The sequence below is a fragment of the Dendrobates tinctorius genome, unplaced genomic scaffold, assembly GCF_039654945.1.
Source record: "Dendrobates tinctorius isolate UK_male_01 unplaced genomic scaffold, ASM3965494v1 ptg000138l, whole genome shotgun sequence".
Lineage (NCBI taxonomy): Eukaryota > Metazoa > Chordata > Amphibia > Anura > Dendrobatidae > Dendrobates > Dendrobates tinctorius.
The window spans coordinates 3,971,453-4,115,631 of record NW_027361806.1 but is presented as its reverse complement, the minus strand read 5'-3'; the positions used below and the strand labels follow the sequence as shown (position 1 = coordinate 4,115,631).

Genomic DNA, 144,179 nt, shown 5'->3' with positions numbered 1-144,179 from the left:
ACAGGGGAGGGAGAGTGGAAGCAGAGCCATATATACAGGGGAGGGAGAGTGGAAGCGGAGCCATATATATAAGGGAGGGAGAGTGGGAGTGGAGCCATATATATACAAGGGAGGGAGAGTGGGAGCGGAGCCATATATATAAGGGAGGGAGAGTGGGAGCGGAGTCATATATACAGCGGAGGGAGAGTGGGAGCGGAGCCATATATACAGGGGAGGGAGAGTGAAAGCAGAGCCATATATACAGGGGAGGGAGAGTGGGAGCGGAGCCATATATATGAGGGAGAGTGGGAGCGGAGCCATATATACAGGGGAGGGAGAGTGGGAGCGGAGCCATATATACAAGGGAGGGAGAGTGGAAGCGGAGCCATATATACAGGGGAGGGAGAGTGGAAGCAGAGCCATATATACAGGGGAGGGAGAGTGGGAGCGGAGCCATATATATAAGGGAGGGAGAGTGGGAGCGGAGCCATATATACCAGGGAGGGAGAGTGAAAGCGGAGCCATATATACAGGGGAGGGAGAGTGGAAGCAGAGCCATATATACAGGGGAGGGAGAGTGGGAGCGGAGCCATATATATATGGGAGGGAGAGTGGGAGTGGAGCCATATATATACAAGGGAGGGAGAGTGGGAGCGGAGCCATATATACAAGGGAGGGAGAGTGGAAGCGGAGCCATATATACAGGGGAGGGAGAGTGGAAGCAGAGCCATATATACAGGGGAGTGGGAGCGGAGCCATATATACAGGGGAGGGAGAGTGGGAGCGGAGCCATATATACAAGGGAGGGAGAGTGAAAGCGGAGCCATATATACAGGGGAGGGAGAGTGGAAGCAGAGCCATATATACAGGGGAGGGAGAGTGGGAGCGGAGCCATATATATAAGGGAGGGAGAGTGGAGCCATATATATACAAGGGAGGGAGAGTGGGAGCGGAGCCATATATATAAGGGAGGGAGAGTGGGAGCGGAGCCATATATACAGGGGAGGGAGAGTGGGAGCGGAGCCATATATACAAGGGAGGGAGAGTGGAAGCGGAGCCATATATACAGGGGAGGGAGAGTGGGAGCGGAGCCATATATATATAAGGGAGGGAGAGTGGGAGTGGAGCCATATATATACAAGGGAGGGAGAGTGGGAGCGGAGCCATATATATATAAGGGAGGGAGAGTGGGAGCGGAGTCATATATACAGCGGAGGGAGAGTGGGAGCGGAGCCATATATACAGGGGAGGGAGAATGGAAGCAGAGCCATATATACAGGGGAGGGAGAGTGGGAGCGGAGCCATATATATAAGGGAGGGAGAGTGGGAGTAGAGCCATATATACACAAGGGAGGGAGAGTGGGAGCGGAGTCATATATACAGCGGAGGGAGAGTGGGAGCGGAGCCATATATACAGGGGAGGGAGAGTGGGAGCCGAGCCATATATACAGGGGAGGGAGAGTGGAAGCAGAGCCATATATACAGGGGAGGGAGAGTGGGAGCGGAGCCATATATATAAGGGAGGGAGAGTGGGAGTGGAGCCATATATATACAAGGGAGGGAGAGTGGGAGCGGAGCCATATATATAAGGGAGGGAGAGTGGGAGCGGAGTCATATATACAGCGGAGGGAGAGTGGGAGCGGAGCCATATATACAAGGGAGGGAGAGTGGGAGCGGAGCCATATATACAGGGGAGGGAGAGTGGAAGCGGAGCCATATATACAGGGGAGAGAGAGTGGGAGCGGAGCCATATATACAGGGGAGGGAGAGTGGAAGCAGAGCCATATATACAGGTGAGGGAGAGTGGGAGCGGAGCCATATATACAAGGGAGGGAGAGTGGGAGCGGAGCCATATATATACAAGGGAGGGAGCGTGGGAGCGGAGCCATATATACAAGGGAGGGAGAGTGGGAGCGGAGCCATATATACAGGGGAGGGAGAGTGGGAGCGGAGTCATATATACAGGGGAGGGAGAGTGGGAGCGGAGCCATATATACAGGGTAGGGAGAGTGGAAGCAGAGCCATATATACAGGTGAGGGAGAGTGGGAGCGGAGCCATATATATACAAGGGAGGGAGAGTGGGAGCGGAGCCATATATACAAGGGAGGGAGGGTGGGAGCGGAGCCATATATACGGGGGAGGGAGAGTGGGAGCGGAGCCATATATACAGGGGAGGGAGAGTTGGAGCGGAGTCATATATACAAGGGAGGGAGAGTGGGAGCGGAGTCATATATACAGGGGAGGGAGAGTGGGAGCGGAGCCATATATACAAGGGAGGGAGAGTGGGAGCGGAGCCATATATACAAGGGAGGGAGAGTGGGAGCGGAGCCATATATATACAAGGGAGGGAGAGTGGGAGCGGAGCCATATATTCAAGGGAGGGAGAGTGGGAGCGGAGCCATATATACAGGGGAGGGAGAGTGGGAGCGGAGCCATATATATAAGGGAAGGAGAGTGGGAGCGGAGCCATATATACAGGGGAGGGAGAGTGGGAGCGGAGCCATATATACAAGGGAGGGAGGGTGGGAGCGGAGCCATATATACAGGGGAGGGAGAGTGGGAGCGGAGCCATATATACAAGGGAGGGAGAGTGGGAGCGGAGCAATATATTCAAGGGAGGGAGAGTGGGAGCGGAGCCATATATACAGGGGAGGGAGAGTGGGAGCGGAGCCATATATACAAGGGAGGGAGAGTGGGAGGAGAGCCGTATATACAAGGGAGGGAGGGTGGGAGCGGAGCCATATATACAAGGGAGGGAGGGTGGGAGCGGAGCCATATATACAAGGGAGGGAGGGTGGGAGCGGAGCCATATATACAGGGGAGGGAGAGTGGGAGCGGAGCCATATATACAAGGGAGGGAGAGTGGGAGCGGAGCCATATATATTCAAGGGAGGGAGAGTGGGAGCGGAGCCATATATATACAAGGGAGGGAGGGTGGGAGCGGAGCCATGTATACAGGGGAGGGAGAGTGGGAGCGGAGCCATATATACAAGGGAGGGGGAGTGGGAGCGGAGCCATATATATATATAAGGGAGAGAGAGTGGGAGCGGAGCCATATATACAGGGGAGGGAGAGTGGAAGCGGAGCCATATATACAAGGGAGAGAGAGTGGGAGCGGAGCCATATATACAGGGGAGGGAGAGTGGGAGCGGAGCCACATATATAGGGGAGGGAGAGTGGGAGCGGAGCCTTATATACAAGGGAGAGAGAGTGGGAGCGGAGCCATATATACAGGGGAGGGAGAGTGGGAGCGGAGCCATATATACAGGGGAGGGAGAGTGGGAGCGGAGCCATATATATAAGGGAGGGAGAGTGGGAGTGGAGCCATATATATACAAGGGAGAGAGAGTGGGAGCGGAGCCATATATATAAGGGAGGGAGAGTGGGAGCGGAGTCATATATACAGGGGAGGGAGAGTGGGAGCGGAGCCATATATACAAGGGAGGGAGAGTGGGAGCGGAGCCATATATACAAGGGAGAGAGAGTGGGAGCGGAGCCATATATATATAAGGGAGGGAGAGTGGGAGCGGAGTCATATATACAGGGGAGGGAGAGTGGGAGCGGAGCCATATATACAAGGGAGGGAGAGTGGGAGCGGAGCCATATATATACAAGGGAGGGAGATTGGGAGCGGAGCCATATATACAGGGGAGGGAGAGTGGGAGCGGAGCCATATATACAAGGGAGGGAGAGTGGGAGCGGAGCCATATATATACAAGGGAGGGAGAGTGGGAGCGGAGCCATATATACAGGGGAGGGAGAGTGGGAGCGGAGCCATATATACAAGGGAGGGAGAGTGGGAGCGGAGCCGTATATATATAAGGGAGAGAGAATAGGGGGCGGAGCCATATATACAGGGGAGGGAGAGTGGGAGCAGAGCCATATATACAAGGGAGGGAGAGTGGGAGCGGAGTCATATATACAGGGGAGGGAGAGTGGGAGCGGAGCCAACAAGGGAGGGAGAGTGGGAGCAGAGCCATATATACAAGGGAGGGAGAGTGGGAGCGGAGTGATATATACAAGGGAGGGAGAGTGGGAGCGGAGCCATATATACAGGGGAGGGAGAGTGGGAGCGGAGCCATATATACAAGGGAGGGAGAGTGGGAGCGGAGCCATATATATACAAGGGAGGGAGGGTGGGAGCGGAGCCATATATATAGGGGAGGGAGAGTGGGAGCGGAGCCATATATACAAGGGAGGGGGAGTGGGAGCGGAGCCATATATACAGGGGAGGGAGAGTGGGAGCGGAGCCATATATATACAAGGGAGGGAGAGTGGGAGCGGAGCCATATATACAGGGGAGGGAGAGTGGGAGCAGAGCCATATATACAAGGGAGGGAGAGTGGGAGCGGAGTCATATAGACAGGGGAGGGAGAGTGGGAGCGGAGCCAACAAGGGAGGGAGAGTGGGAGCAGAGCCATATATACAAGGGAGGGAGAGTGGGAGCGGAGTGATATATACAAGGGAGGGAGAGTGGGAGCGGACCCATATATACAGGGGAGGGAGAGTGGGAGCGGAGCCATATATACAAGGGAGGGAGAGTGGGAGCGGAGCCATATATATACAAGGGAGGGAGGGTGGGAGCGGAGCCATATATACAGGGGAGGGAGAGTGGGAGCGGAGCCATATATACAAGGGAGGGGGAGTGGGAGCGGAGCCATATATACAGGGGAGGGAGAGTGGGAGCGGAGCCATATATATACAAGGGAGGGAGAGTGGGAGCGGAGCCATATATACAGGGGAGGGAGAGTGGGAGCGGAGCCATATATATACAAGGGAGGGAGAGTGGGAGCGGAGCCATATATACAGGGGAGGGAGAGTGGGAGCGGAGCCATATATACAAGGGAGGGAGAGTGAAAGCGGAGCCATATATACAGGGGAGGGAGAGTGGAAGCAGAGCCATATATACAGGGGAGGGAGAGTGGGAGCGGAGCCATATATATAAGGGAGGGAGAGTGGGAGTGGAGCCATATATATATACAAGGGAGGGAGAGTGGGAGCGGAGCCATATATATAAGGGAGGGAGAGTGGGAGCGGAGCCATATATACAGGGGATGGAGAGTGGGAGTGGAGCCATATATACAAGGGAGGGAGAGTGGAAGCGGAGCCATATATACAGGGGAGGGAGAGTGGAAGCGGAGCCATATATACAGGGGAGGGAGAGTGGGAGCGGAGCCATATATATAAGGGAGGGAGAGTGGGAGTGGAGCCATATATATACAAGGGAGGGAGAGTGGGAGCGGAGCCATATATATAAGGGAGGGAGAGTGGGAGCGGAGTCATATATACAGCGGAGGGAGAGTGGGAGCGGAGCCATATATACAAGGGAGGGAGAGTGGGAGCGGAGCCATATATACAGGGGAGGGAGAGTGGGAGCGGAGCCATATATATAAGGGAGGGAGAGTGGGAGTAGAGCCATATATACACAAGGGAGGGAGAGTGGGAGCGGAGTCATATATACTTCGGAGGGAGAGTGGAAGCAGAGCCACATAAACAGGGGAGGGAGAGTGGGAGCGGAGCCATATATACAAGGGAGAGAGAGTGGGAGCGGAGCCATATATATATAAGGGAGGGAGAGTGGGAGCGGAGTCATATATACAGGGGAGGGAGAGTGGGAGCGGAGCCATATATACAAGGGAGGGAGAGTGGGAGCGGAGCCATATATATACAAGGGAGGGAGAGTGGGAGCGGAGCTATATATATACAAGGGAGGGAGAGTGGGAGCGGAGCCATATATACAAGGGAGGGAGAGTGGGAGCGGAGCCATATATACAAGGGAGGGAGGGTGGGAGCGGAGCCATATATACAGGGGAGGGAGAGTGGGAGCGGAGCCATATATACAAGGGAGGGAGAGTGGGAGCAGAGCCATATATATACAAGGGAGGGAGAGTGGGAGCGGAGTCATATATACAGGGGAGGGAGAGTGGGAGCAGAGCCATATATACAAGGGAGGGAGAGTGGGAGCGGAGCCATATATATACAAGGGAGGGAGAGTGGGAGCGGAGCCATATATATACAAGGGAGGGAGAGTGGGAGTGGAGCCATATATATACAAGGGAGGGAGAGTGGGAGCGGAGCCATATATACAAGGGAGGGAGGGTGGGAGCGGAGCCATATATACAGGGGAGGGAGAGTGGGAGCGGAGCCATATATACAGGGGAGGGAGAGTGGAAGCAGAGCCATATATACAGGGGAGGGAGAGTGGGAGCGGAGCCATATATATAAGGGAGGGAGAGTGGGAGTGGAGCCATATATATACAATGGAGGGAGAGTGGGAGCGGAGCCATATATATAAGGGAGGGAGAGTGGGAGCGGAGTCATATATACAGCGGAGGGAGAGTGGGAGCGGAGCCATATATACAAGGGAGGGAGGGTGGGAGCGGAGCCATATATACAGGGGAGGGAGAGTGGGAGCGGAGCCACATATACAAGGGAGAGAGAGTGGGAGCGGAGCCATATATATATAAGGGAGGGAGAGTGGGAGCGGAGTCATATATACAGGGGAGGGAGAGTGGGAGCGGAGCCATATATACAAGGGAGGGAGAGTGGGAGCGGAGCCATATATAAAAGGGAGGGAGAGTGGGAGCGGAGCCATATATATACAAGGGAGGGAGAGTGGGAGCGGAGCCATATATACAGGGGAGGGAGAGTGGGAGCGGAGCCATATATACAAGGGAGGGAGAGTGGGAGCGGAGCCATATATATACAAGGGAGGGAGAGTGGGAGCGGAGCCATATATACAGGGGAGGGAGAGTGGGAGCGGAGCCATATATACAAGGGAGGGAGAGTGGGAGCGGAGCTATATATATATATAAAGGAGAGAGAGTGGGAGCGGAGTCATATATACAGGGGAGGAAGAGTGGGAGCAGAGCCATATATACAGGGGAGGGAGAGTGGGAGCAGAGCCATATATACAAGGGAGGGAGAGTGGGAGCGGAGTCATATATACAGGGGAGGGAGAGTGGGAGCGGAGCCATATATACAAGGGAGGGAGAGTGAGAGCGGAGCCATATATATAAGGGAGGGAGAGTGGGAGCGGAGTCATGCATACAGGGGAGGGAGAGTGGGAGCGGAGCCATATATACAGGGGAGGGAGAGTGGGAGTGGAGCCATATATACAGGGGAGGGAGAGTGGGAGCGGAGCCATATATATACAAGGGAGGGAGAGTGGGAGCGGAGCCATATATACAGGGGAGGGAGAGTGGGAGCGGAGCCATATATATAAGGGAGGGAGAGTGGGAGTGGAGCCATATATATACAAGGGAGGGAGAGTGGGAGCGGAGCCATATATACAGGGGAGGGAGAGTGGGAGCGGAGCCATATATACAGGGGAGGGAGAGTGGGAGCGGAGCCATATATACAGGGGAGGAAGAGTGGGAGCGGAGCCATATATACAGGGGAGGGAGAGTGGGAGCGGAGCCATATATACAGGGGAGGGAGAGTGGGAGCGGAGCCATATATACAAGGGAGGGAGAGTGGGAGCGGAGCCATATATATACAAGGGAGGGAGAGTGGGAGCGGAGCCATATATACAGGGGAGGGAGAGTGGGAGCGGAGCTATATATACAAGGGAGGGAGAGTGGGAGCGGAGCCATATATATATAAGGGAGAGAGAATAGGGGGCGAAGCCATATATACAGGGGAGGGAGAGTGGGAGCGGAGCCATATATACAAGGGAGGGAGAGTGGGAGCGGAGCCATATATACAAGGGAGGGAGAGTGGGAGCGGAGCCATATATACAAGGGAGGGAGAGTGGGAGCGGAGCCATATATATAAGGGAGGGAGAGTGGGATCGGAGTCATATATTCAATGGAGGGAGAGTGGGAGCGGAGCCATATATATACAAGGGAGGGAGAGTGGGAGCGGAGCCATATATATATATAAGGGAGAGAGAGTGGGAGCGGAGTCATATATACAGGGGAGGGAGAGTGGGAGCGGAGCCATATATACAAGGGAGGGAGAGTGGGAGCGGAGCCATATATACAAGGGAGAGAGAGTGGGAGCGGAGCCATATATATACAAGGGAGGGAGAGTGGGAGCGGAGCCATATATACAAGGGAGGGAGAGTGGGAGCGGAGCCATATATATACAAGGGAGGGAGAGTGGGAGCGGAGCCATATATACAGGGGAGGGAGAGTGGGAGCGGAGCCATATATATACAAGGGAGGGAGAGTGGGAGCGGAGCCATATATATACAAGGGAGAGAGAGTGGGAGCGGAGCCATATATACAGGGGAGGGAGAGTGGGAGCGGAGCCATATACTGTATATAAGGGAGAGAGAGTGGGAGCGGAGCCATATATACAGGGGAGGGAGAGTGGGAGCGGAGCCATATATACAAGGGAGGGAGAGTGGGAGCGGAGCCATATATATAAGGGAGAGAGAGTGGGAGCGGAGCCATATATACAGGGGAGGGAGAGTGGGAGCGGAGCCATATATACAAGGGAGGGAGAGTGGGAGCGGAGCCATATATACAAGGGAGGGAGAGTGGGAGCGGAGCCATATATATGTAAGGGAGAGAGAGTGGAAGCAGAGCCATGTATACAGGGGAGGGAGAGTGGGAGCAGAGCCATATATACAGGGGAGGGAGAGTGGGAGCGGAGCCATATATACAGGGGAGGGAGAGTGGGAGCGGAGCCATATATACAAGGGAGGGAGAGTGGGAGCGGAGCCATATATACAGGGGAGGGAGAGTGGGAGCGGAGCCATATATACAGGGGAGGGAGAGTGGGAGGGGAGCCATATATACAGGGGAGGGAGAGTGGGAGCGGAGCCATATATACAGTCATATGTAAAAGTTTGGGCACCCCTATTAATGTTAACCTTTTTTCAGCATCATCTTGCTGCAGATGGTGTCACTGGTCAACAATACAGCGCACTTTGCACAAGGAGAAGCTGTATGGGAGAGTGATGCGAAAGAAGCCGTTTCTGCAAGCACGCCACAAACAGAGTCGCCTGAGGTATGCAAAAGCACATTTCGACATGCCAGTTACATTTTGGAAGAAGGTCCTGTGGACTGATGAAACAAAGATTGAGTTGTTTGGTCATACAAAAAGGCGTTATGCATGGAGGCTAAAAAACACAGCATTGCTTTGGGGTTGTGTGGCCAATGCTGGCACCGGGAATCTTGTTAAAGTTGAGGGTCACATGGATTCAACTCAGTATCAGCAGATTCTTGACAATAATGTGCAAGAATTAGTGACGAAGTTGAAGTTACGCAGGGGATGGATATTTCAGCAAGACAATGATCCAAAACACCGCTCCAAATCTACTCAGGCATTCATGCAGAGGAACAATTACAATGTTCTGGAATGGCCATCCCAGTCCCCAGACCTAAATATCATTGAACATCTGCGGGATGATTTGAAGCAGGCTGTCCATGCTCGGCGACCATCAAACTTAACTGAACTGGAATTGTTTTGTAAACAGGAATGGTCACAAATACCTTCCTCCAGGATCCAGGAACTCATTAATAGCTACAGGAAGCGACTAGAGGCTTTTATTGTTGCAAAGGGAGGATCTACGAAATATTAATGTCACTTTTATGTTGAGGTGCCCATACTTTTGCACCGGTCAAATTTTGTTTAAATGCAGATTGCACATTTTCAGTTGGTACAATAAACCTCATTTGAATCCAGAAATATAACTGAGTCCATCAGTTATTAGATATATGAAACTGAAATAGCTGTTGCAAAAACCAAAATTGTTATAAAGAAAAAAGGTTAACATTAATAGGGGTGCCCAAACTAACATATGATGATTTTCTGATGATTAGAAAATAATCAGCATGTACAGTACTCCAGTACAATTTTTCTTAACTGCTCAATGCTCCATTTCCTTGTAGGTTCCAATCATCATTAGCAGTGACGGTCATCAGTAGAAGTAGCCCAGTGCTCCCACTCATTCAAAACCTATGGTGAGTTGAGTCACATTATATGGCCTGAGTCACACTAGCGATTAAATCGCATTGCATTCGTCCCAATGTTATTCTATGGTGCTGCTCCCATCATGCGTTTTTTTATCGGATCCGTTCCTCGGACCGAGACAATCGCAGCATGCTGCGATTGTCACCGATTTTCGGATCGGATTCGACAATGCAAGTCTATGGATGCGATTAAAAAACGCATTGAAAACGCACCAAACGTGTGACTTGCGATTAAATCGCAAGACTTCTCCAGGTCAACAGGAAAGAGCATCAGGCATTGGCATTGGATGTCAATTTGATGCTTAGATGCGAATAAAATCGGTTCATCGCCGGAAAATGGGATGACAGACGGATCCCTGTACAAGAAATCTTTGTGAGATTTCGGACCGTTAAAATGGGACCGATTTTTAATTTGTTGTGTGTGACTCCAGCCTAAATGTTATAATTAAATGATAAGTATGCACTGCTAAACTACAACTGCGTCCATAGCCCCGCCCCCTTATGACCAAAGCCCCGCCCCTGTCACACCTCCATCCCCGCCCTGCCGGGCCATGCAAGAATGGTCTTGCTTGAAGCCGGTCCCTGGTGCAAAAAAGGTTGGGGACCACTGTTTTAAAGGACACTGGTGGGTAAACATTGCACAGTACTCGCATGGTGCGTATGCTGTGTGATTTTTTTTTTTTCTCGCACCCATTGACTTGCATTGGCGAGTCTCGTCCGAGATACTCAGCATGCTGCGATTTTTTTCTTAGTCCGATTTCAGCTGAGAGAAAAAAAATCGCAGATAAGATGTAACTCATGGAATAACATTGGTCCGAGTGCAAGCCGATATTGCATCAGATCGCACTCGTCCATATTTCTCACAAATGAGTATGAGCCCTAAGGCTCATGTCTGAGGTCGTGTATCACGCTGCTCCCTATAAGGCTCATGTCCGAGGTCGTGTATCACGCTGCTCCCTATAAGGCTCATGTCCGAGGTCGTGTATCACGCTGCTCGCTATAAGGCTCATGTACGAGGTCGTGTATCACGCTGCTCCCTATAAGGCTCATGTCCGAGGTCGTGTATCACGCTGCTCCCTATAAGGCTCATGTCCGAGGTCGTGTATCACGCTGCTCCCTATAAGGCTCATGTCCGAGGTCGTGTATCCCGCTGCTCCCTATAAGGCTCATGTACGATGTCGTGTATCACGCTGCTCCCTATAAGGCTCATGTCCGAGGTCGTGTATCACGCTGCTCCCTATAAGGCTCATGTCCGAGGTCGTGTATCACGCTGCTCGCTATAAGGCTCATGTACGAGGTCGTGTATCACGCTGCTCCCGATAAGGCTCATGTCCGAGGTCGTGTATCACGCTGCTCCCTATAAGGCTCATGTCCGAGATCGTGTATCACGCTGCTCCCTATAAGGCTCATGTCCGAGGTCGTGTATCCCGCTGCTCCCTATAAGGCTCATGTACGAGGTCGTGTATCACGCTGCTCCCTATAAGGCTCATGTCCGAGGTCGTGTATCACGCTGCTCGCTATAAGGCTCATGTACGAGGTCGTGTATCACGCTGCTCCCTATAAGGCTCATGTCCGAGGTCGTGTATCCCGCTGCTCCCTATAAGGCTCATGTACGAGGTCGTGTATCACGCTGCTCCCTATAAGGCTCATGTCCGAGGTCGTGTATCACGCTGCTCGCTATAAGGCTCATGTACGAGGTCGTGTATCACGCTGCTCCCTATAAGGCTCATGTCCGAGGTTGTGTTTCACGCTGCTCGCTATAAGGCTCATGTCCGAGATCGTGTATCACGCTGCTCCCTATAAGGCTCATGTCCGAGGTTGTGTATCACGCTGCTCCCTATAAGGCTCATGTCCGAGGTCGTGTATCACGCTGCTCGCTATAAGGCTCATGTCCGAGGTCGTGTATCACGCTGCTCCCTATAAGGCTCATGTCCGAGGTCGTGTATCACGCTGCTCGCTATAAGGCTCATGTACGAGGTCGTGTATCACGCTGCTCCCTATAAGGCTCATGTCCGAGGTCGTGTTTCACGCTGCTCGCTATAAGGCTCATGTCCGAGATCGTGTATCACGCTGCTCCCTATAAGGCTCATGTCCGAGGTCGTGTATCACGCTGCTCCCTATAAGGCTCATGTCCGAGGTCGTGTATCACGCTGCTCGCTATAAGGCTCATGTCCGAGGTCGTGTATCACGCTGCTCCCTATAAGGCTCATGTCCGAGGTCGTGTATTACGCTGCTCCCTATAAGGCTCATGTCCGAGGTCGTGTATCACGCTGCTCCCTATAAGGCTCATGTCTTAGGTTGTGTATCACGCTGCTCCCTATAAGGCTCATGTCCGAGGTCGTGTATCACGCTGCTCCCTATAAGGCTCATGTCCGAGGTCGTGTATCACGCTGCTCGCTATAAGGCTCATGTCCGAGGTCGTGTATCACGCTGCTCCCTATAAGGCTCATGTCCGAGGTCGTGTATCACGCTGCTCCCTATAAGGCTCATGTCCGAGGTCGTGTATCACGCTGCTCCCTATAAGGCTCATGTCCGAGGTCGTGTATTACGCTGCTCCCTATAAGGCTCATGTCCGAGGTCGTGTATCACGCTGCTCCCTATAAGGCTCATGTCTGAGGTCGTGTATCACGCTGCTCCCTATAAGGCTCATGTCCGAGGTCGTGTATCACGCTGTTCCCTATAAGGCTCATGTCCGAGGTCGTGTATCACGCTGCTCGCTATAAGGCTCATGTCCGAGGTCGTGTATCACGCTGCTCGCTATAAGGCTCATGTCCGAGGTCGTGTATCACGCTGCTCCCTATAAGGCTCATGTCCGAGGTCGTGTATCACGCTGCTCCCTATAAGGCTCATGTCCGAGGTCGTGTATTACGCTGCTCCCTATAAGGCTCATGTCCGAGGTCGTGTTTCACGCTGCTCCCTATAAGGCTCATGTCTGAGGTTGTGTATCACGCTGCTCCCTATAAGGCTCATGTTCGAGGTTGTGTTTCACGCTGCTCGCTATAAGGCTCATGTCCGAGATCGTGTATCACGCTGCTCCCTTTAAGGCTCATGTCCGAGGTCGTGTATCACGCTGCTCCCTATAAGGCTCATGTCCGAGGTCGTGTATCACGCTGCTCCCTATAAGGCTCATGTCCGAGGTCGTGTATCACGCTGCTCGCTATAAGGCTCATGTCCGAGGTCGTGTATCACGCTGCTCCCTATAAGGCTCATGTCCGAGGTCGTGTATCACGCTGCTCCCTATAAGGCTCATGTCCGAGGTCGTGTATCACGCTGCTCCCTATAAGGCTCATGTCTTAGGTTGTGTATCACGCTGCTCCCTATAAGGCTCATGTCCGAGGTCGTGTATCACGCTGCTCCCTATAAGGCTCATGTCCGAGGTCGTGTATCACGCTGCTCGCTATAAGGCTCATGTCCGAGGTCGTGTATCACGCTGCTCCCTATAAGGCTCATGTCCGAGGTCGTGTATCACGCTGCTCCCTATAAGGCTCATGTCCGAGGTCGTGTTTCACGCTGCTCGCTATAAGGCTCATGTCCGAGGTCGTGTATCACGCTGCTCGCTATAAGGCTCATGTCCGAGGTCGTGTATCACGCTGCTCCCTATAAGGCTCATGTCCGAGGTCGTGTATCACGCTGCTCCCTATAAGGCTCATGTCCGAGGTCGTGTATCACGCTGCTCCCTTTAAGGCTCATGTCTGAGGTCGTGTATCACGCTGCTCCCTATAAGGCTCATGTCTGAGGTCTTGTATCACGCTGCTCCCTATAAGGCTCATGTCCGAGGTCGTGTATCACGCTGCTCCCTATAAGGCTCATGTCCGAGGTCGTGTATCACGCTGCTCCCTATAAGGCTCATGTCCGAGGTCGTGTATCACGCTGCTCCCTATAAGGCTCATGTCCGAGGTTGTGTTTCACGCTGCTCGCTATAAGGCTCATGTCCGAGATCGTGTATCACGCTGCTCCCTTTAAGGCTCATGTCCGAGGTCGTGTATCACGCTGCTCCCTATAAGGCTCATGTCCGAGGTCGTGTATCACGCTGCTCCCTATAAGGCTCATGTCCGAGGTCGTGTATCACGCTGCTCGCTATAAGGCTCATGTCCGAGGTCGTGTATCACGCTACTCCCTATAAGGCTCATGTCCGAGGTCGTGTATCACGCTGCTCCCTATAAGGCTCATGTCCGAGGTCGTGTATCACGCTGCTCCCTATAAGGCTCATGTCTTAGGTTGTGTATCACGCTGCTCCCTATAAGGCTCATGTCCGAGGTCGTGTATCACGCTGCTCCCTATAAGGCTCATGTCCGAGGTCGTGTATCACGCTGCTCGCTATAAGGCTCATGTCCGAGGTCGTGTATCACGCTGCTCCCTATAAGGCTCATGTCCGAGGTCGTGTATCACGCTGCTCCCTATAAGGCTCATGTCCGAGGTCGTGTTTCACGCTGCTCGCTATAAGGCTCATGTCCGAGGTCGTGTATCACGCTGCTCGCTATAAGGCTCATGTCCGAGGTCGTGTATCACGCTGCTCCCTATAAGGCTCATGTCCGAGGTCGTGTATCACGCTGCTCCCTATAAGGCTCATGTCCGAGGTCGTGTATCACGCTGCTCCCTTTAAGGCTCATGTCTGAGGTCGTGTATCACGCTGCTCCCTATAAGGCTCATGTCTGAGGTCTTGTATCACGCTGCTCCCTATAAGGCTCATGTCCGAGGTCGTGTATCACGCTGCTCCCTATAAGGCTCATGTCCGAGGTCGTGTATCACGCTGCTCCCTATAAGGCTCATGTCCGAGGTCGTGTATCACGCTGCTCCCTATAAGGCTCATGTCCGAGGTCGTGTATCACGCTGTTCCCTATAAGGCTCATGTACGAGGTCTTGTATCACGCTGCTCCCTATAAGGTTCATGTCTGAGGTCGTGTATCACGCTGCTCCCTATAAGGCTCATATCCGAGGTCGTGTATCACGCTGCTCCCTATAAGGCTCATGTCTGAGGTCGTGTATCACGCTGCTCCCTATAAGGCTCATGTCCGAGGTCGTGTATCACGCTGCTCTCTATAAGGTTCATGTCAGAGGTCGTGTATCACGCTGCTCCCTATAAGGCTCATGTCCGAGGTCGTGTATCACGCTGCTCTCTATAAGGCTCATGTCCGAGGTCGTGTATCACGCTGCTCCCTATAAGGCTCCTGTACGAGGTCTTGTATCACGCTGCTCCCTATAAGGCTCATGTCCGATGTCGTGTATCACGCTGCTCCCTATAAGGCTCATGTCCGAGGTCGTGTATCACGCTGCTCCCTATAAGGCTCATGTCTGAGGTCGTATATCACGCTGCTCCCTATTAGGCTCATGTCTGAGGTCGTGTATTACGCTGCTCCCTATAAGGCTCATGTACGAGGTCTTGTATCACGCTGCTCCCTATAAGGTTCATGTCCGAGGTCGTGTATCACGCTGCTCCCTATAAGGCTCATGTCCGAGGTCGTGTATCCCGCTGCTCCCTATAAGGCTCATGTCCGAGGTCGTGTATCACGCTGCTCGCTATAAGGCTCATGTCCGAGGTCGTGTATCACGCTGCTCCCTATAAGGCTCATGTCCGAGGTCGTGTATCACGCTGTTCCCTATAAGGCTCATGTACGAGGTCTTGTATCACGCTGCTCCCTATAAGGCTCATGTCTGAGGTCGTGTATCACGCTGCTCCCTATAGGGCTCACGTCTGAGGTCGTGTATCACGCTGCTCGCTATAAGGCTCATGTCCGAGGTCGGGTATCACGCTGTCCGGGGTCACTCTTGCGAGAAACTTGCAGGAGTCTCGCATCTCAATACCCAGCACTCGGACCGGAGTGTGCAGCTCCATGTATTTCTATGCAGCTGAGCGCTCCGTTCCTGAGAGTCGGCGGCAGTGCCAGATATTGATGCAAGAGACTCGTGCGAGTTTCTCGCATGTGTGACCCCGGGCTAAGGCTCATGTCTGAGGTCGGCTATCAAGTTATTTTCCTTATAACGGATCAGAAAAACTTGCAAGAAACGTTTCCAAAATTCACATCCCAGACCCGGCGGATCTCTCCCATGTGCAGTGATGGGCGCCCCCTGAAGTAATGAAATTGTAACTACATCAAGAGAAATGCTAATTTTTTTTCTCAAAGGGAATCTATCACTAGGTTTTTGCCACCTAATCTGAGAACAGCATAATGTAGTGACAAAGACCCTGATTCCAGTGCTGTGTCACTTACTGGACTGCTTGCCGAACTTTTCATAAAATCACTGTTCTATCAGTAGATTATCAGTAAAGGACTAGTAAATCTGCTGTCATGTAGTCCTCCATATTCATGAGTGCTATATAACCACAGCGGTCAGTTATCTTGCTGCTGAAGCCGTGTATCTCACTGTTCGCTATAAGGCTCATGTCAGGAGGTCGTGTATGTCACTGTTCACTATAATGCACATGTCTGAGGTTGTGTATCTCGCTGCTTGCTATAAGGCTCATGTCTGAGGTCGTGTGTTGTGAGCACTTTTGACCAGGCTTCTGAGTTTGGGCTCCCTCTGGTGGTTGCTGCTTGTAGTGGAGCTGGTCTGGCTGACAGAAGTCAATCACCTGAGCAGGATGATTGGAGGTCAGGTGTTACAGACTGGAGTGATTTAAGTGAGCAACCTTCCCTCAGCTGTTGCCGGTGATTTGGTTTTCTTCCTGAGCATTTTGGAAGTCTGCTTGCCTCCTGCTTCGTCCTGCACCTTTCAGATCAGTTATTTGTCTGCCTGAATCTTTTTGCATTTGCTCCATTTTTTGCTTTTCTCTGATTTCTGCCTTGCTGGTGTGAACTCACCCTTGTTCCATGCTTGGACTTGTGCTGGACTACGTTTCATTTTCCACAGCTTATGTCAGTCTGTTCAGTATTGCTAGTCCCCTGTTATATCAGTATCTTTGTTTTGCGTCCAGTTACACCAGAGTTCTAATCTAGTGGGGGAGAGGTCGTGTGGCCTCAGTATTTTTTTCATATCAGACGTGTTGGATTTTTCTTAGGGTTTTGTGCGTGATTGCATACAGTATCTTCCCTGTCCTGTTCTATCTAGACAGTTTGGGCCCCATCATTTGCTTACTCTATTTTCTGCCTGTGTTTGTGCCTCATCTTGTCTGACCGGCAATATATGTTCGGGGGCTATCTATTCCTTTGAGGATCGACTCCGGGGCAGTTTAGCTTTCCCCTTTCTCTCTTTAGGTTTAGTTAATTCTTTGGCTGTGCCGAGGCGTCTAGGGCATCGTAGGTACGGCTAATTCTAGTTGTGTCGTCAGTTTAGGGGTCTGCAATCCGCTAAGTTACCAACCTCTCTGGTTATCTGGTTATCTTGCCTATTCCCGTTAGCCTCCTTGGTTACCTAATCATAACATTCGTGTATCACGCTGTTCGCTATAAGGCTCATGTCTGAGGTCGTGTATCCCGCTGTTCGCTATAAGGCTCATGTCTGAGGTCCTGTATCTCATTGTTCGCTATAAGGCTCAGCATTCTGAGCACTGCAAGATCTACAGCAAAGGAAACAGGGATTTTTATCAAAACTACAGCAAGCAGCCCAGTAAGTGACACATTAAGAAAAAGGGGCAATCAACCTTGATGCCGTCACATGATGAGGGTCTAGGTGAGGACAACATCGGCCGTCCTGTGTCACAAGATCAGGGTTACTGGGGTGCGTCCTTGGGAGCCAGGTCCTGTTGGCCAGAAAATTATAACCCAGACCTGTTCCCATTGGAGTTTTTGTGAGACCTTTTGCAGTCATCGGAATTAAAGAACACATAAGCTTCCCGACAGATCCACGATAAGGATAGAGAATCCAGAGCTGCGACTTGCCGTCTTGGAGCGGGAGCAGAGGCGGACAGGCTGCCTTCTTGTTCTTACAAGTGGTCATCAATCCCTCCTGAAAATACCTGCCTGGTTCTGCAATATGGTAAAAGATGTTCTGGTCCAGAGACAGTTCTCCCGGTCAAATCCCAACTTGGCCGGTCCACTACAATATTTCGGTTTCCTCTGGTACACGCGGCTGACAACTGCTGTAAATTGTTTTCTGCCCAAGAAAAGTTGGCTTAGAAGGACTATTGATCTCATAGATCCCTGACGGTTTACATAGGACATGTGGCCTCGTCAGACATGATCCTGACAGCTCTCCCCAGGATGGATGAGAATATAGAAGGCTTGTCTGAACTTCCTCCAACTCTCTGAGGTTTGAAGATGGGATCTTGTCTGTCCATGTGTCCCATCATCTGGACGCCCCATCCTTCCGGAGACGCATCTGTCGCTGGAGAGGGAGCAAATGACCTTCCGTTCTCCAGGTAGAGCCACCACCTTGGGGGGTTTAAGATCTCTGATAGGATCTTTAGCTCATCCAGAGCATTCAGATCTCTGTCTCACTTCTGTAGGGGATGCCAGTGCCCCCTGGCAAACATTACTGTCCTGGTGGCTACTGTCGTAAGACCCGATAACTTCACATCTGATGGAGATACTGGTCTGGGTCATTTTAGAAGTCAGCGCGTAGTCTCTTCATTGGCAGAAATCCTGACATGAACCTCGTGCTCAAAATAATTCTTAGAAATGTGAATCTTTTCCACCAAAAAAAAAATGATCTGAGGGTTTTCATCAGTGACACAAGCTTGATGTAAAGGTCACGGTGACATTGCTGCCCGCGGCACAGCGTGTTGTGCTGTCATCTTCGCCCACAATGTCAGGGGAATATTTCCTTCAATGTCCTTTCTGAGTAATGAGATTTATCTGTTGCCATCAATATAATAAACCAATAAACCCCGCACGTCTCGTAAATAATAGATGTCCACGGAGAGAGAGCATTAATTAACAATGAGTCGGTCCTTGAGCGGCGATCATCCGCAGCGCTTGTCTTGTGCTGCCACCTGGTGGCCATTGCTATTGAGTTCACTTGGAATCTCCAAACATCCAACGCCGGTCACATAATACAGAAGAATTATATCATTATGTGACAGCAATCGAAATAATGAGATATTGACATGATTTTGGTGAAGAAGGCTACTAGATTTAGTGGCAGTGATCAGCCTAAGGGTACGTACCCATATGTGACAAACAAAAACATTCCGATATCAGGACCGAAAAAACAGACGAGTGACATGCGAGTACAATGCAGTTTTCACACCTAGCATCCGATTTAGATCCGAGTGCATTGCGATTGCTATCTGACTGCAATGCGAATTTAACATGAGCTCTTACATACAGCAGTTCTCTGTGAGGGAGCACAGACTCAGTGATGTCACCGCTAGTCACTGAAGCTGCACTCCCAGCTGTTCATTCACCAGTGGTTTTCCAGTGGGGCGGTCGCATCAACCCCGCCAACTATTACCCCACTTGCCACCACTACAGGTTAAGTGGGAAGAGCGAGGCTAAGTGCCAGAATTGGGCATCTCACAGATGTGCCTTTTCTGGGGCGGCTGAGAGCTAATATTTTTAGCCAGAGGGAGGCCAGTATCCATTGCCCCTTCCTAGGCTATTAATATCAGCCCGCAGCTGTCTGCATAGCTATTGCTGGCTATAAATTATAGGGGGACCCCACTCCATGTTTTGGGGGTCCCCCATTTTAATAGCCAGAAAAGGCTAAGTATACAGCTGTGAGCTGATATTAATAGCTTGGGAAGCACCATGGGTATTACCCCCTTCCCAGGCTATAAACATTGGCCCCCCAGCTGTCTGCTTTCCCTCTGCTGATTATGAAAATTGCGCAGGAGCCCATGCCATTTTTTTGGAAAAATAATCTTTTATTAATTAAATACATGTACAGAATTTTGCACAATCATGACACTAATTTTATTTGTCACTGACATGTACTCTATATATCTACCTATTGTTTGTATTTACTGTATGTAATCCATCTCTTCTATCCTGTCTCCTGCAGTGATTTTACAGAACCTGGCAAATGTATTACCGGCTTTTCTTCTATCTATCTATGTATGCAATATAAATACATATACTGTATGTGTCACTGATATCTATATATACGGCTCTGGCAAAAATTAAGAGATCACTGCACAGTTTTATAAAAATCCGCTTCTCTACATGTCTGACAGCCATTCCATTCCAGTGTCAGTTGAATTCCAACCAGAGTACACCTCATTCTACTTACTGTGCTTCTGATTAGGTAATCACCTGAACCAAATCTTATTTAACGATGGAAAGTATAAAAAAAACCTGCTGTGGTGTTCACAATCCTCTTGTAACCGGACAAGCTGGATGGCAAAAGAAGTGCTAGTAATATCCCAAAAGTAATACGAAAGAAAAAATAACTTTTAACCATGCCAAAGGAGTGAAAAAAAAAAGTCTTGAGTGAGGAAAAAAAGGGCTCAATTCTGGCTTTACTAACAGTGAGCGTCATGTTGCCTCCATCCTTAAAATTTCTAAGACGGCAGTCCATTACAACAAGGTCGAGGAGCAGACATTGGGGACAACAAAGCTACAGACCTGCAGAGGGCGAAAACGACTCTCCACTGACTGGGATGACCGTCATCTTATTCGAATGTCACTCAGCAACCACAGAATGACATCAAGTGACCTACAAAAGGAATGGCAAATGGCAGCTGGGCACAGCAAGAACAGTTCGTAACAGGCTCCTAGAGACAGGGCTCAAGTCATGTAAAGCTAGAAAAAAGCCTTTCATCAATGAGAAGCAAAGGAGAGCCAGGCTGAAGTTTGCTAAAGACCATTAGGATTGGACAATAGAGGACAGGAGTAAGGTAAACTTCTCTGATGAGTCTAATTTTCAGCTTTGCCCAACTCCTGGTCATCTAATAGTTAGACGGAGACCTGGAGAGGCATACAAGCCACAATGTCTTGTACCCACTGTGAAATTTGGTGGAGGATCGGTGATGATCTGGGGATGATTCAGCAAGGCTAGAATTGGGCAGGTTAATCTTTGTGAAGGACGTATGAATCAAGCCGCATACAAGGTTATCCTGGAAAAACAGCTGATTCCTTCTGCTCAGGCAATGTTCCCCAACTCTGAGGACAATGCGCCATGCCACACAGCTAGGTCAATCAATGTGTGGATGAAGGACCACCACATTAAACCCCTGTCATGGCCAGCCCAATCTTCAGACCTGAACCCCATTGAAAATCTCTGGAATGTAATCAAGAGGAAGATGGATAGTCAAAAGCCATCAAACAATGAAGAACTGCTGACATATGTGTACCAGGAGTGGCATAAGGTCACCCAAAAGCAGTGTGAGAGACTGGTGGAAATCATGCCAAGACGCATGAAGGCTGGGATTGACAATCATGGTTATTCCACAAAATATTGATTTCTGAACTCTTCCTGAGTTAAAACACTAGTATTGTTGTTTCTAAATGATTATGAACTTGTTTTCTTAGCATTACTTGAGGTCTGCAAGCGCTGCATTTTTTTGTTCTTTTGGCCATTTCTCATTTTCTGAAAATAAATACAAAATTTATTGCTCGGAAATTCGGAGACATGTCGTCAGTAGTTTATAGAATAAAAGAGCAATTTACATTTTATTCAAAAATATACCTAGAAAGAGAAAAATCAGACTGAAAATTTAGCAGTGGTCTCTTATTTTTTTTGTCAGAGCTGTATACACTCACTGGCCACTTTATTAGGTACACCATGCTAGTAAGGGGTTGGACCCCCTTTTGCCTTCAGAACTGCCTCAATTCTTCGTGGCAGAGATTCAACAAGGTGCTGGAAGCATTCCTCAGAGATTTTGGACCATATTGACATGATGGCATCACACAGTTGGCGCAGATTTGTCGGCTGCACATCCCTGATGCGAATCTCCCGTTCCACCACATCCCAAAGATGCTCTATTGGATTGAGATCTGGTGACTGAGGAGGCCATTTGAGTACAGTAAACTCATTGTCATGTTCAAGAAACCAATCTGAGATGATTCGAGCTTTATGACATGGCGCATTATCCTGCTGAAAGTAGCCATCAGATGTTGGGTACATTGTGGTCATAAAGGGATGGACATGGTCAGCAACAATACTCAGGTAGGCTGTGGCGTTGCAACGATGCTCAATTGGTACCAAGGGGCCCAAAGAGTGCCAAGAAAAAATTCCCCACACCATGACACCACCACCACCAGCCTGAACCGTTGATACAAGGCAGGATGGATCCATGCTTTCATGTTGTTTACGCCAAATTCTGACCCTACCATCCGAATGTCGCAGCAGAAATCGAGACTCATCAGACCAGGCAACGTTTTTCCAATCTTCTACTGTCCAATTTCGATGAGCTTGTGCAAATTGTAGCCTCAGTTTCCTGTTCTTAGCTGAGAGGAGTGGTACCCGGTGTGGTCTTCTGCTGCTGTAGCCCATCTGCCTCAAAGTTCGACGCACTGTGCGTTCAGAGATGCTCTTCTGCCTACCTTGGTTGTAACGGGTGGCAATTTGAGTCACTGTTGCCTTTCTATCAGCTCGAACCAGTCTGCCCATTCTCCTCTGACCTCTGGCATCAACAAGGCATTTCCGGCCACAGAACTGCCGCTCACTGGATTTTTTTTCTTTTTCGGACCATTCTCTGTAAACCCTAGAGATGGTTGTGCGTGAAAATCCCAGTAGATCAGCAGTTTCTGAAATACTCAGACCAGCCCTTCTGGCACCAACAATCATGCCACGTTCAAAGGCACTCAAATCACCTTTCTTCCCCATACTGATGCTCGGTTTGAACTGCAGGAGATTGTCTTGACCATGTCTACATGCCTAAATGCACTGAGTTGCCGCCATGTGATTGGCTGATTAGAAATTAAGTCTTAACACACAGTTGGACAGGTGTACCTAATAAAGTGGCCAGTGAGTGTATATATACTGTATATGTATTCTGTGTGTATATATCTATTCTATCCTATTCTAACCTGTCAATGTGATTTTACAGTAACCACATATGAACTGCCGGCTTTCCAAAGGACACCAGTGCGTAAAAATCGGACAGCTCTCGCATGGTCCGTATGCTGTGCGATTATTTTTTCTCGCAACCATTGAATTAGCGAGTCTCGTCCGAGATACGCAGCAAATTGCAGCATGTTGTGATTTTTTTCTTAGTCCGATTTCAGCTGAGAAAAAAAATGCAGATGATGTAACTCATTGAATTATATTGGTCAGAGGGCAATCTGATTTTTTTGCAATCTGTGTGTTGCTGTTTCAATACAACCAGTAGTTTATCAGCAGGAGATTATCACTACAAGACTAGGTGTCCCATACCTCCTGGTCCAACTGCGTCACCACCACTGATTAGCAGCTTTCTGTGTACACTGTATATCATTGGTGTAGGCAGGGTTATTCAGGGCTCAGCATTTAGAGCTCTGCAGCAGAAAAAAAAACTATGATTCTATCACAACTGCTTCTCCCAGTAAACTAAGTGATACATCTTTGGAATCAGGAATTCTACCTCTACATCATGGCTCTTTCCAGTGAAGCTGCAGGTGATTCGCAGGTCTTTCCCTATGTGCACACAAAGGAGAGACCTGTCAATCACCTCTAGCAGAGCTGGGAAGAGCCGGCCAGGGGTGGCACTGGACTAGTCTTGGTTTAGTCTAGTCCTTGGTCCCTGGAAGGATCTTTAGACTACAGTTTAACACTTTGGCATTTCAGAGAGGTATATATCTGTACAGCGGGGCTGCGATTCATGCCGCCTGTGGTTTGGGCAGCAGGAATCAGATGGCAGGTTCCCTTTAACCCCTTCACCACCTTGGATTTTTCCGTTTTGGAGTTTGTCTTTTGCTCCCCTTTTTCCCAGAGCCATCACTTTTTTATTTTTCCATCAAGTGGTAAAAATTGTTTCCAAAGTTTAAAAAAAAAAAAACTTGCCATTTTCCGAGACCCATAGCGCCTCCATTTTTTGTGATCTCGGGTTGGGTGAGGGCTTATTTTGTGCGCGCTAATCTGAAGTTTATTGATAACATTTTGGTGTATATATGATTTTTTTGATCGCCCATTATTGCATTTTAATGTTATATTGCAGTCGATCAAAAAAATGTAATTCTGGAGTTTTGATTTTTTTTTTCTCGCTATGCCTTTTAGCAGTCGGGTTAATTCTTTTATATATTGATAGATTGGGTGATTTTGAATGCGGTGATAGCAAATATGTATATATATATTTTTTTAAATTTGAATGGGGCGTGATTTGAACTTTTTTTTATATTTCAGCCCCGCTCTGTGTAAGGCCGGGGTCACACTTGCGAGAAACTCGCACGAGACTTGCATCTCAATACCTGGCACTGCCACCGGCACTCGGACCGGAGCGCTCAGCTGCATAGAAATAAATGCAGCCACACACTCCGGTCCCAAGTGCCGGCGGCAGTGCCGGGTATTGAGATGTGAGACTCGTGCGAGTTTCTCGCAAGTGTGACTCCGGCCTAACAGAAATGATCACTTGCTATGAGCGCTGACCGCTGGGCGGAGCTCATAGCGATCCAGCAATGACAACCACAGGGGTCTGCTGCAGACCCCGGGTTGTCGAGACAACCTTTCAGCGACCCACAGTAATGTGACGGGGTCACCGATAGGTTCAACTAGAGATGCGCTTCCAGCGCGATCACATTGAATGCCGCGGTCAGAGATTGACAGCGGCATTTAACATGTTAACAGCAGTGGGTGGATCGCGATTCCTCCCGTGGCTGTTAGGGACACATGTCAGATGATGAAATCACATGACATGTGCCGGGAAAAGTAGCGGACTCATTGCTGAATCCCGCACCAAACGGGGAGGCCACATTAGATGTAACTATACATCTAAGGTGGTAAAGGGCTTAAAAAGAATCTGCTCGTTTTTCCATATGGCAGTACTAGCTGAAGAGCCCGGCGTTACCTGGGCATAGTAACCAACTGTGGTTAGTTCTAACAAATTATAATGATTACAGTGGGGCAAAAAAGTATTTAGTCAGTCAGCAATAGTGCAAGTTCCACCACTTAAAAAGATGAGAGGCGTCTGTAATTTACATCATAGGTAGACCTCAACTATGGGAGACAAACTGAGAAAAAAAAATCCAGAAAATCACATTGTCTGTTTTTTTTTCATTTTATTTGCATATTATGGTGGAAAATAAGTATTTGGTCAGAAACAAAATTTCATCTCAATACTTTGTGATATATCCTTTGTTGGCAATGACAGAGGTCAAACGTTTTCTGTAAGTCTTCACAAGGTTGCCACACACTGTTGTTGGTATGTTGGCCCATTCCTCCATGCAGATCTCCTCTAGAGCAGTGATGTTTTTGGCTTTTCGCTTGGCAACACGGACTTTCAACTCCCTCCAAAGGTTTTCTATAGGGTTGAGATCTGGAGACTGGCTAGGCCACTCCAGGACCTTGAAATGCTTCTTACGAAGCCACTCCTTCGTTGCCCTGGCGGTGTGCTTTGGATCATTGTCATGTTGAAAGACCCAGCCACGTTTCATCTTCAATGCCCTTGCTGATGGAAGTAGGTTTGCCCTCAAAATCTCACGATACATGGCCCCATTCATTCTTTCATGTACCCGGATCATTCGTCCTGGCCCCTTTGCAGAGAAACAGCCCCAAAGCATGATGTTTCCACCACCATGCTTTACAGTAGGTATGGTGTTTGATGGATGCAACTCAGTATTCTTTTTCCTCCAAACACGACAAGTTGTGTTTCTACCAAACAGTTCCAGTTTGGTTTCATCAGACCATAGGACATTCTCCCAAAACTCCTCTGGATCATCCAAATGCTCTCTAGCAAACTTCAGACGGGCCCGGACATATACAGGCTTAAGCAGTGGGACACGTCTGGCACTGCAGGATCTGAGTCCATGGTGGCGTAGTGTGTTACTTATGGTAGGCCTTGTTACATTGGTCCCAGCTCTCTGCAGTTCATTCACTAGGTCCCCCCGCATGGTTCTGGGATTTTTGCTCACCGTTCTTGTGATCATTCTGACCCCACGGGGTGGGATTTTGCGTGGAGCACCAGATCGAGGGAGATTATCAGTGGTCTTGTATGTCTTCCATTTTCGAATTATTGCTCCCACAGTTGATTTCTTCACTCCAAGCTGGTTGGCTATTGCAGATTCAGTCTTCCCAGCCTGGTGCAGGGCTACAATTTTGTTTCTGGTGTCCTTTGACAGCTCTTTGGTCTTCACCATAGTGGAGTTTGGAGTCAGACTGTTTGAGGGTGTGCACAGGTGTCTTTTTATACTGATAACAAGTTTAAACAGGTGCCATTACTACAGGTAATGAGTGGAGGAAAGAGGAGACTCTTAAAGAAGAAGTTACAGGTCTGTGAGAGCCAGAAATCTTGATTGCTTGTTTCTGACCAAATACTTATTTTCCACCATAATATGCAAATAAAATGAAAAAAAAAACAGACAATGTGATTTTCTGGATTTTTTTTTCTCAGTTTGTCTCCCATAGTTGAGGTCTACCTATGATGTAAATTACAGACGCCTCTCATCTTTTTAAGTGGTGGAACTTGCACTATTGCTGACTGACTAAATACTTTTTTGCCCCAGTGTATATTGCACATAAAAAACGGGTATCTAATCCTATCCTGTGAGATACTGTCTGCTGAGCCGTGTATTTAATCCTATCCTGTGTGATACTGACTGCTAAGCTGTGTATCTAATCCTATCTTGTGTGATACTGACTGCTGAGCTGCGTATCTAATCCTATCCTGTGTGATACTGACTGCTGAGCTGAGTATCTAATCCTATGTGATACTGACTGCTGAGCTGCGTATCTAATCCTGTCCTGTGTGATACTGTCTGCTGAGCCGTGTATCTAATCCAATCCTGTGTGACACTGACTGCTGAGCCATGTATCTAATCCTATCTTGTGTGATACTGTCTGCTGAGCCGTGTATCTAATCTTATCCTGTGTGATACTGACTGCTGAGCCGTGTATCTAATCCTATTCTGTGTGATACTGTGTGCTGAGCTGTGTTTCTAACAGGGCTGTGGAGTCGGTAAGCCACAGTTGCGACTCCGACTCCTGGATTTTATCAGGCTCCGACTCCGACTCCTTCATAAATGGCCAATTCATAACCACAAATTTACTGTTGTAAAATATTAAACATCGTGCTTATTCAGTTTCTCACCATCATATAAGTAATCAGACCACTTAGAGCAAAAACTACATTTATTAGAATACAATTAGAATATAGCAAATAACTTTTATAAACTTTTCTAAACTGTAAGTAAATATGCAATAAACACTTTTATGCAGTTAATAAGAAGAAATCTATAAATTTGTCCTCAGAAAAAGTATTGCCTCTGTCAGATCCTCCTTCATGGATGCCCTCAAATCTGATCTAATTATTTTGAGAGCAGAGAACAACCTCTCTACACTAACTTGTGTTGGTGGCAAAGCAGTAACCACTCGGGCAACATCTCTGACAATGTCAGGATACAGAGGAATCGCTTGTTGCACTGTTATTTTTGATGAACGGTCAAATTTCTCAATTTCTTTTAGTGCACATGAAAAATTCTGCTGAAATGTACTGGCTGTGTTCCTTGATGGGGATGACTCTTCTTCTATGCGGGAACGCTTTGCACGGTCCTTGTGATCCAAATATTTTTCGAAATTAAATTCTTTATCAGTTGATGATGAGGGTGAAGATGTGGCAGGACGACCAAATTCTTCTTGTTCCTCCTGACTGTTCTGCAACCCTTTCATCCTTACTGCTATTTCAAACAGAGCTTCTTTTCCTTTACTTAGCTGTTGATCATCTAGAAGAATCCGATGCATTGGGTCTACATAAACAGCTGCCAAAAGAATGTTATTTTGTAATAGTAGCTCCTCTCTCCGTTTCATTGATGTAGCAATGCCACTTGCAATTAACCCTCCTCTTTGGGACAGGCGAAACATCAGGTTCTTCCACTCCTTTAAGAAAATACCTGGAGTTAAGTCCTCTGCTTGTAATTTTTTAGTCACTGTAAATGGGTGCTCTAGCAATTTTTCCAGCTCAGTCACCTGATTCCACTGACTTTCATTTAGCGTCAGTTGAGGGTTAGCCATGTCTACAAGAAAGGTTTTCAGTTCAACCAAGCGCTGAATCATTAAGTAAGTACTGCCCCATCGTGTGGCTTGATCAATAATTGCCCCTTTTCCAGCACGTCTCTTCAAAATTGAGTCAACTTTAGGGGTTCTCACTACAGTAGCCAATTTTCTCACCTTGCCAATCAGTGCAGCAGCATGTCCATCTTGCAGACTGTCTCTTATAGCCAGCTGTAGCGTATGCACAACACAGCGCATGTGATGAATGAAAGAACATATTGACACAGTTTCAACAAGATCATCTAAACTATCATGTTGCTGTTCATCTGAAGCAACTTCAGTTTGCTCCTCAGTTACAATACTGTGTTCCTCTATTTCAAACATTTCTGTGTCTGTGGACCCAGAATGTTCTTCTAGCTGCTGGTCACCATCATTACTCTCATTCATTAGCTTAATAGTACTTATCATATTTGAAGCATTGTCAGTGACGACAGAAAGAACTTGCTCTTTTTTAAGTTCATAGTCTTGCAGAACCTTTTCCACCAAGACCTGGAGAAACTCACTGGTGTGATGAGCTTTGGTGTCTTTTACTGCCAATGTCTTGGTAACTATTTCATTTTTGTCACAAACAAATCGGACATTGATGGCAAAATAGTTCACTCTGTGACGTGTGCAGGCATCCATTTTAAGAAACAGAAAGCGTCCCTTGAGAATTTTTTTAAGTTCTTCCTTTTGTTTAAAAGCTTCTTTGATTACTAATTTTCTAATACTCTCTCTCTCCAGAGAAACACCAAGCTTGCGGGCCATTTCCACATTCAGACACATAAAAGATGGTCGTGAAAATAATGAAATAGGCACACTATCCTTTACAACAAGCTCTATGATCTGTTTTTTAAATGTATCTACTGTCATTGTCACAGTAACTTTGTCACTGACAAAATATCTTGCAACTGATGGCTGCAAAGTTCTCTGCTCCTTTGTTTGGCTGGAAGAGCTGGGCACTGGTTCATTGGTTTGGATGCAGTCTTTCTCATCCACTGCTTTCAGTACTTCTGGATGAAAGCGCTGTAAATGTCTCTTTAGATTAGAAGCTCTGGTAGGAGCATTTTTATCTTTGCCTGAATATGCACTCATCTTTGCTTCACAGCATTTGTTTTCATCTGGATCATTTGTCATACACTGACAGACATAATGTTTTCTATCTTGAGTGATGGTGAAATGTTCAAATACAGCTGATTTAATGTGATGCTTCTTTGACATTCTCAGGTTTTTAATTCTGCATTCACAATCCAAATGACAATTGTTTTTCCTAAAAACAATTGTAGAAAATTATTGCCAGGTCGTACAACTGATATAGTGGTCAGTAATACTGTTATTATTCCTCATGTACTCACAGTTAACTGATGCAAAGTTTATTGAAAGGATAATACTTCTTACAGTCTTCCTCTTCTGAGTAGCAGGCAGCTGTGAGATGCTTGGAAGACGCACACCTAGTATGATCTAGTCTAGAGGAGGAGCTTTACTACTAAGAATTTGCAACACATTTTCACTTTCAGTTTCATACATTGTAAGTAGGGGGGTTGGGGCAGCATGAGGTTAACCAAGTATAAGATTAGATAAGGGCAGTGGAGAACAGTGACACACAAGAAGTAAGAAATGTCTCTATCTCCAGCAGAACTGCTTATCACTGTTGTTCATAGTTTGATAGAACATATATATTTGAGTAACATTTATAAAATTCATATGAAAGTTCAATTATGAAATATAAATACATTTTTTTTAAAGCTGGAGTATGAGTCGGTACATTTCTACCTACTCCGACTCCGACCAAAATTAACTCCGACTCCACAGCCCTGGTTTCTAATCCTATCCTGTGTGATACTGACTGCTGAGCAGTGTATGTAATCCCATACTGTGTGATACTGACTGCTGAGCCGTGTATCTATTCCTATCCTGTATGATACTGTCTGCTGAGCTGTGTATCTAATCCTATCCTGTGTGATACTGACTACTGAGCAGTGTATCTAATTCCATCCTGTGTGATACTGACTGCTGAGACGTGTATCTTATCCTATCCTGTGTGATACTGACTGCTGAGCTGTGTATCTAATCCTCTCCTGTGTGATACTGACTGCTGAGCTGTGTATCTAATCCTGTCCTGTGTGATACTGACTGCTGAACCGTGTATCTGATCCTATCCTGTGTGATACTGACTGCTGAGCTGTGTATCTAATCCTATCCTGTGTGATACTGACTGCTGAGCCGTGTATCTAATCCTATCCTGTGTGATACTGACTGCTGAGCCGTGTATCTAATCCTCTCCTGTGTGATACTGGGCTCCCCCTGCAGTCTGTGTCAGAGGGTGGTCTGTGTTGGCACGGTAATAAATTGTGTTATTTCCAGCTTTACAGAAGGACGATAACACCATAGAAATGATAAGGATAATAGGCCTCAGTTACCACAACTGTCTACAAAGAAAACTGTTGCTGATAGCAACCAATCACAGCTCATTTTTCATCTTTCAAACAGCTCTGGGACAGCGTGGCGACTTTTGAGTGGCGACTTTTGTGTTTGGACTTTTATGTGGCGAGGTTGGTGTATGTGTGGTGAAATGTGTGCTGAGGGTGGTATATGTGTTGGAGCACGTGGTAGTGTGAGGCGCATTTTGTGTGTGTGTTCATATCCCCGTGTGTGGTGAGTCTCCCATGTCAGGGCCCCACCTTAGCAGCTGTACGGTATATACTCTTTGGCTCCATCGCTCTCATTCTTTCAGTCCCCCTTGTTCACGTCTGGCAGCTGTCAATTTGCCTCCAACACTTTTCCTTTTACTTTTTCCCCATTATGTAGACAGGGGCAAAATTGTTTGGTGAATTGGAATGTGCGGGGTTAAAATTTCGCCTCACAACATAGCCTAGGACGCTCTCGGGGGTCCAGACGTGTGACTGTGCCAAATTTTGTGGCTGTAGCTGCGACGGTGCGGATGCCAATCCCGGACATACACACATACATACACACACACATACACACATACATACCAACATTGAGCTTTATAGATTAGATTGCTATGACTTTGTAGGTGCTTGTCCTTGTAGAGACTTGAGGTGCCAGTGATGAGAAATCAAGCGTAGAAGACTATGCAGGTTAGGCAGAAAGTGCACAGGGGCGTGTCACTGCACTTAGGTTACATTGTGCACTGACACACCCCTGGTGAACTTCCCACCTGATTTCCATATATGAACTAGATTTCTTGTAACTGACATTATGGTCCTCTACAAATATAGATAATTTTTATAGGTGCACATCTGTAGCACTGCTTCCAGGAGAGGAACAATCAGAGGAAAAGTATAATAGAAACCCGTCACCACTTCTGGATTTATCACCCGCTCCTGGTTTTGGCTTACAGATACTGATAGGGTGGCTCAGTGGTTAGCACTGCAGCTGTACAGCGCTGGGGTCCTAGGATCAAATCCCACCAAGGACAACATCTGCAAGCAGTTTGTATGTTCTCCCCGTGTTTGCGTGGGTTTTCTCCCACACTCCAAAGACATAGTGATAGGGAATTTAGATTGTGAGCCCTAATGGGGACAGCAATGATAATGTCTGTAAAGTGCTGCGGAATTAATGGCGCTACATAAATGAGTAAAATAAATAAAATGTGAAATACTGACCGCTCTCTTACTGTATCTTTTGCCGGTTCCTCCTCCTCTCATCTTCCCCTTACTGTTGGGGGTCCTCAAGGATCAGTCCTAGGCCCCCTCCTCTTCTCTTTGTACACTGCCCCTATTGGTCAAACAATCAGTAGATTTGGTTTCCAGTACCATCTCTATGCTGATGACACCCAATTATACGCTTCTTCTCCTGACATCACGCCAGCCTTTCTAGAAAACACTGGCGATTGTCTAAGCGCTGTGTCTAACATCATGTTCTCACTATATCTGAAACTGAACCTGTCAAAGACTGATCTCCTTGTGTTTCCTCCCTCTACTAATGTACCTCTACCCGACATTGCCATTTCTGTGTGTGGTTCCACTATTACTCCCCAGCAACAGGCCCGCTGTCTTGGGGTCATACTTGACTCCGAGCTTTCCTTTGCCCCCCCCCCCCACATTCGATCACTGGCTCGCTCTTGTTATCTGCACCTCAAAAACATTTCTAGAATTCGACCTTTTCTTACTTTTGACTCCGCAAAAACTCTTACTGTTTCTCTTATTCATTCTCGTCTCGACTATTGTAACTCTCTTCTAATCGGTCTCCCTCTTACCAAACTCTCCCCTCTCCAATCTGTCTTGAATGCTGCAGCCAGGATCATATTCCTCACCAATCGTTACACCGATGCTTCTGTGACGGGAGTATTCTCCAGAGCAAGGAGGGACAGCAGGCCTGGGAATAATCCAACAGATTTATTGACCAAAAAACAGGAACAACACGAAGGTAATTTGCAGAGTCCCAAAATAAGTCCACAGGAAACTGATTCGGGGGCACCTCCCGACAATCCTTGTGCCAGATCACAAAACCATAGTCCTTTAAGAGTCCCAGAAATCCACCACGATCACACAGAGGCCGAAGCTTCCTCAGACAGGCTCGTCCTTCTCTTTTAGCATCCAACTCACATCTGATCTTAAAGCAAGAATGTATTGTCAGGGCTCCTGGGATCAGTCCATCTGAAGGGGGGTAGGGGTCACACCTACTATTCAATGGTTTGGTCCATCAGAAGATTCTAGAAATGTAAGGGCTCCACTGAGTCTACAGGATGTGTATTGTAGGTTATCTTCTGCTTAGGAAAACAATAGCCACAGTTCCACTAGCTGTTGACACAAGCCTAAATTAGATTATGGTCCAGGTACATCACAAGACATTGCAAAGTATTGGGGGAAGGAGACATGGTTAATTTACAGCAAATGAACCAGAGGAAAGTTAAATGACATATTATACAAAATACAGGACAGGGCAAGACTACAAATCATGACAATCCCTTCCCCTCCCAATTTGTGTACGTACTAGGGACCTCTACAGGTCGCTTGTTAAGTACACACAGGCATGGCTGACCAGACTCAGGGCTCCTCTTGCCTGGACAGTCCATCTGCATTTTGGTGTTGGCTGCCTCTTCTATACTGTATGGTAAAGTTATAGGGCTGCAGAGCCAGGCTCCATCGTAGTAAGCGTCCATTGTCCCCAGAGACTCTGTTCAGCCAGGTGAGGGGATTGTGATCAGTAACCACAGTGAATTCTCGTCCATACAGATACGGCCTTAGTTTCCTAAGGGCCCACACTACAGCCAGACATTCTTTTTCAACAGTTGCATAGGTCACTTCTCGGTCCAGCAGTTTCCGGCTGAGGTAGGCAATGGGGTGCTCGTCCCCAGCTGCATTCACCTGGCTGAGGACAGCTCCCAGTCCATAAGCAGAGGCGTCCGTCTGCACAATGAATCTCCTCTTGTAGTCTGGAGCAGCCAGAACAGGGTCACAGACCAGAGCGTCCTTCAGCTGGTTAAAAGCCTCATCACAGGCTGGAGTCCAGATCACCAGCCGGGGCATCGTTTTCTTGGTCAGGTCGGTAAGAGGCTTGGCCACAGTGCTGAAATGAGAAACCAATTTTCGGTAATAACTGGCAGTGCCCAAAAAAGCCATAACTTGTTTCTTAGTTTGGGGTACAGGCCAGTCTCTAATAGCCTGGATTTTGGCAGGTTCAGGACGGAGCTTCCCTCCTCCTACTCTATGCCCTAGGTACTGGACTTCACCCATCCCCAATTGGCATTTATCTGGTCGAATGGTTAGGCCTCCTGCAAGAAGCAGGTCAAGAATAACGGCTACTTGGTTCAGATGTTCCTCCCACGTCTGGCTGAAGATGGCGATATCATCCAAGTAGGCACAAGCAAAGTCACCACATCCCCGGAGGATCTGGTCCACCATTCTCTGGAAGGTGGCCGGGGCATTCTTCATTCCAAAGGGCATATTTAGGAATTCATACAGACCAAAGGGGGTTATAAAAGCGGACCGTTCTCTCCCCTCCTCCGTCAGAGGGATTTGCCAGTATCCCTTACTGAGATCAAAGATAGTGACATATCGGGATCCAGCCAGTCGGTCTAGAAGTTCGTCAATACGAGGCATTGGGTAAGGATCACTGACGGTATGGTCGTTTAGTCGTCGATAGTCCACACAAAATCGAGTACTCCCATCCTTCTTGGGTACTAACACCACAGGAGAGGCCCAAGGGCTATGGGAGGCCTGGATTACCCCAAGCTGTAGCATCTCCTCCAGTTCGTGCTGCATGGTGTTTCGAACTGATTCAGGTACCCGGTAAGGAGCCTGTTGTATGGGACGGATGCCCTGAGTGTCCACATGATGTTGGGTGACGGTGGTTCGACCTGGTTGGGATGAGAAAGCAGCACGTCTCTGTTGAAGCACTCCCAGCATCTGGTTTTTCTGTAAGGAATCCAGGTGATCTCCCAGAGGAACCTGTTCCACAGTGGATGGGGCTCTCGCTGCTTCCACGAGATCAGGTAGGGAGTCCTCATCCTCTTGACCGTCCTCTGAAGCTAGCCGACAGCTTGCTATCATTGGAAGGGTCCGGTCATGGTACTCCTTAATCATATTCACATGGACAGTCTTTTGTCTTAGCCCCTGATCATCTAAAGCAAGAAGGTAATTGGTGTCATTCAGTTTTCTGAGAACCCGGAAGGGACCCTCCCATGTTGTCTGCGATGGGGAACAATCATTAAGACCTGTTGTCCTTCTACAAACTCCCGGTAGCGTGCTTTACGGTCATACCATGTCTTCTGTCTGGTTTGAGCCATCCGCACATGACTCTGGGCAAAACTAGCAAGTTGGGCCAGGGTTTCTCGCAGCTTTAGGACATAAGGGACAACAGGGGCCCCTGTATCTTCAACTTGCCCCTCCCAGTATTCCTTGAGCAGGGTTAAGGGTCCTCGGACCTTTCTTCCATAGAGTAGTTCAAAGGGGGAGAACCCAGTGGACTCCTGGGGAACTTCCCGATAGGCAAACAAGAGATGGGGTAGGTACTTCTCCCAGTTTGAATCTCTGTCAGTGAAGGCCCTCAGCATATTCTTCAGAGTGCCATTAAATCGTTCACAAAGTCCATTTGTTTGGGGATGATACGGGGTCGTGCGGATCGCTCGTACTCCACAGGTGCGCCACAGACACTGGACCAGCTCTGACATGAACTGGGAGCCTTGGTCCGACAAGATCTCACTGGGAAATCCTACTCTGGTGAAAATGGTAACCAGGGCCTCGGCCACCTTGGCTGCAGAAATACTTGACAAGGCCACCGCTTCTGGATATCGGGTGGCATAGTCCACAACAGTGAGAATGTACTGCTTTCCAGATTTACTTGGTTTAGCCAGAGGTCCAATGATATCAACAGCTACTCTTTGAAAGGGTTCTTCTATTATAGGGAGCGGTTGCAGGGGTGCCTTTGGGTGATCTCCGGGTCGCCCTCTACGCTGACATATGTCGCAAGTTCGGCAGAAATGCGCCACTGCTTGGGAAATCCCAGGCCAATAGAAAGATTGAGTCAATCGCCTCTCGGTGCGGGTTTTGCCTTGATGGCCAGCAGTAGGAATATCATGAGCAAGGTGTAATAGGGGAATTCTGTATTTCTGAGGAACAATCAGCTGTTTGCTATAAGTCCAGGGCTTATCTAGGGAGTCGGCATTGGTAACCCGATACAGAAGTCCATTTTCTCTGATAATTCTTTCTCCATTCTCCCCTAGCTGCCCTATTTCAGCTCGAGCTCTAAAACTAGCTAGGGTGGGGTCAGTCTCCACTTCTTGTCTAAACTGAACTTTATCCCAGGTAACATTCATATTATCCCCACAAGAAGAATCACTCACCGGCTGTGACGGCGGTTCTGGTGGCCTCATTTCCATGGATGGGTTGTACACGTCCACATTTGCTGCTCTCTTGGCTTGACTTCGGGTTACCGCACCGACAAAGTGGCAATGAAGATTCCCCACATCATTTCCTAGAAGAACGTCTGCAGGGAGGCCGCTCATCACACCGACCATGCATTGTTTGGCTCCAAAGCCATAATCCAGGGTCACACTCGCTCTTGGAATATATCTCTAGGTACCTCCAGCCAATTCAATGGCAATTCCTGGTCCCTTTTGAATTGCTTCTGGTTGAATTACTCGGGGATCGGCTATGGTGAGAAAAGCCCCAGTGTCACGGAAGCCAACAACTTTTTGACCATCCAGCACGACCTCCTGTAGATGTTTGTGCTGAAGATCAGAAGAACAGGTGGCTGGGGCTCGCACCCCATAGACTCCTGGTAGGGAAGCCAGGATATCAGAGTCACTTGGCAAGTCATCAGGCACTGAATCCATCTCTTCTCCAGGTGAGGGGGTCTGTAGATAATGAACAGGCAAAGGCGGTCTGTAGGTGTTCTGCCTCCGTACACCTGGACATTGGAATTTAATATGCCCGGGCTGCCCACATCCATAGCATCTGCGCTCTGGGATTCTTCCTCCACGTCGTAGTCCCAAAGGTGGAGCAGGAGTAATGCGAGGCACAGTCACACGAAGGTCACCATGAGTTGATGGTCTAGTGGGATGGTGAATATTGGAGGCAGAAGGACCAGGGGCCGCCAGCGTTGGGGGGCTGGTAGTGTTTTTCTCCCTGAGTAGTAATTTTTTCCACTGAGGCTTGATGGTGAGAGCCTCATCAGCTAGAGCTGCAGCTTCCTCCACTGTTGCTGGTCTCCTTTCACGCACCCATTCCCGGATCTCAGCGGGGCACTTAAAATAAAACTGCTCTTTTAGGATGACCTGCAGGAACGTTTCCCAGGTTATGGCCTCCTCTGCCTCCAGCCAGCGATGACATATATGTTTGAGTTTGTGAGCATACATCTTGAAGGACACTTCCTCATCACAGGCTAAAGTACGGAACTGAGTCCTGTAAGTGTCTGGGGTCACAGCATAATGTTCTAGAATAGTCTGTTTAATCTCCGCATACTCACAGTTCAACCGAGGGTCCATAGCTCTATAGGCTGCGGCAGCTCCACCCTCTAAGAGCCCCACAAGATGTCGGACGCGCTCCCTTTCCGGGACTTCCATTAATCGACACTGATGCTCAAAGTCCAGGAAGAAGCCCTCAATGTCACCGGAAGCCTCATTAAACGGCTTGAAGTCTTTGCGGGACACTCTGGGGAGTTCCCTCATGGGGGATGCTGTGGGTACAGTCTGTCTGGAGCTTCTCGCTGCCTCCAAAGTGATCTCCCTCTCCAGCATTGCCCTCTCCTCCATCCTGCGCTGCCTCTCCTTGGCTGTGCGCATGACCTCCCTCTTATCTTCTATGGTAGCCTCTTCCCCCAGCAAGGCCATCTCCTCCTCGTACCACACAACCCACTGACTTTTTTGGGTATTTACCTCCGACTGCCGCCTTTCCTCTCTTTGCTGTGAGGATCCTTCCTCAGCATCATCTTGCAGGTGAACTGCTTCCAAAGCCTCAATCAGCTGCTCCTTGGAGAGTCCCTTGTAGCTGACTCCCAGTTCACGGGCCTTTGTTTGTAGGTTCACCGCAGTCCAGTTCTTGTACTCTGCGGTGCTGGTTCCAGATGTTGATGGGCCGTTGTCCTCCATTTCTTCTGCTCTGATCCCAGCGCTGCCAACCAGTTTGTGACGTGAGTATTCTCCAGAGCAAGGAGGGACAACAGGCCTGGGAATAATCCAACAGATTTATTGACCAAAAAACAGGAACAACACGAAGGTAATTTGCAGAGTCCCAAAATAAGTCCACAGGAAACTGATTCGGGGGCACCTCCCGACAATCCTTGTACCAGATCACAAAACCATAGTCCTTTAAGAGTCCCAGAAATCCACCACGATCACACAGAGGCCGAAGCTTCCTCAGACAGCCTCGTCCTTCTCTTTTAGCATCCAACTCACATCTGATCTTAAAGCAAGAATGTATTGTCAGGGCTCCTGGGATCAGTCCATCTGAAGGGGGGTAGGGGTCACACCTACTATTCAATGGTTTGGTCCATCAGAAGATTCTAGAAATGTAAGGGCTCCACTGAGTCTACAGGATTTGTATTGTAGGTTATCTTCTGCTTAGGAAAACAATAGCCACAGTTCCACTAGCTGTTGACACAAGCCTAAATTAGATTATGGTCCAGGTACATCACAAGACATTGCAAAGTATTGGGGGAAGGAGACATGGTTAATTTACAGCAAATGAACCAGAGGAAAGTTAAATGACATATTATACAAAATACAGGACAGGGCAAGACTACAAATCATGACATCTTCTACCTTGTGCCAGTCATTACACTGGCTACCCATCCACTCCAGAATTCAGTATAAACTTATTACCCTCACCCACAAAGCCCTACATGGCTCAGCACCACCCTACCCGCGCCCTCCGTTCTGCTGATGACCTGAGGTTAGCATCCTCAATAATCAGAACCTCCCACTCCTGTCTTCAAGACTTTACACGTGCTGCGCCAATTCTTTGGAATGCACTTCCCAGGTCAATACGATTAGTCCCCAATCCCCACAATTTTAAGCGTGCCCTGAAAACGCATTTATTCAGACTGGCAGGCATGGTGCCGCATAGCGAACGGGCCTCGGACTGCGGAGCCCCTATGGCAAAGTTAGGAGAAAACACAGTGCAGTGCAAATTCCCTCCTCCCACTACTCCCCCCAGGTGATGTTTAGGTGGGATGCCCAGCTGACCAACCAGAAGGAAGAGGAAAGGGCATCCGGCCACACCCACAAGGGTTAAACCCAGTCGCCGGGGTCTGTATCTTCCTCATTCTCCCCGGCTGACCCCTTGGAAGCAGTTGTCATCATTCTCCCCGGCTGCCCCCTTTGGAAGCAACTGCTTCCCTATGCGGTACCGTGCCTGCCAGACTGCGGAGACCCGTGTGTCGTAAACGGTACCTTCCCCCATCCCACCAATCCCGAATTGACAACACAAAACAGGCCTAGATGGGTTGAAACAGGTCGGTCACAGTTTATTAATTTGATAAGCGGGGAGGGGCAATTGCATCTCACAACGTGCTCACCGCCGGGGGCCCAGTTCGCGACGGACAGGCGGGCAGCCAATGAGGGACTACGAACCTTTGCCCCTCCCTCAAATTTAACCATGTCTAAAGCCATGATCGCGGCCCTGCGGCAGAGAGCAGCACAGGAAGGTGAGCAATGGGTTATAGACCTCTTATCTGGCCTGGATGCTCACCGTCCTGTGCCCTCTCGCGACCCCCTAGCCTCCCCTCGGGCCTCCCCGTCGTCCTCCGGGGCTCCGTCCTCTCCCATCCTTTTTTCTGGGCACACGGGCAGCGTCTCCATTGCTCCCACCGCCCCCTCTTCTGGACTGCCAGTCATCCCTCCCCCGGCCGGGTACTCACCGGTATCCACCGCAGAGGCGATGGTCAACCGATCCTCCACTGCCGCACAGGGGCCCCCATCCTCGGCCACCGATGCGCCTACCGCCGGCGACGCAACGTTACCGCCGGGCAGACACTCAGCACGCTCCTCCCGCCCTCCCGAGCGCCTGCATGTCATCGGGGAGCCGGCGCTTCCAAGTCGCCGCGCTCCTTCTGCCGCCTCACGCATTGCACCGGGGGGGGCGCGGCGGGGGGTGCCGCCGTGCGCCGCTGCCGGTCGCGCGGTAGCCAGTTGCCGGGCCCCCCCGGCTCCCTCCTCCACAGCCGTGCGGGCTCCGGTCACTTCCGGTCCCCGGCTCGCACGTGCGGCGGAGGCTCCGCCCACTTTCGCCTCGTCACCCAGAGCGCAGTGCGAGCCTGGGAAAACCCGCCCACTACCGGCCCGCGCCGCTGTCCAGAGTGCAGCGCGGGCCAGGGAAGCACCGCGCACCTCCACGCCCATACACACAGGCTGCGCCATCAGGCCCCTTTTCCCCGGCCCATCATCTTATGCCCCACTCCTCCAGGCCCGAGCATCCACCCTGGTGGCACAGTGCGCCGGTGGCAACCCGCCCATCCCACCCGGCGTGGCGCAGCACAGGTCGTGGCCCACGACCCCCTCAGCCAACTTCCCTAGGCATCAGGTCCCGCTCACCCAGCCTCCACCCCAGCACAGGCCACTAGACACCCACGTCTCGCCCTGCAACACCCCCCCCCGCGAACATGGCTACAACGTCCGCACCGGAGGCCGCAGTGTCAAGCCGCACATCCGCCAACGCAGGATGACCAACCGTCGCACCCCGCAACCGATGCAGAACGTATCAAGCACGCGCATGGTCGCACGCAACTGCTTCCAAGGGGTCAGCCGGGGAGAATGAGGAAGGTACAGACCCCGGCGACTGGGTTTAACCCTTGTGGATGTGGCCGGACGCCCCTTCCTCTTCCTTTCTGTTGGTCAGCTGGGCGTCCCACCTAAACATCTCCTGGGGGAGTAGTGGGAGGAGGGAATTGGCACTACACGATGTTGTCTCCTAACTTTGCCATAGGGGCTCCGCAGTCCGAGGCCCGTTCCCTATGCGGTACCGTGCCTGCCAGACTGCGGAGACCCGTGTGTCGTAAACGGTGCCTTCCCCCATCCCACCAATCCCGAATTGAAAACGCAAAAACAGGCCTTGATTGGTTGAAACAGGTCGGTCACAGTTTATTAATTTGATAAGCGGGGAGGGGCAATTACATCTCACAACGTGCTCACCGCCGGGGGCCCAGTCCGCGACGGACAGGCGGGCAGCCTATGAGCGGCTACGAACCTTTGCCCCTCCCTCAAATTCCGCCATGGAGGATCAGGTGTACTACCTACATGTGACTCCGACCCCCACCCATCAGCATCAGGGCCTGATCGATTCCGTCCTGCAGACTTGACAAAAATACGTTGAGCCCGATGTGAATGCCATCGGACCTTAGTAACCCTGAGTTGTCGCCTTCCAGTTGGTGGTGGCGAACTACGATGCCATATTTTCCCTTTACGAATGTTGCCACTCTCAGGTTGACCTTTCTTCTTGATCGTTCTATGGCTTTTGGGTCCTTGGCTCCGTGCCAGACAGCTCGTGGCGCTATCTCCGACCATACCAATATCATATCCGGTAGCAGATAGAAAAAACGCTCAATGTCAGCCGTCATCGTTGAACTGAGCTCGACACATCTCCGATTACCCAGGTCGTTTCCACCGGCGTGCAGGACTAGTATCACTGGCGCTTTAGCCCTCTTAGCAATGCCGACTACTTCTGGGAAGATCTTTTGCCATTGCAGCCCTCTTATCCCTCTCCAGTAATTAATTAATTGCCCCTCCCGGCTTATCAAATTAATAAACTGTGACCGACCTGTTTCAACCCATCTAGGCCTGTTTTTACATTGTCAATTCGGGATTGGTGGGATGGGGGAAGGCACCGCTTATGACACACGGGTCTCCGCAGTCTGGTCTACCGCCGCAACACATTAACCTAATCTATCCCTGTGTGGCACAGCCAAAAGTTTTACCATAACCAGATTCCCCGCATCATGTTCCCACATGCTTTATGCCTCCATTAGCCCTCTGTGTCTGTACTGTTACACACTTAACATTATGGCTGGTCCATACAATCGGGGTAACTGTTACCACCCACCTTTCGTGTCTCCCTTTTTTTTCTTCATAGATTGTAAGCTTGCGAGCAGGGCCCTCACTCCTCTTGGTATTTGTTATGATCTATGTGATTATTGTTATGCTGTAATGTCTATTGTCTGTACAAGTCCCCTCTGAAATGTAAAGTGCTGCGGAATATGTCGGCGCTATAGAAATAAAATGTATTATTATATTATTAATGTGGCCTAATTAACAAAGTCATCGGAAATAAATTCTAATTCCACCAGAGAATGATTATATAATGGAAAAAACATCTGATAACATCAATGAACAACAGCAGGTTAATCATCAGTTCAATAGAAGAGATACAGAGGACACAAATGTCAGTGAGAGCAAATCACAATACCAGTAATGTCCACCAGAGGGCAGCAAAACCTTATAAAATAATCACCAGGAAAGCTACAAGAAAATCACAGTACAGCTCAGGTATAATGCTATGTGCACACGCTGCAGTTTTTGCTGCGGTTCCGCTGCGGTTTTGGCAGCAGCAGAACTGCAGCAGTTCTGCAAACAGTGTACAGTAGCATGTTATCCTATGGGATTTACATTCTGCTGTGCACATGCTGCGGCTTTTTAACTGTGGAAAAGCTGCGGTTTAGAATCCGCAGAAAGAAATGACATGTCAATTCTTTTCTGAGGATTCAGCTGCGGTTTACCATCTCCTCCATTGTAGAGGTGATAAACCGCAGGCCAATCCGCAGCGTGTGCACATAGCCTAAGGCGAATGCTGCAAAGTAATGTATCTAATCCTCTCCTGTGTGATACTGACTGCTGAGCCGTGTATCTAATCCTCTCCTGTGTGATACTGACTGCTGAGCCGTGTATCTAATCATCTCCGGTGTGATACTGACTGCTGAGCCGTGTATCTAATCCTCTCCTGTGTGATACTGTCTGCTGAGCCGTGTATCTAATCCTATCCTGTGTGATACTGTCTGCTGAGCCGTGTATCTAATCCTCTCCTGTGTGATACTGACTGCTGAGCCGTGTATCTAATCCTATCCTGTGTGATACTGACTGCTGAGCCGTGTATCTAATCCTCTCCTGTGTGATACTGACTGCTGAGCCGTGTATCTAATCCTCTCCTGTGTGATACTGACTGCTGAGCCGTGTATCTAATCCTATCCTGTGTGATACTGACTGCTGAGCCGTGTATCTAACCCTATTCTGTGTGATACTGACTGCTGAGCCGTGTATCTAATCCTATCCTGTGTGATACTGACTGCTGAGCCGTGTATCTAATCCTATCCTGTGTGATACGGTCTGCTGAGCCGTGTATCTAATCCTCTCCTGTGTGATACTGTCTGCCGAGCCGTCTATCTAATCCTCTTCCTGTGTGATACTGACTGCCGAGCCGTGTATCTAATCCTATCCTGTGTGATACTGACTGCTGAGCCGTGTATCTAATCCTCTCCTGTGTGATACTGTCTGCTGAGCCATGTATCTAATCCTATCCTGTGTGATGCTGTCTGCTGAGCCGTGTATCTAATCCTATCCTGTGTGATACTGACTGCTGAGCCGTGTATCTAATCCTCTACTGTATGATACTGACTGCTGAGCTGTGTATCTAATCCTCTCCTGTGTGATACTGACTGCAGAGCCATGTATCTAATCCTATCCTGTGTGATACTGACTGCTGAGCCGTGTATCTAACCCTATCCTGTGTGATACTGACTGCTGAGCCGTGTATCTAACCCTATCCTGTGTGATACTGACTGCAGAGCCTTGTATCTAATCCTATCCTGTGCGATACTGACTGCTGAGCCGTGTATCTAACCCTATCCTGTGTGATACTGACTGCTGAGCCTTGTATCTAATCCTATCCTGTGCGATACTGACTGCTGAGCCGTGTATCTAATACTATCCTGTGCGATACTGTGCGATAATCCTATACCCGACATTGCTATTTCTGTGTGTGGTTCCACTATTACTCCCCAGCAACATGCCCGCTGTCTTGGGGTCATACTTGACTCCGAGCTTTCCTTTGCCCCCCACATTCGATCACTGGCTCGCTCTTGTCATCTGCACCTCAAAAACATTTCTAGAATTCGACCTTTTCTTACTTTTGACTCTGCAAAAACTCTTACTGTTTCTCTTATTCATTCTCGTCTCGACTATTGTAACTCTCTTCTAATCGGTCTCCCTCTTACCAAACTCTCCCCTCTCCAATCTGTCTTGAATGCTGCAGCCAGGATCATATTCCTCACCAATCGTTACAGCGATGCCTCTACCTTGTGCCAGTCATTACACTGGCTACCCATCCACTCCAGAATTCAGTACAAACTTATTACCCTCACCCACAAAGCTCTCCATGGTTCAGCACCACCCTACATCTCCTCCCTTGTTTCAGTATACCACCCTACCCGCACCCTCCGTTCTGCTGATGACCTGAGGATAGCATCCTCAATAGTCAGAACCTCCCACTCCCGTCTCCAAGACTTTACACGTGCCGCGCCAATTCTTTGGAATGCACTTCCCAGGTCAATACGATTAGTCCCCAATCCCCACAATTTTAAGCGTGTCCTGAAAACGCATTTATTCAGACTGGCCTATCGCCTCAACACATTAACCTAATCTATCCCTGTGTGGCAGAGCCAAAAGTTTTACCATAACCAGGTTCCCCGCATCATGTTCCCACATGCTTTATGCATCCATTAGCCCTCTGTGTCTGTACTGTTACACACTTAACATTATGGCTGGTCCATACAATCAGGGCAACTGTTACCACCCACCTTTCGTGTCTACCTCTTTCCTCATAGACTGTAAGCTTGCGAGCAGGGCCCTCACTCCTCTTGTTATTTGTTATAATCTATGTGATTATTGTTATGCTGTAATGTCTATTGTCTGTACAAATCCCCTCTGAAATGTAAAGTGCTGCGGAATATGTCGGCGCTATAAAAATAAAATTTATTATTATTATTATTATTACTGTCTGCTGAGCCGTGTATCTAATCCTATCCTGTGTGATACTGACTGCTGAGCCGTGTATCTAATCCTCTACTGTGATACTGACTGCTGAGCCGTGTATCTAATCCTCTCCTGTGTGATACTGACTGCAGAGCCATGTATCTAATCCTATCCTGTGTGATACTGACTGCTGAGCCGTGTATCTAACCCTATCCTGTGCGATACTGACTGCTGAGCCGTGTATCTAATCATATCCTGTGCGATACTGACTGCTGAGCCAAGTATCTAATCCTATCCTGTGCGATACTGACTGCTGAGCCGTGTATCTAATCCTATCCTGTGCGATACTGACTGCTGAGCCGTGTATCTAATCCTCTCCTGTGTGATACTGACTGCTGAGCCGTGTATCTAATCCTATCCTGTGCGATACTGACTGCTGAGCCGTGTATCTAATCCTATCCTATGTGATACTGTCTGCTGAGCCGTGTATCTAATCCTATCCTGTGTGATACTGACTGCTGAGCCGTGTATCTAATCCTATCCTGTGATACTGTCTGCTGAGCCGTGTATCTAATCCTATCCTGATACTGTCTGCTGAGCTGTGTATCTAATCCTATCCTGTGTGATACTGTCTGCTGAGCCGTGTATCTAATCCTCTCCTGTGTGATACTGACTGCTGAGCCGTGTATCTAATCCTATCCTGTGTGATACTGTCTGCTGAGCCGTGTATCTAATCCTATCCTGGGTGATACTGACTACTGAGCCGTGTATCTAATCCTATCCTGGGTGATACTGACTACTGAGCGGTGTATCTAATCCTATCCTGTGTGATACTGTCTGCTGAGCCGTGTATCTAATCCTCGCCTGTGTGATACTGTCTGCTGAGCCGTGTATCTAATCCTCTCCTTGTGTGATACTAACTGCTGAGCCGTGTATCTAATCCTCTCCTGTGTGATACTGTCTGCTGAGCCATGTATCTAATCCCCTCCTGTGTGATACTGACTCTGAGATCACGGTGGGTGCTGAGGACGAGCTTGGCCCAGATGTCAGTTGACACTATCCCGTCCATGTATGTAATATCTGCGCATACGTTTTCCTGGCGCTTCGTGTCCTCCATCTTTGCACACCTGCTCTGTCCGCCATCTTTGCACACCTGCTCTGTCCGCCATCTTTGCACACCTGCTCTGTCCGCCATCTTTGTACACCTGCTCTGTCCGCCATCTTTGCACACCTGCTCTGTCCGCCATCTTTGCACACCTGCTCTGTCCGCCATCTTTGCACACCTGCTCTGTCCGCCATCTTTGTACACCTGCTCTGTCCGCCATCTTTGTACACCTGCTCTGTCCGCCATCTTTGTACACCTGCCGTGTCTTCACAGGAGCGCAGTGAGGTTACAATGCCGCGTATATTTCAGGACTCCGCGGCCTTGTGTGCAGGCGATCACAGCTCCTGTGGGAGGAGGAAGAAAATTTTTTAAAAAAATGTGTTTTAAAAGGTAATAAAACAAATTTCACGTCACCTTTCCGCTGTACTGCTAGGAACGTAAATAAAACCCCAAAGCTAATGTGGTGCCAGCGCTTGCGTCCAAACTAGTAAAATCTAATATTCATCCCATAAGGTAAGCGCCGAGAGATAACAGAGCGCGCAGAAGGCCTGGACTGTGGACACTTTACAAAAAAAAAACAAACAAACAAAACAGACAAGTTGTATTGATGAAATTCACCACTGCCTGAACCGTAAAGAACCAGCGGAGGGTCTGCGCTGCAGTGAGACTGTCACCACCACTACTTTACCACTGCTCATTCCTAATTCGTCAATTAATCTGTCAATCATCAATTAAGCTTCATTATTGGCACGTTGCTTCCTCACAGGCTCCGCCCTCGAAGAGTTACTGACCAATTCCAGGAGAGAAACATCCTGTCCACAAAACTATTTACCAACTTTGAGCTGCGACATGCGCCCCCCCGCCTCCTATTGGCTGCCAACAACCGGGCCCGCCCCAAAAGTGTATGGTTTCTATTCGACAAAGCGACTGCCATTCACTTCATAGTCAGCCAATAGATAAACGGCTTCTGTGAGGGAGTTGGGTTATGCGAAAATTACGATTAGTGATTGGACGAGAGTGTTAACTGTCAGTCACGCTCTGGCGAAAGTAGATTGGCTAGTGGACGAAAGGTGGGCGGGGTACGTTGTAAGGCTCCGCCTCCTGTAGAAGCTGCGCTGGGTCGCGGCGGAGTCTCCGCTGGGAGATCGACGTTGGCGGACATGGAGGCCGGGGAAGAGCGCTGAGGGCTCCGAGCGGTACCGGGAGCCGCGTACGGTGAGTGCGACGTAATGTACCGCCCTCCACGGCTGCGGACGTATCCGACTCTTCCCCCTCACTAGTGACACCTAGTGTAACTGCAGCGTACAGCTGTGAGGGGCCACAGCCTGATACACAGGGACACCCTCTATATACAGTGACACACACACTCCATATACAGTGACACACACACTACATACAGCTCAGAGGGGCCACAGCCTGATACACAGGGACACCCTCTATATACAGTGACACACACACTCCATATACAGTGACACACACACTACATACAGCTCAGAGGGGCCACAGCCTGATACACAGGGACACCCTCTATATACAGTGACACACACTACATACAGCTCAGAGGGGCCACAGCCTGACACACAGGGACACCCTCTATATACAGTGACACACACACTCCATATACAGTGACACACACACTACATACAGCTCAGAGGGGCCACAGCCTGATACACAGGGACACCCTCTATATACAGTGACACACACTACATACAGCTCAGAGGGGCCACAGCCTGACACACAGGGACACCCTCTATATACAGTGACACACACTACATACAGCTCAGAGGGGCCACAGCCTGATACACAGGGACACCCTCTATATACAGTGACACACACTACATACAGCTCAGAGGGGCCACAGCCTGACACACAGGGACACCCTCTATATACAGTGACACACACACTCTATATACAGTGACACACACACTACATACAGCTCAGAGGGGCCACAGCCTGATACACACGGACACCCTCTATATACAGTGACACACACTACATACAGCTCAGAGGGGCCACAGCCTGATACACAGGGACACCCTCTATATACAGTGACACACACTACATACAGCTCAGAGGGGCCACAGCCTGATACACAGGGACACCCTCTATATACAGTGACACACACTACATACAGCTCAGAGGGGCCACAGCCTGATACACAGGGACACCCTCTATATACAGTGACACACACTACATACAGCTCAGAGGGGCCACAGCCTGACACACAGGGACACCCTCTATATACAGTGACACACACACTCTATATACAGTGACACACACACTACATACAGCTCAGAGGGGCCACAGCCTGATACACACGGACACCCTCTATATACAGTGACACACGCTACATACAGCTCAGAGGGGCCACAGCCTGATACACAGGGACACCCTCTATATACAGTGACACACACTACATACAGCTCAGAGGGGCCACAGCCTGATACACAGGGACACCCTCTATATACAGTGACACACACTACATACAGCTCAGAGGGGCCACAGCCTGATACACAGGGACACCCTCTATATACAGTGACACACACACTACATACAGCTCAGAGGGGCCACAGCCTGACACACAGGGACACCCTCTATATACAGTGACACACACTACATACAGCTCAGAGGGGCCACAGCCTGATACACAGGGACACCCTCTATATACAGTGACACACACTACATACAGCTCAGAGGGGCCACAGCCTGATACACAGGGACACCCTCTATATACAGTGACACACACTACATACAGCTCAGAGGGGCCACAGCCTGATACACAGGGACACCCTCTATATACAGTGACACACACTACATACAGCTCAGAGGGGCCACAGCCTGATACACAGGGACACACTCTATATACAGTGACACATCCTCTATATACAGTGACACACACACTACATACAGCTCAGAGGGGCCACAGCCTGACACACAGGGACACCCTCTATATACAGTGACACACACTCCATATACAGTGACACACACACTACATACAGCTCAGGCTGGTTTCACACTTGCGTTTTTTGCGCTGTTTTTTTCCCTATCTTTTACATGGGTGCGCATACACATGCGTTTGTATGCGCATGCGTTTTTTTGTTGTGTGACACAAAATGCATCCTGTTGCATTTTTTTGTGCGTCCGACTTTCCCCTAAAAAACGCATGCGCACGCAATGCTTTTTTTTTTACAGCCAAACACCGATTATAGTCTATGGGTGCGCATGGTAATGCGCACGTGTGCTCAAAAAAAAGCATGCGTTTTTTTAAAAAAATGCACCCAAGCCCGCAAAAAAACGCACACAAACGCATGATGCGTTTTTTACGTGCGTTTGCACTGCGCACCGTGCGCAGCGCAAAAAAACGCAAGTGTGAAAGTAGCCTCAGAGGGGCCACAGCCTGATAAACAGGGACACCCTCTATATACTGTAAACACACCCTCTATATACAGTGACACACACTACATACAGCTCAGAGGGGCCACAGCCTGATAAACAGGGACACCCTCTATATACTGTAAACACACCCTCTATATACAGTGACACACACTACATACAGCTCAGAGGGGCCACAGCCTGACACACAGGGACACCCTCTATATACAATACACACACACTCTACATACAGTGACACACTACATACAGTGACACACACTATACACAGTGACACACATGCAATATACAGTTATATGCCGCTCTTTATGCCGTGTTATATACCACTCTGTGCTTCCCTGTGTTATCTACCGCTGTTTCCTTATATACAGTGTTATATACTGCTCTATATACGGTGTTGCCTACCGCTCTGCGCGTCCCCGTATACAGCGTTGCCTGCCGCTCTGCGCGTCCCCGTATACAGCGTTGCCTGCCGCTCTGCGCGTCCCCGTATACAGCGTTGCCTGCCGCTCTGCGCGTCCCCGTATACAGCGTTGCCTGCCGCTCTGCGCGTCCCCGTATACAGCGTTGCCTGCCGCTCTGCGCGTCCCCGTATACAGCGTTGCCTGCCGCTCTGCGCGTCCCCGTATACAGCGTTGCCTGCCGCTCTGCGCGTCCCCGTATACAGCGTTGCCTACCGCTATATACACAGTGTTATATACCGTTCTATGGTTGCTATACAGTATCGGTGAGACGCTCGGACGCCCCAGTTCGTACAATGCTTTTCCTTGTTATGGGAATGTGCACATTGTAGATTCAGACTGAAAGCCACAAAACCACATGAGAACTCACATGGAAGCAAAGAGCAAATAAACACATGTGAAACAACCCAGAATGTGTGTTACATCTTAGATTCCCCCTTTTTTTGTTATGACTCTGTTACACACTTTCTCTCCTTCATCAGTTTGTCACCTGGAAAGGCTTCCAGCAATCTTGGAGGAGTTCCACGAGGTGCTGAGTGCTTGCTGCTGCTTTGCCTTCACGTTGCGTCCATCTCATCCCAAACTATCTCCATTGAGTTGAGGTCAGGTGATTGTGGAGGCCATGTGTCATCTGCTGCAGCCATCATCCCTCTCACTCTTGGTCACATCGCTTTCACTGGCCTGGAGATGTTTTCAGTCATTGTCCTGTTGCAACACAAGTGATGGTTCCACTAAGAACATCAGATGGGATGGTGGTCACTGCAGAGCGCTGCGGTCGCCATGCTGGGTAATGTGCTCTGGCTGTGTAATAAATCACCAATATTGTCCCCTGCAGAGCACCCTCCACCATCACACACCCCCCTCCAAGCTTCACGGTGGGCACCACAGACATAGAAGCCATCCACTTACGTTTTCTGCAGTAAAGATTTCCACTGATCTAATGTCCAGTTGCTCCATTCAAACACGTTTTTTCTTGTTTGCGGGCTTCAGTAGTGGTTTCTTTGCAGCGGTTCGACAATTTGACCATGAATATCTGCTCCCCCCCCCCAGTCTCCTCTGGACAGCTGATGTTGAGATGTGTCTGCTGCTTGATGGCTGAACATCATTTATGAGGGCTTTTATCTGAGAGCTAATATTTGAGGGTCCGGCTATTTGCATTTTCTGAAGCTAGTAACTCTGATGAACTTATCCTCTGCAGCTGAAGTAATTCTTGTTCTCTTTCTTTCCTGGGGCAGTCGTCTTGAGAGCCAGTTTCTTAGCAGTTGATGGTTTTCACAACTTCACTTGAAAGATACCTTCCAGGTCCTAGCAATTTTCTCAATTCGTGTCATAAAGTAATGAAGGACTGTGGTGTCTCTTTACTCGGTTGAGTGGTTCTTTCCAGATTCTGGCTTTGGACAGTTGTGGGATAGTCCTCAGCGCTATTTGGCGTCATGCTGCAACACTGTCTCTGCAAAAAATGGTCGCTAATACTATCTGATTCCACAAAGGAGCTCCTGATGAAGGCGACCTGTTCTTTGGAAGCCATTCCAGGTGATGACCTCATGAAACTGCTGGAGAGAATGCTGAGGGGGTGTAAAGCTGTCGTCGGGGTAAAAGGGGGAAATCTATGGTTCTAGTTTACAAAATGGGGTCACCTTTGGGTGTTTCTTCTGTTTTGCACCTCCAGGGCCACTCTGCACATGCAACATGGCGTCTGCAATCTATTCAAGCCAATTTATCACTGCAAAAAATCCAATAGCGCTCCTTCCTTTCCGAGCCGTGCCTTGTGCGCAAATTGTAGTTTTTATGACCACCTATAGGGTATTTGTAAGAAACTGCATAACTAATTGTGGGCTCCGTTTTCTCTTGTTACCGTTTACGTACATGAAAAGTTCTGGGGCTATAGTAAAAGTTTTTACTGGTAAAAAAATAAATTTTTCATTCTACTTTGCGCTGATTCCTTAGAACACAAAATTCCCAATACATCACTCGGACAGCCGGGTCTCAGCAGAAATCCAAGAGAGAACAGCAGCAGCTCAAAAACTATCCATACCAAGAGCAAAGAGCCAAAGTGTCTTAAGGAGAATATCAAATTTTATTTTTTATAAAAAATTCATAATATTTTATTATTAATACAGAGATACCAGTTAGAGTGCAGAGAAGGAGACTAACCCCAAATGCCACCGTGCCGCTCAAGTATGTAAAAAAGCCTAACATGTAGTCAATATCAGTAAGGTAAGCTGAAACAGGTCAGACCAAATGGTATTAAATACAAAAAGATCACAATAAAAATAGCGCTGAACGCACCAAGCGTTTACCAGAATGAAGCGCTCGGTGAACCATAAATCAGTAAGGTGAACTGAAGCAGGTCAGACCAGACAGTATTGAGTGCAAAAAAGGATTACAGTGAGAGTAGCGCTGGACGCACCTAGCGTTCACTACAATCAAGCGCTCAGTAGGCCATAAAGCAAACTGTCAAGCTCAAAAAAATAAAGGGAACACTTAAACAACAGAATATAACTCCAAGTAAATCAAACTTCTGTGAAATCAAACTGTCCACTTACAGTTGTGGCCAAAAGTATTGACAACCCTGCAATTCTGTCAGATAATACTCAGTTTATTCCTGAAAATGATTGCAAACACAAATTCTTTGATATTATTATCTTCATTTAATTTGTCTTAAATGAAAAATCACAAAAGAGAATGAAGCAAAAAGCAAAACATTGATCATTTCACACACAACTCCAAAAATGGGCCAGACAAAAGTATTGGCACCCTCAGCCTAATACTTGGTTGCACAACCTTTAGCCAAAATAACTGCGACCAACCGCTTCCGGTAACCATCAATGAGTTTCTTACAATGCTCTGCTGGAATCTTAGACCATTCTTCTTTGGCAAACTGCTCCAGGTCCCTGATATTTGAAGGGTGCCTTCTCCAAGCTGCCATTTTTAGATCTCGCCACAGGTGTTCTATGGGATTCAGGTCTGGACTCATTGCTGGCCACCTTAGAAGTCTCCAGTGCTTTCTCTCAAACCATTTTCTAGTGCTTTTTGAAGTGTGTTTTGGGTCATTGTCCTGCTGGAAGACCCATGACCTCTGAGGGAGACCCAGCTTTCTCACACTGGGCCCTACATTATGCTGCAAAATGTGTTGGTAGTCTTCAGACTTCATAATGCCATGCACACGGTCAAGCAGTCCAGTGCCAGAGGCAGCAAAGCAACTCCAAAACATCAGGGAACCTCCACCATGTTTGACTGTAGGGACCGTGTTTTTTTCTTTGAATGCCTCTTTTTTCTCCTGTAAACTCTATGTTGATGCCTTTGCCCAAAAAGCTCTACTTTTGTCTCATCTGACCAGATAACATTCTTCCAAAACGTTTTAGGCTTTTTCAGGTACGTTTTGGCAAACTCCAGCCTGGCTTTTTTATGTCTCGGGGTAAGAAGTGGGGTCTTCCTGGGTCTCCTGCCATACAGTCCCTTTTCATTCAGACGCCGACGGATAGTACGGGTTGACACTGTTGTACCCTCGGACTGCAGGGCAGCTTGAACTTGTTTGGATGTTAGTCGAGGTTCTTTATCCAACATCTGCACAATCTTGCGTTGAAATCTCTTGTCAATTTTTCTTTTCCGTCCACATCTAGGGAGGTTAGCCACAGTGCCATGGGCTTTAAACTTCTTGATGACACTGCGCACGGTAGACACAGGAACATTCAGGTCTTTGGAGATGGACTTGTAGCCTTGAGATTGCTCATGCTTCTTCACAATTTGGTTTCTCAAGTCCTCAGACAGTTCTTTGGTCTTCTTTCTTTTCTCCATGCTCAATGTGGTACACACAAGGACACAGGACAGAGGTTGAGTCAACTTTAATCCATGTCAACTGGCTGCAAGTGTGATTTAGTTATTGCCAACACCTGTTAGGTGCCACAGGTAAGTTACAGGTGCTGTTAATTACACAAATTAGAGAAGCATCACATGATTTTTCGAACAGTGCCAATACTTTCGTCCACCCTCTTTTTTTATGTTTGGTATGGAATTATATCCAATTTGGCTTTAGGACAATTCTTTTTGTGTTTTTTCATTTAAGACAAATTAAATGAAGATAATAATATCAAAGAATTTGTGTTTGCAATCATTTTCAGGAAGAAACTGAGTATTATCTGACAGAATTGCAGGGGTGTCAATACTTTTGGCTGCAACTGTAGGAAGCAACACTGATTGACAATCATGCTGTTGTGCAAATGGAATAGACAACAGATGGAAATTATTGGCAATTATCAAGACACCCTCAATAAAGGAGTGGTTCTGCAGGTGGGGACCACAGACCACATCTCAGTACCAATGCTTTCTGGCTGATGTTTTGGTCACTTTTGAATGTTGGCTGTGCTTTCACACTTGTGGTAGCATGAGACGGACTCTACAACCCACACAAGTGACTCAGGTAGTGCAGCTCATCAATGTGAGCTGTGGCAAGAAGGTTTGCTGTGTCTGTCATCGTAGTGTCCAGAGGCTGGAGGCGCTACCAGGAGACAGGCCAGTACACCAGGAGACGTGGAGGGGGCCATAGGAGGGCAACAACCCAGCAGCAGGACCGCTGCCTCAGCCTTTGTGTAAGGAGGAACAGGAGGAGCACTGCCAGAGCCCTGCAAAATGACCTCCAACAGGCCACAAATGTGCATGTGTCTGCACAAACGGTTAGAAACCGACTCCATGAGGATGGTGTAAGTGCCCAACGTCCACAGATGGGGGTTGTGCTCACAGCCCAACACCATGCAGGACACTTGGCATTTGCCACAGAACACCAGGATTGGCAAATTTGCCACTGGCGCCCTGTGCTCTTCAAAGATGAAAGCAGGTTCACATTGAGCACATGTGATAGACGTTATAGAGCCTGGAGACGCCGTGGAGCGGTCCGCTGCCTGCAACATCCTTCAGCATGACTGGTTTGGCAGAGGGTCAGTAGTGGTGTGGGGTGGCATTTCTTTGGAGGGCCACATGATGTTGGGCTGTGAGCAAAATCTCCATCTGTGGACGTCGGGCCCTCAGACCATCCTCATGGAGTCGGTTTCTAACCGTTTGTGCAGACACATGCACATTTGTGGCCTGCTGGAGGTCATTTTGCAGGGTTCTGGCAGTGCTCCTCCTGTTCCTCCTTGCACAAAGGTGGAGGTAGCGGTCCTGCTGCTGGGTTGTTGCCCTCCTATGGCCCCCTCCACATCTCCTGGTGTACTGGCCTGTCTCCTGGTAGCGCCTCCAGCCTCTGGACACTACGATGACAGACACAGCAAACCTTCTTGCCACAGCTCGCATTGATGTGCCATCCTGGATGAGCTGCACTACCTGAGCCACTTGTGTGGGTTGTAGAGTCCGTCTCTTGCTACCACGAGTGTGAAAGCACAACCAACATTCAAAAGTGACTAAGACATCAGCCAGAAAGCATTGGTACTGAGATGTGGTCTGTGGTCCCCACCTGCAGAACCACTCCTTTATTGAGGGTGTCTTGATAATTGCCAATAATTTCCATCTGTTGTCTATTCCATTTGCACAACATCATGTGAAATTTATTGTCAATCAGTGTTGCTTCCTAAGTGGACAGTTTGATGTCACAGAAGTTTGATTTACTTGGAGTTGTATTCTGTTGTTTTAAGTGTTCCCTTTATTTTTTTGAGCAGTGTATTTGCAAAATCTAAATTTACAAAACACCGACAAAGTATAACGTGCCATGAAAAAACAATCTCGGAATTGCTGAATTACGTAGAAGCTTTCCAGAGTTATTGCTGCATAAAGTGACGTCAGGTTTGAAAAAAATGGGGCTTTTTCACAAATTGCAAAAAAAATGGTATATTGCTGTCAGACTGGATGCCGTCCCCATCCTGCATTTGGTTGTATTCTCCTTCTCGATGGCGCCCCCGGCTAGCTGCACGCAGCGGAGACATTGTACATGTAATGCTCCGTGCCCTATGATCCCTCCTGCTGATTATCGCACTGCGTTGTGTGATGTGACCTATGGTACCGGCTCCTGCCGTGCCCAGAACGCCACCCCTTTAATCAACAAGCCGTGTATTTAGCAGCATCGGCGAATCTTGCAGCGCTCTCCTAAAAGTGAGTCTAAAAATATTCCATTAGAAATGAATGGGGTTGTCCTCGATTTGGTGGCATTTCCTTCTAAGGAGCGCAATGCAACAGCCGTCTTGCCTCTGTACGACTACAAGTCTAAGCATGCCCAGTGGATTGTCGGCGAAGCCCCAGTCGTATCTGATCACCGTATAAATTGTTTTTCATTTTTAATCAATCCCTGACTTCCTAAAGGTTAATCAGTGTGCGGCCGCCGGAGCTCATCGGTCACGGGATGGCGAAGTGAGCACGCTGGCTGCCGGCTCTCTAATCATCCGTCCCCTGAGGTCGCTGCTCCTACAAGACGCGCTTCATACAGTCATTCTGAGTTGATTTGTTTTCCTGCTTTACAGCTGGGAAAACGCTTTTTATGTAAAATCCCAGGGTCTCTTCCCAGTCATCCGTTCCCTCACCGCCGGCTACTGAAAATTGCTTTACCTGTTACGTCTACTTTAAAAGCCGGAATTTTCTTTTATTGATCTAAAGTTTTATGGGCTCACTATTCACTGGGTATATGTAGCATAAACTTGTTGTAGACTGTATCGTACTCTAGTCACATCCTGAGCTGCACTCCTTATTCACTGGGTATTTGTAGCATAAACTTGTTATAGACTGTATTATACTCTAGTCACATCCAGAGCTGCGCTTCTTATTCACTGGGTAATTTAGTCTAATTTTTTTATATATCCACATTCTGACCTTGATCATTAGTGGCCGCTGTCAGTCCTTTGCTCTTTTTTGCCATGTTGACCTTAAAACATTCCGTTGTTTTTCGTTTTTAGCGCTTCATGAACGCCGTGCGGCGAGACTCCAGGACGCCCTAAAATGTGATCGTTCCTCGTCACATCCAGTCTTAACTCAGGGAGCAATGGATCGGAATAAACGAAATTCGATCGCTGGATTTCCACCTCGGTTGGACCGCATTGAGGATACCGTATCGGGTGAAGGTGGGATTGGTCAGCTGGGCCGAGTCTACTCCTCATCCTACAACGCACTCATCAGTGCCTTCTCCAGGCTGACGCGACTTGATGACTTCACCTGCGAGAAGATCGGATCTGGCTTCTTCTCCGAGGTCTTTAAGGTAAGCTTCGTTTGCTGCCATCCTTAATACGATTGGTTTGCATAGATTCAGTGCATTTATTTTTGTCATATTCTTCACATAATTTCATTATCAGTTCTATGTTTGCTGTCAGTACATGGAAATTATCTTGTTTACATCCAGAGGCAGAAAACTCGTTCTGGCACCGATACTTGAGCTTTATAGTCAATTGTGAACTTAATAATAATAATAATAATAATAATAATAATACATTTTTAGTTCTATAACTTATAACTCCAACATATTATTATTTTACTCACTTTATAGCGCCATTAATTCCACAGCGCTTTACAGACATTATCGGCACTGTCCCCATTGGGGCTCACAATCTAGATTACCTATTAGTATGTCTTTGGCATGTGGGAAGAAACCGGAGAACTCGGAGGAAACCCACACAAACACGGGGAGAACATACAAACTCCTTACAGATGTTGTATCCAGGACTCCAGCACTGCAAGGCTGCAGTGCTATCCACTGAGCCACCATACAGTGCTGCCCCTATATTCCTCACTTATATCAGATGCCTGTCTATCTTGTATATGGGATCCTCCCCCTGCATATGGGATCCTCCCCCTCCATTTGGGATCCTCCCCCTCCATTTGGGATCCTCCCCCTGCATGCAGGCTCCTCCCCCTGTATGTGGGATCCTCCCTTTTGTCTTTGCAGATCTTTCCTGATAACTTTTTTTTCCCTCACAGTGAGTTTAGTTACTTGTACCTTTTTAATCTTCTGTCCTTAGTATAGTTTTATCATCTCTCCATGTACTGACGTTCAGCTGTCCTTGTGTGAGCAAGCAAAGCTGCAGTGTAAAGCATGGTGGCGAGACATGCTACCTGTGATGTAACAGGGTTGTTACAAGATAAGTAAAGCGTGGGTTTTATATGTAGATATACACTGTAACATGCTAAGTACCAGAGAACAAGGTCACGCGGCCCACACTCCCTCCGAGCAGTGATACAGAGCAGACGATGGGTGTCACTTCTGGGAAAACGTCGCAGCTTGTCTGTTTCTCTTTCTGTTTGCGGCAGCTTTTTTTTTTTTTTTCATTTTCTGCAGTTTTGTTATGATCCCGGGAAAGATTCTCCGCGGTTCAGTATGATGTCTGCATTAATACTTGTATAAATAGTCACCGCGTCACTGTGTGCTCTTAAAGGGACCTCTGGCATCTGCAAAATGTGCAATATAGTAAACCGCGACCATCTCAGGATTATTGTGTTTTTTTTTCTTTGCAGAGATGCATCTGCGCTTTTCACATCTGCACCTGCTGCAGCATATTGCGCCCTCGCTGCCAGTCTGTGTAGGAAGATGCTGAGCTATATATACATTTATAGACACACATATGATGATTAATGTTGTCTTATTTTTCTTAAAGCAGCCTCCGTTGTCATGGTGATTGGCGACAGATCTTTTTATATTATCACCGGCAATGTCTCATTTCTTTCCCTGTAATACCGACCTAAGCTTCATTCCAGGTTTTGAGGACGATGCTGGTTGGATGACAGAGATTTACCGACGTTCGTGAATTGATAGGTTGTCGTAAATGGCACCAGTTGCACTGAACAAACAATGAAAGCACCATATACATCCAAAAATGGCACCTATGTTGACTGCTTGCCTTGCAGGAAACAAGTCCCCACACAGCTCCATTAAAGGAGATGGGTTGCAGCTTGAAATATGTGACGGTGGCCATTTTGGACACCTACTCAGAGAACCCCATTAAAGGTTTAACAGTTCAACTGCCTTTGATACTCATGGAAACCAATCACAGGACAGCTTTCATTTTTCTAGAGCTGTTTGAGATGAAAGCTGACCAGTGATTGGTTGATAAGGGCAGCTAAGACATAAATGGGGCCCAGTATATGTCAGATGTCGGCCAGTCCTGTCTGTATAGACGTCTCCTCCGGGTTTCATCTTTGTTCCGCTCAGTATGGATCCGGTGGGATGTGGGATTCTCAGCCGCGTGTCTAGCCTTTGATCTTTATTTTGAGCCGGAGCGGAGGTTTATTATTACGGGCTGTCTTTAGTTACCATGCGGCTAGCATCTGGGATTTGCGTGCTGGGCTGCGACGTGTAATTACCTCTCCTGTCAGGGCAGGTTCCATGATGTCTGCGTGATAGGAGCTCAACGACTTTACATGACCGGATTAAATGCTCAGTGAACTGGAGGGGAACCCACAGCTGTTGTAGAACTACAAATCCCAGAGTGACCTGCATGTAGTGTGCATTATCAACACACACAATTGGGAGTTGTCTTTTTCAGTTGTCAATAAAGTTTGCCAAATTCAATCATAGTTTTCAAGTGCAGGAGAAAATATCAACAGATCAGAGCTCTGCTTTTTATTTCTCCCTTTGCAACCAATCCAAACCCTGCTTTCTTTTGTCTCTATGTTCCGGAGGAATGAAACCCGAAAGCTGATTGGTTGCTGTAGGCAGTTTCTACCCTCCGCCAGGATAGATGGTAACAGGGCATTCACTGGCAGCCATGTTGTCTATCGTATAGTCTGGCAGGTCAGCAGGTGATTGGTTAGTCACGTAACGTATGACCCTCCACTATTTTCTTTTTATTGTCTTCGGTGACTGGTCGCGTAATATAGAGGTGTTCAGTGTTTTACACTTTTTATTTGCCAGGCTGAGCCTTGTAGTTCTCTGGCAGACAGTGGACTTTCCATTAGGGAAATATAATTATATATAAAGTTTGTGTTTCCTTACTGTTGAGATCGTTAGAAAAATCATATGAATGGTCCTGTCATCAAGTTAAAAGTACAAAAAGCAATGATTAGTGACCCCCGACCCTCCCTCCAGAGATCGGTGTTATAGCATCCCATGTGTAGAAAGCATCCCTCCATTATATCATCCAGAAGGACGGGACCCTGCTACATTATATCATCCAGAAGGACGGGACCCTGCTACATTATATCATCCAGAAGGACGGGACCCTGCTACATTATATCATCCAGAAGAAAGGGACCCTGCTACATTATATCATCCAGAAGGATGGGACCCCGCTGCATTATATCCAGAAGGACGGGACCACTGCATTATATCATCCAGAAGAACGGGACCCCCTGCATTATATCATCCAGAAGAAATGGACCCCCTGCTACATTATATCATCCAGAAGAAATGGACCCCCTGCTACATTATATCATCCAGAAGGACGGGACCCTGCTACGTTATATCATCCAGAAGGACGGGACCCTGCTACGTTATATCATCCAGAAGGACGGGACCCTGCTACATTATATCATCCAGAAGGACGGGACCCTGCTACATTATATCATCCAGAAGAACGGGACCCCCTGCATTATATCATCCAGAAGAAATGGACCCCCTGCTACATTATATCATCCAGAAGAAATGGACCCCCTGCTACATTATATCATCCAGAAGGACGGGACCCTGCTATGTTATATCATCCAGAAGGACGGGACCCTGCTACGTTATATCATCCAGAAGGACGGGACCCTGCTACATTATATCATCCAGAAGGACGGGACCCTGCTACATTATATCATCCAGAAGGACGGGACCCTGCTACATTATATCATCCAGAAGGACGGGACCCAGCTACATTATATCATCCAGAAGGACGGGACCCAGCTACATTATATCATCCAGAAGGACGGGACCCAGCTACATTATATCATCCAGAAGGACGGGACCCTGCTACATTATATCATCCAGAAGGACGGGACCCCTCCATTATATCATCCAGAAGGACGGGACCCCTCCATTATATCATCCAGAAGGACGGGACCCCTCCATTATATCATCCAGAAGGACGGGACCCCTCCATTATATCATCCAGAAGGACGGGACCCTGTGCATTATATCATCCAGAAGGACGGGACCCCTGCATTATATCATCCAGAAGGACGGGACCCCTCCATTATATCATCCAGAAGGACGGGACCCCCTGCATTATATCATCCAGAAGGACGGGACCCCCTGCATTATATCATCCAGAAGGACGGGACCCCGTGCATTATATCATCCAGAAGGACGGGACCCTGTGCATTATATCATCCAGAAGGACGGGACCCTGTGCATTATATCATCCAGAAGGACGGGACCCTGTGCATTATATCATCCAGAAGGACGGGACCCTGTGCATTATATCATCCAGAAGGACGGGACCCCCTGCATTATATCATCCAGAAGGACGGGACCCCCTGCATTATATCATCCAGAAGGACGGGACCCCCTGCATTATATCATCCAGAAGGACGGGACCCCCTGCATTATATCATCCAGAAGGACGGGACCCCCTGCATTATATCATCCAGAAAGGGACCCCTACAGTGTAATAACATCCTGAACAAGGCCCCTGCAGTTTAGTTTCCTGTATCCAGAACCTGCGCTCTGTCCACCCTATGGCGAACGCTTAGTAATCCTATACGGTAGATGCCTAATAAAACAATTCCAAGGTGCAGAGGGAAGGAGTCCTGCCGACTGGAACTTGCATTGTAAAGCGGTCACATGAGGCTCGCAGAACGAAACCACGCAAGTGAGAGGAGCCTGACACGGATCAGCCAGACGAGCCACGAGCTGCTGCAGTGCGGAGACCGGACCGTAACCGGGAGCACGAAGCAAGGACCCTGCGGAGGCGAGGAGCCCCTCTCCGCAAACAATCGGGGCTTATTACTTCCATACAGTTGACTATTTTCCACTATGTCATATGTGATAATATCTTATCTAATTTCTATATATTTAATGACGGGAGGCTCCTGTACATACATGAGTGGCCTCCCATCTGCACAGTGGTTTCCTGTCCCGCAGGCCCATCCATCATCTGATCTCGGCGTGTGTTGGGCCGTGATATCAGACATTCAGATGGAGTAACTGGGTGTCAGACGTAATGTTCTCCTTACATGTAAGGACTCATTTCTGGGCGGAGGTCAAAAGTTTGAAGTTAGAGTAGTTATAAAAATGGATAAAGCTGCGTAAATCACAGATCGGTCATATTTTTGATGTGACAGCAGCACCCCACATCCCTGATGTTATTGATAAGGTTGTTGTTTTTTTCCTTTTCATGCAGTTTTAATGCTTTTTATTCTGTATATATTTTATTTAATTACTTGTCTTGCGTTACATCATCTCTGCTCCAGTTGCACACATTTTTTTTTTCTTGCCACAAAAGCTAAAACATACTTAAGGTATAAATGGGTGAGGCCAACTCTGATCAGGAGAGGACAATATCCCAATCTCTAGCATATAAAGTATATGAAGGGTTATAAGTAAATTGCACGTTGTAAGTATTTCGATACAAATACCCCAAGGATGGATTCCAAAGAGACGGCGGTATAATTTATTACAGACCGGAAACCGCATTTACAAAGCATCTGTGCAATCCTCGGCATGTGGGGTGTCAACTTTTGGTTACAGGTGCAGGCGGTGTTCTTTCATTGATAAGGTTGTAGTCTGGGTTTTTCGCAGTGTTTCCTCCTCCAGTTTTCATTCGGATTTTGGGGCAGATGAAATCCTTAAAAGGCACGAGCGGCCCCGAGATCACAGCATGAGGACTCGGAGCAAAACACATTCATGTTTCGTAATCCATGTAACTTTTCCTGTGCAAGAATGCCAAATCCAATCTCTTTTAAAGTGACAGCAGAGGTCACATAAATAGCGTGCAGGTCTGCGGAGAAGCAAAACATGGTGCGTCCAGGTATGTACAAGCATTGAATATGCATCGCACAGAATATACAACGTGAATGAGGTCGTCCACTTATTAAATACTGTTCTCCCCAGTGCAAAATAAAAAATAAGATACTCGCCTCCCGCACTGTTACTGTTTCAGTGATGTTAGCGCTGGATTTCCCGGCGCCCGCGTGACTTTAGCTGCAATGCTCGCAAGGATGACAGTCAGCGGCTGCTTCGCTTACACGTCCCTAAAACAATACTGGAATCCGAGGGAAGTGTGAGAACTGCAGCCCATTGCAGGCCGCCGATTGACTGCAGTGCTCACGTTGCATAACAATATCGCGTAAGGCGCTGACATTGCTGGAACGGTGCCCGTGCAGAAGGGGAGTGGTTTGTTGGTTTTTATTTTACATTGGGGAGGGAGGTCATCAGGTTTTTCCCATGTGAGATAAGGACATAACCTGGAAGCCCTATATGACGGCATTCTAGAATACTGCATATCTGCCCCCAATCCGGCCTGCAAGACAAGAAAAAGAGCTTTTATTATTCTCACCTACAGGGCGGTGCGGTCCAATGGGCATCGCTGGTTTTGACCCAGCACCTCCTGTCTGCTTGCGATCGCCATCCTCTTGCACTGCTTCATGTGGATGAAGCATACCTCGTCACCCACACAGTGTCCAGCATCGTGCTCCTGTCAAAGTACTGTAGTGCGCCTGCGCAGGAAAAGGCCAAAGAGCGCCGGCGCAGTGCTTTACTCTACCCTCGACAGGAGCACGATGCTGGACACGGTGTGGGTGACGTGGTACGCTTCATCCACACGGAGCAGTGCAGGAGGATGGCCGTCGAGAGAAGAGATGAGGTGTCGGATCAAGACCAGCGATGCCCATCGGGCCGCACCACCCCATAGGTGAGTATAATAAAAGCTCTTTTTCTTGTCCTGCCATTCAATCCCCGCATGTGGTTGCGGCTGTCCAACAGTCGCGAATCATGCAGCCGCGAGGACTTGAGCCCCTACAATACGCGGATAACACCCGAGTATGCTCAGATGTCGCTATATCCGAGCACGATCGCTCATCACTAATCCCTTACCTTATTCTTTTATCAGACCTTACACCTCCTAGGTAAAATGTCTGCACAGTTAAAGGGCAGGTTGGATCCAGCGGTGACTAAAAACAGCCGTTAGCCTGATGGAAGGAGAGGGTCGGCTGACTTCTGTTATAAGCTGCGTCCTTCTCATTTGCCTTTTGGTTTTTATTTTGCAGGTTCGTCATCGGACGTCCGACCAAGTTATGGCGCTGAAGATGAACAAACTGAGTAGTAACCGAGCCAACATGCTGAAGGAAGTCCAGCTGATGAACCGCCTGTCACACCCCAATATACTGAGGTACCGTCAGTCAGGGCCTGTGTGACTGCTGCTCTGGTCATCATGCTGCATCCATGAGTCTGTGGCCACATGAAATCCTTTACTGTTGTGTGAGCAGATTGCAATCCTAAAAGCTCAGCGGACGCTGCTAGAATTTATTTTTTTTTTTTTTTTTTTTTTGCATGGCTTTTGTAGCGTGTATGGTGTAAACACTCCCATCTTCCACAATGCAGCACAGCGGACCCTGCAGTCCATGGGGTGGTAATGAGGCGACGCATGTTCACCACTGCATAGGATGGGTGGCAGGATACCGCCATTTACAAGTGTATGGCCGGCTGTGCACCATTGCAGCCCATGTCCCATAGTTAGATGTGATCAGGAGCCTGAGAGCCGTTACTCCAGGTCTTATTGCAACTGTTGTGAGAAATCGAAAAAAATTCCGACTTACGGGTCAGAGAGTAAAAAGATTCTATACAAGATTGCTGCTCAGAAAGCGAAAGGTTCTGTATCCGAGCGCTAGTCTGTAATCGGTGATGGTCAAGACTACCATCATAGAGGTGCTATCCGGACTACTTATCAATATGTGGTCAGTATATATAGAGGTGCTAATCAGGACTACTGATCCATATGTGGTCAGTATATATAGAGGTGCTAATCCGGACTACTGATAAATATGTGGTCAGTGTATATAGAGGTGCTAATCCGGACTACTGATCAATATGTAGTCAGTATATATAGAGGTGCTAATCCGGACTACTGATCCGTATGTGGTCAGTATATATAGAGGTGCTAATCAGGACTACTGATCAATATGTGGTCAGTATATATAGAGGTGCTAATCCTGACTACTGATCAATATGTGGTCAGTATATATAGAGGTGCTAATCCTGACTACTGATCAATATGTGGTCAGTATATATAGAGGTGCTAATCCGGACTACTGATCAATATGTGGTCAGTGTATATAGAGGTGCTAATCCGGACTACTGATCAATATGTGGTCAGTGTATATAGAGGTGCTAATCCGGACTACTGATCAATATGTGGTCAGTATATATAGAGGTGCTAATCCGGACTACTGATCAATATGTGGTCAGTATATGTAGAGGTGCTAATCCGGACTACTGATCAATATGTGGTCAGTATATATAGAGGTGCTAATCCGGACTACTGATCAATATGTGGTCAGTATATATAGAGGTGCTAATCCGGACTACTGATTAATATGTGGACAGTGTATATAGAGGTGCTAATCATGCTACTGATCAATATGTGGTCAGTGTATATAGAGGTGCTAATCCGGACTACTGATCAATATGTGGTCAGTATATATAGAGGTGCTAATCCGGACTACTGATTAATATGTGGACAGTGTATATAGAGGTGCTAATCATGCTACTGATCAATATGTGGTCAGTGTATATAGAGGTGCTAATCCGGACTACTGATCAATATGTGGTCAGTGTATATAGAGGTGCTAATCCGGACTACTGATCCATATGTGGTCAGTGTATATAGAGGTGCTAATCCGGACTACTGATCCATATGTGGTCAGTGTATTGAATGTGCTAATCCGGACTACTGATCAATATGTTGTCAGTGTATATAGAGGTAACATAGTAACATAGTTTTGAAGGCTGAAGGAAGACCTTATGTCCATCTAGTTCAGCCTATTTTAGTGCAGCTGTTCTGCATTGTTGATCCTGGGGAAGGCAAAAAAAACCCACAGAGTAGAAGCCAATTTTCTCCATAGGGAAAAAAATTCCTTCCCCTAAGCTGGGTCAACCATCTACCTATAATATTATGTTATTCGTAACCTTCTATACTGTTATTCACAAGAAAAGCCTCCATTCCTTTCTTAAATTCATTCAGTGAGTTGGCCATCACCACTTCCTCAGGAAGAGAATTCCAGAGCCTCACTGCTCTTACTGGTGCTAAACCAGACTACTGAGGACCCATATACTGACAAATAAGTAGTGCTAAGTAGATTACATAGAGCACTCCTATAATATAACACCTAAATAGACTAATAGCTTTCAGGACAGTCCTACCACTAGTCCAATAAACATATGGAACTACTGTAGAGATTAAGTGGACAATGTAAATAATATGACAAAACACATATAAAAACATGTTATAAAGGGGCCCTATGGTTAAAATAGTGCAAGATATTGAGTTAAAAGAAAAAAGGATGTTATATTTACAAAAAATATTTTAATTAAGCTGCGCCTCCTGACGAAGCCTAGAGGGCGAAACGCGCGTCGAGGTGCAGTTTAGCAGGGTGCTGCAGTGTTCATCTGCCCCTTTCACACGGGAACTATGGCCTTAGGCACTTTCCTATCTAGACAATACACCCTCCCCCTTATATTGGGCCAATAATCTCTATATGTGTTAGCTACCCTAGGACTTTACACAGTGGTAGGACTGTCTTGACTTTTCTCCACCTAGCCTTGGCTGTCTGTATATGTCTTTTTACTGGTCTCATCCAAGTTTATACATTTTGGAGTTTGAAAAGATGCATAAAAATGATGATACGGTGGAAATACTTGTGTGATAATCCTGCACGCGGTGTGCAGAGAGTTTGTAAACTTGGTTGGCGGTCAGTATATGGAGTAACCGTTCTAGATCAGACGACTAGTCTGCTAGTGGAGGTCTTCTAGATTATTGGCGGGTAAATAGAGATTTACTAGTACAGACCGAGTGCCCGTCAGTAAATGGCAAGGTTCTGTCTGTAAATCGAGAGCTTTTGGGCTGCCGGTCAGTAATGGAGGAGTCTGGGTGCCTTTTGAGGTACACCTGTCGTGGCGCTTTGTCAGGGGCGCTGCTCCTCTTGCACCTGAGACATTTCTCCTTCTCTTCGTGTAACTGGATCTTCTTGGGATGTAGCAGAACAAACACCAAGGAAATCTGTCGGCTCGGTGCAAACGAACAAAAGGCGCAAACCAATTTAGCAACTGTAACGGGGCGAGCCGCAGGTATGATTCTGGGCGTGAGTCCGCCGGAGAGAAGCCTCCGTTAACCCCTTCCCGGCCCCGCAAGATTCGCAGCTCAGGGCGGGTTATTGGTGTTGGCGTCCTTCCCCCTTGGCTCGGTCGCATGAGTTTTTTGGCAGCTTTCAGCCATTCCTATTTATGCTGTGAGATCTCCTCGTATTTGATGAGTCTCTCTCCGGCTTGTGTTGCAGTTTCACCGCGCGGCTTTTTTTTTTTTTTACAAGGTATTTTTAGCAAGTAAAATGTTTGCCGAGTGAGCTCATACTCCAGAGATCGAACAGCGGCTCCTGCTCCGGGGGTTGTTTTATGCCAAAAAAATAATTTACACCAAAGCTCGATACTGTTCCACGTTTTCTCCATGTTCACTTACAGTAACATTAAATCTGCAACTGGATCCTCGCAGTGGACGCGGTGATCGCGCAGATTTCCCGGTCAGCAGGTTCTTGCCATCACTGGAGATAAAGGGTGATGGTTCTCCATCCGATGAGAAGGGTTTATTGACCGTAGTATTGGATTCGGCAGCAGACTTATGGGTCTATTGACAAGTGCAGAAAGCAATTATGTAGATTTACGGCTTCATCTGGAGACTGTCACTTTAAGATGAGCTCCCTTTATCAGCACATACGTGTTTCTGGAAGCACAGGATCGTATATCCGGGGTATAAAAAGTGGGAATGCTAGGTGACAACCACTTTGGCGGCTTTTATAGCTGTCATTGGGTTGTTTTTTATAGAATCCTGAGTGGCAAATCTACGTATTTGCACACACGGCTCTTTGGTGATGCCTACTGTTTTTTAACGTTTCCTTAGATCTGTGGGTGCTGGCATAGCTTTACTATATCCCCCCAAACTTCAAGGGGGTCACCTGTCATGATATTGGGTTAATCGGGGCCTGACCCGGCCGTCTGACATGGAGCGCTGCGTGGAGCGTAACATTAGAATGTCAGCCCTTTTAATGATTGGCAGCCGTCCAGCGGCGCCGCGCGGAGGATCCGGTTTCCGTTTAGTGCATTTGGAGATAAATGTTTGATTTCCCTGAAATCCTGATCATACAGACGATGGACTCCCTGCTACTAACCACCCCCCATATATCAATTCTTAACCCTTCGTTTCTCAGTGGCTTTTAAGACCTCGTTCTTTGTGTGACTTTCAGACTGTGGTTGATGTAGCACATAAATAATAATAAAAATGGAAAAGTTCAGTAGTTTTCTAATATACCGTACTTTAATTTCTTCACCTTTTTACAGGGAACCTGTCACGTCCAAAAAACGCCATTTTCTTGCAGATGTATAGGGTATGATATGCAGGTAAAAAGCGTTTACATGCTGACTCGCTACCTTACTGGAGCAGCGGCTGCAGGGAGAAAATGAATAACTATATCCTCCCTGCAGCCGCTCGCTTCCTGTCATCAGGGCGGTGCAGGGAGCGGTCACAGTCACCGCTCACTATTACAGTATAATTAGCAGTGACTGATCGCTCCCTGCACCCCCTGATGGCTGGAGGTGAGCAGCTGCAGGGAGGATATATTGATTCATTTTCTCCCTGTAGCCGCTGCTCCAATAAACTTGACCAGTCGACCAACACTGACTTAAAAATGTGGACACAGATCATTAAAAATTGGTGCATTGACAAGTCTGAATGCATGTTCCATCTATGAGGATTTGTTACAATGTATCAGAGCACACAATCCCATCCAATGCAACAAGCTATCAGTTATGTGACGCTGCATGTGAACATGAAGAGATGATATCTCATCTGTGTTGCTGTTGTTTTGCCCATCACATTAGAGGAAAGCGAGTAACGCAGTGATGATGGATACATTGTAGTGACTGTGGTCTCTGTGTCATCGCGACTTTAATACTCTTCTTTTTATCTCTTCCTGCAGGTTTATGGGGGTCTGCGTCCACCAAGGGCAGTTACACGCACTGACGGAGGTAAGACTCGGGGGCATCACTCACATTATTTCTATTTAAGGTAGAAAGAAACGTTGCACTAATGTCCATTATTCCCCGATGCTGCAGTGACCTGTGAAATATCCCACGGGTACACTAAATAACACTCCTGCTATTAACCCCTTCATAACTGTATTAATGGAACCTCCAGTATAGTCTGATTCAATGTGTTAATCGATTATTGTCGTGTCCCACCGAAATGTCATCATGTCCTTGTCCTGTATACCCTCGAGTGTCAGTCTTGTTCTGTCTCAGTCAGCCCGCCCCCACATTTGTCACCATCTTTTGGGTCCTGTTCCTCCTCCCCAATTATCCAGGTTCGTGCTAAAATTCTACCCTCGAGTGGCGGCGTCTCGTGCTCCAGTCCACCATCAAGTGGCGACGTCTCGTGGTCCTGTCTAGCCCCGACGGGCGTCGTCTCGTGGTCCTGCCTAGCCACGACGGGCGTCGTCTCGTGGTCCTGCCTAGCCACGACGGGCGTCGTCTCGTGGTCCTGTCTAGCCCCGACGGGCGACGTCTCGTGGTCCTGTCTAGCCCCGACGGGCATCGTCTCATGGTCCTGTCTAGCCCCGACGGGTATCGTCTCGTGGTCCTGTCTAGCCCCGACGGGCGACGTCTCGTGGTCCTGTCTAGCCCCGACGGGCATCGTCTCGTGGTCCTGTCTAGCCCCGACGGGCATCGTCTCGTGGTCCTGTCTAGCCCCGACGGGCATCGTCTCATGGTCCTGTCTAGCCCCGACGGGTGTCGTCTCGTGGTCCATCTTTCTATTCTTCTGGTTTCCCCCTCTCCGAGTCCTCACACCTTTGTTGTGAATCGGCGTATGATTTATCCTGCACCCAGCCCCATAGACTCTTGTGGCCCCGTCCCTGCGGTTACTCTTGTTTTGCTCTGTGGTCTTGGCTGACAGCCAGGTTCATTCTTGCGTTATATCCGAACAGTTATTGATGCAATGAATTGGGAATTTGCAGCAATAATATTGCAGAACACATTATGTCAGCCTTATCTGACCAGAGCCCGTGTCTGCTGTGTCCCTGCAATCACCAGCAGGTAGAGAGTTTTTGACCTTCCTCCTCTGTCTGTGAAAGGAATCTGTCACCAGGTTTTTGCCACTTAATCTGAGAGAAGCATAGTGTAGAGACAGACGCTGATACCAGCAGTATGTCACTTACTGGACTGCCTGCTGTAGTTTTTATGAAATCATTATTTTATCAGCAGGAGATTATCACTAGAGGGCTAGTAAGCCTGCTGCCAGGTAGTCCAATCCCATCCCCACCACTGATTGGCAGTTTTCTGCCTATGCACAGTGTACACAGAAAGCGGCCAATCGATGATTTGGGAGGGGTCATACAGAGCTCAGAATCCAGAGAATTGCAAGGTTCTTCCTCAGAAAACACTTTTTTATGAAGTCTGCAGTAAGCAGCCCAATAAGTGATGAATCGCTGGAATCAGGGTATCTGCCCCATCATTATGCTGCCTTCAGATGCGGTAATAAAAACCTGCTGACAGATTCTCTTTAAGTTGCAGGGAATTATTCTACCTGTCTGGATCTGAGGTGACGGGGCAGCACAGGTTGTTATCTGCCGCACCAGTAACATTCCTGTAGCGGATGATTGATTCTCATGGTGATTGTTACGCTTCGTCCATCAGGTGCCCTCCACCTCTTCCTTTTGTTGGGGTCAGGTGACTGCTCCGTGAAGCTTTAATTTGTAAGGCAAGACTCCTCTCATGAACAAAGGAGCCCATGGAGCGTCCTCTGCTCTATTATCATGAAATAATATCCGTCCGCAGCCAGATTTCTACAATCCGCCGTCTTTGTATTCACTTGTTGCAGAACACTAGTGTTTATGGAGTGATGTGGATGATGTCAGATACGTCATGTGTTATGGATGCTCAGCTCATCAGTGACGGTTAAATCTTACACTCGGCCAGTTTATTACATGGTGAAACTCTAATAACAGTTATGTCTTGGCGGGCTGCACACTGGGCCGGCTGCACACTTGGCGGGCCGCACGCTGGGCCGGCTGCACACTTGGCGGGCCGCACGCTGGGCCGGCTGCACACTTGGCGGGCCGCACGCTGGGCCGGCTGCACACTTGGCGGGCCGCACGCTGGGCCGGCTGCAGGCTGTATATGTACATAGAGGGTATACAGGTGGGACATAACATGTAAAGTTGTGCTGGATGGCTGGAGAATCCACACTCCATTGGTTTTAGTTCTTTGCTCCGTAGTATCGATCGTGTTGGTGTCTTCCTGTTCCCCAGGGCAGATGAATCCCGTGCGCCTTCAGTCACAGCTAAAGACAACAGACGGGGTGGTAAAGCTGCGGCTGGTGTGTCCTGCACAATCCGCCATTGTTCACGCTTGGTGTACATTCTTCTGTATACTCAGGGAACAGGTTTTTGTGCCAAATTAAACAGCCCTGATCTCATAAAAATTCCATTGTTGTGATTCGGGAAGCCTGGAGATGATATTCGTGTTTTATGTCAGGATGGAGCGTGCGACGGGACACGTCGGCCTGATGTGTCCAGTGAGATTTCCAGGTACCCGGCCAGCGCTCAGTGCTCGGGGCTTCCTCTCCTGTATATAGTAAATGCACCCGGCCGCCATAATGGAGGGACTGGACTAGAGCGCTGCCTCTGTGTAGCCCTGTGCGAACAACAAAACATAAAGACCTAGAGAGCGGTGATGCTCCTCCAGTGTAGTGCTGCACCACTCGGCCATTGTTCGTCTCGTCCTGCAAAAATAAAAAACGGCTCTATGCCATGAAGGTTTGAGCTCCACAAAATCTCTGAAGATGTGCTGTGGAATTTGGCACAAAGACTTTGGCAGCAGATCTGATTTTTGTAGCGATCAAAGAGCATTAGTCCTGTTTCACATTTCAGTTCTTTGGCGTCCGCCAAAGTGTGAAAAAACGGGTCTGTTTCTGTTTTGCCACAAACGGATGCTACCGGATCCGTTTTTTGTACGGATCCGCTTTAGCCACTAATGCAAGTCTATGGGGGGAAAAAACGGATCTGCCAAAAAAAATGGCGGATCTATTTTTTTTTTTTTCTTGCAAAACGGCGGATTTTGACGGACGTCAAAAAACGGAAGTATGATCCATCTCTAATTCTGCTTTTAGAGAATAGTACAGCCATGAAGGGTTTACTTGGTCTGTACATGCATGCCGGACCCAAGGTTTGTCCTTTGCTCAATGGTTGTGTTTTGCTGATCGTATTGGTAATGTTCATGCTGCTCTGGAATCGACTTCTATATTCTATCTTTTGGCTCCCACAGCCCTGTCTCCAGTTGTTGTCTCTGGAGGTATTAACCACTACATACCAGGAACATCCCATGTCTGATCCACTTGTCTAGACACAAGTCTAATGCCTGATACATCCCACCCCATCACAGGCCCCAGAGTTAGTCACTTACCCTGTGTGTAATATACTTTATATCTGGAGAGCGGCGATGTCTCCGCTGTATAATATACCTGATATCTGGGGAGCGGCGATGTCTCCTCCTGTATAATATACTTGATATCTGGAGAGCGGTGATGTCTCCGCTGTATAATATACCTGATATCTGGAGAGCGGCGATGTCTCCGCTGTATAATACACCTGATATCTGGAGAGCGGCGATGTCTCCTCTGTATAATACACCTGATATCTAGGGAGCGGCGATGTCTCCTCCTGTATAATATACCTGATATCTGGAGAGCGGCGATGTCTCCGCTGTATAATACACCTGATATCTAGGGAGCGGCGATGTCTCCTCCTGTATAATATACTTGATATCTGGAGAGCGGCGATGTCTCCTCCTGTATAATATACCTGATATCTGGAGAGCGGCGATGTCTCCTCCTGTATAATATACTTGATATCTGGAGAGCGGCGATGTCTCCTCCTGTATAATATACTTGATATCTGGAGAGCGGGGATGTCTCCTCCTGTATAATACACCTGATATCTGGAGAGCGGTGATGTCTCCTCCTGTATAATACACCTGATATCTGGAGAGCGGCGATGTCTCCTCCTGTATAATATACTTGATATCTGGAGAGCGGCGATGTCTCCTTCTGTATAATATACCTGATATCTGGAGAGCGGCGATGTCTCCTCCTGTATAATATAACTGATATCTGGAGAGCGGTGATGTCTCCTCTGTATAATATAACTGATATCTGGGGAGCGGTGATGTCTCCTCTGTATAATATAACTGATATCTGGGGACCGGCGATGTCTCCTCTGTATAATATAACTGATATCTGGGGACCGGCGATGTCTCCTCTGTATAATATAACTGATATCTGGGGAGCGGCGATGTCTCCTCTGTATAATATAACTGATATCTGGGGAGCGGCGATGTCTCCTCTGTATAATATACCTGATATCTGGGGAGCGGTGATGTCTCCTCCTGTATAATATACCTGATATCTGGAGAGCGGCGATGTCTCCTCCTGTATAATATAACTGATATCTGGGGAGCGGCGATGTCTCCTCTGTATAATATAACTGATATCTGGAGAGCGGCGATGTCTCCTCCTGTATAATATAACTGATGTCTGGAGAGCGGCGATGTCTCCTCCTGTATAATACACCTGATATCTGGGGAGCGGCGATGTCTCCTCTGTATAATATACCTGATATCTGGAGAGCGGCGATGTCTCCTCCTGTATAATATACCTGATATCTGGGGAGCGGTGATGTCTCCTCCTGTATAATATAACTGATATCTGGAGAGCGGCGATGTCTCCTCCTGTATAATATAACTGATATCTGGAGAGCGGTGATGTCTCCTCTGTATAATATAACTGATATCAGGGGAGCGGTGATGTCTCCTCTGTATAATATAACTGATATCTGGGGACCGGCGATGTCTCCTCTGTATAATATAACTGATATCTGGGGACCGGCGATGTCTCCTCTGTATAATATACCTGATATCTGGGGACCGGCGATGTCTCCTCTGTATAATATAACTGATATCTGGGGAGCGGCGATGTCTCCTCTGTATAATATAACTGATATCTGGGGAGCGGCGATGTCTTCTCTGTATAATATACCTGATATCTGGGGAGCGGTGATGTCTCCTCCTGTATAATATACCTGATATCTGGAGAGCGGCGATGTCTCCTCCTGTATAATATAACTGATATCTGGGGAGCGGCGATGTCTCCTCTGTATAATATAACTGATATCTGGGGAGCGGCGATGTCTTCTCTGTATAATATACCTGATATCTGGGGAGCGGTGATGTCTCCTCCTGTATAATATACCTGATATCTGGAGAGCGGCGATGTCTCCTCCTGTATAATATACCTGATATCTGGAGAGCGGCGATGTCTCCTCCTGTATAATATACCTGATATCTGGAGAGCGGCGATGTCTCCTCCTGTATAATATACCTGATATCTGGAGAGCGGCGATGTCTCCTCCTGTATAATATAACTGATATCTGGGGAGCGGTGATGTCTCCTCTGTATAATATAACTGATATCTGGGGAGCGGCGATGTCTTCTCTGTATAATATACCTGATATCTGGGGAGCGGTGATGTCTCCTCCTGTATAATATACCTGATATCTGGAGAGCGGCGATGTCTCCTCCTGTATAATATAACTGATATCTGGGGAGCGGCGATGTCTCCTCTGTATAATATAACTGATATCTGGGGAGCGGCGATGTCTTCTCTGTATAATATACCTGATATCTGGGGAGCGGTGATGTCTCCTCCTGTATAATATACCTGATATCTGGAGAGCGGTGATGTCTCCTCCTGTATAATATACCTGATATCTGGAGAGCGGCGATGTCTCCTCTGTATAATATAACTGATATCTGGGGAGCGGCGATGTCTCCTCTGTATAATATAACTGATATCTGGGGAGCGGCGATGTCTTCTCTGTATAATATACCTGATATCTGGGGAGCGGTGATGTCTCCTCCTGTATAATATACCTGATATCTGGAGAGCGGCGATGTCTCCTCCTGTATAATATACCTGATATCTGGAGAGCGGCGATGTCTCCTCCTGTATAATATAACTGATATCTGGGGAGCGGCGATGTCTCCTCTGTATAATATAACTGATATCTGGAGAGCGGCGATGTCTCCTCCTGTATAATATAACTGATGTCTGGAGAGCGGCGATGTCTCCTCCTGTATAATACACCTGATATCTGGGGAGCGGCGATGTCTCCTCTGTATAATATACCTGATATCTGGGGAGCGGCGATGTCTCCTCCTGTATAATACACCTGATATCTGGAGAGCGGTGATGTCTCCTCCTGTATAATATACCTGATATCTGGAGAGCGGCGATGTCCCCTTTTAGGTTATACTTATTTCGGTCACATAAGATCCCTCTCTTTTGCTTCCACCTTCTCCATATACCCCGTCTGCACAGCGGCGGCCTCACCTCATCAGACGCTCCAGACATTACTGTGCATGCAGTATTACCATGTCCCCGTTTTGCTCCTTCTTTTATGTGCCGTCCGGGGTTTTCTTTGGCAGCGCCGGCCGTGTTTTCTCAGCTGAGCGTCTGGCCCTGCTCCTCCTGATCGCTGCCACCTGCCTCCGTGCAGCAATTGTCACCAGCGCCTCCTGCACATGTGTGAATTATTACATGGCGGTAACAGACAGGCTCAGTGTACATCAGGGGCAACCCCGAGCAAAGCAACTGGAACTGAATACAGCTGAAATCCGGGGGCTTTATTTTTTTTCATCAGTCGTCGATGGATTGCACTCGTATCAGACTAAGTTCACACCATTGCAGTTATTCCTGATACTAAAACTTATTCTAGTTGCCGATGTGCTGATGCCATAGGCAGGGGTGCAACACTTACCATGGGACCAAAACTTGTTTTTACCCTCACTCCAATAAAACCACCTTCAGCAGGTGTAAGGATGGTCCTGAGACTGGATTAGATGCTCCTTTGTGATATGTGTCCTTCCCTCCTTGTCTTGCAGTATATTAACAGCGGGAATCTGGAGCAGCTTCTGGACAGCAACCAGCACTTGTCATGGACGGTACGGGTGAAGCTGGCTCTGGATGTCGCCCTCGGTTTGGCTTATCTGCACTCCAAGGGAATCTTCCATCGAGACCTCACATCCAAGGTAGGTGATCCTGGGGTCAGATCAGATGCAGGAATGGCTTCTGAAGGACCTTATTTATGGTTTTGTATGGTGCTGGTGCAATGGATTGATGCAGGTGGTGGTGCAGATCTCTTCTGGATGTCACTGAGTAGTCCTGACCTAAGGCCGGGGTCACACTTGCGAGAAACTTGCACGAGTCTCGCATCTTAATACCCGGCACTGCCGCCGGCACTCGGACCTGAGCGCTCAGCTCCATAGAAATACATGCAGCCGCACACTCTGCTGTTGTGAATTCGCTTTCTGGCCTACCTCTGGTTACTACTGAAGGTAGTGAAGCTGGTCAAATTGAAAGAGGGGTAGTGAGTTCTCTTTCTGGGCTCCCTCTGGTGGTTACTGGAGGTAATGGAGCTGATCTGATTAACAGAGGCTTGCCACCTGATAATGAAGCCGATTGGAGATCTGGGGTTTCAGACTGGATTTAAGACAGCCAACTCCCTCTATCCCTGCTGGTGATTTTCTTCCTGCCTCCTGAGGTCTTAGTTTCCAGCTCAGTCCCTGCATGTTCAGCTAAGTGTTCTTTTGCAATTCTTTTCACATTTGATCTGGTTTTCTCTATTTCAGTGTTGTGTGGGTCAACCAGCTCCAGCTGGGGCTGCGCTGAAGCACCATCCATATGTTACTGCTTGGCCTCTTTTTGCTCTGCTCTCAGAATATACCAGAGTGCTGATATAGTGGGCGAAGTCGTGCGACTTCAGTATTTTTGCATCAGACGTGTTGGACTTTTTTGCAGGGTTTTTTGCGTGATTGCAGACAGTGTCTTTCCTTTCCTGTCCTGTCTAGTCAGTGTTTGCCCCATCGTTTGCTCAGTCTATTTTCCTGCCTGCGTTTGTGTTTTCATCTTGTCTCACCGACAATATATGTTTGAGGGCTATCTATTCCTTTGGGGTCTGCTCTGGGGCAGTTTAGATTTCCCCTTTCTTGCTTTAGGCTTATTTAGCTCTCCGGCTGTGCTGAGGCATCTAGGATCCTCGTAGGTACACTCCACTGCTACTGCTAGTTGTGTGGATAGGATCAGGGGTCTGCAATCCGCTTAGTTACCAACCTCTCTGGTTTTCTGTGGCTTAGCTTGGGCTTGCTCTCCTCCTCCGTGTCCCATTCATAACACTCCGCTCCGCTCGCCGGGTATTGAGTTTCTCCCAAGTGTGACCCCGGCCTAACACTCAGTGTATTTAGAAAGCTTGCACCGATTCCTTATGTGCATTGTGCTCCAGCTATCTTCACAGTAAGTATGGCATAGAAATGTCAGTGTTAATAATCCCCCCAGAATCTGGGGATGGGTCCCAGATGCTGCATGAAAATCAGAAAATTCCTTTCTGGGGTTTGCAGTTCTACAGCTGCTCGAGTGCCACCATGTCCCATCTTCTTTTCATCCATCAGGAAATGGCCCGGACACGTGTTTTGGGGGGGAGCCCGGCTCTCTGACATTACTACTGCTTTATTGTCTGCCATTAATCTGAATGTTTCACAATTGGGGCAATCTTCGGGGAGAGGCCGGAGATACGATTGTAGCTGTAAATTGACTGCAGATTGCAAAGTGAGATTGTGAAAGAGACCTCGGGCTGTGATCACAGATCCTACCGGAGCCAGCGCGCCCCTACACTGGCCAGAAGAGACGCACTGCTGGACATAATGATGCTGAACAGAGAAAAGGGCCAATAATCCGTTCCTCACTGTCTCAGATGCACAATTTTAGGATAAGCCGATCCTCTACGTAAGTGCACAAATGCTTCCCTGCAACTTCTGCTCTCCAGAGAGGATATTCAGGACTTGACATCATCACTCTCCAGATAGAATCGGACTCGGGTCCACCTGGTAATTGACCCCACAACACCTGTCAATTTCCGACTTAAGAGCGATATGTTATACTGCACAGCAGAGAATGCTTCCGTGTAAACTCCTGTTACTGTGGCGCTTTTAGAGACTTGAGCACTTGAAGTCATGGGTCGCTGCTGCGGATGTTTGGCTTCAGTTCCTTTTTTTTTTTTTACTGTTTATTCCTGAGATGCAAACACTTCCTCGTCCCTGACCACTAATTCTTCATTTGTCACGTTCCCCTTGTTCTGGAAACAGTGTGATAATATTACAGTATTACCCTTCAGCTACAGGGTGAATATTGTAGCTACAGATATACATTTACATAAAATCCACACAAGTGAGGACTACAGTCAGGTATTTTCCATTTACTGCACAATTTACCTCCATTGTAATCTTTAAACCTCTATGTTGTACTGATCCTGAGTTATAGACGGCAATATACTCCAGAGCTGCATTCACTATTCTGCTGGTGCAGTCACTATGTATATACATTATCTTACTGATCCTGTACTGATCCTGAGTTACATCCTGTATTATACTCCAGAGCTGCACTCACTATTCTGCTGGTGCAGTCCCTGTGTACATACATTACATTACTGATCCTGAGTTACATCCTGTATTATACTCCAGAGCTGCACTCACTATTCTGCTGGTGCAGTCACTGTGTACATACATTACATTACTGATCCTGAGTTACATCCTGTATTATACTCCAGAGCTGCACTCACTATTCTGCTGGTGCAGTCACTCTGTACATACATTACATTACTGATCCTGAGTTACCTCTTGTATTATACTCCAGAGCTGCACTCACTATTCTGCTGGTGCAGTCACTGAGTACATACATTACATTACTGATCCTGTACTGATCCTGAGTTTCATCCTGTACTATACTCCAGAGCAGCACTCATTATTCTGCTGGTGCATTACATTACTGATCCTGAGTTACATCCTGTATTATACCCCAAAGCTGCACTCACTATTCTGCTGGTGTAGTCACTGTGTACATACATTACATTACTGATCCTGAGTTACCTCTTGTATTATACTCCAGAGCTGCACTTACTATTCTGCTGGTGTGGTCACTGTGTGCATACACTACATTACTGATCCTATACTGATCCTGAGTTAGATCCTGTATTATACTCCAGAGCTGCACTCACTGTTCTGCTGATGCAGTCACTGTGTACATACATTACATTACTGATCCTGAGTTACATCCTGTGTTATACTCCAGAGCTGCACTCACTATTCTTCTGGTGCAGTCACTGTGTACATACATTACATTACTGATCCTGAGTTACATCCTGTATTATACTCCAGAGCTGCACTCCGGGTCAGTACTGTAATGTCCGTTGCTGTGTCTCTCCCATGGGCTTAGCCCCTGTCCGCACCGTTCGGTGGTGTCTCAGCGCTCCCATTCAGTGTATTCAACAGTTTATTAGCAGATGTTACATACTTTGGCAGATTTGTGCTCTGTCTGGCAGTGGACGGCAGATGTTTTCAGGCCGTGTCCTACATAAGGGCCTCTGTATTTCTGCACTGAGCAGAACCTCACACTCTTCCGCACCTCACAAAGAGCACATTAATCCCGGTTTATGTTTTTACATTTATTATTTTATCTATGAATAGTTAGCCGCCATCTTTTTTATGAAGCAGATAAATAGCGCCTCTCAGTGGTCGAATTGCCAGCCCTGCAGCAATATCTGTGTGGGTAAAGAGACCCCAAGAAGTCTTCAGTGATGAGAACTTTCATATTCCTGCACGTGTAACGGATAAAGGGGGACCACCTCTAATGTCCTATCGTAGGGGTCATCGCCTGCTTTCCTGAGAACCTGTAGTTTGTAGAGATCGCCATGAATATGTGCTGGATTTCCCCCTCTCGCCTGCTGCTCTGTCGTATTTTCAGACTGGACTGCAGTTTTATTTCTGAATCAGGAGGCTCAGGATGAGCAGGAAGTTTCTGTATACAATGAGTGACAGTACTGTGCTGCCTTGCAAGAGACCTGGGGATGGATCTGTACTTATGATACAAAGCTCCAAATCCCCTGCCTTCTCTCTACACGACCATGCCGCTATGAGACGGCCTTTGTTTTCAGGCCGTGTGTTATGATTAGGTCACCGAGGAGGATAGCAGGAATAGACTAGACAACCAGAAAGGTTGGTAACTAAGCGTATTGCAGACCCCTAAAACTAACAATACAACTAGAATTAGCCGTGGGACGCACCTATGAGGCGCTAGATGCCTCAGCACAGCCAAAGAGTTAACTAAGCCTAAAACAAGAAAGGGGAAAGCTAAACTGCCCCAGAGTAGAACCCCAAAGGAATAGATAGCCCCCAAACATATATTGCCGGTGAGACAAGATGAGGCACAAACACAGGCAGAAAATAGAGTAAGCAAATGATGGGGCCCAAACTGTCTAGATAGAACAGGACAGGAAAGATACTGTCTGCAATCACGCACAAAACCCTAAGAAAAATCCAACACGTCTGATATGCAAAAATACTGAGGCCACACGAGATCTCTCCCACTAGATCAGAATTCTGGTGTGAACTGGAAGCAAAACAAAAGATACTGATATAACGGGACTAGCAATACTGAACAGACTGACATAAGCTGTGGCATATGGAATGGGGTCCAGCACTGGTCCCAGCAGTGAACAATGCTGAACCCACACAGCAAAGCAGAAAGCAGAGAAATGCAAAAATTGGATCAAATGCAAAGAGATTCCAGCAAACAAATAACTTATCTGAACGATGCAGGACCAAGCAGGGGGCAAGCGGACTTCAAATTGCACAGGAAGAAAATCAAATCACCAGCAACAACTGAGGGAAGCTTGCTGACTTAAATCTTCCCAGTCTGTAGCACCTGACCTCCAATCATCCTCTTCAGGTGAGATTGACTTCTGTCAACCCGACCAGCTCCATTATCCGCAGCAACCACCAGAGGGAGCCCAAAGTCAGATGTCAGGTCAAGAGTGTTCACAACAACCGTGGCTCTGCTGGATTCATCATACGGGATCACTGGTCCCTACAGATTGATACGGCACATAGAGAAGCGCTGGATGCAATGAAGATGCTGCCAACAGTGAGAACAAGGCCATATATGCTAAAATGATGGCTCCCTGCAGCCACCACTAGAGGGAACCCACCGTATACAGAGTTACACAGCCCCATAGCTCTCCCTAATGGTGTCAGCACTAACACAATGTAACGAGCTCATCAGCAGCGAGAAGGACTGGGGTATTAGCAGCTTTTAAATGTAAAAAATGATTAGTTTTATTCACTGCACACTTTATAGAAGCACACAGTGCATCTGAAGTACAGTCCAGGACCGGGGCCCTGCTCAGTCCCCCCAGAAGCCCCTGGATTTCTTGCTGTGTGCGCACACTTGCTGTTAGTACTCTGATGTCTGTCCATTAAGGAGACCCCCGGGGTAGCGGGAGGTCAGCGGTGTAAACCTAAGTGGCAGCTCTGTCTTGTGCTCGCGTCCAGGGCAGATCCGTGGGTGTTGCAGCCTCAGCTTCTTTTCAGGGATTGTGCTCATTGCATTAGTTTAATGTTAAGCCGCAGGCAGCTCCGGCCGGCCTCGTTAACCCCATGGTGGTCAGTCAGGGCGTCCGTGTATTTCATGGTTCTCTCCCATCTTCTCTTTACAGAACTGTCTCATCAAGAGCGATGAGGGCGGTTACTCGGCTGTGGTGGCCGATTTTGGCCTGGCGGAAAAAATTCCAGATTACAGGTAAATGCGCCGTGCCCGGATGGACATGCCCCCCCTAGCTATAAACCTGGCAATTACTGTAATAACAAGGTCCTGAATGGAGGAGGATTAACATAGCAGAGCGTTCCTGCGCTCACATGACGTCTGGGCTGAAGCGGACGCTCTACACTTGAGCCACTTACTATAAGTCTCCATATAACGTTGCATTACATAACCTCGTAGACTTCATGCTCTAGTCACATCCAGAGCTGCAGTCACAGCTCTGCTTGTTCCTTTTTACGTTATTAGAGCCAGCATTTCAGCAAATAACCCTAGCAGTATTATGAATGCAGCTCTGGGTGTGTAAATATGGTAAAAAATAAGAAACTTCACCATTCAAGAAAAACCCATAACATTTCATTAAATTTACTTTATTAAATAAACTAGATGTGTATACACAGATATTATACTAATAGCACCCGAATCAAGGTAAGTTTTGAAAACGGTATATACCCATGTCGAGGCATGCAAAATATCTCATAGTCCCTGTTAGATGCAAGAATATAGGTATACTTATCAACCATGCCATTATGGATTGCTCCTATTCTATGGTCCCCTGATGAGCCCTGATGTTGGGAAGGGGCGAAACGCGTAGGGACGCTGTAACTGGGACAAGATTCCGATAAGTTACCTACTTTGGCTCTGTTTGGGCATGCTTTTGTGATTTGGGGATTATTTGTTCCTAGATTAAATTGTGACATTGTATTCCTGCATCTAACGGGGGACCATGAGATATTTTGCATGCCTTGACATTTGTATACGCCGAGTGGTTACAGTGTGGCACTGATTTAGCCCACAAGGACATTTAAGTGGCTGCACATCATTGTATGAGCACATTTTATTTTTTTATTTTTATTTTTTTTGTTTTTTTGAGGGATAGCTTTTAGACTAGATTTATCATATGATCTAGGTAGTGGAATTCTTGGCCAGCTAGTATTTTATATGGCCCAGTCTGCGGGATAACTGGTTGGTCTAAGAATACCTCTTGATTGAGGGTCAGTTCATCGCCGTTTGTGATCCTAGAGGTATATGTCCTAATACCAAAGAATAAGTGAGCTGCATTATAGTTCACCATATTGCTTTACCATAAGAGCCTTATTTCATCTGTGCGGCTTCTTTAAAACTATTCCTCACTGGCCACTCAGCTTGTAATGTGTGTCAGGTGTTTGGGTTTCTAGGTTGGTTTTGAAATATATGGTTTCACTATGTTTTATCTGTAGCCCTTTATCTCTATAGGAAGACTTTTATATCAATAGAAATAAAATTATTAGTTTTATTGATACTAAGAGGATATATTACAATATCCTGATTGGGAGGGTATATACCATTTTCAAAAGTTACCTTGATTCGGGTGCTATCAGTATAATATCAAGTTTATTTAATAAAGTAAATTTAATGAAATGTTATGGGTTTTTCTTTATGGTGGAGCCACTTGGTATACCCATCTGTTAGTAAATGATTTAGGTGTTCTAAAAAATAAGAAACCATCCTAAAGCATTCACTTCCAAATTCCCAACATTCATTGTAGTTTTAGGATTAGCGCTCTAATCTCCGCTGATTGTGGTGTACTGGCGGATTATCAGCGGTTAGCGCTGTGTCTATGGCCGGATTACTGTGTCAATCAGTGCGGCATAAAGCAGCTCGATTTCCAAGATATTTTCCAGCATCGTTGGACCTCATTGGGTTATTTTTTTTAATAACCTTCAGTCTCATTCAAAGTCATCCCCCCCCCCCAAAAAAAAAAAAAATTAATGCTTCCACGAATACTTGGATATTGCACCGGTATATGTCGCAGTTTCACCGTAGGTTATGCTATGTAAGCGACCTTTAGTTAAATTGGAGCCACAAAAGCAGGACAGTAAAATGCTTTACAAATGTGCAAAGGTTTTATATAATTTCTTTATTTGGGCCGGAATAGTGAGGTAGTAGGGTTACACGTCATTCCACGTAATGCCGATGATGATCCACACAGGGTGCCCCCAACCAGTATATATGGCCAGGTCCAGACGTGGTGGCTGGGTCCTACCTGCAAAACACTTCCTGGCAGCTGCAGGATCTATAATGTTTGTTCCTCCCACATGAGAACGATAAAACCATCGAGCAGGAGGAAGGGGCTGTCCTCAAATCGGAGAACTCCCAACTGATTGAAGACCCCCCCCCCTCCCCCGTGATCCTCCGTACAGTGTTAGCCCCCCAAACAATGTCCAGGAATCCAATCTCCGATCTGCACCAATGCATGCACAAAACTGACAACGGTGCATAATCTGACTATGACAGCAAAACAACCTGTAAAATGCTGAAATGGCAGATAACTGGGAGCAATAGATTATTCACTTGCAAAGTAAATGGAGAGTACATAGGCTTCAGGGGTAGCATCTGTATTAATGCAGTGTTATTAGTTTTAATTGACAGATAGTGGTTGGCAGGAAGCTGTGGTTGATGGTGCAACATAACTGGAGATATCCGGAGTTTATAGTAGACGTTAGACCACAAAAGACATGAAGCCCGACTTCACTGCCCCGACACTCACTGCCCAATGTGTGTCTTCCTGTACATACATTACTGATCCTGAGTTACATCCTGTATTATACTCCAGAGCTGCACTCACTACTCTGCTGGTGCAGTCACTGTGTGCATACATACATTACTGATCCTGAGTTACATCCTGTATTATACCCCAGAGCTGCACTCACTATGCTGCTGGTGCAGTCACTGTGTACATACATTACATTACTGATCCTGAGTTACATCCTGTATTATACTCCAGAGCTGCACTCACTATTCTGCTGGTGCAGTCACTGTGTACATACATTACATTACTGATCCTGAGTTACATCCTGTATTATACTCCAGAGCTGCACTCACTATTCTGCTGGTGCAGTCACTGTGTACATACATTACATTACTGATCCTGAGTTACATCTTGTATTATACTCCAGAGCTGCACTCACTATGCTGCTGGTGCAGTCACTGTGTACATACATTACATTACTGATCCTGAGTTACATCCTGTATTATACTCCAGAGCTGCACTCACTATTCTGCTGGTGCAGTCACTGTGTACATACATTACATTACTGATCCTGAGTTACATCTTGTATTATACTCCAGAGCTGCACTCACTATTCTGCTGGTGCAGTCACTGTGTACATACATTACTGATCATGTACTGCTCCTGAGTTACACCCTGTATTATACTCCAGAGCTGCACTCACTATTCTGCTGGTGCAGACACTGTGTACATACATTACATTACTGGTCCTGAGTTACATCCTTTATTATACTCCAGAGCTGCACTCACTATTCTGCTGGTGCAGTCACTGTGTACATACATTACATTACTCATCCTGAGTTACATCCTGTATTATACTCCAGAGCTGCACTCACTATTCTGTAGTCAGAGCTGAACTCTCCCAGCGTTTCCTGCTTTTTCAGTGTCTACTGAGAACTTATCGGAAAACGTAACTGCCCACCTGTATTCTATTCTGACCACAATCTTGCTGACTCTTTCCGATAAGAACTAGTAAAGCAGTGTGTGCAGCTCTGGGGCCGCAGTAGTGGCCATCTTGTGGGCTGTTCTGTGCGTAGTCATTCCCGCTCACATACGGACAGGGTCACTCTCTGTGTTAGGGGGTTCCTGATATTGCATAGTGTTTTCGTCTTTCTCATCCATCTGAATGCGAAGAGTGGGCGAGTGGTTCACTGTTAACCCCTTTATTTCTGTTTTCCTTGTAGCGGGGGTAGTGAGAAGCTGGCGGTCGTGGGGTCTCCATATTGGATGGCTCCGGAGGTTCTGCGTGATGAGCCGTATAATGAAAAGGTGAGCGAGTCGCCGTGTCCTGTGGCCGTAGATCCGCGTGGACAGCGGGTCATTGATCTGTCAGGGCGATGCATAACATAATGTCTTAGATGAACCAAAAATGTCTCTCTCCATTCAGTGTAAGGAGCTCCCAGTGGGTAAATATAATATTTCTCACAGCTGATGGTTTGTTTTAATGCATCAGTGAAGAGCTGAATAGCTGGAATGTCACAACGTAGTTGCAAGCTGATGGGCGAGGACAGATCCTCCCAAATGTATAGGGTCACCCTCGTCCGACCAGTCTCCAGGTCACCCGGTTACCTACTTCTCACCTACATGGAAGGTGCGACCAGTGGAAACGTACACGGAAGTCGCCATGGTCACTGGGATTGATTCAAAGTGTCACTGTTTCTCCGCGCTGTCAGAGAAATACGTGGAATTCCTCCGGGGGAGTATGAACCCGTCACCGGTGGTGGAAGATTAACCAACTTCTTATCTCCTGACCTGTACAAAGAGGAGCGAGTTCTCTGTGCAAATATCGCCCGCTGCACGCCCCGTATCGGCCCCGAGATTCCTCCTACACAAACCGATCCCAGATCAATCCCAGCGATCAGAAGACGCAGCCGGTCACGTCACACTGACACCGCTGGGGGTCCTTACAGGACAGACACATTGTAACAAGGCATCTCTCATGTCCTTGTAGCGCTCATGTCCTTGTATAATTCCTATATAAATGTTGCCATCTCTTCTCAGTATTGTCTGATGAAGGGCCTTCTGAGCCCTGAAAGCTTGCAAATATAATTTCTCTGGTTAGCCAATAAAGGTATCACTCCTTGAATACTTTACATAAGTATTAAGATCTAACAAGGCATAGCATTCTCTTTCTTGCTTTACCTCCCATGTGACAATGTTACTTATCCTTGCTTCATTATTAAGTTGGTTGTTTTTAATGTGACTGTTACACTTTGACCTGTTGTTGGGAAATATCCCAGGTTTAGATCTACGGGGGTCCTGGTGTGTGAGAATCCCACCGTTCTCTAAAATGAAGGAACAGAAGCAAACGCCGCTCTGTGACAACGCTTAGACTTTCTTATTTTGGCTTCAGTTAATTTCTTTTAGCAATTAGTTGGGGTCTCTGCATCCGGACCCCCACTGAATTATTAACCATCTTTACGATTCTGTGAAAGTTACACTGTAAATGATTTCCTCCTTCTGCCAGGCTGATGTCTTCTCCTATGGGATCATCCTGTGCGAGATCATCGCCCGGATACAGGCGGACCCGGATTACCTGCCCCGCACAGAGGTAAATGATGCAGTGAGGTCTCGCATCCACCTGCTCCGCCATGTTTATTACCGCAATGGAACGGTTCCATTTGTGCCGTCTCATTACACCGGATATTTGTAGTTTTATGCCGAGAACAGATCTGTAAAATTGTCCTGGTCCAGAACCCCCAATATATCAGTAGCTGCCGCCCACCAGCCCACCGTCCCCCCGAATGCTAAGAGGGGGCATCATCAAGAAATAGAAGCGTAGAGTCGCTCGGCTTTAGCTGGGTTCACAGTGTGCCTATTTGTGTTTATAGCCGCCCAATAAATGACGAATGTTCAGAATCGTTATCATGATATCCATGGTAACAAAATACTGATCAATAGGGATGTTCAGGAATTATCACCAGTGCAAAGACTGAAGAGCATGCCAATAAATACCTGCACCATGGTGGAAAGCAGCATTAAAGGGACAGTGCATATATATGCTTTATACCAGAGTGCCACCTACAGGGCGCAAGTGGAACTAATGGAAGCAGAGATCTGGGTCATGACAACTTGTTTTCACCTGGACCATTAGAAGTGGCCGCTAGGATGCCAATATAGAAATGTTGTTTTCCCCAAATCACCATCATAAATGGGACCATTTCTGTTCCAACGTCTGCCGTCCACAGCCATTTTCTCTCCTTCACCCATCCACAGAATGCAAGCTCTCTGAAGCAGCTCACTATTGCCCACATTGTTCCTGCATGTACCGAAAGCAATGTGAGTAATAAACGTGCCGTAGGGAATTGACCACAATGACCTAACGCACTAGGTAACGTTGGACCCTGATAGAGCAGGATTTGATGTGCAGAAAAGGATTTGTGATTATTGGCCCAGACTCGCTGGATCCTGGTGGGCCGGTGATGTTGTGTTTAGCCGCTGTGAGATCATATGGCACCAGGTGAACCCGTCCTGTTTCTTTCTCATGTCTAGAATTTCGGTTTGGACTATGATGGTTTCCAGCACATGGTGGGTGACTGCCCCCAGGACTTCCTCCAGCTGACATTCAACTGCTGCAATGTGAGTGCCCCACTTAGTATCTGGACTCCCACTGAGCAGCGCCAACATTTTGTCCTGCCAAAGTTCCTGGTCTTTTGTTTTTTTTTGACTTTTTGGCAGATGGATCCAAAGCTCCGTCCTTCCTTCACGGACATCGTCAAGCAGTTGGAGGAAATATTACTTCGCTTAAGAAAAGAAGAGGCTGAAAATGAGCGACTGTCCAACAACCCCGAGATCAACGAGACAAAACCTCTCACTAAGGGTAAGAGTTCTTATATCTACTGCCACCATGGTCCTCGTCATGCAGTTGCTGCATAGTGAGAAGTTCTGCTACTTTGTATAGCAATTACTTCCCATTTTTAAGATGTCTGCTTTCTGCCAGTGACATGTTTGACATGTGGCGACATGTTTGTTGACAGGCAGAAAATCCTGTTGCAGAAATCTTTCTCCAGTCTTGATAAATTGATGCAGCACTACACCTCTACTGAGCTCCAGGCTGCTTAGCTCACAGCAAAGGCAGCTCTTGTAAATGGTCAGAGTGGTCTGCCCCGTATGTGGCGGCTCGGTGCTCTCTCCCCCCCCGTCTGTGGCGGCTCGGTGCTCTCCCCCGCCCGTCCGTGGCGGCTCGGTGCTCCCCCCGTCCGTGGCGGCTCGGTGCTCTTCCCCCGACCCCCCCCCCCCCGTCCGTGGCGGCTCGGTGCTCTCCCCCCCCCCCCCCCCCCCCCCCGTCTGTGGCAGCTCGGTGCTCTCCCCCCCCCCCCCGTCCGTGGCGGCTTGGTGCTCTACCCCCCCCCACCCCCGTTCGTGGCGGCTCGGTGCTCTTTCCCCCCCCGTCCGTGGCGGCTCGGTGCTCTTCCCCCCCCCGTCCGTGGCGGCTCGGTGCTCTTCCCCCCCCTCCCGTATGTGGCGGCTCGGTGCTCTTTCCCCCCCCCCCCCCCGTCCGTGGCGGCTCGGTGCTCTTCCCCCCCCCCCCCGTCCGTGGCGGCTCGGTGCTCTTCCCCCCCCCCCCCGTCCGTGGCGGCTCGGTGCTCTTCTCCCCCCCCCCCCCGTCCGTGGCGGCTCGGTGCTCTTCCCCCCCCCCCCCCCGTCCGTGGCGGCTCGGTGCTCTTTCCCCACCGTCCGTGGCGGCTCGGTGCTCTTTCCCCACCGTCCGTGGCGGCTCGGTGCTCTCCCCCCACCGTCCGTGGCGGCTCGGTGCTCTCCCCCCACCGTCCGTGGCGGCTCGGTGCTCTCCCCCCACCGTCCGTGGCGGCTCGGTGCTCTCCCCCCACCGTCTGTGGCGGCTCGGTGCTCTCCCCTCCCCGTCCGTGGCGGCTCAGTGCTCTCCCCCCCGTCCGTGGCGACTCAGTGCTCTTCCCCCCCACCCCCCGGTGGCGGCTCAAGTTCATCTTACCAAATTTTTTTTTCTTTGTGTGTTTGCTGATTGGAAATGTGGCATTAATGTTGAATGTTGAGAACTTTTTTTTTTTTCCTCGCTCCCCAGCTTCCAGTGAGAAAAGTCAAGGGGTGAAGCGTCTCATCACAATCCCACAAGATGACAAAATCCCACAGAAGTCACCACGTCCTCGGCGGAACATCACTCTCTCCCGGAGTCAGTCTGATGTTTTTGCCCGGAAACCTCAGCGCAAGATAAATGTACAGGACCCTTTCTATACCCCCAGCAAGGGGCTGCTGCGCAAGGTTAACCCCTTCAATGCCAGGGAGGACTTAAAGGGAGGGAAAATTAAATTCTTCGACATGCCCAGCAAGTCTGTCATTTCCCATGTCTTCGACCTCCATTCCCCCAAAATGGATGGGAGTCAGACATCAGGGCTGGTGCGGCAACCATACAGCCAGGACACTGTGGACTATTGCTACATACCCAAGAGGCGCTGCAGGTCTCTGCCTGTCTCTCCTGAGCTTGTGAAAAAAGATTGCACCCCTTCTCCGGCCCTCTCCTCCACCGTGGGGAGGTGTGACCCCGCGCAGCTCAGCAACGAGGTAAGGGCGAAGCTCCTCTGTAATGTCAAATACGGTGTATCAGAAATCCCACCCTATAAACTCAGGTCCGCGTTTCTTGACGGCGCACAGACCGAGGACATGGACTGTACCGATGGGATTGGAGTGATGGAAGGAAGCCGGGAGAACCAGGATGAGTACAGTAACCGGCTGCTGGTCAGCAATAGGAGACCCGCTAAGTGTTCCCAGCCCCCCACCTGTTGTCCCCCTGAGGACGAGCTCTCACAGGGCTTCAGCTCCGAGGCCATGGAAATAGAGGATGAACTGAACGACAACCAGCTGAGCTGCAGCCCCCCGGCGCATTTTGGAGGGCTGTCCTTACTGCCAGTGGACAATACGGAGAGCAGGGACTGCCTGTGTGACTCTGTGTCCGGCTGCCGCATCCGCCAGGGAGTGGTGAAAATGTGATATGTGTAGGGTTTACATGACCTCAGATCCTAGGATGGGAGATTCCTAACCAGCCGGATTATCCCGTTGCTTCTTCCGTCAGTGATCAGACGTGTCCATATTGTCTGGGCTCTGCTGCGGTTCGCTGCTGACCATGGATCACGCTGTAAGCGCCGCTCAGGTGTCCTAATAATGCACATAGGAATGTGTCTGCTGGGAGAGGGAAGCAATGAAAAAATAAAGAAAAAAAAAAGTTGACAATGCAAACAAGCATCCGTGTTCTGGCGCGTTTCCCACGCGATCTCACCTTGTTTAGTAGCATGTGACCTGGAGTAACCCTGTATTAACCCCTTCACCGGTCATAGTCTGTGATGACAACTTGTTGCAGTAGGCGACAGCATGTATGGGAGCTTCTTGTCAATCGATGATGCCTTAACCCACTCAGTGCCACCGTGACAGATTTTATACCTTTTGCGAGGCATCAGATCATCAGACACTATGTGATCGCTCCGTCAATATCCAGGCTCATATGGAGGGTGAGACGTGCCCCCTCTATGCCCGTGTGTGATGCTGGGGGGGCCGCATGCAAGTTTTAATGTAACTTTTAGCTCCAGGTCTGGTTCCTGGGTTGGTGGGTTTTTTTGTTTTCTTTATTTTGCCCCCCGCCCGGCCTTAGACGTCAGGATGTTGTCTGCAGCCGCTGTGAGCGTGACTGTAGAGTATCTGTTTTTTTATTTTTTTCTCTTTACTCACGAATAGAGTTACTTTTTTGTTAGGAAAGCCAATCAGGGACGGGAGAAAAAAAACCCAACCATTATCAGAGTGCCCTGATGGATCAAATGCAGGTGATATCAGAAGCTCAGAAAGCACTTAATGGATTTTTTTTTTTATTTTTTTTTATTCCCCCTGTCAGAACTTACTGACTGTCTATGCACAGTGTGGATTAGCCTGTATTAATAACCTGACTGACGTGAGCGCCATCTGTGACCTCCATCCATCGGAGAGCGAAATATTGGGGTGATTGATGTCGTATGGAGGCTGCCCTCTAGTGGTGGACTGCTCTCACAACACCTCTGATAAGTTTCGTTAATCATTTAAACTTTTTTAGTTTTTGTTGGTTGTTCTGCGTATCGGGCAGCGACATTTTTGTTGCTTGCAGCACCAGTCCTTACCAGCGGTACAAGCTCAGTAGCGCCCCCTCCTGGCCAATATATCACACAGCAATGAGTTTGATATATAACTAGATGTGTATTTCCTGAAGGAAATACAGACAGTGCTTTGAAATGGTGCCCGGGCTACCCCTTTGAGAGACTTGCCTGCTGGCCTTGCAAGACTTTCAACTCAGGATCTGTTTTAACTGTGGGTGCCTCTCAGGGGCCACTTTGGCCTCGGTCTGATTTGGTGGGTGGGGCCTCTCAGGATCCGATTCGGTGGCCTGGGCTCCTCAGGGCTTGAATTGGTGGCTGGGATCCCTCAGGGTCCGATTTTGTGGGCGGAGCCCCTCTGGGTCCCTTTTGGTGGGCGGGTCCCATTTGGTGGGCGGGGCCACTCTGGGTCCGATTTGGAGGCCAGGGTGGCTCAGCCTCCGATTTGTAGGCCTGGGTCGATCAGCCTCCGATTTGGAGCCTGGGGTCACACAGCTTTCGATTTGGAGCGCTGGCCCTTTAAGAATCACTTTGGCGCGTCAGCCCTTTAAGAGCCAGTTTGGCTCACTGGGCTTCTAAATCCACTTTGGCGCACATTCTCTCTCAGGGGCATGCGTCATGTGATGAAGCTAGATTTGCATTTGTGCTCTGGGTTTCGCTTTAAGAGCTGATATCTGCCAGAAACTGTCCTGGGGGAGTCATGTATAGTTCGTAGGCGTTGGCATAGTATCTGGGTCTGCCAGCGCATATCAATGAGCTTAACTGCCATTTGAATCGCCTCAGGGCATGTTTTCCCTGTGGCAACATTTTCCCATTGAAATGCATTGAGGAAAATGTTTTTTCAAACGCAAATTGCGCAAAAACTACAAATCTGATTGACACGAAAATTACTTGGCACACAACTCGTGAACGCTGGCTCAACGGAGTCTGTGCGTGTAGCGGTTCGGGCCGCATTAATTGCGGAAAATCAACTGAATAATAATAAGCAGCAGAAGAAGAATAAGTTAGCAGCGTTCGGATTACAAGATAGGGCTTTCTTCAAAGCACTATAATAACTATAGAATACGTGATTTACCAGAAATGTCTTGACTCTGTTATTCCATGGGGACAATGGATCTAACAGTGGTCAGAACAGTTTTTGAATTTAGTTCACCAACATCACCAGGCCTAAAATCTGTTTTTAAAGAGTATTTAACACCAGATTTTACCATACCAGCTGCAAATATTATTAATCACAGGAGTCTTAACTTCTTAAAGAAACTTTTTTTTTTCTTCCTCCTCCTTCCATGTCACTGCTGAGCCACGTGTTAATTTAGTATGAATCTCCAAAGCAGACAGGGTCCATGTGTAGATGCAGTGCATGGCTTCTCCTGCATTACATCCTTCAATATCCTCCAGAGCTGTACTCACTGTTCTGCTGGTGCAGTATATATACATTAGGCTGCTCTTACTTATGTATTGTGACTTCACTAGCAACATAGTAAATAAATGCAGCTCTGGAGTATAATACAAGATAAGCAATGTATGTGCACAGTGACTTTACCAGCTGAATAGTGTGTGTAGCTCCAGAGTATAATACAGGCGAACCATAGAAAATTTCATATTTTTTGGCCTCATTAAACACTAATGACCTGCAGCTGTTGCAAAACTACAACTCCCAGCATGCCCTGACAAGCCTGCAGCCTCTGTAGCTCGCTGCTTTAGACTGACTCTTCTTCGGCCGCTATTGCGGCAGTCAACCTTTTGGCATAAGCTATATGGACTGGCGTCCAGTGGGGACGTCCCGGGCGGAGGAGATTCTCCCACACAAGATGATTTTATAGACACTTGAATTCTGTTTTATTTTTGTTTGTTTTTTTGCACTTATGATATTTTGCTGTCGATACATTTCTATGCAATCGTTTTTCCTGCTCCGGTTTCTGTTCCTATTTATGAAGGTGTTTTATTAAAGTCTTACGTTCGCGCTCATGACACTGCCGCCGCCGGAGGCGAGGTTTCCTCCATGTGTAATTTATACGCCGTGGTTCTGCCGTCAGTGCTCTCTGTATATACGATGTCTGTAACGAGGAACCAAAGACGAAATGAAATTAATCCATTGACGTTTTGTTTTTCTAGATGTAATTTTCTCATTTATCTCTCAGATTAAACCGTCTGTAGCAGCCCTGTGCATGTCATTTACAGTGAGAATCGTGCTGTAGCTTTCAGTGGGGGTGGCAAGGTCTACTTTTCGGGACTTTTTTTTTTAACCTAAAAAAAGAGAAAAAAAAAAAACAACAAAGCAACATTAAAAATGTTGCTTTGTTTGGCTTTTACAGGCATTTGGTTTCTCAAAACATTCAACCTAGCTGAGCTCAGTAAAGGATATAAAATTATAACCATCTACCTGCCGGAGGTTATCGCAAGCTCACTGATTGCAGAATGAGTTAACTGAGAATCCAATCAGCAATAGATAATGCATCATGGAGGCTAGAGAAAGCAAACGGTGCAAAATGTTTAACAGAACTCAATTGCAAAAATGATTTTTAGCCCAAATTACAGGCATTTGAGCTTGTAAAAAAAATAAATTGTCCTAAAAGGTGGACAATCCCATTAAATTTGTTCTTTAAGCTCTTTACTTGCTGTCAGTGAATGGGGAACATTAATGTTTTCATCCAGAGGCTTCTACAATTGTATGGATGTAGAGAAACCCCCAGGTCTGGGCTTTGTTATATTCAGGGATAGATGGAAAAATTATCACCGGTGGAAGCAAAACTATCAGGAAAGGTGTTTTGCCTCAGGATTTAAATCAATGTGTAAACTTCTTACGGTTCTTCTGCCTCCAAGAATCCTGGTCTGAACTGCGTCCAAGAGGAGCGCAGGGGCACAGACCTTCAGAGCTGCGTTTGCAAGTTGAATAGCAAAAAGCTTGAAGTGCTGCGCTACTTGCTTAAGAAACGACCACCTCTGATAAGACCGCAGAGGTGGCTAGTAACCTACGCAGAGAGCAGTAAAGTTAAGAAGTTCTCGGTTCTTGAGAAAGAAAAGTAAAAAAAAAGTTTTTTTATAGGGTAAATTACAAAAGTTCCAAGTTTTTACAAGCAATATTAACTTGTTAAATGGGTAAGTCTACCACTTTAAAAATCTCCGCTTACCATCAGTGAATGAAAAGTGTTAAAAATTAGTGGAGTTTTTTAAAAATACAATGCAGTATCGTATATTTAGTATCGTGTAGAAAAAAGTGAGTACTGAAACCCAAGTACTTTATATGTATTTGTATTCTGAGTAAGCAAGATTACTACAGTTATGATCTCTCAAGAATTTGTGTCCTTATAAATGCCAGACTATAAAGAGTCCGGTCTCCTTAAAGGGAATCTGTCACCCCTTTTTTGAGATATCATATAATGATATTCAATTGTGTGTCACATAAAGAGTCTCTTCGTACTATTGCTTCCCCCGGACCTTTCATGCATAAATACCTTTTTTATATCGGATCAGATATATGTAAACTGCTGTGGTCTGGTCCGATGGGCGGGGCTTATTCACCTGCTTCCCCCCCCCTCCCTGTCATGCTCTACGCATTTCTTGTGTACAGCAAGAGGGAGGGGGGGGGGGGGAGAAAGCAGTTGAATAAGCCCCGCCCATCAGACCGGACAGAGGCAGTTTACATACATCTGAACCGATGTGTAAAAGAAAAAAAAAAAAGTATTTATGCATGAAAGGTGCGGGGTCAGGGGGAAGCAAAAGTACTAAGAGAATCCTTATGTGACACCCAATTGAATTGATATTATATGATATGTCAAAAAAGGGGTGACAGATTCCCTTTAGATCAGTGTGCAAGTAGTATTAGAGCATCACAATACTGCAGTCTATAAAGGAATAATTCAGATATTTCAGTATTTACAGATTTTATTTTTCTTAATAAAATAAGTGACTTTACAAATCTTTTTTGAAATGCCAAATGAGAACCGGAGCTGCAGGCAGCCATGTTGTCTGAGCCAAAATAGAGACACTAAGGGAGCAGACAGATCGTGCACTGCGATGCGATCTTCGCACCGACTGACCCAGCACCTCTCCTGACCTGAGCCTGACAGCTGCATAGAAATACATCAATCTGTCACTCAGGTCAGGAGAGGTGCAGGGCCAGCCTGTGCCCTTACACTTTTACCTCCATAGAGAAAAGATCTTCAGCAGGTGATACATGGCAGATTTTCACCTTAAATTTAACACGTGAAAATAAAAAATAAAGTTAAAAAACAAAAAGACAGCGATCTTTAGCATCCTGGTCAAACCTGCAGTGTAGACCTAGCCTTCAAGAAAGTGAGTTCAGGCTGAGTGATGCCACCAAAGAGACATCACTAAAAGGGAATCTGTCACTGGAAGATGCAGGCCTATGTAAATGGCCTGGTCCGATGGGGGGGGGTGTTTCTTTTTTCTCCACCCCATCCATGGCCCCCGTCCACGGTATTCTTCATCTTTCGTGCGTGCGCAAAGCAATCTTGCTTCTCGCACACACAGTATGCTTTGCCCAACTGCGGACAAAGCCGAAAATCATTACTGCGCATGCGCCGGTACACTATGTCCTGGAACACAGAGAAATACTTCGGGACATACTGCGTGTGCGAGAAGCAAGATTGCTTTGCGCATTCGCGAAAGATGAAGAGCGCGGACGGGGGCTACGGATGGGGTGGAGAAAAAGAAGAAACACCGCCCATCGGACCGGACCCAGGCCATTTACATAGGCCTGCAACTTCCAGCGACAGATTCCCTTTAAGGGACACAAACTTTTTTTTTTTAAAATAAACTTTATCTGGAGAAGAAAGTAGATTTGCATATACAATCTATAAGACATTTATATAACTACATCGTAGAGATGGGTTATCAAAATAATATATATTAACAAAAAAAATCTGGGAAATACATACTTGCCATATAGTGGTATGTAAAAGCTTGGGCACCCCTGGTCAAAATTACTATTATTGTGATAAAAAAAAAGTGACAGATTCCCTTTAACTGGACTATCAGCTGCCGGCATTGACATCAGGGGCTTATCTACAGCATTCTGTAATGCTGTTGATAAGCCCCCGATGTAACCTGAAAGAGAAGAAAAACATGTTAGATTATACTCATCGGAGGGGGCGGTCTGGTCAGACGCCTCCCATCTTCATACGATGCCATCCTCTTCTTCCATTCTTGTAGTGGCTCTGGAGCACTGCTCTGCCCTGTTGAGGGCAGAGCAGAGTCCTGCAGTGCGCAGGCGTCAGGAGAGGTCAGACGCCTGCACACTGCAGTATTCTGCTCTGCCCTCAACATGGCAGAGCAGTGTGCCGGAACCACTACAAGAAGGGAAGAAGAGGACGGCATCATATGAAGATGGGAGGCGTCTGACCAGACCGACCCCTCCGGTGAGTATAATCTAATGTGTTTTTCTTCTCTTTCAGGTTACATCGGGAGCTTATCTACAGCATTACAGAATGCTGTAGATAAGCCCCTGATGTCAATGCTGGCAGCTGATAGTCCAAAAACAAGTGTGACAGATTCCCTTCAACTGATCACAATAATAGTAATTTTGACAAGGGGTGCCCAAACTTTTACATGCCACTGTATCCACGACAGAAAATAAAACCTCAATTCTTTACACTGAAATCTTTATCCAGAACTGGAAAATCTAAACAATTTCTTACAATCATCATCTGCAGATTCCTGCACTGTAGATGTGAGTAGGACGCCTTTACGTCTGATGTCTGTCAGTCAGGAACCTGATAAAGTGGAATGATGAGCTCCGGAGAGTTCTGATGTTGGAGCTTGTAATCGGTCCACTGGTAAATCTCTGCGAGAAGGGGAGACCAGTGACTTTTGCAAGATCAGCCCTACACAGGGTACAATGGCTGTAGTGTCAGGGTTGGGGCAGACCATCCCTTCCACATAATTGTGACCCCCTGATCTATAACTCAGGAGTCTCCGCTTGAGATCAGCCTCATCTTCTGCATGTGAGCTCGGGATGACTTAGAGAAGACGCTCTTGACGATCTGCAGGGGAACGTTTTTCCCACTTAGATAGATTTTATTAAGACAGTTTGGGAGGGAAAAGGAAGCTGAGGAGTCCGAGCCCTTCTCCTTCTTCAGCATCCACACATAGGCCATGATGTAACCAGTCATGAAAGCATCAAACCCAGCTCTGTGAGTTCCTGACTCCGTTGATGGCGGCGGCAACTTGGCGACAGCTCCATGGTTGTTGGTGGAGGAGTCCTGCAATAATGGGGCGACTGATTCTCTCAGAGGTTGTGTGGTCTTCTCAAGACCTTCTGGCTGTTGGCACAGGTCTGAGGGCACACTCTCTGGAATGCTCTTGGCACCATCTTGGCTTTCATCCATTTGACCATCCACATTATTAGTCAGGGTAGATTCTGAAGCCCCCATCTCCCCCTGCTCTGGATCACTGGCTTTACGAAAGACCCCAGGGCTTTGCTTACTGGGGGGCTCAGTTTCCATATCCATAGATGCTACCACTGCAGCTGCTTTCTTTCTCTTACGTCGTCTTGTCTTTTTTTCCGCTTTATATTTCTCATCCTCCTCGATGATCAGGTCGATATTGTGGGACTGTGGGCACTTTATCCCATTGGGACACCAGCCGTAGGCCTTAGAGAAAAAATAAATAAATCAGACATGGCAGTGTAGTGGCAGAAGTGCACTCCCAAAAAATAAAAACCCTCTAGTGGTATTCCTAATGTCAAACTTGTGTGCCCATTACCAGGCTGTCCTAAAGTCAGATAAAACACGGACAGATGAATACAATTTACACTTGTCTTCTGGGGGTCCAGGGTGCAAATCCCACACTCCAAACACATACTGATAGGGATATAGAATGTGGGGACAGTGAGGATGAGTGGAAACTCCTGTGAAATATGATGGCACTATATAAGTGAGTAAATTAATTCACTGACTGTTGTATAATTAAGAGTGTATAGAATTAGCAAATTGGTTCACAGAAATTACATAAGAGACTCCTGACATGGCTGGAGACCAGGGATAAAGGCATCTTCAGATGTGGCACATTAGACGACGGTCTATAAATGCATTATAGTTGTACTGCTGGAGTAGCCTGCCCCCTCTAACTATACTGGCAAAACCAAGCAAGAGCTTAGGCCTCTTTCACACTTCAGTTTTTTACAGTCAGTCACAATCCGCCAGGTTTTGAAAAAAACGGATCCTCAATTTTCTTTTGAGGATCCGTTTTTTTCCCCCATTGAATTTCATTAGTGGCGGATCCTGACGGATTGCTGTCCTTTGCATCAGTTTTTGTGAGGATCCGCCATAATGTTGCGGTCCGTTTCCATCCTCAAAGATTTTGTAACGGAGCTTGTAACGTTTTTTTTCCCAGCGGATCCTCCAGACACTGAATTAACCCGAACTTCTGTCTGGGTGCCGGACCAAAAAAAAAAAAAAAAAAGTCTCTCTCCGTTTCCTTTAAATTTCCTCATTTTCAGGATCCGTCTGAAAACGGATCCTGTGCCATCCGTTCACATCAGTTGAGAACGGATCCGCTTTTCCGCCTTTTTGGCGGATTGTAACTGATGCAAATAACTGAAGTGTGAAAGAGGCCTTAGGAGGAGGGTGGTGGACCGGTGACATTATCAATGCACAAGATATCCATCTCCAGACATGTCAGGGAGAAACATGGGGGTAGCTTGGAGGGTTCTGAAGTAGTTGCACCATCAGTGAGGAGAGGTGGTTGGGACTGGAAGATCCTACGAAAAGAAGCAAAATGGATTTATTGGATGAATAGTGTCACAACCAATGGGTTTAATCAACTTCAATTTGGGTTCTCTCTATGAATCAGTCTGCTGCACCCCTAATTTGTTGCAACCCCTCTGCCGCTCCCTTCCACCATAACAGTTTTCCTACAACCCTTATCTGCTTAGGATCTGTGCAATCATCTATCCACCGCTTCGTATTGCTCTTATTTGATCTGTCCAGTCAATGAGCCCACTGACCTAGATGGCTGATGGTAAACGTGGCATCTTGTGCTCTATCAATATCTACACACGGCAATGTCTCTATTGTTACTTTATTATCGAATGTTTTTTCCCTCATATTGATAAACAATGGTGATAGGCAAATATCCCTTCTATTCTCCAGCGTAGAGTATTTGCCTGTCATCTCTGGGACTACTCTGCTTCTGTTTGAGTAATTCTGGGGAATTATATTTAAATACCTTTCATTGATATGCAAAAGAAAAAAAAAAGTATAATATAAAATCTACACTATACAGTGGGGAAAACAAGTATTTCATACGCTGCCGATTTTGCAGTTTTCCCACCTACAAAGAATGGAGAGGTCTGTAATATTTATCGTAGGTACACTTCACCTGTGAGAGACAGAATCTGAAAATAAAAACCAAGAAAGCACATGATTTTTTTTTTTTTTTTTAAACAAGTAACAAGTTCAATCACACTCCAACCTCTCCATCATGGCCAAGACCAAAGAGCTGTCTAAGGACACCAGGGACAACATTGTAGACCTGCACAAGGCTGATATGGGCTACAGGACAATAGGTAAGCAGCTTGGTGAAAAGACAACAACTGTTGGCGTAATTATTAGAAAATGGAAGAATGACTGTGAATCTTCCTCCGTCTGGGGCTCCATGCAAGATCTCACCTCGTGGGGTAAGGATGATTCTGGGAAAGGTCAGGAATCAGCCGAAAACTACACAGGAGGATCTGGTCAATTACTTGAAGAGAGCTGAGACCACCAGCTCAAACATTACCATTAGTAACACACTACGCAGTCATGGATTAAAATCCTGCAGGGCAAGAAAAGGTCCCCCTGCTCACACCAGCACATGTCCAGGTCAGGATGACGTTTGCCAATGACCATCTGGATGATTCAGAGGAGGCATGTGAGAAGGACATGTGGTCAGATGAGACCAAAATAGAACTGTTTGGTATCAACTCAACTTGCTGTATATGGAGGAAAAAGGATAAGTACAACCTCAAGAACACCGTGCCACCCGTGAAGCATGGTGGGGGAAACATCATACTTTGGGGGGTGCTTTTCTGTACAGGAGACAGGACAACTGTACCGTATTGAAGGAGGGATGAATGGGGTCATGTATTGTGAGATTTTGGCCAATAACCTCCTTCCCTCTGTAAGAGCATTGAAGATGTGTCGTGGCTGGGTCTTCCAGCATGACAATGACCCCAAATACACAAGGGCAACTAAGGAGTTGCTCAGTGAGAAGCATTTCAAGATCCTGGAGTGGCCTAGTTAGTCTCCAGGCCTGAACCCAACAGAAAATCTTTGGAGGGAGCTGAAACTCAATGTTGCCCAGCAACACCACCAAAACCTGAAAGATCTGGAGAAGATCTGTATGGAGGAGGGGGCCAAAATCCCTGCTGCAGTGTGTGCAAACCTGGTCAAGAACTACAGGAAACGTCTGACCTCTAATTGCAAACAAAAGTTTCTGTATCAAATATTAAGTTCTGTTTTTATATTGTATCAAATACTTAATTTGCATTTTATTGCATGTAATAATCATGATGTGATTTTCTGGATTTTTTAAGACTTTCACAGGTGAAGTGTACCTACGATAAAAATTACAGACTTCTCCATTCTTTGTAGGTGGCAAAAAAACTGGCAAAAATCAGCAGTGTATCAAATACTTTTATTTCCTACCTGTATCCGCATGCTCCAGCATACTGTATATACCATCTCACATGGGAGCGCCGTGTTTTCAGCTCTAGTGAATTGTTTAGATATTATACTACAGCAGTGGTAACCAACCTTCCTGACCTTGAGAGCCACATTCAGCTGAGAGAGGGTCATATCCAGGTACTGCCCCCCTCACAGCAGTAGCAACCAAAGCCCCCATTATGGGTGCAATGATAACGAAAGCTTTTCCACAGAAATAATCCCGCAGCAAAATACCAAGATCCAAGGGTTCCCCCAATACCAACATTCAGTTTTCTCCCAACACACTGTTACATCCAGCTTCTAGCGTCTCCTCCTACAGGTAGTATCATCCCGTCTCCAGCCTACCATTCTCAAATTATCTCTAAACCCCCAAGACCAGTGTCTGTGCATCCAGATCTGCTCTTCTGTGCAGGGCTACCCACAAAATTCACCACTTTGAGATTTGCTCTTCAGACCCGTTTCCTAGACCTGGAGCTAATGCACCAAGCTGGCAGACACCCGCGAGCCACAATTCATGGGATTGGGAGCCACATGTGGCTCCCGAGCTACAGGTTGGGGACCCCTGTACTAAAGTATTATATTTTGGCTGGAACGAGGTTCTCTCTCCTTGACTATGCATGGGCCACTGGCTGGAGCGCATAAAGGCTCTACGGGCCGGCAGCAAACTCCAGCCACACAGTATTACATCACTATAGTTGAATGCGCAATACAGTTAGAACGCAAGCGAGTTCCAACATCGCGTCCAGCCAGCGCCATTTCACAATAGAGTGGCACATTTCCTGCGCAATTCAGCTGGAGAGCAAATGCTTCCAGCAGCGACTCACCGCTCCTGCAATATTTCTGGAGCCACTGTCTCTTTGCTTGCTGCACGGCGGGCAGTATCCTGACACCTGTAGCATGACGCCATATTCACCTCTAGCAACCTTCTGGACACCATGGCCGCACATAAGCCGGAGCACCTCATCACTGTATAGGAGCAGCCAGGGTCACATCTAAAAGCTAAGTATCCGTATTTAGTGTGTAATGTGATATTGCTCAGAATGATGGAAAACTGAATATTAGTGCGTCTCTAATGACACACTTCAGGCCTATGAGTATAAGCTTTTATGTAACACCCCTGCTTGTGGGGGCAATTTTTAATCCACTTTATTGCTGCACCCGGGGCCTTCAATAGGGTGGTTTTTGGCCTATACCAGTGGTTCCCAAACTCCAGTCCTCGCGGACCCCAACAGGTCATGTTTTCAGGTTTTCCATAGTGTCACACATGTGAGAGAATTCCTGATGCCTTGATGATACTTCCATCACCTGTGAAATACTAAGGAAATCCTGAAAACATGACCTGTTGGGGTCCACGAGGACTGGAGTTTGGGAACCACTGGCCTATACAGTGGTGTATAAAAGTTTGCACACCACCTGGTCAATATTACTGTTATTGTGAACAGTTAAGCAAGTTGAAGATGAAATGATCTCTAAAAGGCCTAAAGTTAAAGATGACAGATTTCCTTTGTATTTTAGGAAAAAAAAAAAAAAAATCTTGTACATTTTAGAAATAACAAAAAGGAAAATGGCTGGCTGATGCAAAATTTTGGGCAAAAAGTATCACAGCTTGTAAACACTTTTTGTAGCCAGACAAGCCTCTTTCAATTCTTGTTTGAGGGATTTTCATCCATTCTTCCTTGGAGAATTCCTCCAGTTCTGTGAGATTCCTCGGTCGTCTTCCATCCTCTGCTATTTTGAGATCTAGCCGCAGATTTTCAATGATGTTCAGATGAGGACTGTGAGGGCCATTGTAAAACCTTCAGCTTTCACCTTTTGAGGTCGTCTACTGTAGATTTAGTTGTGTGTTTGGGATCATTATCCATTTGTAAAAGTCATCCTCTTTTTACCTTCAGGTTTCTTACAGCTGGTGTTATGTTTGCATCAAGAATTTTATGAAATTTCATTGAATCCATTCTTCCCTCTATCCATGAAATGTTACCTGTGCCATTGGCTACAACACAACCCCAAAGCATGATTGATTCCCCCCCCCCATGCTTAATAGTTGGAGAGACGCTCTTTTCCTGAAATTCTGTGCCCTTTTTTCCCCCCTCTACACACATTTGATCACTGTGGCCAAAAACTTCTAACCTCATCGGTCCACATGACTCGTTTCCAAAATGCATCAGGCTTGTTTAGATGTTCTTTTGCATACTCCCACTGCTGAATTTCATGGTAAGGACACAGGAGAGGTTTTCTTCTGAAGACTCCTGTCAAATTCATATTTTTGCAGGTGTCTGAACAGTAGAAAAATGAGCAACAACTCCAGAGTCTGCTAAATCTTTCTGAAGGTCTTTTTCATTCAAGCGGGGGTTCTGATTTGCCTCTCTAGCAATCCTACAAGCATCGCTCACTGAAGTTTTGCTTAGTCTTCCAGACTTATCTTGACCTCCACTGTTCCTGTTAACTGCCATCTCTAAATTACATTTCTAACTGAGGAAAGGGCAACTTGTAAAAAACTTTGTTATCTTCTTATAGCCTTCTGCTTTGTGGGCCTCCATCATTTTCAGAGTGCTAGGCAGCTGCCTAGAACCCATGACTGCCGTTTTTGGTACAAGGTTAAAGGAGGCTGGGTTTTTATAAAGCTGGGCAATTTACGTCACCTGACCTTTCCTAACGGTGATAGTGAACAAGCCATAACCTTAACAGGCTAATTAAGGTCTGAAATCTTAGTCAAAGTTAATAGGCATTGGCCTCTTCCTTTTTGTAATTTTTAAAATGTAAAAAAAATGACAATATAATTTTTTTGGCCTGAAATACAAAGGAACTTTGTCATCTAACTTTAGGCCTTTTAGAGATATTTCACCTTCAACTTGCTTAACTGTTCACAATAACCAAATTTTGACAAGGGGTGCCCAAACTTTTACATACCACTGTATACAGTAATTGGAGCAGTGATGTTGGTAATGTGATTAGTTATCTTTATTAACTAGTGGTTATCGAGTGACTCTATACATATAGGGCGAGTCTACATTGAGCAGGGGCGCCATTTGCGCTTTGCAGGGTGCCAACAAGCAGCAGTATTTTTCACTCTACCACGTATTGTTCACCAATTTGTCCACAGCAATCAACTATATTATTTCTACTATTTTATCTTTTATTTTTCTAGTTTAATAATTATAAGTTATAAGTAATGTTTTATGTAGTGTAATAAGCGCATAAACTACATAAATGAAAATAAATTGTTGGCCGAACCAGTCAATATCGGCGGATTTCAACAGTCGTTTTAGCTTCTAGCCTGAAATAAATTCCATGACAGCAAACAACGGAGCACGTACAAAGATAAATTCATAAATGAGCAGTTTAGTTGTGCTTGTAAATATAAGTAATTTTACAATTTACTGCTTATTAAAATTTTCAGGCATTATTGAGATAAAAATAATTTTGTTTACAGCTTGTTGCCTTGGAGACCGACCACTGCTGCTAAACAGTAGAAATTGCACAGTTCTCACAAGCTCTTGTTTATTGAGCTTGTAAAGAACTGGTTTGGTAGGTGGCTGGGATCAGTGGAGTGCACCTAATCCCGGGCAGCTTCACAAGCTGGACAGCAGCGGTGGTCGGTCTCCTAGACAAGACGTAAACTGTCAATAACTCAAGAACGGCTGCTACTTTTAATAAACAGTACGTTGAAAAAGTGCTTGTTTTTACAAGAATAACCCGACAATATCCATCTATAAAGATTGGAATGACCCTTTAGGATGGTTTCTATCAATGGACTTACGGAAAACCTATCACAGACGTGAGGAGTGTCGATGCCAGAATTTGATGCTACTGGATCCGGTAGGGAGCACACGCGGTAATCTACATACGCAGTCATGGCGGCCGGGTAGTGACAGAACTCTACGTCCAAGTGCCCGCTGCTGGAGTCCATCAGTCTGCCGTTGTCACGTTTACTGGAAGGGAAATGAACAACAAATTAGTTCACTTACAGAACATGTAAGAAACCGAATAGGATCTGCTGTGCTGGCCCAGAGGGGCGACTATCAGCTCAGTGGGTGAATGGAAAGTGTTATCACTCCAGACCCCAAAAACTTCAAAAATGGATTGATGTGGTTCTATGCAAAGTGCCAAAAAAATACTCATCCTAACAAGGACCTAAACCTGCTCTCGCTGCTGAGAATTTTGTTTCAATGTAACAGTGTAAACCAGGGTTTCCCAACTCCAGTCCTCAAGGCACACCAACAGATCATGTTTTCAGGATTTCCTTAGTATTGCTCAGGTGATAATTGCTTCACCTGTGCAATACAAAGGAAATCCTGAAAACATGATCTGTTGGTGTGCCTTGAGGACTGGAGTTGGGAAACCCTGGTGTAAACGATCCTCTGTCAGCTAAAACACAGCTGGACTTCACCTTTTACCTGTACTGATACATTGTAACAAACCCTCATCTCATCAGTGAGCAGAACGTCAGGACAGGTTTTCAGCACCAGTTTATTCATTCAGGAATGTTTCGATTCAATGACAACAAGTAGGAATCTTGAAACTAGAGCAACTGACTGTTAATTATATTTTACTTATAAAACATAACTAAAAATCAGAAACAGAAAGACCCAGATATATCTTCTAAAAATAAATTACCTATTATAGTGGAAAAATTCCCTATTATCCGACAGGACATCAGGACTATCAGAATTCTGGATTACAGGATCAAACCTGCACTCACCATTTTTTATAAGCGTATTCCAGATAAGAAGCCGTAAAGCGAGCCTCAAACTCAGAGGCGTATTTAGTGTCATAGACTCCGGCCGGGAACATTTCTGACAGGTCTGCGATAAAGTTCACCATTTTGTCGGGGAGATGAGCATAGAAGCACTGATACAGGAAAGCCAAGTCTATGAGGCCATTATGCAGGACAAGCGGCTTTCGGGCCTGGAGAAGCTCAAGGAAGAGAGTGCGGACGCTCTGGAGATGATGATCATCCTCCTGAACAGAAAGGAAATGAGTAAAAATGTTTATATACTTCACATGGATGACAACATTGGAAAGCAGTTACCCTCTTATCAATGGTTTTATACATTATAATTGACTTTAGCGCAATAAATGTCTTATCTGTAAGACCAGAATTATATATGTAAGCACAATATATCGGATATCCCCAGCACAGATAGAGCTACAAGACACAGTTTTGTCTGCCTCCAGCCACCACTAGAGGGAGCTCCCTGTATACAGAGATACACAATACGTTCCTGTCTGCAGCCACCACTAGGGGGAGCTCCCTGTATACAAAGATACATGAGAAGATTCTGTTCTGCAGTCACCACAATGGGCGAAAATCCTGTATATAGAGATACATGATAACTGTTACCTCCGCTGTCACCACCACTGCCCGGGTCCCTGCTGTGAATAGCACACCTCCTCCACAGGAGTCGGAGCCGTGCTATTCGCGACAGGGACCTGGGCAGCGGCGGTGGCAGCGGAGGCGCCGGCAGCAGCAGGGACCCGGGCAGCAGCGGTGGTAACAATAAGATTTTGCCAGCATCCATCACTGGGGGGGGGGGGGGGGGCTCTCTGCACACAGATTTATATACGGCACATCCTATTGAACTCAATCTGACTGTACCATGTAGCTCCTTCTGTGGTGGCCCCAGCCAGAATCTAATGTATCTCTGTATACAGGGAGCACCCCTTAGTGGTGGCTACAGACAGAATCGAATGTAGCTCTGTAAACAGGGACCTCCCCCTAGTGATGGCTACAGGCAGTGTAAATAATGACACACCTGTCTATGCAGGGCATTTGAAGTTCTGTAACAGAAAATGTAAGCTCCAATTCCTATGAAAATTAAATTTATCAGCAAAGAAATGTTAGAATAACTTAAAAAAAGTGATCTATCATTGGTCTGCATTCTAATGTAGAAGGACACTGGTATAAAGGGTTACCCTGTCGTTGCCCTTGTAGTAAGGGATCCCCTGGGAATATTGCTTATTGAAGTCAAAGCCGTGCTGGACAAGGAACTGGACAGACTGAGGTTCTATTGTGTAATCCTCCATACACAGCAGGGTCAGGTTGTAGGTCTGAGACAGGTATGTGTCCTCCCCCTGTATAGTAGAGCAATGGTGTCAACATGCACAACAACAATTGCAACACAATCTTACATAATAACTGAAATCCTCTGTGCAGATTTCTCTTCCACTAAGTGACTTTCAGTCAAAACACTTCTCTTTAGAAATACTCTGTGCTGCTGGGTATTCACACCCCTATATTATACAAATTAAGACCCAATAATCAAAGGCAACTCTCGACCAGTCCCCTAGGCAGACTCTCTCTCTCTCTCTTAGGCCACATTCATATGTTCTGTATTTTACATCAGAATTTGTAAGCCAAAAACCAGGAGTGAGTGAAAAATACAGAAGTGGTGACGTGTTTCCATTATACTTTTCCTCTGATTGTTCCACTCCTGGTTATGGCTACAAATACTGATGTAAAACACTGACCAAATATTGAACGTGTGAATGTGGCCCTAAGCTTTAATTCAGACCCCAAAATATAAACTGCGGTCAACTTCATTATCTTCAGTGCCCATTTGTATGAAATGGTAAAACATCAGAACACTACTCTCCTAAAATATTCTGTGCTGCTGTGGTTCCTGCTCAATTCCCTAAGTTATCCTCAGTATGCAACTTCCCAAAACATCAGCACACTCATCCCTTGAATGAGGAACTGCTGGGAACCTAGTTCATCTCATGATATTACTTCTAAGAACATCGCTCTTCTCACCTAAAATACTCTGTGCTGCTGGTGATCCCGTTCTTATTTTTTTCCCTCGGCCTGTAAACTTCCACAAGATCAGCATACTTCTCTCCTGAAACTCTCTGTGCTGCTGGGAACCCTGCTCCTTTCACTATGTAACTCTCAAAAGATCTGCCCACTCCTCTCCTATAATACTCTGTGCTGCTGGGACGTTTTACCTTTTCTGGGAGAGTTTTGAAGCAGGCAATCCCCAGAGACAGTATGGATCGTGTTCGTGCAGCCAGGCATATTGCTTTATATCGCTCCTCAACACACCTACAAGAAATCAACACCAAGTTATATTTATCAGATTTGCCTTTCACATATAAGAGTTCATTTAGCCAGAGGGACTTGTCCTGCATGGAGGTGTGAACAATTTGGAGGCTGGATAAAGAGGACTATCCCTTTCATCTAATATGGAGCAGTTTGATATTTACTGGAAATTTTTCTGTATTTTAGAGAATATCACCTCTCACAGGTTAAATGTCCAAGACACGTCACTTACTGGTTCAGTAAACTTCTCCGGGATCCCAGCCCACTCAGTTCCTGCAATAAAGGAAGACAAACACATTGGTGCATACCAAGAGACTGAGTTTCAATTTCTCTCTCTTTTTTTTCCCCAGAACTCTACTTGCTGTCAGTAAATGAGAACATTCTTGTTTCCTTCCAAAAAATGATAATGTGCCCTGATCTAAAACTCTTCAGCTGGGCATGCAGTAATAATCCAACTTGGAAAAAACAGGATTTTTGGGTTGCTTACCGTAAAATCTGTTTCTCGGAGCCTTCATTGGGGGACACAGAGACCTTGGGTGTATGCTGCTGCCACTAGGAGGCTGACACTATGCACAAAAAAAAATTAGCTCCTCCTCCGCAGTGTACACCCCACCGACCGGCAGAGAATTCCTCAGTTAGTGAGAAAGCAGTAGGAGAAGTAACAGAATAGGTTGACAACATAAACAACTCAACTGTAACCATTCAACCAAAGTAAGAACAGGAGCTGTAAAACATGGGAGGGTGCTGTGTCCCCCAATGAAGGCTCCGAGAAACAGATTTTACGGTAAGCAACCCAAAAATCCTGTTTTCTCGTTCGCCTTATTGGGGGACACAGAGACCTTGGGACGTCCCAAAGCAGTCCCTGGGGTGGGAAACAAACTTCCATCAGGCCAGCGGACTCACCACCGCTGCCTGCAGAATCAGTCTACCTAGGCTGGCGTCCGCCGAAGCGTAGGTGTGGACTCTGTAGAATTTCACAAACGTGTGAACCGATGACCATGTTGCAGCTTTGCAAAGCTGCAGTGCGGAAGCTCTGTGGCGCACCGCCCAGGAGGCACCCACTGCTCGAGTAGAGTGGGCCCTGATACTCGGAGGGGCTCCGCGACGCTTAACACGGTAGGCTTCCAGGATAGCCGATCTGATCCAGCGAGCAATGGTGGCTTTTGACGCCGGGTGACCTTTCCGCGCTCCATCAGGGATAATGAAAAGAGACTCTGTCTTTCGCAGGGAAGTCGTCCTAGACAGATAGACTCTTACCGCCCTAACCAGGTCCAGCTTGTTCAAGGACCGCTCTCGGGGATGAGTTGGATTCGGACAAAGGGACGGTAGCACGATATCCTCGTTGAGGTGAAACGAGGACACCACCTTCGGAAGAAACGAGGGCGGAGGCCGCAGAACTACCTTATCCTGGTGGAGAACCAGAAAGGGAGAGCGGCACGAAAGAGCTGCCAATTCCGACACGCGCCGGACGGAGGTGATGGCCACCAGAAAGGCTACCTTCCAAGAAAGGAGAGAAAGGGAAATATCCCTGAGGGGTTCAAAGGGCGGACCTTGCAGAACCTCAAGAACCAGATTAAGATCCCATGGATCCACGGGCGCCCGGTACGGCGGGACCGTGTGAGCCACGCCCTGAAGAAAGGTCTTAACCTGAGGACGGGAAGCCAACGTTTTCTGAAACAGAATGGACAGCGCCGAAACTTGACCCTTCAGGGAACTGAGGGCAAGCCCCGCATCCAATCCTGCCTGAAGAAACGCTAGGACTGAAGGGAGCGAAAAGGACATGGGCGCGACGTCATTGGTCTCACACCAAGTGAAATAGGCCTTCCAAGTACGGTAGTAAATCTTGGAAGATGATGGCTTTCTGGCTCGGATCATGGTCTGAATTACGTGGTCGGAAAATCCTGCTCGTTTCAGAACCTCGGTCTCAACAGCCACGCCGTTAAATTGAGCGGCCGAGAATTGGGGTGGCAAATCGGACCCTGAGACAGCAGATCTGTTCTGTCTGGAAGCTTCCAGGGGGCGTCCGCGAGAAGGTTGACAATGTCCGCGAACCAAGACCTTCTGGGCCAATTCGGGGCGATGAGAATGACCGGAAGTCCTTCTGCCTTGATCTTCTTCAACAGCTTGGGAAGAAGAGGCAGAGGAGGGAACAGGTAGGGAAGTTCGAACTGGGACCAAGGAACGGCCAGGGCGTCGGCGCCCACTGCCAGAGGGTCCCGAGACCTGGACACGAATTGTGGGACTTTCCTGTTGAGGCGAGACGCCATGAGGTCTACATCCGGGGTTCCCCACCGAAGGCAGAGCAGATGAAACACTTCCGGATGTAGGGACCATTCTCCCGCCGCGAGACCCTCGCGGCTGAGAAAATCGGCGGCCCAGTTGTCTACGCCGGGAATGTGAACCGCGGAAATTGTCGGAACAGAAATCTCCGCCCAACGAAGAATCTTGGACACCTCCACCAGGGCTGAAACACTCCGTGTTCCCCCTTGGCGGATGACATATGCCACCGCTGTGGCGTTGTCTGTCTGAATCCGTACCGGCAGTCCCTTGAGGAGCCTTTCCCAGTGGACCAGAGCAAGATGGATCGCTCGAATCTCCAGAACGTTGATTGGTAGCGCTGATTCCCGATCCGACCATCGACCCTGAACAGTGTGGTTGCGGAACACAGCACCCCAACCGAGGAGACTGGCATCTGTGGTTACTATCTGCCAGTGAATGGGAAGGAAGGATCGACCCGATAGAATGAGAGGTGACGACAACCACCAGTTGAGAGACCGCTTGATCCGGTAAGAAAGATGGACAGGGCGATCCAGGGACCGAGGCGACCTGTTCCACTTCGACAGAATGGCCTGCTGGAGAGGCCTGGCGTGAAATTGGGCAAAGGGAACTGCCTCTATCGCCGCGACCATCTTTCCCAGGACCCTCATGGCTGTACGGAGGGATGGGAATCGCGAGGTCTGCAGCGATCGTACTTCCTGCTGCAGAGAGAGAGAATCTTTTCTTGTGGGAGAAAGACCCTTGACCGACGAGTGTCGAACAGAAGACCTAGAAAGACCAGGCGTTGGGTAGGAACCAGACAGGACTTTTTCCTGTTGACGATCCACCCGAAATTGGAAAGAGTGTCCAGGACGATTGACAAACTTTGGTGAGCCTGTTGGAATGAGGGAGCCTTGATCAGAATATCGTCTAGGTACGGGAAAAGAACGAGGCCTCTGACTCTCAACAAAGCCATCAACGCAGCCATGATCTTCGTGAAGACTCTGGGAGCGGTGGCAAGACCGAAGGGCAGTGCGACAAACTGGTAGTGGTGCTGTCGAATCGCAAAGCGCAGGAACTTTTGATGTCCGGAGAAAATTGGAACATGTAAATAGGCATCTTGGATGTCTATTGAGCACATGAACTCCTGCTCCTCCATGGAGGCGATGACCGAGTGAAGCGACTCCATGCGGAAGTGGCGAAGGCGGACCCTCTTGTTGAGCAGCTTGAGATCCAAGATGGGTCGAACTGCGCCGTCTTTTTTCGGCACTACAAACAGGTTCGAGTAGAACCCCGTGAAGCGCTCCGATTCGGGAACGGGCACAATCACCCCGGAACTGAGGAGAGCAGCGATAGCTGTAGAGAACCCCGGGATCAAGGCTGGATCCTTTGGAGGCCGGGATTCGAAGAAACGATCCCGTGGGAGAGAGACAAACTCTATCTTGTATCCTGAGGATACAACCTCCCTGACCCAGGCGTCCTCCACGGCGGCCAGCCAAACGTCCCTGAAGGAAAGAAGTCGACCTCCCAATTGGAAAGGCCCCTCGCGTGCCCGATGATAGTCATGCTGAAGTAGACCGTCCAGATCTAGATCTGAACGGTCTGCCCTGGGAGGAGTGGGGTCGCCAGGAAGGAGTGGGTCTGAAGGAAACTTTCTTTCTCTCCTGGCGAGCCTGCGGTCTCTGTTGGCTGGAGGAGTTGTCCGCCGTATTGAAACGGCGGAAAGTCCGAAAGGGTCGAAACTGACGCCTTAGTGGGGGTCTGCGAGGCTTGGACTGAGGGAGGAGTGAACTCGTGCCTCCGGTGGCGTCCTTAATAATCTGGTCCAATTGGGACCCAAAGAGGCGCACCCCCTGAAAGGGCAGGTTAGTGAGGGACTTTTTTGAAGACAAGTCCGCTTGCCATGCCTTTAGCCAAATTGTACGTCGAATTGCAATAACGTTGCTTGACGCCTGAACTGCACAGGATGCAGCATCCAAGGAAGCGGAGAGAAGATAGTCCCCAGCATGGGAGATCTGATTGGCGAGATTGGCCAAATACTCCGGTTGCGCCTTATCTAAGATGCCCTGCCGAAGGTCGTCTGCCCACGTGGTTATGGTCTTTGCTGTCCAGGATGAAGCAAAGATTGGACACACCGCCGCTGAAGCCGCTTCAAAGGCAGACTTCGCCAGGGATTCTACAATCCTGTCATTAGAATCCTTTAGGGACGCCACGCCTGAAAGCGGGAGAACCGTGTTATTGGATAGCCTGGACACGGGCGGATCGACTGAGGGAGAGGCCGACCAGTTGTCCGTGAGCTCTTTAGCAAATGGGTAGAGTATGCCGAGACGTTTTCCTCTTTGAAAGCGTCTGGTCGGATCCTCTCTTTCCTTGGTAAAAATTTTCCCAAACTGGGAATGGAAAGGAAAAACCCTGGAGGGAGTTTCTGCCCGTCTGAACGAAACCTCCTGATCTGAGGATTTCGCAGGGGAGTCAGCAATATCGAAGGTATGATGGATCGCAGCAATGAGGTCCTGCACTGTGACCTTCATGCTTGCATCCTGGTCTGAATCCAGCTCTAAAATCCCCTCAGATGACCTGTCCGAAAGCGCTTCCCCTGACTCGGGAGAGGAGGCCCGAGAGGGAGGCTGGTGAGAAGGGCTATGCAGTGAGATGGGACTAGGAGAGGATTCCGGCTGGGAATCTTGCCTGGGTCTTTTGCGACTACCGCTGGCTGATTCAGATGGAACAATTTGGGACCTGCTTGGCCCTGCTGAAGAGTCCAGGGGCAACTTATCAAGAACGGCCACCAGGGACTGAGACACCCTGGTGAGGTCTGCCACTGATTGAGATAGCGAGGAGGCCCAGCCAGGCATGGGGGGCTCACTCTCACCTGGGGCCGAAGATGGCTCCTGGACGGCGTCAGGCTGAATTGGATTGCTACAATCCAGGCAGAGGGGAGTGGACTGGCCTGAGGGAAGTTTGCGATTGCACGAAGAACATGCAAAGTACTTGACTAAAGTGCAGGGGGGGGCGGTAGAGCGGGTACGATCAGACTTAGACATAGTGAAAAGCTGAGGTAATGCCGGAAGGTTGGGGGACAGAGGGCGGAGAAGGGTCAGTCTGCAGTGCAGAGCTACTCACGGTCCGGTGTCCCCAGAAGCGATGCTCTGCGACCTGTCAGTGGATGCAGGTCAGAGCGAAATCCGGCCGACAGCCCTCCTGACAAAAAACCAGCTGGAGAAGATGATGTCCAGTGAGGAGTTGGTGCCCGGCTAACAGGCTGGGAAAATGGCGCCGTCCTGAGAAAAAGCGCGCCTTAGGAGAGGAAGGGCGGAGCACCACGCAGGGTTAATGATTCACCGCCCTCTAGCCAATGACAGGCTGGGCAGGTGAAGGACAGGCGGTGGGAGGGCCTGGGAAGAGCGGGAGAGAAGCCCGCTTAGAAGAAAGGGGCGGAGGGCGTGGCCGCGACGCAGCGGTAGGCCCGAACTGAAGCCGGGGCCTAAATTAGTTGCGGCGGCCGCCTGTCAGCAGGGGGTCGGCACGGAGGTCCGAAAAAGAGGGACGCCGCAGACGCAAGTCGCTCCCAATAGGGAAAAAAAAAAAAAAACCCTGTGCTCCCTGTCCCCAGAAAAGGGGGGGGGGATGCCCGGCAACATTGAGCTGCCTATAGCCTTGTGGCGACTGCGAGCGACCGCAGCGCCTACAACCGGGTTCCCCTGTGCCATTGAAGAGGTGACCGTCGGGAATGGGCAGCCAGGAAAATAAATATGAAGCCGGGGCCTAATACTCACCCATCCACGATCCATTACCTGTCTGAAGAAGTCTTTGCGTCTCATCCAACCGACAGGCTCTGGTAGGCGAGTGGGAGGGAGACTGGCGACAAGGACCCCTGGAGTCGCTGGCACGTCTTGGTGTCGGCGTCCGTCTGGCTGGTCCTGCCGCGGAGAACTGCAAGGATACGGGGTGGCAGTACACGCCGTACTTGCAGACTCCATGTGGGAGTACAGATGTGACTTTTCACTCTGTATCCCTCCGTAGAACCTGAAAAGGAACGACGCACGACGAGGTAGATATGGGTCTAATAAAAGACCCGTGTCCACCTCCTACTGACACTAAGCTAAACTGAGGAATTCTCTGCCGGTCGGTGGGGTGTACACTGCGGAGGAGGAGCTAATTTTTTTTTGTGCATAGTGTCAGCCTCCTAGTGGCAGCAGCATACACCCAAGGTCTCTGTGTCCCCCAATAAGGCGAACGAGAAATAGAAAAGAACACTGATTGCAGCAATTTTTTTTTAACCTAAGCCATTTTCCGAACAGCAAGCAGTTCTTCATACAAATATAAAAAATACTGATTTTAAGTGAAGCTCCTTTGTGTTCCCACACACTACGATGCCCCCACATAAGCAAACTATGGTGCCACCGCTCTCCTATGCGGAACACCCCGCACAATTAACTCCTGCCAGTAAATCCACCCTCACAAGCTCGATTTTGCAGTCATCTTCTCAGCAGTGGTTTTCTGCCGCTGAGCCGCCTCTGCTGTCACCATGGCTGAAGGATATGCAGGGAAGAACGAGCGAACATCAGCATTTACGTGTTTCAGATCTCGCAGCACCCTTAAAGGGGTATTCCCATTACCAAGATCCTAGCCCAACATGTGGTAAATGTAAAAATAATAATTCCATGTTGCAAGTATGAGAAAATTATTATAATTACACTAGAACTTGCACTGAACACCAGGCTTCTATGGGTCCAAAACGGTTTTGCACCCGTAGAAGCACCGTGTTCAATGCGAACCGTCCGTCGTCCATCTTACACATATCCCTGCATCCCCTGCCTGCCGCCGCTTATTTGCCTAAAGATTAAATAAAGGACTGAATTTATTTAAAGAAATGGTGAGTGCCGCATTTTTCTCATACTTGCAACATGGACTTTGAATATTTATCCTGCTGAGCACCACCTGCATCTCTTTATAAATAGTGACAACTCAAAGGTGCAGTACTTTGTCTCCATAGAATGTGATGTGGAGCCTTGGACATTCTAATGCAATAATAATAGCTAATACTTCCAATTTGAAAAGTTGTGTAGTTCTTCTGATTTTGCTATGTCTCTTTCCTTATGTGCAGGCACTACATTATGTATCCACGGTTACGACCACTGAAATAGTGAAAATTAGCTGGTTGCTAGTGGTTGTAACCATGGATACCTAATGCAATGCCTGCACATAAGGAAAGAGTCATAGCAAATCAAAAGAACTATACTACATTTCTAATTGGAGGCATTTGCTAATATTTTTATTATTACACCTACTACATAGCGGGATAAGAGCTTGGAGATGGGAACACCCCTTTTCATCAGGCTTGTTTGTTAGAGCCAAATTTCTCTCCTTTCACAAGTCTGCAGTCACACAGAGTCACTGCAGACTTGTCATTTTAGACAGAACAAACCCTTTAACCATGCAATGTGCGTCCCGACTCAATGTGGAAACCATCGGGCTGCTGGACTGGAATGTGCCCGATTCTTTAGCTGAGAGGAGATAGCAGCTGTTAGATATCTCAGGTGGTGACAGACTCTCTCTCCTCTCCCTATTCAGAAAACATGGACGCTCAACTGAGCGGCTCGTGCACATGTCATCAGTGGTTTTGTGTGCATTCAGACGACTTTATCCTCAGTCACACCGTAATTTCCCCACCATAACTATAATGATGGTGCGGCCTGTGGGAGGAAGCGTCACCTACAGTGTCCACGGCGATAAACGTGGACGTCTTCAGTGCCAGTAATATGGACGGCCAGAGCTCGCCAAAATTATCATTGTGAACGTCGATCACCGGGATCTTCAGAGTCGTCATCTTCACCTGAGAAACGCAGAAAATCAGCACAAATAATCAGAGAGCCTACCCCCTGCTGCCACCCGGCGGGAGGAGCAGTGAGGCCTGGGCTGCGGAGCGTCTCACAGCTGCACGTGTTTCTATGCGAAATATATTCAGACAGATTAATCAATGTCTGAAGAAAAACCACCCACCATAAACCTCACAGGAAGCTACAGCTTCAATCCCGACCGCTACAGCTTCATTTCCGGCGCACGCTAATGACGTTAGATCACGTGCTCCTTGTTGGTACTAATGAGTCCTGTTATTGGATGGTTAACACATCAGTCATAACTAAACTCCACCCTCTCTGTCCAGCTAGAGCCAATCAAGATAGGAGAAAGACATAGAGGGCGTGTCCTGCCGTTTCTTGTAGCGCGGAGACTGCACCTTTTACACTGACCGCTCTGATTTATGGCGCCTTCTCATGACGTAGAATATAATAGTTTAAAGCGATCCAGACGCTGCACTGCAGGTAAGGAGTCACGTGGTCATCGGCGGTCGCATGTGTCCTGTCACGTGGTCTGCTGTGCTGTGTTTACTAACGATAAAGTTGATTGAATTGTATTTTACCGTTTGTAAATCCGTCAACGACACCTCGTGACTATGCGGCTTCCTTCCAGTATCAGTGATGGCGGCGCTGAGCAGCTTTTTTCCCTTCTGTTAAAAGTCAACTTAGGCTGGTTTCACATTAGCGTTTTTTTTGCTCAGCGCATCGTTTAACACCTAGAGAACGAATGCGCATAAAAAAACGCACGATGCGCTGCGCACAAAGACGCAAATGTGAAACTAGCCTTAAACAGTCCTAGGCGTCCATGTTGGAAATGGACGTGAGCATCGGGAATAATTGCTAATCCAGCTCCTGTTACACTGTAAATAGAAATTAGCAGACACAGCGTTGTATGCAGAGTCAGTGTGGCATGCTGGGGGTTGTAGTGCATCTTCTGGAATAAGTACCAGTATAACCAATCATTCCCTTCCTGACAGAATGGGGCGCTCAGCCACAAAACGGGCCCCAAAGAAGGAGCCGACGTCCCCGAGCAAACAGAAAGCCAGAGGTGAGATGGCGGAGGTACGGCATAGGGTGCCACCATGTCGTCTGGCAGCCGGCAGGGATTCTTACTGTGTGTTCTCACTGCAGAGCCCACCATCCATCATTCTCCATACCATATATTTACATCAGAGGAGACGGTCACCCTCAGGAAGGAACTCCTCGCCTGGTACGACCAATGCAAACGAGACCTGCCATGGCGGAGACTGGTACGAGATTAAAACTCTACTGTTCTGATCGCATTTACTAAACACTTGTACGGTTTAGGGTCAATTTGACCCGACCTATTCTAATGTTGATTTTAGTTACTGTAAGTGTTTTAGTTGGATACCTATTTCATTATTAAACTGTATGTGAACATGGTTGATCATAAACAAATGAAAAGTGAATTTAAAACGTAATTTTTATTTTTATTTTTTTTCAGAAAAAGGTTACATAATGGGCAGGGTCTCAAATTTCATTTCGGATCATATGGAACCGAACAGAACAGCAGGGTTAAAGTGCTTTAATATCCGAACCAGCGCTGCACTCGCTGTTGTGCTGCTGCAGTCACTGTGTACATACATTACTGATCCTGAGTTACATCCTGTATTGTACCCCAGAGCTGCACTCACTATTCTGCTGGTACAGTCACTGTGTACATATATTACATTACTGATCCTGAGTTACATCCTGTATTATACTCCAGAGCTGCACTCACTATTCTGCTGGTGTAGTCACTGTGTACATACATTACATTACTGATCCTGAGTTACATCCTGTATTACACTCCAGAGCTGCACTCACTATTCCGATGATGCAGTCACTGTGTGCATACATTACATTACTGATCCTGAGTTACATCCTGTATTATACTCCAGAGCTGCACTCACTATTCTGTTGGTGCAGTCACTGTGTACATACATTACATTACTGATCCTGAGTTACATCCTGTATTACACTCCAGAGCTGCACTCACTATTCCGATGATGCAGTCACTGTGTGCATACATTACATTACTGATCCTGAGTTACATCCTGTATTATACTCCAGAGCTGCACTCACTATTCTGTTGGTGCAGTCACTGTGTACATACATTATATTACTGATCCTGAGTTACAACCTGTATTATACTCCAGAGCTGCACTCACTATTCTGCTGGTGCAGTCACTGTGTACTTACATTACTGATCCTGTACTGTTCCTAAGTTACATCCTGTGTTATACTTCAGAGCTGCACTCGCTATTTCACTGCTTGAGATTTTCTTTGTAGAGATGTCTGGATGACACTGATACATTTCCTATAATAGAGTCGTCCTCTTTCTTCTAGGCCAGTGCAGAAATGGATTTGAACCTCAGAGCATACTCAGGTGATTTCTTAAGATCTGTTGTTTTCTGTTATCATCTCCTTTAGCGTTTAAGGCAGGTAAATGCATTCTATTGCCCACTGTTATCAGCCATTTCTGACTGTAGGATGGGTAAATGTATGGTATTACCTCTATTATCTGTAATTATCATTTGGGGAAAAAATAGCTTTAGGACAAGTGCATGTAATCTATTGCTATCTGTTATCAGCCATTGTGTACTGGGGAATCGCTGGCTGGAAGCTCCTTGGACATTTACATCATATGTGGCTAATATCAGCTGCTCGTGTTTTAGCGCTCTGACACTATATAATCTGGCTGGGAGTGGTCCCGGACCCTTAGACTATAGTCAGTCGTCCTATTTCCTTAAGATAACTTCATGTCCCCCCTCTTCTCAGTTTGGGTGTCGGAGGTCATGCTGCAGCAGACGCAGGTGTCCACAGTCATCGACTACTACACCAGGTGGATGAAGGTGACGGAGAACTCAGGGGAGGGGATTATGTAAACATTTTCAGTGGCCTTTGCCCTTGAAAGTATCTCATCCACTAACATTTCTGGGTCTTTGTCCTGCAGAAGTGGCCGACAGTTCAAGATCTGGCGATGGCGTCACTGGAGGTGGGTGACCGGGACCATCTGTGTGTTGCATTTTGAAGGGTCTGCATTACCAGGTGCGATGCTCTGCAAGATCCCACATCCAATGATTTCACAGCCCAATGCAATATGTAAAAGATTTAACCCTTACCTTTGAGAAAGGAGAATTATAAAAAGTACAATCTGTAATTCTATACAGCCGTTCTTTATCCTGCACAGGTCGTCACCCAACTTTCCCCGGCGTCTGAAGGGCAGAGCTAGAATGTGTGCAGCAGTTCAGATCTGCTGTTCAGGACTCCAGGAAAGCGGGATGACGCCTCAAAGGAGGACATGACAGAGGAGAACGACTTCTATTAACTGAAGATTTTATGGTAATGGTGGGAAATGCTCTTTAAATATTCACTTCCCCCCCCTTTCCTCTCCCTCTAGGAGGTGAATGAGAAGTGGTCGGGTCTAGGGTATTACTCCCGTGGACGGCGTCTGCATGTAGGAGCTCAGAAGGTTTGTGGAAGGTGTCCATATTACTTAACCTTTTATTTCTTTAAAATAAATGAGTTGAATGGTTTGGTCCATGTTCAATCACGCCTTGGCTTCATTGGCCTCCAGGTTATGCGAGAGTTTGGAGGTCAGATGCCTCGCACTGCAGAAGACTTACAGAAACTGCTGCCAGGGGTGGGCAGGTACACAGCCGGGGCAGTGGCTTCTATCTCCTATGATCAGGTAAGCCCCAACCACCACAACACTGAGGACCCAGGCTCATGCAGTGTGGCCTCCCCAGAACATCCAGTCTATTCTTTGTATTTTCTCCTTCGGCAGGTTACGGGCGTCGTAGATGGCAACGTCATCAGAGTTCTCTGCCGCCTACGATGCATTGGAGCTGATTTTACCTCCCCGGCTGTCACTGATGCGCTTTGGTGAGTTCTGTAGCGTTAAACAGGGGTAAACAAGGGGGTTGGCATCTGGAGTAAAAAGACAGGCAATGTTTACGTTCTTGCTCGATGCCAAACCTGCAGTCATATGCTTGCAAGAAACCCACTTGATAGAGAGTAGAACGCATCTTCTTAAAAAACGGTGGCTGCAGGCGGGGTATCATGCAACATATTCCTCATACTCACGGGGGGGTCAGTGTTCTTGTTCGCACAGGTATGCTTTTTGAACAGTGTAAAGTGATTGTAGACCCTCTGGGACGGTTCGTATGCTTGCTATGTAAATTGTCTGGTATACTGATGTTACTGATCTCGATATATATCCTTCCGCTGTATTGTGGGAAATTGCTGTACAAGGTCATGGAGGTAGAGGGCGATTTCCCGGGGATTCCCTTTGTGATAATTGGCGACTTCAACAATGTTCCTGATGCCCATTGGGACAGGGGTGGTCGGGAGGTGCTGAGACCCGGGTGGTAACTGCACCCCCTTTGGGGCGGTTCTGAAGGAGACTGCACTAATAGACATATGGAGAATCCATCACCCCGGAACCTATAAGTACTCCTGCTTCTCGCCCGCCTCTGCCTCGCTGTCCAGGATTGATCTGGCTCTGGGGAATGGTCCGATGTTAAGTCTAGTGGGTGAGGTAACTTATTTGGCTAGAACTCTGTCGGATCACTTGCCTATGTGTGTGGTGCTTCAGGGGCAGGGCTCCGAGTTTTCCAGGAGACCCCTGTGGAGGCTAAATCCGTTCTGGCTCCAGCTGATTGATCTGGACGGCCATGTGGGGGCTGACCTGACAGAGTTCTTTAAAATTAATATGGGCTCGGCCTCGGTATTAATGGTATGGGAAACCATGAAGGCCTACTTTAGAGGGCTGTGCATTAAAGACATATCGCTAGTTAAGACCGAGAAGGGCAGGAGAGACCAGGAATTGATTAGGTCATTAGAGGGAGCAGAGGCGGCACTAATTGAGGAGCAAACCCCTGAGGCCCGGCACCATTTGAGATCAGCGCAGAGAGAGGTTTGTAATGTGACTATGAAAACTACGGAGAGGAAAAGGCTGTTCTGCACAGTGAAGTTTTTCGAGGAGGGAGAGAGAGCGGGTCACCTTCTATCCAGGGTGGTGGCGGTCCAAAGGGAATCAGCGTATATTGCTAAATTAAAGGGGAAAGACGGATGTGAGCATACAGGCAGTAGGGCCATACTGGAGGTGATGATGGGATTTTACTCCAATCTGTACCAGTCACACGTGCAGCCGTCGGAGGAGGAAATTGATAACCTTTTAGTGGGGTTGCAGCTTCCACGACTCTCACTAGCGGAGCAGAGGCTTCTTGAGGAGCCCTTTGATATGGAGGAACTTGAGGCAGCTCTGGCCTCTGTACCTGGTGACAGGGCCCCGGTGGGGGGACGGTATCCCAGGGGAAGTCTACAAAAAATACAAGGAGGTGTTGCTTCCCAAGTTGATGGAGGTTTACTCTGCGGGTTTGGCGAGGGGGGAGCTGCCCTGGTCCATGCGAGAGGCGATAATTGTTGTCCTACCAAAGCAGGGAAAAGATTTGACGGACCCAGCTTCATATCGTCCAATCTCTTTGTTGACCACTGACATTAAGTTATTGGCCAAAATGCTGGCGAACCGACTTAACAAGGTCATCGAATCCCTAATTCATCAAGACCAGTCAGGGTTTATGCCCAATAAATCCACAGCTATAAATCTCCGGCGATTATACTTAAACATGCAGGCGAGGGCGGATAATGTGGGACAGAGGGTAACAGTTTCCCTAGATGCCGCTAAGGCGTTCGACAATGTGGAGTGGAGGTATTTGTGGGCGGTAATGAGAACCATGGGATTTGGTGATCAGTTTGTGAGTTGGGTGCGTTTGCTATATACATCCCCTAGTGCTAAAATGCGGGTTAATGGTTTGCTGTCTGAGAGTTTCTCCCTATATAGGGGAACGAGGCAGGGGTGTCCCCTGTCCCCCCTGCTGTTTGCGATTGCGGTAGAGCCGTTAGCGGCAAAGATTCGGGGTACCACGGATATCCGGGGATTCCAATATGGCTGCCACATAGAGAAAGTGGCTTTATACGTGGATGATGTGCTGCTGTTTCTGGCTGACCCGAGCGACTCCCTGAGTTCGGCTGTGGCAGTTATTGGTAAATTCGGCTCTATTTCTGGACTGACTATCAACTGGGATAAATCTGTGTTGCTTCCCGTGGACTCGGCTGCTCCCCTAACGCTAGACCCTAGGACCCCTTTGAGGGTGGTTAGGGAGTTTAAATATTTGGGCATTGTGGTCTCGGCTAAATTGGAGGAATATGAACGTCTCAATCTTACCCCCCTTATCAAAAAGTTTCAACAAAAAATTGGAGCATGGAAGAAACTATTCCTGTCTGTGGCAGGTAGAGCAAATTTATTAAAAATGATCCTCATGCCCCAGCTCCTATATATACTTCATAATACACCTGTCTGGTTGACGCAAAATAAATTCTACCGGATTGATTCTCTTTTCCGGGACTTGATCTGGAAGGGTAGTATGGCACGCATTAAACATGAACATCTACAGAGGTCAAAAGAAGAGGGGGGCCTGGCAATCCCAGACCCGTGGGTTTATTATATGTCATCCCAATGTCAGCATATGGTGGGGTGGGGGGAGCCAACTCAATATAGGTCGGCTGGGAAGGTCCTTGAGTTTATAGTGGGCAGAGGTCTGCTGCTGGCTAGTCTAGAGGCTGGTAGGTTCTAGGTGAACCCTAAAAGGCTCCCGACGATCGCTATGGTGGACAAGATTTGGCAAAGAGTTAGACAATGGAGGGGCATCGCGGAGTTCACGCGCTTTTCGTCGGTTTGGTTTGATCCGAGACTCGGGGAGTTAATACGTCTGAGAGGATTTGCTCAATGGAGAAGGGTCGGGATATGGTTTGTGTCACAACTGTTGGTTGACGGCATGCTTAAGACTTTTGACGAGATCAGGAGGGAGTTCCCTCTTAGTCAATCTCTCTTCTTTCAATATCTGCAGCTGCGGCATGCAGTCGATCGACAGCTTAAAACATCAAGAATAGTGGTGCAATCAGATGTGATGGTGAATCTTATAGGGTTACTGAGGGGCACTAAGGGTTTCATCTCCCTCGTATATAGGGGTTTTTTGGATTCATTCCTAGTAAGGCACCCGGCTAAGTACAGAGAAAAATGGGAAGAGGATGTGGGACCAATGTCGGACTCTCAGTGGGAGAGCGAATTCATCCCCAAGGTCTCTATGAGTGAAGCCAGGAGAGTCTCACAACTCTACCTAACACATAGGGTATACAGGACCTCGGTCTGGATGAAGAGGGCGGGCCTGAGGGGGGATTCGTGCTGCCCGCGTTGCTCTGAGGATGGGGCAGATCTCCTACATATGATGTGGTCCTGCCCTGCCCTACAGAACTTTTGGGTACAAACACTTAATTTGACTCAGGAGGTAATGGGAGTGGATCTTATAAGGAACTCGCTGACGTGTGTATTGGGATGCATGGAGGATATTGCAGTTGATGAGTGGGGGAAGCTGACCATAGCCAGAATCCTATATGCTGCCAGAAAGCTCATTGCGGCCCACTGGTTAGATGACAAACCGCCAGTTAGACAGGAACTGATTAATAAGGTTAACTTTATTGTTTTGATGGAACAGAACATATATGCGAAAAGAGGTCAACACATGCAGTTTGAGAATGTGTGGGGTGGCTGGATGGAGCACCCAGGCCTGGCTTCGGAGGCTCTTATGAGAGAAAGAATGCGTCTACCTACGCGCCCTTGACCCTCTGTGTTGGTACTTTAAACAGGGATCTTAAGTGGCTGTCTCGAAAAAAGTTTCAAAATGTGTCATGGTGTGTGATAAGTGCAATGATTTAAAGGGATGGGGTTAGGGTGGATGGGGGGAGGGTAGAGGATTTAGGATGCAAGTACAGTTATATCGCCTGTCAGGTTGAACATGGTTTATATTACTAAAGTTAAATGTATTGTCAAAGTTTCATGCTGACAATTTTTAAATAAAAATCATCTGATTTAAAAAACAGGGGTAAACAAACTTCTGCGACTTTCTAATATTCCAACATCATCATTTATTTTCAAGACCTCTGATTGCTGTCAGTAGACAGAATATCCTTGGATCACATTTAGAGGCTGGAATCCAAAGTCTTTTAGAAAGCTGCAGAAGTTTTCTTTGACTGGAGCCAATAATATAGATGGAGAATAACAATTATCAATCTTTTATATTCCTAAGGAATTTGGCAAATGGTCTCGTTGACACTGATCGTCCGGGAGATTTTAACCAGGCGATGATGGAGCTGGGAGCGATGGTCTGCACACCCAAAAAAGCTTTGTGCAGTGAATGTCCACTACAAAGCCTATGCGGGGCGTACAAGAAGGTGAGATGGATCGTCTTCCCAGGTCTTCAGTCACTGTGCCTGCATCACTTGTACATCCTGGGTTCAAGAACGCTACTGAAGGGGCGCTCTGCCCCCGGCAATCAATTTTTTGTTAGAATGGTCTCTTGCAATAAGCAAATCACAGGGTATCCTGCTAATGTGACACCAAATGATCTGCGGTAATCTGTAGAGAACTTGGTTAAGTGTTCAGTTTTTTTGCAGTGCCCCCACAGGGCTATTGCGACATTACACAATTTCCAAAAATCAATGGGCTGTGTGTAATGGAGCATTATGCCGGGTCTACCAGAGAGACGAGACTCTTGCGGCCACAGTGTCTTGAACAGTTTATGAAACTGAAAAATAAAGTAGGGTGATCACCGCGCCATACTGAGAAGAAGTGTGTGCTTGGTAATATTAGATGTACTCACTTTTGTGGTAGAGGGTGTTGAAATCTATCCATAGATCCATAGGTAGATGGTGTATTCAGTAGTAGATGCTAATGAGGTAACAGTGATAGTTAATAATACCCCATATCAGAATAGATAGAATAACATGGAGCTGACTTTTCGTATTTGCTTGTTTACTTACTAGAATCAACAATTGAGGAGTACCGGAGCTTGTCCGCTAGAGTCGCTAATAACACATGTAGTAGACTATAAGCCAACTAAGGTTTTTGGAACACTTTCCTGCAAGTGCAGAGACCAAAGTGATGTAAAAAAAAGTTTTGGTATGAAAAAAATAAAGTTTGGGATACAATGTAATATCAAATATAGGTGGCACTTACTGGGTTAAACGTACTGCCTGTAGATGAGACGTAGGAACCTTGGTCCAACAAGTGACTGTAAGTAGCCTGGAGAGGATTTATATGTGAGTATCACTGTAGTTGGTACAATTGACCAGTTAGTGACTGTAGTCTGCCGGGTACTTACTTATTAATAATAGTATTGGTGGTGCAGCGTATTGCTGATGAAAGCGTGCAGCTGAGTGCGGTCACTATGGGTGTGAGAAGTGATTACCGTCAGGAGACTAAACGAACGCTTGTAGAAGTCTTGTATCTATGGTGCACTTACTTGTGTCTTTTCATTGGTGGTGCAGCAGCTGTCTGGTGTGAGCAGATGCCTATCGCTGGGGGCAGGTGCTGGCTCTGCTAGAATCGTTTCCCCAGCGGGGAAAGAGAGAGGAGGAGGACGCCTGCACCTCGCGTGCCCCGGCCGGAAGCAGACGCTGAGGACGCGGCGGGAATAGGAGGCCGGGCTAGTGTGACATCACTGTAAAAGCATATATCAAATGCCTAAAAAACGCACCTGTCTCGTAGAAACTTTTAGTATAATAAATGATATTGCTATTGTTAAATGGTGGACGATTATAATACGCTAGCATACGTATAGAGACTGCCTATCTACCTCTTATATTTGGAAAATACTGCAAAAACCGTTGTATATAGAGAAATATATACTAAAAAAAAATTTTTGAAAAATGTTAGAAAAAGAAGGGATTTGAACTAAAAAGTGAATTAAAATGCATATAATTCAATTTCGGGGCTAAACTGTCAAGGTTGAATATCCACTTGGATTCCACCCTTGACATGGCTTTGAGGTAGTCCCTTCCCCTAGGGTTCTGGCGGACCACCTGAATACCAAGGACTCTGTTACATGATTTGATGTGCTTTTCTAGGAAGTGTTTTGATAGTGGATGCCCTTTGAACCCTTTGCTAATATTATCTACAGAGTGATAAGTGCATTGGGAACCTGCTCCCCAAAAAACCTACGTTTATCTATACCAAAGCCCAAAACCTGGGTCTTCTACTGGCCCCAACAACCAAAACAATTAACCCGGGCACTGCCATTACCAAGAAGCAAATACATTTGAAAACACCATCACTAGGCTTCTTACCATGCGGAATTTGCCCATGTTGTAGACGAACGCGTATCCAAAAGAAACTCTACACAAATTTTATGGACAGTATGAAAAGCAATGAATATCCCATTAAATACAACATTACGTGCGACACAATAGGAGTTATCTACATTTTAAAATGCCCTTGTGACATGATTTCTGTCGGTCGCACAAAAAGGTGTTTGAACCCTTTGCTCATATTATCAAGGTGTTCCTTGACTCGGTCTCTCAAAGGGCATCCACTATCAAAACACCTCCTAGAAAAGCACAACAAATCATGTAACGGAGTCCTTTTTCTTGGTATTCAGGTCGTCTGACAGAACCCTAGGGGAGGGGACTACCTCAAAGCCATGTCAAGGGTGGAATCAAGTGGATATTTACCCTTGACAGTTTAGCCCCGAAATTGAATTATATGCTTTTTAATTCACTGTTTTTAGTCCAAATCTCACCCATTTCTAACATTTTTCAAAAAAAAAATAATTTTTAGTATATATTTCTCTATATACAACGGTATTTGCAGTATTTTCCAAATATAAGAGGTAGATAGGCAGTCTCTATACGTATGCTAGCGTATTATAATCGTCCACCATTTAACAATAGCAATATAATTTATTATACTAAAAGTTTCTACGAGACAGGCGCATTTGATATATGCTTTTATTGTTTTCGTACAAAAAATTTTTTATAACAAACAAAAAAAAATTCTCATTCATTTATCTTATTATTCATATATTTATTCATTTTTATAGAAAATTTTTAAACAAAATTTTTTTAAATTTTCATTATATTTAACTTTTATAGTTGTTCCCATCACCTAGACACCTTCAAGGCTGATCCAATCCTCACTCACACTGTATTTTTAGCTATAGTTGTTTTTTTTTATATATTTCCTAATAAAAGTTATATTTTAATTCCATTTTTAACCACACTCAAAAGATTCGCTTTAGTAGCCCTACATTTTTCTTTGCACATATGACCTGGGTAGGATATCTGGTCCAATCAAAGAGACAATCATGGAGATTTTATTAAATCAGAATCTATGATCTTTTGATTCAGACTACTACATTCATATAAGATTGCAACCAATCAGCTCACCAAGCACTTTATTAGGGTCAGTACCATCATAACACGCAATTAGGAATCCTAGGACAGAAGCCTCATGATTGGCCAGTACATTACCCTGGCTTGGATCCAGGTGCTACACTCTGCAGGCAGGCTAGTATATAAGGACGGTAGTATCAGCAGTGGACATAGCCCTGACGAAGAGGGGAGACAACCCCTCGAAACGCGTCGGATTGTGTCCATTCGCGCACCCCTCCTTTCTCTACAGTGGCGTCACGCTAGCCGCGTCCTCAGCGTCTGCTTCCGGCCGAGGCACGCAAGGTGCAGGCGTCCTCCTCCTCTCTCTTTCCCCGCTGGGGAAACGATTCTAGCAGAGCCAGCACCTGCCCCCAGCGATAGGCATCTGCTCACACCAGACAGCTGCTGCACCACCAATGAAAAAACACAAGTAAGTGCACCATAGATACAAGACTTCTACAAGCGTTCGTTTAGCCTCCTGACGGTAATCACTTCTCACACCCATAGTGACCGCACTCAGCTGCACGCTTTCATCAGCAATACGCTGCACCACCAATACTATTATTAATAAGTAAGTACCCGGCAGACTACAGTCACTAACTGGTCAATTGTACCAACTACAGTGATACTCACATATAAATCCTCTCCAGGCTACTTACAGTCACTTGTTGGACCAAGGTTCCTATGTCTCAACTACAGGCAGTACGTTTAACCCAGTAAGTGCCACCTATATTTGATATTACATTGTATCCCAAACTTTATTTTTTTCATACCAAAACTTTTTTTTTACATCACTTTGGTCTCTGCGCTTGCAGGAAAGTGTTCCAAAAACCTTAGTTGGCTTATAGTCTACTACATGTGTTATTAGCGACTAGCGGACAAGCTCCGGTACTCCTCATTTGTTGATTCTAGTAAGTAAACAAGCAAATACGAAAAGTCAGCTCCATGTTATTCTATCTGTTCTGATATGGGGTATTATTAACTATCACTATTACCTCATTAGCATCTACTACTGAATACATCTACCTATGGATCTATGGATAGATTTCAACACCCTCTACCACAAAAGTGAGTGCATCTAATATTACCAAGCACACATTTCTTCTCAGTATAGCGCGGTGATCACCCTACTTTATTTTTCGAGCTCTACTTCTTAGCAGGGTCAGACACCGCACCTGTTCTTCACCAGCAGCATCTGAGCAATCTTTTCCTCCCTGAGTGGATAGCGCCAGTGTATTGCAGTTTGTGAAACTGGACATTTTATGGCATACGATGCCATTAATCTCCAGCATTATGTGTTGTAGGTGGACCTGGATTCTGCATCCTCCCTCAATAATCTTGTGAACAGAAAAGCGAACACTCAAATCCGTCTCATCTCTGACATCGAGGAATGTGGTGAGTGGGGAGAAATGACTGGTCCTTTTATTACTTTGCCTTATGTAATGATCCTGCATGTGACCTCTGACGGAGTAAGGTGGGATTTTTTTTTTCTTTATGCAGTTTCCCAAAAAACTGCCCCCATAGGAGTGCCTGTATCCACGAGGCAGGGCACGGTCCTGTGCTTTAGCTGTTGGGTAATTGCCTGTACCTTTTACAGTGGTCTCCAACCTGTGGCTCTTCAGCTGCTGCAAAACCAGGAAACTGGGAGTTGTAGTATTGCAATCGCTGTAGAGCCACAGGATCGAGTCACCGACTCATATGATAATTAATGGTCTATATATCTGTGATCTGTGGCTGACTCATTGTAACAGATCTGTTCCTCTGCAGCAGTCCCCTCCTGTCCTCTCTGTATCCAGCCCAGTGATCAGTGGGACCGTAGCCTCGGAGTGGCCAACTACCCCCGCAAATCTGCAAAGAAACCATCAAGAGAAGAGCAAACTGTCACGTGTGTGTGGGAGCGACCCGGAGAACTGGGGGTCTCGGAATATTTACTGGTTCAGAGACCCCAGAAAGGTGATCTAGTGTGACGCTATGCTTAAACAGTCTATCAGCGCTTGTACTGACCGCCGTATCCTGCGCAGGGCTCCTGGCTGGGATGTGGGAGTTCCCCAGCATGCTGTCAGAGAAGACGCGCACTGAGAAGGAACGGAAGGACATTCTGTGTGGCCGCCTCCAGGAGCTGAGCGGCTGTGACATTTCCATAAAGGATCTACAGTTTGTTGGGGAGGTAAGAAGTCCATTAACCATAAGGCTGCTGCTTGGAAGCAATGCAGAAAAATTACTATTGGAAATGGGGTTTTTTAAATCAAAGTTTTCATCTGCCAGCAGCCCATTATGTTTGTAGAGTGATATATTATAGATGTGTGTGTATATATTGTTTAGTATTACATGATCAGCAGAGGACTGTAATAGCCAGTCATGGCTTCTTCTCCCGGCAGGTCATCCACATCTTCTCCCATATAAACCAGACGTACCTCGTCTACTTCCTACACTGCGTTTCTGCAAAGGGGGAGGATGCGGAGCATTCAGCAATGCGTTGGGTCACCAGGACACAATTTATGGAGTCCGCTGTCCCTACCGCCATGAAAAAGGTAAATGTCTGGAATGTTCTGCCATTAACTCACGGTTCTTCTCCGTTCATATCTAGTTCAGCTTTGTATTGTGGTCTTCTGTTATCTGAGAGTAGATCTGGGGGTCACATAGCCCCTGCACTGAGCCAAGCCCTAAGACTGCAACACTGACAGAGGTGAAAATAAAACAGCAGGACTTTCAAAGTAGTGTGGTGTAGTGACCACTGTGTCCACTAGGGGGCGCTGTATGGATGTCCTAGAAGAGTGGATGAATGGCAAGATACTGAATGACCGTTATGTATCTCAAGGTGGGTGGCCTTGAGATGGAGATTTGTGTGTATTAATCAGCAGTGATACTGCTGAGGTGCTGGTTCAATGTGTCAGGAACTAGTTACCTACAAACCCACCGGGGGGGGTGTTTATTAACGCTATTGTAAAGTGTATATGTGTGTGTGCAGGACCTGTGGTGAGGTCATAGTCATGTGACCCGGTGGGCGTGGCTATGGACCATATAATGTGGCCAGGGTAGGTCACATGGGGGTGAATGCTGGGACCCGGTTGGTCCAGTGTGGAAGGTCCCGCTGAGATGGGGATTCCTGGCTAACAACGTGTGGAGTGGCTGTGTGTAATGGCTGCCAGCACCTGTTAGTTCCCTGGAGGGAATGAATGTCTGCTGCATGATAAAGGAACCGTGAGGTTACCCGGACGTGGGTGAGATAACTTAGGGCTAGGAAGCCTTCACATTGTACACTGCATAGCAGGGCTGTGGAGTCGGTAAGCCAAACCTGCGACACCGACTCCTCAATTTCCCTTACACCAACTCCGACTCCGACTCCCACACATATTGCTTATATTTAAGTGAAAAATTTATTGTAGTACAATGTGAACCTCAGACATTTAATCATTTTTATGATCCAATAATCAAGATATTTAGATAGAACAGAATATATATTGGTGTACTACCCGGTTTTCATTCTTTTTGGTACAGATACGATATGGATAGACAGATATGGATAAATGGATAGAGCAGATTTCTAATCTGCTTTTGCTCTTGAAAACATTATCTATGAGCTCAAAAACCTTTCAGGTGATGCAGTTTTTTAAAAAGATGATCAGCTTTTGCAGCTGAAAAATGTATCCTCAAAAAACACAGGAAAAACGCTGTGTGTGAATGTAGCCTTAGATCAGGAATATAACGGCCATTTATAGGACATTTCATAACTTTCCCAAACTCCTATGAAAAAATATTCAGCACATCCTGCATTGAATTACTGTACCCAATTTATTATATATTTTAGGAGTCGGAGTCGGTCCATTTTATACCGACTCCAACTCCGACTCCGACTCCACCAAAATGAGCTCCGACTCCACGACTCCGACTCCACAGCCCTGCGCATAGCTTATATGACTATAGGACATTGCTAACAGAGGGAAACTCTGTAATGGACGCTATGCTGATTATATGCTGTTAAGTGAACTTTCTGTTGCTGTGATGGTTTATGATGATAACTAAACCGAAGGGACTATACTGGTTTATGGAAAACCTGTGCCGGATCTGATTCTGTGGCTACCAAGCGAGTGATCCCCTACTTAGGCCTCTTTCACACTTCAGTTATTTGCATCAGTTAAAATCCGCCAAAAAGGCTGACAAGCGGATCCGTTCTCAACTGATGTGAACGGATGGCACAGGATCCGTTTTTAGACGGATCCTGAAAATGAGGAAATTTAAAGGAAAGAGAGAGAGAGAGAGAATGAGAGAGAGAATATGAATATTTTTTGTCCGGCACCCAGACAGAATTTGGGGTTAATTCAGTGTCTGGAGGATCCGCCGGCCAAAAAAACGTTGCAAGCTCCGTTTGGAAATCTTTGAGGATGTTGACGGACAGCAACATTGTGGCGGATCCTCACAAAAACGGATGCAACGGACGGCAATCAGTCAGGATCCGCCAATAATGAAAGTCAATGGGGGAAAAAACGGATCCGCAAACAAAAATGGCGGAACTGTTTTTTTTCAAAATTGGCGGATCTTGACTGATTGTCAAAAACGGAAGTGTGAAAGAGGCCTTAAATGACAGCGCTACCTCACAGTTGCCAGATATGTAAATGAAGAAAAAAAATAATTACAACTGCAAAAAACAGTAAAGAAATTTGTAAAGATCTGTAATGTAGTTAAAGGGATATTTCCATCATAGCAAATGATGGCTTATAACTAGGTTATGGCATCACATAACGAATGCTCGGGGACCCCACCGATCCTCAGATTGAAGGGGACGCGCTGCTGCTTCAGTGCTATACTTTTTGACAGCTTCTCCCTGCACAGTAGCACCCCAGTCACCCGGAGAGCTGTGAAGAAGCTGAGGGGGGGGACTTATCAATGAGTCCGTATTGCAGCCCATTCATTATCAGGTTTGGCAGAGATCAGACCCCAATGATGGCATAACCCGGCCAAGGCGCCCCCGTAACATGTGCATCTCTGGCAGTATCGCACAACAGTTTAAAGATGCACCAAATTTATAGAAGAGGCAAGTGCTTCTTAATGAATTTGACACATTTGTCTCCAGCATTTCCTTTATCAAGATTGATGCCAGTCCTATCGAGTTGGGGCCAGAATTCTGCTGCGGCTGCTCTATTATAAATTCACTTTTTTCCCCCCCATTCAGCTTCTGAAATGGCTGATAACATGTAGCAATAGCTTGTATTACCTTGTCCATAATTAAAGATTATGTCACTTCTGCCTTTCCAGATTCTGAAGTTCTGCGAGAGTCGCAGGTTACTGAGCGGCGGAGCGGAGCCGGTGAGTGCATGATGCCCGCCTTGTGTTACTGCAGCCTTTGTTTTTCGCTAACGAACCTTTATTCCTAATCTTTCAGTCCAGAAAACGGAAAAAGGACATAAGTGATATCCAGCTACCCGCTGGTAAAGCCAAGATGGACAGCAAGCAGAGGTCTATACAGAGCTTCTTCAAAGCTGCTGTGAAGAAATGATCCTGGACAGATGTGACAAGTCTGCAACTTTCTAATAGATTATTGCCCCATTTACTGTCAGATGATCCTGACCATATCCGGTTTCCACCACGTTTTTCTAATACCCATTGACTTTTTATCCTTTTATATTAAGAGACGGCACATCAGTCCTGTCCTTGTCCTGCTCACACGGGAGAACCTGTCACTCACCTCCTGGTTTATTACACTAGGTCAGTGGGAGAAAAGGTTATTCACCCGACATCTGGGTTATTAACCTTTCTGAGTATTGTGCACTCTGGATACAATTGTAGAAATGTTGGCGAGAAGGAGGGCTACCACAGGAACAGGATACCTAGGCTAAGAATATTACCATTTACTGACAGAAAGCAGAGATCTTGAAAACTGCTATACGGTCTATTGTGAAATTGCAGATCAGTGATGAAGCATTTTTATAGAATCTGGACCATGGCGACTGTCCGATGTGTTCTCCTAATGCAGAATCAGACATTCTTGTTTTATAGATGCTACACGATTAGGGGAAGGGGCACGGAGATTTGTGTTATGAGCTACATGAGCTCCCTTGGTCCCACGATAAAAACATGAATCCTCCAATAGTTCTGATGCGCTGACATCTTCCGACGTTATTGTGCACATTGGAGCAGGCGACGGCTGGACCCCGAACCCCTCAGAGGCCGAATGATGCGTTGTATCAGCTTTATATGTCATACAGCGTATTTTATATTAAATGACAGATTTGTTATTCTAAATCAGTGATCGGGACCCAGTGTACAGAACATTTTTTTTATACATTTTATAAGTAATAAAACTTTTTATACCGTAATATTGCGTTGCCTGATTTTCTGCCTGATGATAAAGTCAATTTAGGTAAAAGTCATGTTTTTATCATAACTTTTTTTTCTGCCCAATTTCGATCATATTTATTTTTCATAAAACCATGTTTAAAAAAAAAAAAAAATTAACATTGAGGTGTTCTCATTGTTCAGGAAGGGGAGGAGGTGAGCTGTGACATCACCTATGGTGGATTCTGTGTTATCGGTCATTGTACAGGTGATCACAATAGGTGATGTCACAGCTCACCTCTTCCCCCAGCACAGTGACTGATAACACATATAGTAGATTACACAGGATTCACCATTCACTGTAGACGATATCGTAGCACACCTTCTCCTGTACAATAAGTGATTACACTTTTATATATAGTAGATATCATCATTCATTGTACAGGAGGAGGTGTGCTGTGTTATTGCCTATTGTGAATGTTGTGTTATCTACTGTACATGGCTGTGTTATCTGTCATTTTACCGGAGTGGGAGGTGAGCTGTGACATCTATTGGGAATGGTGGATATACTGTGGTGGTATTAGTCATTGTACAGGAGGAGGAGGCGAGCTGTGACATTACCTATGGTGAATATAGGTGTTATCAGTCTATGTACTTTCTTTTTAAGACATTTAACATAAAAACCTGCTTTGTGTAGATGGACATTTTGTGAAAACTCATTCCTATCAAAAAAAAGAAGCTGCAACATTTATCTTAGTATTTGTGCTGCCGAAACTGCAACATTTATAAAATAATATTTATTAGACACCATTTATTAGTGCTAATCACAGATCTGGAATATTAGACAAAGAAGTGAATCTGTGACTTGTAGTTCTCCGGTGTTGACCGCTTTTTATCTCTGCTCCATTAGGACAAGGCTCTGATTAGTGACTCCAGCTCAGGTCCTTCGTCTGTTGGAGTCAGAGGTATATAAATCCATCTCGTCTCCTCACCCTTCGGCTTCAGCGCTGTCATACGTCCTGAGATAGAATACGGGGTACATGCCAAGTATCATTGGGTTATTTCCCCTTCCTGCGCATTTTGTCCCAAGTCATGCATCATATCTTGCATCGAGCGCCACAGTGCACGAATATTCCCCTCCCCGAACCCCTGCGCCCCCCTACGCTCTATCAGCTCCAAGTAGAACGAGTCCTTGGCAAACAAGGGTTCAGCAAAAACCTGTAAAAGGATTTTCTGGATCTGATCTTTATCTTGGAATTCAGTGGAAGAATCCAGCAAAATCCCAAACTGGGAGAGACGCTGAGGGGTGAACCCTGCTCGGAGGATCTCTGCCTTCTTCTGGGGGTCATTATAATAGGCCGACGGCTGCCCAGCAAAGAGGACCCCACTGTCAATCAGCGCTGCCACAGCTTGGAAGATGTCGAGTGTTAGGAGGCCGACGTGCTGGATCCCACCTTCCTTATGATGTCGGAGAAACTGGTCAATCTGATTGACCCCTTGTTGGGGTAAAGATTCCGCCATCACAATCTTACCCAGTTCCGTCCGCCCCGTGCATTCGATGGAGGTCAGACGGAGTCCGATTTGGGGACCGCTGATTTCAAACCCCTGGTTCTCGTTTTCTCCTTCTTGGAGAGGAAAGTGTTGGAATCCAAAACACTTTCTGTACCACTCGATCACTTGCGGCGTGGCCCCCCGTGGACAGGCGTATGTCACATGATCTATGTGTGACACATTTGCCAGAGCACCGTCGGCGTTGTCTTCTTTGTCGAGAGGCTGAAAGCCCGGAAGGAAAGCGGCTGTATACCGGGTGCGGTCAATGAGGGTATGTCTGATGTCCCCCAGTATGGACTTGACCACACAGTAGGACACGGGGCCGGCGTCGCTGTGAAGCTGGGTGGGTGGCATTAACACGCTGCAGCCTTGGCTGACCAGTCGTTGGCACAACCTTGGCACATCTTCCACCTCGTAGCTGATGTTGCAGGCTGTGTCCGGCGATGGCGAGGGAACTGGAGAATCGTAGAGCAGGGCAGAGCTCTCGGACATCTCACTGACAATGAACACCACTTTTCCATGTCTTAAAGCTACTTGACAAGGAACGACTCCATCCAGACCGCGAGCGGCAAAGAGTTTAAATCTGTACTTGGTCACCAGGTCGGTGATGATCCTCTGGGGTCTGGAGACTTGGAAAGAGATGTGACTGAGACGGATCAGCGGGGAACTCATGGTGCAGGGGGGAGTATCGGCTGAAACACAACAGGAGAAGGAGGTGAGCTTTACATCTGGATGAGATTTAGGCTGGTTTCACACTAGCATTTTTTTAGCCCAGCGCATCATGCGCGTACATGCGCAATGCGCCCCTATGTTTAACATGGGTGCGCATGGTCTAGCGTTTGTAAGCGTTTTTGAGCGCACGTCCCTTGGATACCCGATGTGTAGATTAGTTACCATCAGATCGCTGGTCTCCCGCCTGTCACACGCAGCGATGCGTGGTGGCCAGCGTGAGACCAGCGACCAAAAAAAAGTCCTGGCCTTTCCTGCAGCGATCAGCGATACCGGCAGGGGGGCTGATTGCTGTCACACACAGCGAGCTCCCTGGTGAGATCGCTGTTGTGTCACAAAAATTGTGACTCAGCAGCGATCTCGCTAGCGAGATCGCTATGTGTGACGGGGCCTTAAGAGTTCACATGGCAACAAACTGGTTAAAACGCATGCGCATAAAATAAGCAAATGCATGCAAAACGCTTGATGCGTTTTTTGCATGCGTTTGGACTGTGCACGCAGCGCAAAAAAACGCTAGTGTGAAAGTAGCCTTATTCCCACTTCTTATTAAATGGCATGCATTTAAAAAAAGATCTTAAAGCACATCTGTCAGTCTATAAACTAAGCACATGGGACATACACACTGCAGAAATCGCACTGTCTGTGCTCTAATCGCTGCCTCCAAAGGGTGAATGATGGGTCCTACGTGTGGCCGAGAGGCTCAGGGCATCGATCAGCTCACTGATAGGTGCATGCAAAATCGGAGGGCAGAACGGTGCACCCAGCTTTGTGACTTCAGAAAAAGGAGCTGTCCGTCAAGCAGGAGGCCAGGGCACTAGGCTGGGAATAGAGCTGGAGTAACAGAGGCTTCAGATCTACCATAGCTCCTCAGTCTAATTTACAATCAATTCAAACACTGATTTCTCAGTGATGGAGGAAGGGACTGGCCATGTAAAGACAATACTGGACTTGTCTTTGAAAGAGCCACATGCACATATAAATAGATTGGGGGGGTTGAAATCCTGCTGCCAGATTCAGTTGAAACATTTTGCACCCTTTGGCTTTTACAGCCCCTTTTGTTTCCTTTCACATTTAACTTTGATGGCCTCTGTGGTCACAAATCAGAGTGGAGATCAGAAAAAAAAGAGATAAAAAAATACAACTTTTAGATCAGATGGCGCTCACTGACAGATTCTCAGTTAACTCAGGCTGCTGATAGGTTATCAGAAAAAGAGAGATACAAGTTACAAAATGTACCATCGGATGGCGTTCACTGATAGATTCTTAGTTAACTCATTCTTCTGAGAGGAGCTTAGAAAAAGAGATAAAAGAGTTAAAAACTCTCTCCCATCGAAAGGCGCTCGCTGACAGATTCTCATTTAACTCATTTCGCAGTCAGCAATAGATGGTGCAATGGAAGGAAAACGGTGCAAACTTTTAAAACTAAACCTAATTACGAAAATAATTTTTTTGCCCAAAATACATGCATTAAAGTAAGAAAATGAATACTTTGGTGGAAAAAGGGACCAGAACACCCCTTGCAGAGCAGTCGTGCCCCCCATCCTGTGCTCACCTTGCTGCTGGGGCATATGGATCCTCCTCACCATTCATTCACACTGATGTCACCTCTGAGATCTCCCAGTAATGCCTTGAAAGTGGACTGTACCATCTCACTAACAGGAAGGGGGGGTGGAGAATATCTTATAACTCTGCCTGCATTCTTGTGAGTGATCTCGCTGGCTGTGTGAGGTGGTAGTACATCCAAGGGTTAATGACAAATTAATGGGTGACTCAGTAACCAATGATTGACCCCCCACAATCCTTAATGTAATTGGGCGAGTCCAAGTTCTTCTAGCCAATCAGAAGTGTCTGGCTCCCTTATTTACATGTGTGAATATCTCTTTAAGGCTGGGGCTGCACACTGTCACACACAACTCCACAAGTATCACATTCACAACTGATAGAAATGTTGTCATTTTACATTTTCTGTAAATACAACTTGATTTTTTGCAAATTGAAAAGTTTTTGAAACTTTCTAACAAACTTTGTGTTTTATTTCAAGATCTCTACTTGTCTTTAGTCAACACATAATCATTTAAAGGGGCTTTCTACCACTTTGATATTGATGGCCTATAGAGTAGGTCATCATAGTAACTATACATGTTGTTCATACAGCTGAGGAGTTGGCACAGTGTGCCAGTGTACAGGGAGCTGTTTGTTTTCAGCTTCTGGATGTAATCAGTGTAATCCCTGCTCATATAGGACAACCTCTCCAGGATCCATCTTGGCTCAGTGTCAGGACATAGACTGCACTCCTCTTCGTGCGGCGTGTCACATCACGCACATTGTCTTTATCTCTATCATTACATTGCTGCATTAAAAAACGCCCCCGCGTGCTCTGACCCATCCTACACTGTAAAGTCAGCCATACCCATTAGAAACCTGCTCTCCAAACAATCGTTCGTCCCGCAGCCTCCATATAAAGGGGTCCTGGGCCGAGCGCTCCGGTGTTCTCTATGGGAAGAGTGGCGTAATCTACCCACAGAACAAAAGGATCAGGAGGTTGAGCTTCAATCGCTAGATCCTTATGTCCCACGGACGGAGGACGGTCGGGAGGAAACTTCACACTAGACCTCAATCATCATGGCATCAGCAGTGACGTTCCAGCAGCAGAGCAGAGCAGAAGAGAAGAAGCTGCTCTGTCACCATGGTGTCACTGGAAGCCAAAGCATCACCAATAGGAGTGGGCAAAGATCAACGCTGGGCAGATCAGGCAGATAGTTAGCAACTACCTGCCTGTAATTTATTAGCCCCATGGCGAAAATAACCCCTTTAATCTGCCACAGAGATCTTTTCAGCTCATTTTCATATAAGAAAAATGTTGATTTCTCGTGATCCATTCATCAGATCACAGTAGGGGCATAATGATCGCTGTGGCAGAGGGTGCGACTGGGACCAGGCCCATGCTGGAGGTGGCCCACTGACCCCAGCGACTACTTCAGCTGGATACCCATTCAGCTGAAATGTATTGCAGTGCACGGACACTCTGGCTCCCTGTGCTGCAACACATGCTGTCAGCCAATCAGATGTCGGCGTGCCAGGCACTGGTGGCGCATGGCAGTGACGTCATATGTCGCCGTAGCAGGTTCACCGATGTCAACTGCCGGCCTCTATGTTGGTTATAGACAAGGATGCCGCACTGTAGGATTGGAGGAAACTGAGCAGAACGGGGATTTATTATACATAGGCAGAACGGGGAAATACACTGTGTGCAGAATTATTAGGCAAATTAGTGTTTTGATCACATCATCCTTTTTACACATGTTGTCCTACTCCAAGCTGTATAGGCTTGAAAGCCAACTGCCAATTATGTAAATCAGGTGATTTGCATCTCTGTAATGAGGAGGGGTGTGGTCTAATGACATCAACACCCTATATAAGGTGTGCTTAATTATTAGGCAACTTCCTTTCCTTTGGCAAAATGGGTCAGAAGAGAGATTTGACGGACTCTGAAAAGTCAAAAATTGTGAGATGTCTTGCAGAGGGATGCAGCAGTCTAGAAATTGCCAAACTTTTGAAGCGTGATCACCGAACAATCAAGCGTTTCGTGACAAATATCCAACAGGGTCGCAAGAAGGGTGTTGATAAAAAAGGCACAAAATAACTGCCCATTAATTGAGGAAAACCAAGTGTGAAGCTGCCAAGATGTCATTTGCCACCAGTTTTGCCAAATTTCAGAGCTGCAACGTTACTGGAGTATCAAAAAGCACAAGGTGTGCCGTAGTCAGGGACATGGCCAAGGTAAGGAAGGCTGAAAAAGGACCACCTTTGAACAGGAAACATAAGATAAAACATCAAGACTGGGCCAAGAAATATCTTAAGACTGATTTTTGTAAGGTTTTATGGACTGATGAAATGAGAGCGACTCTTGATGGGCCAGATGGATGGGCCCGAGGCTGGATCAGTAAAGGGCAGAGAGCTCCACTCCGACTCAGACGCCAGCAAGTTGGAGGTGGGGTACTGGTATGGGCTGGAATAATCAAAGATGAACTTGTGGGACCTTTTCGGGTTGAGGATGGAGTGAAGCTCAACTCCCAGACCTACTGCCAGTTTCTGGAGACACCTTCTTCAAGCAGTGGTACAGGAAGAAGCACTGGCGTAGCGTGGGGGGGGCGGTCCGCCCCAGGCGGCATGTGTGTGGGGGCGGCGCGGCAGCAGCAATTCCACCCTGCAGTGCAGTGCAGCGTCGGGCAGGGAGCGATGCGATCACGGCAGCTCCGCTGCCTGCAAGAGTGAATAGCAGGAACGGAGCGGCAAGGGTCCGTCCTGCTTCCTGCCCGGAGGCCACGCTTCCTGTTTCACACAGAGGAGCACCGCTGAATGACGTCATCATTCAGCGGCCGCTGCTGTGTGAGGGAGGAAGCGCTGGCGATGCTGCGGACAGGTGAGAGGAGAGAGGTGGTGTCTTGTGTGTATGTATGTGTGTATGTATGTATGTATGTCTCTGTGTGTGTATGTCTGTGTGTATGTCTGTGTGTATGATGGAGCAGGCAGTGATGGGAGTGATGGTCTAGAAGGCAGTGATGGGGTGAAGGAGCAGACAATGATGGGGGTGATGGAGAAGGCAGTGATGGGGTGATGGAGCAGGCAGTGATGGGGGTGATGGAGCAGGCAGTGATGGGGTGATGGAGCAGGCAGTGATGGGGTGATGGAGCAGACAATGATGGGGTGATGGAGCAGGTAGTGATGGGGTGATGGAGCAGACAATGATGGGGTGATGGAGCAGGCAGTGATGGGGTGATGGAGCAGACAATGATGAGGTGATGGAGCAGGCAGTGATGGGGTGATGGAGCAGGCAATGAGGGGAGTGATGGGGGTGATGGAGCAGGCAATGATGGGGTGATGGAGCAGACAATTATGGGAGTGATGGAGCAGGCAGTGATGGGGTGATGGAGCAGACAATGATGGGAGTGATGGGGGTGATGGAGCAGGCAATGATGGGGGTGATGGAGCAGGCGGTGATGGGGTGATGGAGAAGGCAGTGATGGGGTGATGGAGAAGGCAGTGATGGGGTGATGGAGAAGGCAATGATGGGAGTGATGGGGTGATGGAGCAGGCAATGATGGGGGTGATGGAGCAGGCAGTGATGGGGTGATGGAGAAGGCAGTGATGGGGTGATGGAGAAGGCAATGATGGGAGTGATGGCGTGATGGAGCAGGCAATGATGGGGGTGATGGAGCAGGCAGTGATGGGGTGATGGAGCAGGCAGTGATGGGGTGATGGAGCAGGCAGTGATGGGGTGATGGAGCAGACAATGATGGGGTGATGGAGCAGGCAGTGATGGGGTGATGGAGAAGGCAATGATGGGAGTGATGGCGTGATGGAGCAGGCAATGATGGGGGTGATGGAGCAGGCAGTGATGGGGTGATGGAGCAGGCAGTGATGGGGTGATGGAGCAGGCAGTGATGGGGTGATGGAGCAGACAATGATGGGGTGATGGAGCAGGCAGTGATGGGGTGATGGAGAAGGCAGTGATGGGGTGATGGAGAAGGCAATGATGGGAGTGATGGCGTGATGGAGCAGGCAATGATGGGGGTGATGGAGCAGGCAGTGATGGGGTGATGGAGCAGGCAGTGATGGGGTGATGGAGCAGACAATGATGGGGTGATGGAGCAGGCAGTGATGGGGTGATGGAGCAGACAATGATGGGTTGATGGAGCAGGCAGTGATGGGGTGATGGAGCAGGCAATGAGGGGAGTGATGGGGTGATGGAGCAGGCAATGATGGGGGTGATGGAGCAGGCAGTGATGGGGTGATGGAGAAGGCAGTGATGGGGTGATGGAGAAGGCAGTGATGGGGTGATGGAGAAGGCAATGATGGGAGTGATGGCGTGATGGAGCAGGCAATGATGGGGGTGATGGAGCAGGCAGTGATGGGGTGATGGAGCAGGCAGTGATGGGGTGATGGAGCAGGCAGTGATGGGGTGATGGAGCAGACAATGATGGGGTGATGGAGCAGACAATGATGGGGTGATGGAGCAGACAATGATGGGGTGATGGAGCAGGCAGTGATGGGGTGATGGAGCAGGCAATGAGGGGAGTGATGGGGGTGATGGAGCAGGCAATGATGGGGTGATGGAGCAGACAATTATGGGAGTGATGGAGCAGGCAGTGATGGGGTGATGGAGCAGACAATGATGGGAGTGATGGGGGTGATGGAGCAGGCAATGATGGGGGTGATGGAGCAGGCAGTGATGGGGTGATGGAGAAGGCAGTGATGGGGTGATGGAGAAGGCAGTGATGGGGTGATGGAGAAGGCAATGATGGGAGTGATGGGGTGATGGAGCAGGCAATGATGGGGGTGATGGAGCAGGCAGTGATGGGGTGATGGAGAAGGCAGTGATGGGGTGATGGAGAAGGCAGTGATGGGGTGATGGAGAAGGCAATGATGGGAGTGATGGCGTGATGGAGCAGGCAATGATGGGGGTAATGGAGCAGGCAATGATGGGGTGATGGAGCAGACAATGATGGGAGTGATGGGGTGATGGAGCAGGCAATGATGGGAGTGATGGGGAGAAGGCAGTGATGGGGTGATGGAGAAGGCAGTGATGTGGAGAAGACAATGATGGGGTGATGGTCGAGAGGGCAATGATGGGGTTGTGGGTGAGAATGCAATGATGGTGGTGGTGGAAAGGGCAATAAATGGGGGTGGTGGAGGAGGAGGAAATGATGGAGGTGGTGGAATGGGCAATGATGTGACTGGTGGGGGAGAAAGCAAAGATATTGGTGGAGAAGAAAATGATGGAGGTGGGGGAGAGGACAATAATGGGATGCGAGGGGAGGAGGACAATGAGGGGTGTGGGGGATTGGGATATACATAATAAAGGAGACTATGTAATATATACCTGTATGTGTGTGTGTGTGGCTATATAACATCAATAATCTATATATATATGTATATATACACACACGTAGCTTTGACGCCATAAAAGGAGGGGGGCCCGGACACATTTCTTGCACAGGGACCCCAAGCTGTCAGTGTCCGCCCCCTGTCCGCCAAAATAATTTGTACTTTCTGTTTTTTTTTCTGTCACATTATTAAAAATTAGTATTAAAAAAAGCCATTAGGTCTTCATCCAGCATCATCAAGCTAATACATACATATAGAGAACTGCAAGAAGTTGAAAGTCTAGAAATTTAGAAATAATAGCAGAGTTAGTAGCAGACTAAAAATTAGATCTTTGAGTGTAGTGTGGGCTCTTCGGATGCTTCCGAATTATCAACGACCAAAGGGGCGGCAAATTTTTCGACCGCCCCGGGCGCCACAAACAGTTGCTACGCCACTGGGAAGAAGTCGGTATCGTTCAAGGAAAACATGATTTTCATGCAGGACAATGCTCCATCACATGCATCCAAATACTCCACAGCGTGGCTGGCCAGTAAAGGTCTAAAAGAAGAAAAAATAATGACATGGCCCCCTTGTTCACCTGATCTGAACCCCATAGAGAACCTGTGGTCCCTCATAAAATGTGAGATCTACAGGGAGGGAAAACATTACACCTCTCCGAACAGTGTCTGGGAGGCTGTGGTGGCTGCTGCACATTGCAATGTTGACCGTAAACAGATCAAGCAACTGACAGAATCTATGGATGGAAGGAAGGTGAGTGTCATCGTAAAGAAAGGTGGCTATATTGGTCACTGCTTTTTTTTTTTGTTTTTGAATGTCAGAAATGTTTATTTATAAATTTTGTGTTGTTATATTGGTTTACCTGGTGAAAATAAACAAGTGAGATGGGTATATATTTGGTTTTTCATTAAGTTGCCTAATAATTCTGCACAGTAATAGTTACCTGGAAAAGAAAGATATCCTCCTAAGATAGCCAAATCTAAAAAAAAAAACACTCCAACTTCCAAAACTATTAAGCCTTGATATTTATGAGTCTTTTGGGTTGAATGAGAACATAGTTGTTGTTCAATAATAAAAAGAATCCTCTCAAATACAACTTGCCTAATAATTCTGCACACAGTGTATATACCAGGATGGGAGACATATATACCAGGATGGGGGACAGACTGTATATACCAGGAAGATGGACATATATCCCGGTATGGGAGACATATATACCAGGATAAAGGGCATATATACCAGGATGGGAGACATATATACCAGGAAGATGGATATATATACCAGGAAGGGAGACATATATACCAGGATAAAGAGCATATATACCAGGATGGGGGACATATATACCAGGATAAAGAGCATATATACCAGGAAGGGGGACATATATTCCAGGATGGGAGACATATATACCAGGGAGAGTCCCAGGATGGGGTGCATCACTCCAGCAGATCATACGCATAGACCAAGATGTCAGCATTGGTGAATGATGCATGTCCCTCTAGGGAGAACAACGGAAAGCTGGAATGAGAGGTGCATAGAGGAGGACATCACATGGACGCATTGTCAGATTTGGAGACTTGTGTGCAGTGATTCATTCTGTACTGCAACTGAATTTGGATGTCACATACCGAGCCTAAGGCAACAGTGTCTACACAACCATCAGAAGGGGTTTGCACAACATTGGGCTACAAGCCAGCTCTCCTGCTTCAGGTACACCATTGACCCCACGTCGCCACTCTCAAAGACTATCATAGAACAGAGCAAGATGGCAGTGGAGGCTGGTATGTAGGTCTATCTTCTTCAGCGATGAGTCTCAGTTGAGCTGTAGATTAGCCAGAAGACTACGTGGGCAACACCACCAAGAGGCCTCCCAGGATTAATGGTGTTTGGAGACATAATGTGCGGAAGAC

The 144,179-nt window shown here is 47.3% G+C and overlaps 4 protein-coding genes across 7 annotated transcripts; 2 read left to right on the top strand and 2 right to left on the bottom strand.

Annotated features, from left to right (window-relative positions):
* Positions 1-46,418: 46,418 nt before the first annotated feature.
* Positions 46,419-92,904, top strand: TESK2 (testis associated actin remodelling kinase 2). The gene is made up of 11 exons (XM_073544439.1): positions 46,419-46,622; positions 56,134-56,432; positions 63,353-63,474; positions 68,330-68,378; positions 75,346-75,492; positions 81,006-81,088; positions 84,842-84,926; positions 86,125-86,208; positions 87,150-87,236; positions 87,336-87,477; positions 88,699-92,904. Exons 2-11 carry the CDS (start codon positions 56,220-56,222, stop codon positions 89,619-89,621), a joined length of 1,935 nt encoding a protein of 644 aa, XP_073400540.1. The 5' UTR covers positions 46,419-46,622; positions 56,134-56,219; the 3' UTR covers positions 89,622-92,904.
* Positions 92,905-96,014: 3,110 nt separating this feature from the next.
* Positions 96,015-115,825, bottom strand: TOE1 (target of EGR1, exonuclease). Of its 2 annotated transcripts, XM_073544434.1 has the most exons (8): positions 115,709-115,825; positions 115,425-115,541; positions 107,682-107,722; positions 107,356-107,452; positions 106,327-106,485; positions 105,113-105,372; positions 104,171-104,342; positions 96,015-97,359 (listed from the first exon to the last, which is right to left on the bottom strand). In XM_073544434.1, the coding sequence occupies exons 1-8, from the start codon at positions 115,709-115,711 to the stop codon at positions 96,673-96,675; spliced, it is 1,536 nt and encodes a 511-aa protein (XP_073400535.1). In that variant the 5' UTR covers positions 115,712-115,825; the 3' UTR covers positions 96,015-96,672. The 2 variants fall into 2 exon arrangements, with proteins under 2 accessions (XP_073400535.1, XP_073400536.1); XM_073544435.1 differs by lacking the exon at positions 115,709-115,825 and having other exon boundaries at positions 115,425-115,676.
* A 71-nt stretch (positions 115,826-115,896) lies between these two features.
* Positions 115,897-133,148, top strand: MUTYH (mutY DNA glycosylase). Of its 3 annotated transcripts, none has more exons than XM_073544438.1 (16): positions 115,897-116,028; positions 116,541-116,611; positions 116,695-116,813; positions 117,913-117,952; positions 118,345-118,418; positions 118,520-118,561; positions 118,967-119,038; positions 119,144-119,257; positions 119,354-119,451; positions 123,714-123,858; positions 128,139-128,229; positions 128,605-128,787; positions 128,856-129,001; positions 129,213-129,365; positions 132,088-132,138; positions 132,215-133,148. In XM_073544438.1, the coding sequence occupies exons 2-16, from the start codon at positions 116,542-116,544 to the stop codon at positions 132,326-132,328; spliced, it is 1,512 nt and encodes a 503-aa protein (XP_073400539.1). In that variant the 5' UTR covers positions 115,897-116,028; position 116,541; the 3' UTR covers positions 132,329-133,148. The 3 variants fall into 3 exon arrangements, with proteins under 3 accessions (XP_073400539.1, XP_073400537.1, XP_073400538.1); XM_073544436.1 differs by having other exon boundaries at positions 128,602-128,787; XM_073544437.1 differs by lacking the exon at positions 115,897-116,028 and having other exon boundaries at positions 116,432-116,611; positions 128,602-128,787.
* Positions 133,149-133,648: 500 nt separating this feature from the next.
* On the bottom strand, positions 133,649-136,992 carry HPDL (4-hydroxyphenylpyruvate dioxygenase like). The gene is made up of 2 exons (XM_073544971.1): positions 136,940-136,992; positions 133,649-135,350 (listed from the first exon to the last, which is right to left on the bottom strand). The coding sequence occupies exons 1-2, from the start codon at positions 136,971-136,973 to the stop codon at positions 134,158-134,160; spliced, it is 1,227 nt and encodes a 408-aa protein (XP_073401072.1). The 5' UTR covers positions 136,974-136,992; the 3' UTR covers positions 133,649-134,157.
* Between the last annotated feature and the right edge of the window lie 7,187 nt (positions 136,993-144,179).

Coding starts and splice junctions, on each gene's coding strand:
- TESK2 (XM_073544439.1), top strand. CDS start 56,220: ATGGATCGGAATAAACGAAATTCGATCGCTGGATTTCCACCTCGGTTG. Junction 56,433..63,352: donor TCTTCTCCGAGGTCTTTAAG/GTAAGCTTCGTT, acceptor TTTATTTTGCAG/GTTCGTCATCGGACGTCCGA. Junction 68,379..75,345: donor AGTTACACGCACTGACGGAG/GTAAGACTCGGG, acceptor CTTGTCTTGCAG/TATATTAACAGCGGGAATCT.
- TOE1 (XM_073544434.1), bottom strand. Junction 106,486..107,355: donor TCAAAACTCTCCCAGAAAAG/GTAAAACGTCCC, acceptor TCTACTATACAG/GGGGAGGACACATACCTGTC. Junction 97,360..104,170: donor ACGTCTGTGATAGGTTTTCC/GTAAGTCCATTG, acceptor TTTTTCTCTAAG/GCCTACGGCTGGTGTCCCAA.
- MUTYH (XM_073544436.1), top strand. CDS start 116,542: ATGGGGCGCTCAGCCACAAAACGGGCCCCAAAGAAGGAGCCGACGTCC. Junction 119,039..119,143: donor TGCATGTAGGAGCTCAGAAG/GTTTGTGGAAGG, acceptor ATTGGCCTCCAG/GTTATGCGAGAGTTTGGAGG. Junction 123,859..128,138: donor TATGCGGGGCGTACAAGAAG/GTGAGATGGATC, acceptor TATGTGTTGTAG/GTGGACCTGGATTCTGCATC.
- HPDL (XM_073544971.1), bottom strand. CDS start 136,973: ATGGTGAGGAGGATCCATATGCCCCAGCAGCAAG. Junction 135,351..136,939: donor CCATATGCCCCAGCAGCAAG/GTGAGCACAGGA, acceptor GTTGTGTTTCAG/CCGATACTCCCCCCTGCACC.